This window comes from Castanea sativa, chromosome 10 (assembly GCF_040712315.1).
Source record: "Castanea sativa cultivar Marrone di Chiusa Pesio chromosome 10, ASM4071231v1".
In the NCBI taxonomy this organism is placed as follows: domain Eukaryota; kingdom Viridiplantae; phylum Streptophyta; class Magnoliopsida; order Fagales; family Fagaceae; genus Castanea; species Castanea sativa.
Genome location: NC_134022.1, coordinates 36,303,045 through 36,447,223, shown reverse-complemented (window position 1 = coordinate 36,447,223; position 144,179 = coordinate 36,303,045). Strand labels below are relative to the sequence as shown.

The window sequence follows — 144,179 nt, the reverse complement described above, 5'->3', positions numbered from 1 at the left end:
TTGAAAACGTGGCCTAAAAAAACGCAGCTATAGGCCAAATCGGGCTATAGCCACCTTTTTCTGAGCTATAGCCACGTTTTTAAAATACGGCTATAGAACTTTTTTTTGTAGTGATACCAGCAAGATTTACACTAAAATCTTAACTGTGCTTCCACTGTTCACAGTCACTTCCTCATTAATGTAACCAGAGAAGTGGTTGCCCTGTATTTAATGTGGAGGGGATGGCTTCTACACCCTTCTTTCTTAATCTTTCTCGTACTCTGTGTCAAGTCAGCCTTCCTCCCTTTTTGGCAGTTTAGCTTTGCCCCCTTTATACAACTAATGCTTGCCCCTCCGAGGCCTGGGTATGTCTTCGGAGTCTTTATCAGGTAAGTTACCCCGATCCCCTTTCCGACCACGATATCATTGTCCTAAGTCACCTTTTCGGACTTTAGCTCCTCGAAAATAATCCTAACTGCCTATTAACCTGTTCTAGGATCCTCGTCCCCCCACACCTATCATCAAAATATTTTAAGCTTGAATCCCACGCAACTCACATTTTTGTTTTTGTTTTTTTCCTCAAGTTAAATCTTATTAAATTAATATTTTATTAACATATAAAGATATAGGACTCTTGACTAATGGGATAAGATTTAACAATAATTTAATTTAGATAAAACTTTATCATCTAAGTTTTAGAAATATAAATTCTACTCCAACTAATAGTTTATTATCAAAATTTTCATATATATGAAGAGTCCGTTTGGTTGAAGAGGTGAAAATGTGAGTTTGTATAAATTTACTTATATAGCCTTGTTAAAAAATAATGCCCAATTAAAAAAAAAATGACAAAAAACCAAAAAAAAGATACAATCACTCAAATTTATTAAAAAATAAAAATCATGTCTAGAAAAAAAAAATCACGTCTAAGAAAAAAAAAACTGGAATGAGAATAAAAGAAACACTTAACAAGGGTACTAAAGCCCAAGAAAGCAAATAAAAAAAATGAGAACAAAAATCAAAAACTTATTAAAACTGGAATTTAAAATTAAAAAAAAAAAAAAAAAAAAAAACACATGTACTGTAGCCCATATGCAACTTGCACATGGGCATTTTTGTCCTTCACTCATTAGATTTTCCTCCACTAAGTTTTTTCCTCATTTTGAGGAGAAATCTTTTGGTGGGTTCAGGTGGGTCTCACCATCATTTTCCCTTCGCTCCATTTCAACTAAACACCTTCCAAAAAGTTTTTTCTCTTCATTTTCTTTCCTTTTTTTTTTTTTTTCCATCCTCCCTAAAATCCACTCTACCATACACACAATAAGTCATGGCTTTTCAATATAATTTCTTTTAATCATAAATTCACCCCTATAATTAAATCCCATGCAACACACTCCACTTTGTTGTATTTTTTTCACTTTTTTTTCCCTTAGATGCAACTTGCTCTTATGTTTTAATCTAATAAATTCATCTTACTTATTATTTATTTGCAGTGATGACTTCATGACTATAGAACTTTCATGTTATATAAAATGATTTTTTTTTTTTTTTTGTATATAGAACTTTCATGTTATATAAAATAATCTAGAATATTATTCTAAATACAATTTAGTATACAAACTATATTGTACAATAGTCTAAAAATTTATTAATAGTTTAAAGATCAATAATACAATAACCATTGAATGCATAAATAAATATAATTAAATAACTAATTAGACATTTTTGTCAAATTAATAATAATTTATTATATTTATATGTATTAGAAATTATAAAAAAGATGATAAAGAAGAATAGTAACACACATACAATTTGATTTGGGAGTAAATGTGAAACTAAGAAAAAAATAGTAATTGATATAAGTTTTTGCTTTTGAAGTGTATGCTTTTTAACCATACACATGCTTATTATCTTGGAATTAATTGGAGCAAGCACTAAAAGACATCTTGGACTTGGAAATCTATAAAGTACTTGTCAACCTACTTGATTAGACAGAAAGAAAACATAGAAGGTAGAAAGAGAGAACAAGGAAAAAAAATCACAAATGTAGATACAAATAGGTTTGTTGTGCAGGTGGTGTATTTTTTTTTTTTTAATTGCTAAAAGTGGTGTAATTTTTTGCTTATGAGAAAGAAAAGTGCAAGGAAAAATAGTTTCATACCACCGTCAATAGTAAAGTAGGTCAAAGTTATATAAGGTTTATTTATTTATTTTAAAACGAATGAGCAATTTTAAGAATAGTGTTACTACACAATACTTTCACAACAAAATCTAGATGACAAATTGTTAAAGGTATGTAAAAAAGTGATGTCAATTGTGGGTCTAAATAAAATCAGTTACAACTTGCCACTTAACCTTTGTTTTAAAATTATTATGAAAATATTGTGAAAGTAACACTAAGTTGAGCAGATTGAACTCTTATTTCAGCTAGATTTAAACAAAATTTAGTCTCAGTGTGTTCAAAATTTTATTTTAGGGGGGTCAAAACAAAAAAAATTTAAAAATTTTATATATAACTTTTTTTTTTGTGCCTAAATCAAGGGGTTCATTTGAACCCACTAGGCTGGTTGTAGAGCCGCCCCTGTTTCTTCACTTTTGAATTTGTGTGCAGGATATTATACCAAAGGAAGTTTACTATAAATAAGCAAAATAATAGACACCCATTTAAGTTTTTGGTTCTCTTATGTAAGTTTTTATTTTTTTATTTTTATATTCTCAATTTTTGAACTCTTTTGTGTATTTTTTGGTTTTGGGTTTTGGTTATATATATAGGCGAAGCTGAGAAAAAATCCAATTAGATTTTAAATTGTATTTCAATTGTTGTCTAATTTTACGCCACATGTTCTATTTAAGTTTTTTTTTTTTAAATTTTGTTCTAGGTGAGTTAATGAGGTGCAAAAGATGAAAAGTCTAATATAAATAAATCATCATAAACCCAAAAAAAAGAAGAGTAAACTCATGTGTATATCCAAAAAAATAAAAAATAAAAAAATAAAAGAGAGGGAAAGAGTATAATTTGAATTCATATATATGCGTAATTATAATTTTTTTTAATTGCACCGTGCATATGCACTGGTTATACACTAGTTATATTTTATTTGTGAGTGTGTTGATTTTTTAATTAGACTATCACTAGGAAAAAAGTTGTATTGATGAACTATTTTATTATTATTATTTGTGCTAGCTAGTGCATAAATTAAACATAACCCAAATAGTAATGGTCAAACTCATTTCTTGTCTCATATTAAGAAGTAATTAACACAAAACACAAAGAGAATTTTCAAATATAAAAATAGATAAATACTGATAAAGTCCAATCTCTAAATAATTAGAACTTAAAGCAATTTTATAATTTGTTGTTACTATTTATATAATAATTTTGTTTTAATTTTTTTTTTTAAAAATAGTTTACATATGAATTTTCATCAAGCCATGCATTGCACAAGAATAATATATACTTGTGTATGAATAAAAGACAGTCATAAAATAATAGTCTAGATTTATTTGCAAATTCTTGTAAACAAATTAATATCCAAAAGATTTTTCTCTTCTTTCAATTAACTGTAATTGTTTTATTAATTTTCAGGTCAGTGTCCACTACATTGGCAAAACTAAAAAGCAGTGGCGAAATTTTCATGTTTGATGTAGAGTCGGCTGATGTTCGTTGATGATTTTGCTTTGTTTTCGTGGTTTCCTTATATTTTTTTTGAGGTTCATGCTCGCTGCAAAAAATTAAGGTTTGTTACCATGACGATATCAGATTATAAAAAATAAAATGGAACCAGGTTGAGCAAAAATTTTGTTTGAAAATTCTAGTGTTTGAATTGCATTAACTACTTTACTCATGAGTTTTATGAGTCTATTTGCTTTCAGCTTTTAAGTTTTATGTATAACTTTTTAAAACTCTATTTTTTTCAAACTTTTACAACACTTTCAAGAAAAACCAATCATTAAAAAAGATAAATAAGCTGATGTCTTACACACACTCAATTTTATATGATTATTTAATGTGCAATCAAAATGCTCAGTGATTTGGGCTCGCTTGGGTGCAAATCCTCGTTGAAATTTTTACATATAATATTACTTGGTTAATTTATACTTTAATTGTTTTATTGTTTTACATTGTGAATCAATGAAAGAGTAAAGAAAATACTCGTATATGTTTGAAGTTATAGGAACATGGGACACTGTGTTGGGAACATGAATTTTAAAAATAAACGTGGATGAATTGGGATTTAAACTTAGGTTTTTCTGTCATTGATCTGCATAAGGAAGACAAAGTTGCTAACAATAGAATTTAAAGGGTAATGATTTGTACTTGTATAGACGAGTGTGTATGTTTTATTTCTTTAAATTTATACTTTATCATCATAAATTATATATCCCACTTACACTTAACCATCTTGGACTTTTGAAATGCAAGATTATTACCCTAAATTATAACATGTGTCTCACTTTGTACCCTAACAACAAATGGGCTGTTAACTTGAACAGAAAAACATATCACGTGCAACTTATTTGGCCTTTGCGTACATGACATCACATAGAAAAACCAAATTAACCCTCTTCAATCCTTTAAAACAAAAGTTATTTGACATCACAAGAGTTAAATTTGTTAAATGATTTTCTTTTAAGTTAGTTATTTTATAAAAAAAATTATTGTTAATCTTCTATTTATGCACCTTTTTATATGAAAAAAAGAAAAAGAAAAAGAAAAAAAGGTTTTCCGGGATTAAGCTTTTCTCACTATCTCTTGATATTCTATATGTTATAGTTTCTTTTCTTTTCTTTTCTTTTTCCTTTTTTTTTTTTCATCTAAACCAGCTGGTAGGTCAGCCTCCATCTCTCCCTAACCTAGATTCAAAAAATTTATTTTTATCAATTTTGTGAAAATAGTTTATCTTTTGTATTTGTGTTTGTGAAAATTTCTAAGTTTCATCATTTCAAAAAGGACAAATTTTAGTTACAAAATAAGTTATAGCCTTAGGTTACAACCTTACTCAATATTTTTTTATTAAAGGTGAATTTTAACAAATCCACCATTGGATTACATCTTCTTCTTCTATATTCTCCATGCTTGCAAAAATTCCAAAAAATTAAAGATCAATAGTTATGTCATCAATAAATTATTTAAAAAGCAAGTTTTTGTAGTTTAAAATTACGCGTAAAATATAAGCATATAGATCATATAGTAAATAATTTCCGTTTGATACAAAACTTGACATGTGTATTAAGAGTGTAAAAAACATGCAATTTGACAGTTAGATTTTCAAAATATATAGTAATGTTTATTTTATTAAGTAAGGTTGCAGCCTTAGGTTACAACTAATTTTATAACTAAACTTTATTCTTTCAAAAATTGTGGTGGGCATTGAATTTTAGAGGACATATAAGGGCAACTGCGTTGAAGAATATATCAAACATATAGCACCAAATAACAACAAAGCCACCCACCATTTCCATATCCATTGTGATTTCCAAATTATTTTATAGGTGATATATTAATTCAATTTTTTAGGATTTTCCCATTTGGGGAAAGAAAAAAAGCCCTAATATTTGCCTTTTCTTTTTCTTTTTTAGGTTTTGGCATTTTACACACACACATATATAGTTGGCTAGAAGTCTACTTCCTTTGCAACCTTTTTTTTTTTTTTTTTTTGAGAAAATTTTAACTTATGGCATCCGCTCCTAATAATAACTCTTTATCACCCTTTGCAACTCTATTAAGGAGATTTATGGTATTAAAATTGTCATTGGTGGATATGTATTGTATGATCCATTTTTAATACTATTAAATTCATTTTTCCATTTAAGTACGGGTATAAAATCAAATAGCACCATAATTTCTATGCAACTATTTAATTAATTATAAGGAAAAGTGTATATAACCCATGATAATGATTATGACTCTTCACTTGTTTGGATGGAATCTATCCCTCCAAATATCTATGATTTAATGTTAATTATTAAATAAAGCTTTCCCCTTCAGGTTTCTTCTCAAAAAAGAAAAAGAAAAAAAGAAGAGAGATAAGAAGCCAGATAATTTTCCAATTAAGACACTTAAATGTTTGTGGATATTTTCCTTTAAAAAAATGTTTGTGTTTACCGTCTCAAAAAGAAAAATTTTGTACTTTTAAGGAAATGTACTATCAAAGGAATTTTTAAAAAATTATTAGTCATTAGTATAATTGAATATAATTATCGTGTAACATTATTGTAGATTTAGGATTGTCTTATGGTAATTGTAGATTTAGGATTGTCTTATGGTAATTGTAGATTTAGGATTGTCTTATGGTAATTGTAGATTTAGGATTGTGTAATAGCCATAAGACAATCCTAAATCTACAATTACCATAAGAAAATCCTAAATCTACAATAATGTTACACGATAATTATATTCAATTATACTAATGACTAATAATTTTTTAAAAATTCCTTTGATAGTACATTTCCTTAAAGTAATAATTTCCATAAAAAAAAATTAGTGAAACGGTAGAGAAAAAGCCATTTCATTCATATTCTTATATGGATGGAATTCATCATTTAATATATGGAAACCATTTAATAATGCAAAAGAAATATAATATAATATTTTTTTAGATAGATAAAATTTTACTCTAGTCTAATTTAAGTGTATATGTATATGAAATTCATCCCTGTAAACTTGAACTTTAGCTCTTGCTCCCACACTACACAAATACTTATACTCGTAGTATGATCATTGAGCTAAAGGTGTGCAATTGTGAAATATAATATAATTACTACAAAATAAACTTTTTTGTTGTAATTAAGTCATTATACATTAAATGTAATAACTGGGTGGCAGTATTGCCTAATTAAAATTTACGAAAATGTAGGGCTGTCTTATGCTTTATGTATATACAATTTGTCAAATAGTTTATATTTCCAGCATTATTCATATATATGGCAAACCATTTAACAATACAAGTATGATTGTGATGTGTATGAATTGTGGTTGGACATGTGGCATTATTACTGTACAGGGATCATTAGTTTTAAGAAAGATGAAATGTAAGTGTTAGTGTTATATGCATGGTCAAAAGCACACGTCTCATTTTGTGCCCACTTTTAAGATTAAACTTTTGTAATATGATATAATATTATAGATTGGAAAAAAGTTTATATTCCATTGCATTTATGCACTTGACAGGATATAATGTAAACAAGTATCCTGTTTTAGACATGTATTCGCATTATATCGTATCTAGTTAACAGATGCATTAGACAACTTATAATTTGATAGACAGTTTATAATTTCACTAGACAAATGCATTAGATAGCTTATAATTTTAGCAAAAAATTATCAGTTTCAGCAAAATAAGTGGATCGCAAACAAACCCTAAATCTCTCCAACTATGACTTATTTATTTATTTATAAAAAGCCCTTTACTGATAGTGTTTTTTTTTTTTTTTGAATAAATAGTAATACTTATTAGAACACACAAAAAAATAATAATAATAGTGTTTTAAACCGGGTTTATAATACATTATTTAATCAGAATACAACTATAAAAGGGCTTAACATTTGTAGTTGTAGACTGTAGTTATAAATAGCAGACACTATTTATCATTTGTAGTGTTTTCTTATAATTAAAATAAAAATCTTCTGATTTTTATACTTTGAGAAAAAATAGCAATGAATAATGAATATTTAAAAGGTTTCTAAAATATATTAAAACAATTAAGCTAATATTTTTTAATAATAAACCGTACAAAGCGCAGGTTACTGGCTAATAAATGAATAAAAAGAGAGAGACACAAATTATTTGATTTATGTCTCTAAGTAATTAACCGAGTTGCCTAACATAAGTTCTTGGTATTAATGTTATATATAGGTTACAACAATGGGTTCTTTCTCAAAAAAGTTATTTGTTACTGTTTACGTGAAGAAGTCATATCCATTAAAACCTTATAATCCGCAAATTTGAAATATAGCCAGACACTGTAGCTGTTCACCTTTTTATTTTATTTTAATATCTAGACATTGAAGCTTTACTTCATCTCTATATCTTGCTGTACTGACCCGACCTTTTGGTAAGCATACTACAATGCCTTGGGGTGGAAGACATTTTTTTGATGGTACATCTGACAATGGCTATGCCCAAAGGGTTTGGATTATTATTATTGGTCATTTGCTTCTTGGTTTTGTTTTTGGATCCGCCAATCAGGTAAATTAACCTGGATCTCTATCTCCATTCATCATCATACCAAAAAAAAAAAAAAAACTTTGTTTTGATGTCTAATTATTTAGATTTGCATGTTTAAGTGCGTTGTCCTTTTTTTTATGGTACTGTTAAAGGCTGTTTTTAATTAAGAACTAAAAGAAATCATTGATAAAATTTATAATTAAAAAACACTGTTTAACCCATGCGGATTTCTTCTTGTGTACGTTTGTAATCCATGCGAATGATTTTGTTTTGCTTTTGGAGTTTACTATGAATATAAGAGCAAAAAGCACCATTTTGCTATATTTTGACAGCACTTGAGAATTTCTTCTTTTTGGACATATCAAGATTGACTTACTTTTTTTTTTGCAAAGGCATTTCCTCTTTTTTTTTTTGAAAATATTTTTTTTAACGTAAGAAAAGCATATATTAAATCAAAATTACAAACATTTTTCATGTATAATCAATAAATAATTATTATATAGACGTGTGTGTTATTATTTGAATTTAATTATACATAGCTTGGCCCCTTTGAAATAATTTTTTGGCTCCACCACTGCACAGCTACGTATAATCTCTTTTGTTCTTGTCACATTTTTCTGTAATTTCTAAATAGAATAAAAATTCAAACTCAATAACAACCCGATTGTGAAAAGTTTAGGGATGAATTGTCTCTCCTTCTCAGAATCATCATATTTGAATTTAGCTTACAGTCATTTTATGCTTTACATTTTACTAAAACTCACCGCCCAAAACCATATTGATTTTTATCCATGGTCCCAAAGAAGTTCCCGGAGATAGCAAAGGGCAGTCTCAATGGGTCATTCCCAAGCGTGCAACTAAAAATTCAAGATAAACATGTAAGTCACTCAAGTAACTTTAGTTTTATATTTTTCTTATATGGTACCTCTGTTTCTACAATTAATGAGACATATACTTTTTTGCAGGTGGTTATGGATAATGGCATACTACAAGTCACCCTATCAAATCCAGGAGGAATGGTCACTGGGATACAATATCATGGCATTGATAATTTGCTGGAAGTTCATGACAGCGAAACTGAGAGAGGGTAAAACTGTTCAATTTCTCCCAGCTTAATTAAAAAAAACAAAAAACAAAACAAAAAATCCCAGCAACATCTCTCTTATTTGTTGAAGAACACGATTGTGATACTCAATTAATGGGCTACATAAATACTAAAATTAACATTTAGAAACAGTAATTGAGAATATGTAACAGTTACTTTTTTTATTTTTTTTAATGAAAGTAACGGTTATTAGTTAATTCCACTGGCCGCCTTAATGTTTTTTTTTTAATGATTTCATATGATGATAAATTAATCAAACCAGATTAAGGGTATACCGGTAGGAAACAAGAGAAAATTTGTGTTAGTATTTTAGCAATAAAAATTCACTATCCCACTTTTGTTTTCCATTTTATATTCCAACAAAAAAATAACTTCTCACATATTTTTTTATGTACAAGATAACCAATGTTTATATCGGAAAAAAATAAATAAATAAATAAATTAGACACACAAGAAAGTTGTGATATATAAAGTGGCATGAAAAACAAAAAGTGAGAAGATAAACTAGACACACGAGAAAGTTGTGAAATTTAAAATGGCGTGGAAAACAAAAGGTGAGAAGATTTATATTCCTATTTTAGCAAGTTGTATATTGAAAAAGGATGCATCAGCTGCTAATTAAGGATGCAATTTCCAATTACTGAAATTAATTTTCTCATTTCTTTTAATTAATCATGTAGATACTATGATATGGTATGGAACAACTACAGAAGTAAGGGAACCGAGGGTAACCTTGATAAGTATGTTTCCCAGCCCTCACTATTTATACATATTCGAACATTCTATTTCCTGAGCTAATGATTATTCTAACGTGAGTACTTGTTACTTGTTACTTGTTAGTACCTTTACTTGATCCTTACATATCTGCAACTTAAATTTTTAAATGGTATACATTCACAAAATATATAGAATTATTTGAAAAAAGAGAATGTTTGATGTGAAAGTTGTTGTGTGATCGATTGTGTTTGATGATTGAATGATGAGCGAAAATATTAAAGAGAGAGCACACACAAAAGTTTACATGGTTCGGCCTAATGGCTACGTCCACAATGAAGAAACTCTTAACAGCTACATATGATATTAAATACTTGTGTTACAATGAACCCAGTGTAAAATTTATATACTAGAAAATATATAACTAACCCTAAGCTAACTATAGACTAACTTAAGTTTAATATGCGTGTTCTACAAGTACATGAGCCTATAATTAGTTTGGGCCACTTAGTTCATAATATATCTAACATTTGAAATGCCTATTTTTAGGCCTGTCCACAGGTTGGTCTAGGTTGGGTTTGTGCCCAACCCGGAACCGACCCGATTACTTCGGGTCTGCCATTTTTGAACCCGCCGCCGACCGGTGAAAGGGGTCGATTCGGGTGGTTAGACCTCCTTGGAGACCGGTCGGTTCTCGGTTGGGTTTGAAAGTTGCAAAACTATACCAGAATCTTCTCAAATCCACCAGATCTGCACCAAATCGAGCCAGATATGCTTAGATCTAGTCGAATCTCCAAGAGATCAGGCCGAATCTTGACTAGATCTCACCAGATCTCGAAGAGATTTGGCTGGATCTTGACGAGATTTGGCCAAATCTTGACAAGATCTGGCCATTTCTCGACTAATTGGACTATAACCACTGACGAAACACTCCCATTGATCGAAAGCAACGACTTTTTCCAGCGTAATACAGTCGGGTCGGTTTTTTTTTTTTTCTGGTTTTCATGTTCAGACCTGTCAACCAATCGTCGGTCTCGGGTTTTGGGGGCGGGACCCGCAGCTGACCTGTCACCAGTGTTAGGTCGGGCGGATCTCGAATTGGATCGGCCAGGTTGGCTGAGTGGGTCGGTTGGCTGGTTGGTTTGGACACCCCTACCTATTTTACTTGTGATTCATGATGTATATCAAATTTCCCTTGCTTTGCAACATTCATTTCTTATCAATCGCTTAATTTCTTGTAAATTTGAAATGTTCCAACTTCCAATTTCCAATTATTAGCACTAGCTTTTGTTCTTTTTAACTTTTGTTGAATGATTACATGTCATTAAGGTAGAATCTAAACACTTGCTAAAAAAAAGTTAGTATCTAAACTTTTGCTCTATAGGTTGGAAGGGACAAAAATGGAGGTAGTTGTGAAAAATGAAGAACAAGTAGAGTTGTCCTTCACTAGAATGTGGGATCCCTCACTTAAGGGAAACTTTGTTCCATTGAACATAGACAAGAGGTACTTTTTCACATAAGCACATCTTGTTATATCAAGATTTCAATCAATTACAACAAATTTTTTAATTAGAACGACAAATGTTATGTGCAACTATATATTTATTTTCAGGTTTGTGATGCTTCGTGGTTCCTCGGGATTCTACTCCTATGCCATTTATGAACGCTTAGCAAATTGGCCTGCTTTCAGCATGGACACTACTAGGATTGCATTGAAGCTTAGGAAAGACAAGTAAATAAATTTGATCCGTCTTCTTTATTTTTGATAGATATAATAGAATTTCAATTTATAGCATTTATTTTATGATAATTGCTCTTAATCATCAAGCTAAGATATCAATCGGTTTTTGGTATAGGTAGAGTTTGAACCCCATATCTCTTATTCAGCAACAAAAAACTTAACCAATTGAATTAACTAAAACCCACATTTGTCTTCTTTATTAAGGTTTAAATTGCTTGTCTGGAAGAATATTTACATGTCCTTAATTCCCACCAAAAAAATCATTGGCCGTATATATTGAGATATTCAAAGGAATTGATTACACAACTTAACAGTAGAGGTTTTTTAAACTCACAGGTTTAATTATATGGCTATAGCAGACGACATACAAAGATTCATGCCCTTGCCTGAAGACCGGTTACCACCTAGAGGCCAAGCCCTGGCCTACCCAGAAGCAGTAAAACTTGTCAATCCTGTGGAGCCAAAGTTTAAAGGAGAGGTATATCTTCAACTCTCTACCTCTATGATATCAACAGCAATTCTTTATAACTGTTCAAAGGTTTACGAAAAAGATAAAAACACTTATATTGAAGGTCAAGTTTATTTTTATTTTTATTTGTCTCTTAGACATTAGGGGTCTTGATCACTAGTAGCATAAAATTTTATCTCTTAGCTTATAAAAAAAAGTCCACTAAAAAAAAACTTACAATTAAAAGGAAATGAAATAGAAACGCTCAAAATTTTATAATTTATTTTAATTTAAGTCTCACGTTTTTTATTTTGTCACTCAAAGCTTTAAACTTATGAAACCATTTCAATTTAGCCTTTGTCCATCTCCATTACTTTGGACATTAATTAATGAAGTATAAACAAAAGAAAATTCGTTAGTAGAATTTTACATTTCACCTGCAGGTCTAAAGGTTCAAATTTAATCCTATTTGATTAATGATGCGAAATTAAGCCAAGTTGATTAAATGACCCATTATATGTATAAATTCAATTCAAAGTTCATTAAACCATAACAATATATCACGATATAAATTATAAGTGAAAATATATAAACAATACAGCGATTTGTTGACAACTAATTAACAATATTAAAGGGAAAAAAACACACACGGAGAGTTTAGTGACCAACCTCGAGGCAAAATCCACTAATAAAATTGAAGTTGTAACAAATGAAATTAACCATAGCTACTAGCTGCTTCCTCTAGTAGTTACTTACATGGCCACATGTAACTCCAACCTGATTAGAAAATTCTATTATGGATTTCGAAAACACGGACTTCCCACTCACAACTTCAAGGACCATCTCAATGATTTCATAGCAGCTTGATTGTGTTCATGTATTGTGACTTTAGCTCGATCACCAAACAATAGTAACACCGATCTTCAGATACACTATTTTGTCTCTGATACGTTGGTAAATTGAAAGAGAATTGATATAGTCATCGTAGATACATGATGGAGGCTCTCACTTCTTGTTGTTTAGTCAACTCTTATGATCCATTTTATAATTTAACAAGTAGGGCTCGAATTCCAAGTCATGAGCCAACTTAATAAGCCATATCAAAATTTAGGATTCACGATTCTTAGTCAGTCAGGACCCTATCGATGGTTTGTCTAGGCATAGCTCGATCGATCGACTGTATGTGAGATTCTAGAAATTTCCCTTCTCTTGAGTTGATCTTAGGTCTTCATCTTGGACTTAAATTGTAACTCTATGACATACAAGACTCACAATTTATTCACGGTTTGATAACACTAAACAACTGTAGATCGAACATAGGTAACTAGCTTCACTTGTTTGGCATATAAGATTTCACTTTTATATATATATATATATATATATGTGTGTGTGTGTGTGTGTGTGTGTGTGTCACTTTCTCACTCTAAGTACACATTTTTAACTAAATAAAACTTTTCTGTCTACTCTCTTAATTCATTGTTTGTCAAATTGATTTATAAAACTAAGTCTTAGGTGAAATTCTGAGTGTGTCAATTTTCTGTAGTTTTCCAAAATAATGGATATGGACGGAAGTTTCAAGTTGAAACTATTTCATAAGTTTGAGACCTTAATTGACAAAGTTAAGACTTAACCTAAAACACGATATAAATTTTAAAACTTTTTATGTAATTCCGCTTTTAAGTAATGTTACTAAGAATATTTTCAATTGAAAATATACTTGAATTGGTGTTTCATAAGCATATTTGGCAATTTTAAAAGCATTTGCATCAATACATGTATAATAAAAAAAAAGTGTTAGATTTACACATTTAAGCTAATAAATCACCCACATTAGTCAAACTAAAGATGTGTAAACAATAGCCATGTAAATATACATGGTTAGAGCATCCACATTTGTATGTGGAAATTTTTTTCCATTTTGCACATCTAAAATCTACTTTTTCTATTTTACACACTTATTTTTACAAAAAACTCACATCAGTTTGTCTATTATACACATTTATTCAAATAAAATATTCATTTCTTTACATGGTGAACAGTGTAAAATATTCAAATAAAATATTATATACATTTCTTTACACGGTGAGGTGAGTCAGAGGTAGAGAGAGGAGAGAGAAAAAAAGAATAAAAAAATCATTTATACGGTGAATAGTAATCGTGCATATATACATAGTTACTGTTCATATACACAGTGATGGTGTATATTTGCACATTTTTACAAAGACTGATGTCGGTGTTTTTTGAATTAAAATGTGTAAAATTGGTACTTTTTTCTATTTTAAAAGACTATAGATGGGCTGATGTGGTTGCTCTTACAATAATTTTGTGTATTATTGTTTTAATTTTGTTTTCTCTCACCTCTTGTCTCATTCCTCTCTCTCTCTCTATGAAAATAATAACAAAAAAAATGAAAAATGATTATTTAAATAAAATAAAAGGTAGAATAAAAAATATGATACGGGTGTTTTTGTGTAACATAAAAAAGTAAATTTTATGCTAAAATGGAGGAAAAAAAATTGTACGAGCTAATGAGATTGCTCTAACAGGTTCGATTATTGTGCAGGTGGATGACAAGTACGAATACTCAAACGATGCCAAGGATATCCAAGTTCATGGGTGGGTAAGCGCAAACCCACCGGTGGGGTGTTGGCAAATCACACCCAGCTATGAGTTCCGATCTGCTGGACCCTCCAAACAATCCCTTACCTCCCATGCCGGTCCAACCAGCCTTACAGTTAGTAAAAAATAGTTTCAAAATCTTCATTGCATGTGAATCACATCACATGCACGTACACTGTGAACTATAAAAAAGAAAGTGTGTGATACTCTCTATTTTTATAATCTTTAACTTTCTCTAAATGGCATAAACAATCTCAGGTATTTCATAGCCCACACTACGCAGGAGAGGCTTTGGTAGTGGAATTTGGACCTAATGAGCCATGGAAGAAAGTTTACGGTCCCGTTTTTATTTATCTTAATTCTTTGACTAATGGCAAGGGCCCCAATTTGCTCTGGGAGGATGCTAAAAAACAGGTTTCACATCAAACACATGTTGAAATTTGTGGTTTTATTTGGTAAATTTTAGATTTTACAATATTTGATGGCGAACAATTAATAAAACAAACGATTTTTTTTTTCAGACGATCAATGAAGTTAAAGCCTGGCCCTATGATTTTCCAGCTTCAGTGGACTTTCCATCATCAAATCAACGGGGTAGTGTCACTGGTCGATTACTAGTCCTTGATAGGTACATTTCTATATTAATTTATATTGCATTTTTTCTCGTTGAGTTTACGAGTAATGCTACAGATACAAACTATTTTACAAACTATTGATGTGGCCAATTTTTCACTAGTTCTCATCTGGATCTATCACTAACATCATTTTTTTATTTACCAATAACCATTTACCGTATCAACAATTTGTAAAAAATTTTGTATCTCTAGCATTTTTCTTGGATTTATTATTGTAATTTGTTCTCTGTTCCCGAAAATTAGCAATTTATGATAAATTCAAAATTTTTAAATATGTTTAGCCCATAATGGATATTTGGCTCTTCAATCCTAAGTGTGGGTTTTTTTTTTTTTTTTTTTAAAAGATTAAATTACAAAATGTTTGATTAACGAGTACCCTTAAAGTATTTATTAATGAATCATTTTTAAAAAATTTTGAGGGTAAAATAGATATTTTGAGCTACACTGATTTTTTTTTTAGTGAAAGATACAACGCATTTAGGAAAGTTAACTTTCCTATTTAAGTTTAACAACAATTTTAACTATAGACAACTTACCTACTACCAATTGAGATTTTAATTTTAATGGCGACTTGAAGTAAACCTTATAGTATAATTAGTAGGACAAAATGCAATTAACTCATGTTAAATATTTAACTGAAGTTTAAACTTTGAACTTTGTGTAGGTATATTAATAAGAATGCTATACCTGGAAGTGGTTCTTATGTTGGATTGGCACTCCCAGGGAAAGTTGGATCTTGGCAAAGAGAATGCAAGGTAATATTAATTTTTTTATTCTATGCTAATTAAAGGTACATATAATGTGGCCATTATGACTCGTTGGCTCTTCTTTCTTGTTAAAGTTAAACATTAGTACAAGAAAATTTTCTTCATAATTTTGGACAATTTGGTACCTTATCTTCATAGCTAGGTAGCAAACTTGATTCCTTGAACATGTTGTTTCTGATCAGGGTTACCAATTCTGGACCGTAGCTAATAAGGATGGCTATTTCAGTATTAATAATGTACGTGCTGGTGAATATAATTTGTATGCATGGGTCCCTGGTGTCATCGGTGATTACAGAAATGCTGATGTCATTACCATAACTTCAGGTCTTGTTTTCAATTTGTTATGATGCTTTTTTATATTCATATCCTAATGTGCTATTAACTTATTATGCTATAGTGATTTGAAATTGAATATCATGTGAAGCAGGTCGTAGCACTGATGTCGGTAATCTTGTATATGAGCCTCCAAGAGATGCCCCAACATTGTGGGAAATAGGCATCCCAGATCGCATTGCTGCAGAATTCTATGTTCCCGATCCTAACCCTTTGTATATTAATAGACTTTATGTCAATCAACCTGATTCCAGGTTAGTCCCTTTAATTGTGATTTTTCGTAATCTGTATATAAAATTAGTATGGTTCATGCGAGAGGAATCAGTTAAAATTAGGACCTAAATGCAGGAAAAATTTGGTCAAAATAAAACTCTCTTAATTTCCCTTATTTAGCTTGGTGTGAGATAGAGTTGTTTTTTTTTTTAAAAAAAAAATTTAATGAAAAACAATTCAATCTCTTGGCAAGTTAAATTTGGGAAGTCAAAATATAATTTTCCAATTCATTTAAAAATCTCTACAAAATATAGGAAAATGATAGTTTTTAAGAATAACCAACTTGAAAAAAACAGACGATAGCTTCCCATGAATGAATAACCAACTTGAAATGATTCTATTTTATATATGTTAGATATATATTAGAGATATTAGCCTATTAACATAGGCCCAAGCCCATCTTACTTTGTCTGTAAGGCAAGTCTCTTACTTGTAATAAAAGTTTAAGGTTTAGTATCTTATATATACTCATCTTATGTTCATGGTAATACAGAATTTGTACTATACTCTGATATATTAAATATGTAGCACTTAAGGGTTAAGGTGAATCACGCAACTCTCTTTTTTTGTGTTCTTTATTTTATACTTCCGCTTCTAAATCTATTATAGCATAGAATATTCAAAATGATATATCAAAGCAAATATTTAATTAGTATGGTATCCGAGCTAATATTTAACAATTTCCTATATATATGTTATTCTTATATAATCTAGCTATATAAGTTATCATGTTTAATTACATATTACATAATTTTAGTGAGAATATGATTACACATTTTTAATTGGCAGGTTTAGACAGTACGGCCTATGGGAAAGATATGCAGAACTCTATCCTCATGAAGACTTAGTTTACACCGTAGGTGTGAGTGATTACACTAAAGATTGGTTCTATGCTCAGGTTACCAGGTGCAATTTTTTTCTTTTTGGCTTGATCAAACTTTTCTTCACATCTTTTATTTAGCTACGATACTGTTTGAGTTCATTTTAGATCATTTTTTAAGTAATTTTTTAGCCCCAAAAAAAAAAATTCTTCAAATGGATGTGAATTTCTAAGTACAATTATCCTCTATAATGCTAAAGTTCGGATTATTAGAGTGTAGCTATCAACTAGTTCAATTTTACAAGCTAGCTTTCTTGCATTACAGGAAAATAGCCAATAAGGTGTATAAAGGAACTACATGGCAAATCAAATTTAATCTTCACAATGTGAATCGTATTGCTACTTATAAGTTGCGAGTGGCACTGGCATCTGCCACTGTTGCTGAATTGCAGGTATAAAAACTTCATTTTCTGATTATTAGCTTAATGCTAATGCCATGGAGAGAGAGACCATTACTTGTTAATAGCATCGATTTTGAATGCATATTGACACTATTAATTCTAAATGAATTGCATTTGAAGGTTCGGGTTAACGATCCAAACACAAAAAAACCTCTGTTTTCAAGTGGACTAATAGGGGACGACAACGCAATTGCTAGACATGGAATTCATGGGCTCCATTGGCTTTACACTGTGGACATCCCAGGTGGTCTTCTTGTTGAAGGGGATAATACTGTTTTTTTAACACAACCAAGAAGCGTCACCGCTTTCCAAGGGATTATGTATGATTATATCCGTTTAGAAGGTCCTCCAGGGATATAAAAATTGAGTTCTTTAATAAGATTATACAAATTTATTAATATTTATCTGTAGAGTTGGGTTTAAGATACCTCTATTGTAATTTTGAATAATGTTACACCACTTAATATTTACCTACAGATCGATGGGGAATGTTTTTAGTTTATAATTTTAAATTTGTTGATGAAGAAATTCAGTCTCCTTTAAGTATGAATGTATGATGAGGTTGTTGTGAAACTACATTTAAACAAAGCTTCAAATTAACCTTGTTTTTGTGTCTCGTTTCGAAAACATCAAGTAAAACAAATGGGAAGAAAAATTCAATCAAGATAAGGTAGAAGGGAACTGCTGATAATGATAATTTTGTATAATATGCAACCCAAGTATTTTGGCAATTTATTAGTGTACAATAAATAAATTAACTAATTGTAATTATACAAACAAAGTAGAGAATTAAGGAACAATGTTGAATTTAGGGCCACTGATGTGTAGACTTAATAAAATTGAACCCAAATTTAATGGAAATTTTATATATCAGGATACAAATAGAGATTTTGGAACTCGTAAAAAAAAGTCAACTCATATCACCTGCTAAAACAACAGGTTTTTTGTTTTTGACTTTTTGACTTTGTGTAAATATGTTTCACACTTTCAAAGTCACAGTTCACTCAACTCCCACCAAATTCACCAAATCATTTCTAAACAAGAACAAGAAAGAGAGTATAGTGTTTCTAATTGAATTGTTTATTAGCTTTCACTGAAATCCACCAGATAACTATTCACCACCGAATTGCTTCAATGAAACCACTAGTGAACTCTTACCATCATTGCTCGTGAAAGTATAGTACAATAGTTATCGACGAGAGAGAGAAGGAGAATATAAAATGCTTTTAATGACATAGAAGAGCTACAGTGCTCCTCTATTGTTCGAGAATAGTCTCTATCTTTTTTTAAGTGGCTTCTTTAGAATGGTGAATAAAAAAAAATTAGCTACAATATTGACCATTTTAGATGTGAAAAGGTTTTTCATTTATTTAAATTTTAGCAATGGTAATGACAATTTTAGAGAAAACTCTATTTTGAAGAACCCAATGTGAAAGCTCTAAGTTCCTTGATGTTAGAATATGGTTAAGCAAATAGGATAAGGTGCATTTTTTTGAAATTAACGAGAAAATGCTGTAGAGAATTGTGTAGGGAGAGAGGAAGCTAGAAAAAGAGAGAAGAGTTTCTAAAACAGAAAAAAAAAAAAAAAAAAAAAAAAAAAAAAGTAACACAAGATAATTATGTGGTTTGACCAAGGGAACAATGCAAATTGGGATGACAATGACAACAAAATGCTCGATGGTTGTAAAGACCTAAGAAATGGTTGCATAAGTGACCAAGGAGAGGCTTTTACAACCAGAAGATGGCTACATTGATGGCTTAAGGGCAAATAATCACGTTTGTTTTTTTTTTTTTTTTTTAAAGGAATGATCACGTTTGTTGTAGCACGTGTGAGTGAATTGGCAAATTTCACATATATCATAACCCATAATAAGAGATGAGTCAGTTTGAGTGACTTAGGAGCCTTAAATGTGATTGACTCCAAAATCGAAATCCAGGTGAAAAACAAAGCAAGATAGGCCTTGTTAGAAAAAGTCAGATCTAGTCCACAGTCAAAGTCAAAGTGATATAGCCAACTTAGTCTAGTTAATAGTTTGGTCAATGGTTTGGGTTCGATTAGGCTGCTCGGTATAAGGTTTGAATTTGATCAATGAGGTCTTGTTGTGTAACACAAATTTTGAGACTTCTTTCATTTAGACTTTCACCTCATATATAATTAGTGTCATATATCACTTTTCTTTGAAAGGGAAATATGTACTATTTATTTAACTTCGTCCCAAGCAAATGATTTGATGAGTTTATTCATTTAACCATCCACCTAAGCAATATTTATAATAAAGTATCTAACTTTTACTATTTCCTTAGTATTTAATTTTTAATAAAACTTTTGGGCAACCTTCCACCTAGGGTTTGTGTTACGGTGAAAAATAATAAGGGTTAAGTGTCTCAACTAATTGTTTGCGTCTAAGGCTGCGTTTGTTTGGGTGGAAAATATTTTCCGAGTGTAAAATAATTTCAGGTGAAAATATTTTCGGGAAAGGAAAATAATTTCTAGTGTTTGGTAGTATTTAAAAAAATACTTTGAAAAATATTTTTTAGTGTTTGGTTGTGTTCTTGAAAATACTATAGAAAACACATTTTCTACTTGTTACTCACATTTTCTCGCATATTCTCAGCTTCCAAACAAATATATAATATCATTTCCCAATACATAAACACAAAAGAAACAAAACCCAAAAAAAAAATCATCAAATCCGGTCAGAGAAGAACAAAGAAAGAGAGAGAGGCGACTGGGTTCGACGTTGAGGTGAGATCACGCGGCGGAGGCAAAGGTGCAAATCAAATCGGCGATGGTGAAGGCGCGATCTCGCCAGTGGTGGGATGCGATCTCGATGTTGCTACAGGCGGCGCAATCTCGCCAGTGCTGGGGTGCAACGAGACCGGTGCGATTTGGAGTTGGGGCCAGTGATAGGGTGCGACTCGTTGGTGCTTGGTACGATCTCTTCTTGCTGTTTCTCTCTCTCTCTTCTATTTTCCTGGAGTGAAATTCATTTGAAGGTAAAATAAAACCTAAAATGGTTTTACGCCCGAAATGCCTTATTTTACAGTCAACGCGGAATACCAATTCCGTTTGACCCAATTTTCAGTATCTACCAAACACACATGCAAGTGTAAAAGCATTTCCGGAAATCCTTTGAAGCCCAAAAAAATGCAGCCTAAAACACACTCAAAATTTTAAGAGGGTGCCATATTTTATGGATAAAGTCAAAGAGGAGTTTTGTGTACTTTTTACTTCATATTTTGTTATCAAATAAGTCTTATTGGAAAAAAAAAAAAAAAGCAAAAGGAAAATTACACTTTACCACCATAAACTATAACTTTTGTTACACTTTGGGTGGTAAAGTATAATTTCTTCTTTGTTTTTAGGGGATTGAGAAGAGGAACAATTGCGTCTTTTCACGTAATATCATGTTTTTCCATCCAAGTTAACGGCAAACTTAATGTTAAGGTTTAAAGTGTAACAATAGTTATAATTTAAGATGCAAAATATGTATTCGAAAAGTTTAAAATGCAAAGTGTAATCTAGAGTATAGTCTAGGACGGTAAAGTGAAATTCTAATAATAATAATAATAATAATAATAAAAGTTAAGGAAATCATGCCTAAAGGGCCTGGATCAAACCATGAGCAAAAGCCCAAAAAGAAGAAAATTAAGGCCCATTTCCGCTAGCACAGAGTCTGAGCTGCCATTGCCATATGTGAAAGTACTAGAAAATAGAAATACCCAAAAAAAAAAAAACCTTCTTGGTAGCACGTGTCTCGCTTACAAACACGGTCACATGCATTGTGCGTGATACCACCGGTAAGAAGTAGAAACCCTAGCTCGCGGCTTGTTGGGGTTTAACTCTTTTAAAAGCCATAGCTAGGGTTTAAGAGAAAATCTTCGAGACACTCTCTCTCTACCATTTTCTTTCATCTCTGAAAATATGGGTTTCTGGGGTAAGCCTTTTTCATCAATTTCCCTAACTCTGTTAACTAATAATTTCTAAGTATTCTTTGATTGTATATATCTTTTTATGTATTTGTGTGTGTGTGTTTTCTGGTTTTGATTCTCAGGAATTGAAGTAAAACCTGGTAAACCATACCCTTATCACTCAGACAATGTTGAAGGAAAGCTTCACGTTACTCAGGTTCTGTTTAACTTTGCTCTTTAAAAGTTTTATACTTTTTACAAATTGGGTGTTTTCCATTTGAACTTTGTGCCTATAATTATTTGGTATAATTGAGATTGACCCATCAAAATATTTGGGGATTTTAGAAATTTGCATATTGAACTGGGTGTTTGAGATTTTATATTAAGAGTTTGTAAGTCAATTTTTGCTTGCTAATGTATGTTGTGTTGTGTGCAAATTCAGGCAACATTAGGCCTTGGCTCATCATCAGCTGAAAGGTGTATACTTCAGTGTCATGTAGGACACAAGAGCCCAATTTTCTTGTGTTCTTTGTTACCGGATAAGAACGAGACGTGCCCATTGAGTCTTGAGTTTCAGAGTGATGATTTAGTAGCCTTCTCAGTTATTGGCCCTCGAAGCATTCATCTCTCTGGTTATTTTGTGGCCAATGAAGGAGACGGTGCTCTTGATGACTATGATTCGTATCCTTTTGATTGATTTCTTGAAATTGATTAAATGAAATTTCTATTAGTTTGCTGTTTTTATTGCAATTTTCTGTTTTGCTTTGCCATGGTTTATATTCCCCTTACTACTATGTGAAGTGATTCTTATGGGGAGGATATTGCTGACACAAACTCAGACGAATCATCTGAGTTTGATTCTGAAGACGGATATGAGGATGAGGATGATTTCATTGATGATAGTGATCTTGACATGTACAACCCTTCACATGTTCCAAATAGTGGAGGTAGGTTGACATTTTGGAAGACTGATAACTTCTAAACTTTTTTCTTCTTCTTCTTGCTACTTATCTGGTCTACTTCCTGTGTAGTGTAGTCTATGTGCTATTTAATATTTTATGTTTCAAATAAATTAGCATATTCTTGGGATCCAGATGTGACTAACTTAAAAGAATTGGATTTCACATAAAAGGAAGCATCAAATTGAATGGAAGTTTTTTGAGAAAAAACTAGTCATTGATTTTTCAGTTCTTTAACATTGGAGGAGACTTTTCTAGAATTATGCCTTGTGCACCAAAATAATTATATAGGATTATCTGAAACTTTGGATATTGGTTAAGGTTGTGGTATCTCTGAGGATCAAATCATATCTAATAAAAAAATTAAAAGAGGTCAGGTGTGTGTGTGTGTGTGTGTGTGTGTGTGTGTGAGAGAGAGAGAGAGAGAGACGGCTGGCTACTTGCTAATAGATTTGATAATTGCATAAAATTCAGACTCAAGCTGGGTCAAAATTCTCCCCAAATGCTGCTACAATTTGGCTCTGGTTAACCCCACCGACTCAAATCAACACAACTAATCTAATTTGGATTGGTTTGGCTTGCTTCTGCATCAAAGTATGGCAGACCTGATTATGTGGGCAGTGTCCAGGTTGAAATGACAGGTCATGAGGTTATGTATGCATAGAACGTAATTGGTTCTAATTTCTAAGTTGGTAAGCTGAACTTGAGAACACAAGGTTTTAAGAGTACCTCAATGACTGTTAGGCTTGGATGGCCTTGTTGGTAGTAGCTTTATTTTTATTCCTTTGTTGTTATAATTATTAATAGTAGTAGTGCTAGTAGTAAGAGTTGTGTGGAAACTAAATTAACATATTATGGAAATGGTAGATGATAATATCAGGGCTTCTGATGTCAGATGTCAGCGTATATGTTAGCATGCATGTGTGTTATATTTTTTTGGAATTATCAATTATACATGGTAGGTTTCGTTTTTATAACCTGACCCAACTTGCATCTTTATCAAATGTCATGTACTCTAAGCTTATGTTCTAATATATTTCACTGCATTAGCATAGTGGGGTTGAACTGCTTTTGTGATTATGTACTTTTGCCACATTGGTTTGTTGGTGACTCTTCAGTGTACAATACTTACAATCAAATAGTTATTAGTAAGTTATATATTGTACTGGATATTTGCTATCTTTGACTTCTTTTTTTTGTTTTTCCTTTTTATTGCAGTTGTAATAGAGGAAATAGTGGACGATGAGAAGGCTACAAATGGCAATGGCCAGCAAAAACGAAAAAAGAAGAATCGATCAAGTGACTCTGAGGACCATAGAGAATCTCAACAACAAATTGTTGTCAAGAGTCATAGTTCCCCTGTTTTGGAAAGTGAAGATGAAGATGGTTTTCCAGTTTCTACTGAGCATAAAAGCAACTTGAGTATTCAGGAGCCTGAAGCAGAAGCAGAAGCAGAACAGATAGAAAAGAAAGCATCTGAGAAAACCAAGAAGAAGAAGAAAACAAAAGATGGTGATCAAGCTACTGGCTTAAAAAGAAAGGTTGAAAGCGTAGACCAAGATGATCATCCAGAAAGGTGTGATAAATTCATCTATTTTCTGTTACCATTGATACTTGCTTCTAATTGCTTTTTCTTTTTTTCAGTTTTTTCTAATTTTGGTCAGAACTTATGTTATTTTTTCTGTACTGATGCACTTGGTATATGGTAATGTAGCTTCAAAAACTTTTTATCTCTCTTGATATTCATTCTGTGAGCTACTTATCAAAAAAAAAAAATGTATCCAGCTGGGAAGCCTTCGAAATAGTTAATTTAGTGTCTATATGCTAAGCCATTCCTAAAAAAAATTTCAGGCAAAAGAAGAAAAACAAGAAGAAGCGAAAAGAACAGGCTAAAGAGGGAGAGGCTCTTGAATCTGGTAACAACACTGAAATCAATGTTCCTATTGAGGATGAAAAGCAGCCTGAATTAAAGAGGAGCTCCAATCTGAACCAAGTTTCACCTGTTGAGAATGATCATGATCATAAGCTATCTAACAAGAAGTGAGAACAAATTTCTCATTTTTTAATTGATGTATTTGCCTGTAAGGACAGTTGAGTATATATCCTGTATGCTCAAACTGTGCCCTTGAACTTTTCTTGTACATCGTGTTAAATATATGCATTTACTCTGTACTTTATCACCAAAAAGAACAAAAGAACAAAAAAGAAGAGAGATTTCTAATTGCTTATACTGTTGAAGTTCATATAGTTACATGTTATTTACATGAGTTTTTTCTGTACGTGTGCACAGGGACCTTGGTGTTGATTTGGACAATGTTACTGGGAAAAATTCCTCAGAGGAGAAAAAAAAGAAGAAAAAGAAGAAGAAGTCGACAACTCAGGAGGGTGAAGGGAAAGCTACTGTGGATCAAACTGTTTCAGCTGTGGGAAATAAGGAGGAAGAGGAAAAACAAAGCGAAGTCAAGTCATCTCAAGTGAGAACCTTTGCAAATGGGATGGTTATTGAGGAGCTACAAATGGGCAAACCAGATGGCAAAAGAGCTTCTCCTGGAAAACAGGTTAGTCTTTGTTAAATACTGGTGGTCAAGTGCCACATTTAAGCCTTGGCCCTTAACTTAAAAGATATTATGTTTCAACAGGAGTCATTTATTTTTCCTTTTGGTTTACTGACTTTTGAATGTTCCTCATATTTAACAAAGTAAGAGCATTTGCATCAGGTGTATTAAAAATGTAAAATAGCATAAGGTCCAAAATTTGTCTAATAAACCCCCAAAAAACATCCGCAGCAGTTTATGTATCCATTGTGCAAAATGGGATTTTGCTACGTTGCTTGTGCAAATATACAATTTATTATAGCTTATGCAAAACAATTTTGTATTGTTTCTTTGCGTTTCTAAAGGGTGAAGGAAAAGAGTAAATGGTGATTCTTCTGTGTGAAGAGAGAAAGACGATTTTAAAAAATCATGAAAATTGATATTTAATAAATAGTGTATAGAATAAATACTCAAATGTGGGTGCTTTGAAAAATGCTTAGGTAAAATAAAAAAAAGTAGGTTCATATGCTAAAATAGATAAGAATTTTTGCACAAGCTGATGCGAATACTCTAAGAGCCTTTATAGTAAGCTGTTAGATGGAGTTCCCATGGCCTATAATTGCTAAGAAACTTTAGTGGGATGATATAAGGAGTTAACATTCACAGCATTAATCACTCTAGTCAGTGTTATGCTCATCCGGTGCATGGCTTCAATGGGGCTTCAGCTTTTCTATTGTTTGGTCCTAGTCAGTAACTCACAACACTATAAAATCATATAAATTTTGTGGTGTGGGCCCGTTGCATCTGGATTTTTATCTCTGGCTGCTGCGTTATCCAATGCATTATGACCATGAGTCTATATATAGATCTTTTTTTCCTTTCTTTTTTTTATAAGCAACAAAACTTTATTAATGAAAGAAGAGGCCCAAGTATGCATGGAGTATACTATGGATATTGGTTAAAACACAATCAAGCTCTCTAGTCACGAATATGTATGAATAAAAGACATTCATAGAATAATAATCTAGATTTATTTGCAAGTTCTTGTAAACAAAGTAATATAAGCAACAAAAATTTATTAATGAAAGAAGAGGCCCAAGTATGCATGGAGTATACTATGGAAATTGGTTAAAACACAATCAAGCTCTCAAGTCACGAATATTTATGAATAAAAGACATTCATAGAATAATAATCTAGATTTATTTTGCAAGTTCTTGTAAACAAAGTAATATCCAATGAATTTTTCTCCTTTCAATTAACTGTAATTGTTTTATTTTCAGGTCAGTGTCCACTACATTGGCAAACTTAAAAGCAACGGCAAAATTTTTGACTCAAATGTGGGAAGGGCACCCTTTAAATTCCGTCTAGGTACTATAAAAATTTGGTATGACGAATGTCTGGAACTCAGGTTTGTTTTGTGTGCTAACATTTTTTTTCTTTTGGTCTTGCAGGTATAGGACATGTTATTAAGGGATGGGATGTTGGTGTTAATGGTAATTTTCTGAAGGACTAAATCTTGATTCTACTTGTCTGTACGTTTAATATCCTCTGCAAAGCAGCTTTTACATATTATTATGTATACTAAATCCTCAGGCATGCGTATTGGGGACAAAAGAAGACTCACAATTCCACCATCAATGGGGTACGCAACCGATCAAATAGTTTTGCTTTGCATTTGATTTTTTTTTTTTTAAACGTTATGCTTTGCATTTTATTGTCTTGTTTCTTGTATGGTTCCACCGTTGGTAGGATGATAAGTGTTGATGCACTCTTTCTAGCTCCTGTTTATTTTTGGTACTAACAAGCAAGGGCCTCCCCCTACAAAGCTTTGGATGTCCCAATCAGGCATATTTATATAAATTATTTTTATGCAGCTATGGAGCTAAAAGTGCTGGGAAGATACCACCAAATTCATGGCTCATGTTTGATGTAGAGTTGGTTGATGTTCGTTGATGATTTTGATTTTGTGTTTTCCTCGTAAGTTTTTTGAGGTTACTTTTGTGTTTTCCTTCCAAGTTTTTTGAGGTTCTTGCTTTCTGAAAAAATTAGAGGTTTTTTATCATGAGGATGTAAGATTACAAAAAATGGAACCATTGTTTCAATCTGGGAACTGGTTGAGCAAAAATTTTGTTTAAATTATTACTTTACTCATAAAATGAGTTATAAAAATTATTATTTTGTGCAATATTCTCCAATTATACAATGTGCAATCAAAGTGCTCGTTGATATGGGCTCACTTGGATTACGTGCAATATCCTCGTTGAAATTTTACATATAATGTTACTTGGTTTATATTTGTGAATCAATTTTTTTTTAATGTTTTTTGAGGGAAAACTTGTGAATCAATTGAAGACTAAGAAAATACTACTGTATGTTTGAAGTTATGGGAACATGAAACATTGTATTGGGAATGTGAATTTTGAAAGTATGTTTTAGGGGACATAAAAAACGGATGAAGTGGTATTTAAACTTAGGATACTCCTGTATGTTTGAAGTTATGGGAACATGAAACATTGTATTGGGAATGTGAATTTTGAAAATATGATATAGGGGACATAAAAAATGGATGAAGTGGGATTTAAACTTAGGTTTTCCTGTTATTGCTAAAAATATAATTTAAAGAGTAATGATATGTACTTGAATTCACATTCCTAAGTATATATATATAGAATAGACAAGTTAATACATCAGGAATAGAGTTTGGTATATCAAAAAATATATAAATATAAGGAAAAGGACACTTAAATTAAATCTTAAATGCAGTAGTTTTTCAAGCATATTCAGTTACTTGCAACAAAAAATTTTAGTAGGTTATGTTACAAAATTCCACGTCTGGCTAACTTGTTCTATTATTGCTACCTAAGAGCAATTGCATCAGTGGGTGTAAAATACAAAAAGTGCAAAAATTTACACAATTTCGCATGAAATTGACACACATCAGAGCTTGTAAAAGTTTGTAAATATACAAACTTGCTACAATAACCGTGCATATAGTAGCTATGTATTTCATTTTTTTATTACTTTTTTCTCTCACTTCTCAAGTTACATTCTCTCTCTTCTCCACCTAACTCTCTTCCATTTCTATCTCCTCCATACAAATCATCAAATCCAAACAAATCCTAGATCTAGATCTTAACTCATCAAACCCATGTAGTTTTCTTAAATCTAAATCTCAAACTCCTCAAACCCATTTACAAAACCATATCATCAAACCCATATACAAATCTATGTGAATCATCAAAGAAGAAGAAGAAGAAGCAGCGGCTATAGCAGTAGAAAAAAAAAAAAAAACACACACACACACACACACACACACAATGACAGCAACAACAGAAGAATAAGCAGCGGCAACAACGGCAAAAGAAGAAGCAAGGCAGCAATAGATGAAGGAAATAGAGGTCCAACCATGGAAGTTTTGTGGTAGTCAGAACTTAGAAGAGAAGAGAGCTGAGAGATGAGAGATTAGGGATAACGTGTGAGAGATAAGGTGTGAGAAGAAACAAATGTCAAATTAATAATAATAATACTAAATGAATAAAAATGATTATTTAAATAAAAAGAGTGTATAATAGATAGTCTGATATGGGTGTTTTGTAAAAGTAACTGTGCAAAATTAAAAACCATATCATCAAACCCATATACAAATCTATGTGAATCATCAAAGAAGAAGAAGAAGAAGCAGCGGCTATAGCAGTAGAAAAAAAAAAAAAAAAACACACACACACACACACAATGACAGCAACAACAGAAGAATAAGCAGCGGCAACAACGGCAAAAGAAGAAGCAAGGCAGCAATAGATGAAGGAAATAGAGGTCCAACCATGGAAGTTTTGTGGTAGTCAGAACTTAGAAGAGAAGAGAGCTGAGAGATGAGAGATTAGAGATAACGTGTGAGAGATAAGGTGTGAGAAGAAACAAATGTCAAAATAATAATAATAATACTAAATGAATAAAAATGATTATTTAAATAAAAAGAGTGTATAATAGATAGTCTGATATGGGTGTTTTGTAAAAGTAACTGTGCAAAATTAAAATGTAGGTTCTTATATTAAAATATAAAGAAAATTTTGCACATACTGATGTTAATGCTCTAAAGGTTGCAAAGAGAGTGTAACCATGGCTATTAGCTAGCATACGCCTTAATGATGGGCGCTAACAAGACCATCACTCTTCTCATTATACCCACTATATTTGGTGCTCTTATTCCCTCCCTTCTCATAGGGTGCGATCATGGGAGATATCATAAGATATTAAGAGTCTAATTGGATTGCTCAAAACCCATAACTCAAACTCATAACTCATATTTTTATCCCTGCTATAACTCAAATATCTCCCAACAAAATGAAAATGAAAAGAACTGAAGTGTAGCATGAACCGTCTAAAAATAAAAAAGAAATTAAACAAAGAAAAAGAAGGAAACAAAATCCAACGAGAATAACACTTTTGCTTTTGACGTGACAATACATTGCCATTAGGCCTTACCAATGCACCATGATAACACTTTCGCCATAGAAATTCAAATTTCATGATTTGTAAACTCCAAAATCTTGTTCCCAATTCTCATAACTTAAACTCAAATTTTTTATTTATTTAATTTTGAGTGATGAGTGATAAGAATGTGATTCAAAAATAATGCCAAACAACCATTTTTTTGTGTGGGTCCCACATGTTTTGGGTTTTGGCCTTTTGGGTGATAAAAGCTGAGTTATATAACTCAATTTTCACCAATCTAAACACCCTCTAAGATTCTTCGAACAATCTTCGTTCAAGTCTTCTTCATCCAAGAGTTCTTCGAATGATATTCATCCGAAAACAACAAATTAACCATTTAGGTTTCCTTTTATATCAAATATGATATTCGTCCGAAAACAACAAATGAACCGTTTAGGTTTCTTTTTATATCATATTAATGTAGAATGAACTACCTAAAAGGAAAATTATCCCACCCTCGAGCTAAAACATACATGACAAGCCACAGCTGCTATATAAGTGTTTCTTCTTACACAAACTAGCTAGTTACCATCCTAATGCTAAGATGGTAACAAAATTATTGTAGAGATTAGAGGAAAGAAAACAATAAGGACCTTCATCCACTTGAGGGTCAAATGTTGTGTAATGCTCTCAATGTGGCGAATTAATGATAGCATTCATACTATAAAATTATAATAAGTCGAATCACTATCTCTAATCTATAACTTCTTCTCAGCAAAAAAAAAAAAAAAAAACTTCAAATAAATCAAACTGATTCGAAGATGATTGTATCCGTTCTAGTCTCTACCACTTCTTATATCTAACAGCAGAGTGCTATATTTTATGACGAAAAGAAAGGAGAAAATAATATAGTAATGACTAATGACATAATCAATCGAGAACTGGTTATTAAGCACACTACACTTGTATTTTAAGATAAATCGTGACTTGAAAATAAGGTGTGTACAGTTTGTATGAGTTATTACCGTAATCTAAAAGTACCAAATGCAGGAATCACTTTTAAGAATTGGAATTATTAATAACTAGCCATGTCTTCTTAAAATAAAAAAAAAATAAAAAAAAATAACTAGCCATGGTCCCGCAAAATACACAAATAATGTTTTAAGCTGTTATGTGAAAAACCTATATAGAATATCCAATATCTTTTAAAGTAATAATATTAAGTAATGTTGCAATAACACGAAGAAATTTTTGTTAAATTAATGATATAATACAAAATTAAGAGGATTGAGAATTTAAACTATAGAAAAAAAGTTACATAAATTAAAAATTAGTTATTATGTAGTGTAATATCTTCTCAAAAGAAAAAAAATGTGATGTAATAAGTTGATTGTTTGTTTAATCATTTTTTTTTTTTTTTTTGCTGAAATTTTTAATCATAATTTTCGTTTCTACATTGGCTTAGAGTTAACATAAATAATTTGTAATTTCATGTAAATGTTTATTTTAGTTTTTTTTTTTTTTTTTTTTTTTAGAAAAATGTAAATATTTAGGTGGCTTATAAAAATATCATTTAAAATTTATGATGTCACGTTTATGTTATTAAAGTATGATAGTGATAAGTTAAACACTCATTGAAAATAGTGATATCCTATTAATAGAATTTTATTATAATCCAAATATGTAGAGAAGTTAAGGTGTAAAACTAAATAAAAAATTACTCTTACAAAGCACCACATGACAGAATTACATGATTTCCCTCCTAATGTTTTTTCTTTCTTATATATATATTTTTTAAAACCATATAAAATTCTTATATATATATATATATATATAATAGTTTTACATAAATGTAAACTTTGATAAAGTGAAAGACTAAACAAGAGAATCTCAACAAATATGTCACTTAACATAATCTCATATTCTTCCACATGATGTCTTTGCTTTTATATATATATATTTTGATTGATGCTTGATTTCAACTTCTTTTTTTTCTTTGGGCTAAGTTACCATACACCACCATCCGCAATTTCAAATATTGAAGTCTGAGGGGTTTAACAAAGAGGCAAACATGGGGGACTATCTACTAGAGGGAAGCAAAAGGAGTCATAAAAAAATTGCCCTAAAGATAGACATATTCCTTATTAGTTATTAATAGCCCTAAAGATAGACATATTCCTTATTAGTTATTAATAGAGGTCGCAGTTTTTATTCATATTCATGAATTCACCTATTACCCACCTAATTTGGATAAGTCTTAACCCAATCCATTTGATTATTTAGATTAAATGAGTAAATACCTATTAAGTTATTTAATTATATGGGTCTTAATGAATAAACCTACTAATACCTATTAAAACTCATCTAAAATTTAAATAAACAATATAAAATATAAATTTCTAAAACATTGACCAAAATAACTCTGTAACCTAAAAATAACTAAAATATCCTCAAAACCTAAAAATTACCAAACTACCTCCAAAACTCAAAAAATGACCAAAATACACTCAAAACCTAAAAAATGACCAAAATATACCCAAACCTAAAAATTACCAAAACACTCCCAAAACCCAAAAAATACCAGAATGCCCGAAAAATGACAAAGTGTGCAAAGTGCAATAGTAGTAATATACTTAAGCGTGCAATAGTAGTAATGCTTAGTGTAAGAGTAGTTATACTATTACTAAGTGTACAATAGTAGTAATGCTGGGTGTACTAAGATTTTCCGTGACGTGGTTCTTACTCTAAACTCTAAAGTCTAGCTTAAAATGTATATTGTGTGCCTATTTAAGATTTGCTTATTTGATTAAAACTAAAAAAAATTTGCTAAAAATACTGTAAATAAAAATAAAATTTAACTGAAATAGTATAATAAGACCATAAATAGTACCAAAAAGTGCAATAGAACTTATAAATAGTAAAAAAAATAAACTAAATTATAAAAGAAGCTGGCTTTTTAATTTTTGCCAAACACCCTCTGGGATGTAATTGTGGAGGAGCTGAATGCAATGCAAAAAAGAAAAAGAAAAAGCATAATAATGCAACCGCCACAATCAAGTGGCAAAGTTGCACCTTCATATAAAAGGGTTCTGATCAACAAAATAGATTTTCCATAATAGACATACAAACCAGTCGTCTATAATCTCTACCACTCGGTGCTTATGACCAAGTTCACTCTTGACAAAAGTTCTCAGCTTTACCCGACTGTTAAAATCCTCTGCTCTTATAGAAGCTTAGTAACACAAAACTACACGTCCCGTAAAACCAGATAGTAAGGGAGCTTATTGATAGATGCTACACTCCACAGTGACTCAGATTACCAACTCAGTATGGATGCACGGGTGCTCTGAACTTCGATCCAGCATAGACAGCTGCAGCTCCAAGCTCTTCCTCTATCCTAAGAAGCTGATATCAAAGCACAATATTGGTTAACCCAATCATTTCTTGTAACCATAAAACACACTGCGTGTATAAGAGACATTCAGAGCAGCTAATAAATTTACTCAAGAAAATAGTGAAGGAAAAAACCATTGTAAGGCAACCAAAATTACCACTATAGGAGGTATTTTTGGAGGCAAGGGTTATGATGATCAAGTGGAGAGAAGGAAAGAGAGAGAGCAGTTAGGGCCCAAAACAATGATTTACCTGGTTGTATTTAGCAAGGCGTTCTGATCTGCAAGGAGCTCCAGTCTTGATCTGGCCCTGTTTAACAAATAGGGACATATATACAGATCATATCAGCTCAAGCAATAACATATGAAAGGACCTCATAGAATGTAACTAATACAAAACCAGAAACTTATCACCTAATACTGCAAACATATAAAAACGAATAGATTATGCTCTCCATTTAGTACCAGTACAAAGTCAAATCTTTTCCCCCCAACAAATAAGAGACAATTCCTTCAAATCAACTTCTCCTAACACAAGCATCAATATTCACACAGGAAAAAAAGAAAGAGCTACAACCTCCGCACAAAAAAGAAACTAAATAGTTACAATGAATAACTAGCCTAATACTTACTGTTGCCAATCCAACTGAAAGGTCTGCAATGAAGGTATCCTCGGTTTCACCACTACATTGAACAAAGAGACAACATCAGCAACACATATGCTATAGCTTGTGTGTGTGTGTGTTTGTGGGGAGGGGGGGGGGGGGGTTTGGAATATCGTGGACATGTCATACCTTCGGTGGCTTGCCATGACACCCCAGCCAGCATGTTTAGACATTTTCACAGCCTCAATACTTTCAGTCACTGAACCAATTTGATTCACCTGAACAATCATAGACATAAGGGGAAAAGTGTTTTTTCCGTTTTAGTAACATGACCATCCAGATATTTCCTATACTGTTGCTTTTGCAAGTCCATGGCAAATTAATAGCTATCAACAAGTAATCCAAAAAATTATGTAAAGCCAATCTATGGCAGTAAAGAAATGACTACCAACATATTATCCTAAAACATCATCCACAAGGAAATCCTTAGATGCTCCTCTAATTCAATTTATTTAAAAGGCAATGATTGCTACCTTCAACAGCAGGGCATTGCAGGACTTCTCCCGAATTGCTTTTTCCACTCGCTGCAGCAACAATGAACAAAAATAAGTTAAAAGACTGCCCCCCTTTTTTTTCTTGACTTTGGACTAACAGATTTTCCCTTTGAATACCTTGGGGTTTGTAACCAGAAGATCATCACCAACAATCTGCACATGCTGGCCAACTTCAGCTGTCATCTTGGCATAGTGTACCCAGTCATCTTGATCAAATGGATCCTCAATGGACACAATTGGATAATCAGACACAAATGACTTGTAAACATTCTTCAAGCTGTCCCCAGATATTTTTTGTGATCCATCATTGTTCTGTAACAGAGATTCATTTATTCAGCTAACATAATTGATAGTAAACTCAAGCAATCAATGTGCTCTAACCAAACTTTTTGATAATTCAATATAAGGAGGAGCCAGTTGAGCTACAAGGCTCTTGGCATGCTCCTTACCAAAACTTACTTTGATCACACGCATAAAAATAGACACAGGAGTCCTCCAAAATGATGTCAAACCAAATACAAAAAATGGATCACAGGGAAAAATGCTACTCAAATTACCTCTACTTTGAAATTCAAGTCATAGGTTTTATCCTTGCTATCGTAGAATTCTGATGCAGCAACATCCATGCCAATAACAACCTGTCAGAAGAGGCAAGAAAGAATCATCAATATTGTATTATGTGGTTCACTACAACAGGAAGTAATGAAGTCATAGTGATAAAAAAGATTCAAGTAGATGAAGTAACTAACCTTTCCTGTATATCCAGCTTTTGCAATAGCAGTCTTCAGCAATTCAAGACCCTCTTTGTTTTCCTGTCAATCAAAATCACAAAATTATTTTATCCACATTATACTTGGTCTCTGACATGTGGTAGATGAGGTGAAGCAAAATTGTTGTTAATTGAAGATAAACAGGTGAAAATTACAAAATTTAACTAGACAAAAACAACTAAGCCTTACTCCAAAAAAATTGGGGTTGGCTATGGATAAGGGTTCGCCAATTTTTTCAACTTCAGCCTTATGACCTATTGATTTTACATTTTAACAAAGGCATAGAAAAGGATGATAGTAGTTTTTTGTAACAGAGCTACTTGAGTTCTCGCTTCTGAATAACATTTCCTGATCAGTTAACAGCACACTAAGAGCAATACTAACCTGAATATTAGGAGCAAAGCCACCTTCATCACCAACATTAGTGGCATCTTGCCCATACTTCTTCTTAATGACAGCCTGGATGGGCAGACAAACAAAAGCAAAATAAGCCCCCCAAATCATGCCAATTTTTTATTAAAAATTTGCACAGGAAATCAGGAACAAGAATAGTCACCTTCAGATGATGATATACTTCTACACCCATCTTCATGGCTTCCTTGAAAGAAGATGCCCCAACAGGAAGAATCATAAATTCCTACATAGAGAGACAGATTAGGAACTTCAATTACAAAAGTTCATTAACTATTCATCATTTACAAGTAATATCATCAAAATTACCTGCATTGCTAGTTTGTTGCCTGCATGGGAGCCTCCATTGATAACATTGAAAGCAGGTACAGGAAGCACTAAGGTCTTGTTCCCAGCAAGATTGGCAATGTGCTGCAAGGTTAAAACACAACAACAATGAACCACTCAGTATGCAGCTAAAATTACCAGGGACAGTAACAGAGATCTTCAAAACCACCTACCTGGTAAAGGGGGATCTTCTTCACCATAGCACCAGCTTTACAAACAGCAAGGGATACTGCCAATATAGCATTTGCTCCAAGCTGAAAAATCAAGTGGGAAGAAGCATCAATTGGCATGAAATTCATAGAGCGACAACAAATTAAAACAATGAGCTGCAATAAGACTTATTAGTTATTATAACCCATGAATTCTAATCACGATCATACCTTTTGCTTGCACCAACCCCATTCATTAACAGTTCCATCTAGCTCTTGTACCATGTAATTGTCAATTTTAGTCTGCTCTGTTGGGTCCTGTGAATCAATAATAATACAAATATAACAGGTGCGAATGCATCAATAACCGTTCACTTTTCATGGGCTCCAAAGAAATTAAAACAAACTTTCATAAACATAATATTATCATACCTTGCCAAGCAAAGCAGGGCCAATGATTTTATTCACATTCTCCACTGCCTACTCCATCAAGAAACCAAATCATCATTATTACTTTCACTCCACCCCACCAAAATCAAAGGGGAAACTAAAAACCAGTAAAGATGAGAACAAAGACAGTCCAAATATAAAATACCCAAATGAATATTAATAGCATAGAATCATTTCACTGCCATAGACATTACTAGCATACAAAATATCCACTGGAGAACACATACACAGATACACTGATAAACCCACATCAAGATTTTAGTTTCTGCCCTTAAAATCAATTTCCATAGAAAGCTTGTTCCATTTGCTTAGAGATAACATTGAGGCAATGATGATTTATCACATAATAAAAAGAAGGATCCTAGTTAATATCAATCAAAGGAGCTTACAAATAATTACTTCAAAAGAAAAATGAAAGTAATGGAATACCTTGGAGACACCTTTACCAAGGTAGTCTTTTCCACCATCCCTCAACTCCAAGGCTTCATAGACACCTTTAAAACAATATCATATATAAATGACTTAGTAAACCACTGGTGTTAAACATCAAAACCCACTAAAACATAAATTTATGCAAATAAACATGCATATCAATACACATGCACAGACACACACACAAATAACAAAACTAAAACCATGCAATCAACAAAATCAAAAGCCTAAAATGCACCCCACAATTTTTTTTTTTAAATTGAAGTTAAAAAACCTAAGTACATAATAATAGCAATCATAATATAAATTAAAAAAAAAAAAAAGCGATTTAATAAAATTAAAAAAAAAAAAAAAACACACACACACACACAGAGATTTTACCTGTAGAAGCACCGCTTGGCACAGCAGCTCTAGCCAAAATCGGTGAACCTTTATGTTCAGGAACTTCAACACCAACATCAACCTGAAAATCAAATGCATATTCAGACTTTTTAAATCTCTTTATAAAAGCACAAACATGCTTTTTATTTTAAAAATTTTCCTTTCTTTTCTCAATTTTTTTTTTCCACCAAACAAACAAAGAAAGTAAAGAAGAAAGATCAGATGGTTACAAATGGATGAAAAACTCACTTCTACGGTGGGATTTCCACGGCTATCGAAGATCTGACGGGCCTTAATAAACTTGATCGTAGCCATTTTTCGATTCAAACCAGGTTTGTTTGTAGTACCACACTAAAAGAACACAAACACTCTCACAGCTTTAGTTTTATACTTTTTTCTTAAAAAAAAAAGAAACTGTCGTAGTAGGTTGTTTTGTTCTGGGAGTCATTTTTGTAGTCACGGCACGTGGTTTTCAACCACGGATTATAAAATCTACGCCGTTGATTGAAAAAGGCAGCTGTTATGTGTAAGGCTGAGATGGGTTTTTTCTTGAGCATCACGCGAAGCCCGTCAAAGTTTACGTGGGCCCGTGGGACTCATTGATAGAAGAAAATTAAAAGTGAAGGAATAATATCAAGAATATGCTGCGTCGGTAACTATGTTTAAATAAGTGTTTATTTTGTTATTCGTGTTTTAACACATATTTTTAGTTTTTAAATAATATTATTAAAATAAAAGTATTCAAGAAAAAATAAAAATCTGTTATGGGCCCAGAAATTAGAGAAAGTTTTTTAGCTATGTTTGGTTTGAGGGAAATGGAGAGAAAAGAATGAGGAAAGGGAAAGAAGATTTTTATCTAGGGGTGTTTGGATGTAGAAGTAAAGAGGTAGGAGAAAAAGATAAGAAAATTATATTTACTATTTTATCCTTATAAACTTTAAATATATCATTAATTATGAGGATATAAAAGTAATTTCACAAATCATTCAAAATTTTCCGAAGATGTAGTAGTAATTTTGTGGATTTTAATGGTAGGTAAAAAATAAAAAGATTTGGTGAGATCCATGAAAATCATTACTCTCCAAATTTCCTTTCTCTTCCTCTATTTGCTTCTAACCAAACAAATGAAAATTAATTTTTAGCTTCTCTCCCTAGGTCGATATGCTGGTGAGAGGTCTAGCGCATGTGATAATTTTTTCTTTTCCATTTTCTTTAACCAAATATTGCCTAAGGGTCAAACAAATTTTCACATCATTTTTTTTTTTTTGGATGGTTATAAAGGCATGGATGATTTGAATTATTTAAGCCTCAATTAGAAATATTAAGAGGTATTAGTTGAGTTACAAAACTCCTGATCACAATATTTTTCACAACATTTTTGTTTTAACCTTTGAGTTGTGATAGGTCTTTGTATATTTTTTTTTATTTAAAAAAAAAAATTGGTCTATGCTCTATGGTAAGTTTTTTTTTTCTTTTTTTTTTTTAAGTTCTATGATGAGCCAATATCTCAATTTGTTGTGCCTATAGAAGAATTTTAGAAATTAAATTTAAAAAGTTTAATAACAATAAAATCTCAGTATTTTTACAATACTTTTTTTTAAAATTGCGGTGAATTAGCATATAATCTTTATTTTATTTCATATAAGACAAGTTGAATCCCAGCAATTATGAAAATAATAAAAATATTGTGATATTTTATCTACCGTGATAACTCAACCGACAGTTTGAAAAGTGGAATTTAACTAGAATAACTCTTAGAAAGGAGTGCTGTGGGGCGCACTCAGTTTTGATAATCAGGGGCTACTTTGATCAGTTTGATGGTTTTTGTTTTTTCGCGTTGATTCATAAATCACAATGATGGCTTTCTTCTTCTTCTTCATTTTTTTTTCCTTAAGAGAATCAACCTTTTTTTTTCCTTTGATAAATATAAATAAAAAACCATGATGGTTTTAGAGAAAGGAAAAAGTGAAATTTTTTAAAAAATATCCTCAAAATTATTCCGCAAGTAATAATGGGCTGTTATAAATTTATAGGATTTGAACCCGAATCTTTTTTTTTTTTTTGCTAAATAAATACTTTATTGCTCAAAAAATTCAACCCAAAATAGGAGAGAAACAAAAATATCGGGCTTAGACCCATCTCTAACAAAGGCCTGAGATACATGAGATGACAAATTGGAGATGAAAACCGGCCCAGACCAATTTAGAAGAGCTGTCCATTAGATTTGGATCTAGTACATTGTGCAATTGCACCTTTAACGTAGAGAGAGAACTGTTGAAGACAATTATACAATGCAATAGCTCGGCCCCAACTTCTCCTTATATATAGTTTTCATGAGGAACAAAATTGAGGGTTTAACCTATTGGATAATTTTGCTACTTAAAATATCAAACTACGTAGGAATTGCCTAAATAGGTGGTGGTGAAGTATCCCACTATTGAAATCTTGATAAGTATAAATCTCATTTAGTGCTAGCCAATTAGGCCTCCTCGTGGGTTAACATAAGTATAAAATCTAAATATTTTATATATATATATCCTCATAGCTACTAGTACAGTAAGAAATTACTAAGATACAACCTTATATATATACACACATTGATCCCACCACTTCGTAAAATGTTTACTGCATAGAAAACATGGTATTCTATGGTATTCACTTTTCAATAATTATACCCACACTTTTAATGTTTGACAACACTCATCGACTGTATATAGCAGCAAACACAAACTAATTAGTACTAGTTTTAGAATACGTGCAAATCATGTATAATAATAAATAAATAAATAAATAAATAAATCCCGAAAATATTCATAGTAAACAACATTGTACTTCTATCATTACTTGAATTAAAAGCTAACAGAAGGCAACAGTATTTTTTTAGAGGAAAAAATGAATCTTTCATTGGAATATGATTGAAGTAGTGCTGTCGTCTAAGGATTAAATCACACGGCTTGAGCATGAGAGTTAAGACAAATATGATTCAAGATAAAGACTAAAGAATCACGCTTTTTTGGGTTGGATTTTCATGTCAGTCTTCTATTCTTCTTCTTCTTACTCCTAAAATAGAATAAGAGAACATGATAGTACAAAATATTGACCAAAACTTGTAACTAAAATAAAGTCACCCCCGCCCCCCCCCCCAAAAAAAATTAATAAAATAAATGAAAAATCACTAAGATACCCCAGGAAATTTTGTATAATATAATCTATATGAGAGGATCCAAATATAATTCAAATTAACCATCAGAATTCAAAAATAGAATTATCAACTTAATCCCTTATCAGTATCTCCACATAAAATAACCTCTAATTACCAAAATCTTTTGACCATTTTTTTTTTATAAAAAATAAAAAATAAAAAAAAAGCCTGGCCTAATATGTTGAAAAAAATAAATTTATTTCATTGATCAATATGCAAAACAGGTAACACGTAACCTGTTACCTGTCACAAAGCGTTTATAACCTACCTTTTAATGGTACCTATGGGAATTTCACCTTTACTTTATGCTAAAGCTCATTAAGTATGTGTTTCCATTGGATTGTAGGACCAACTATCCCATAATCAAAAAAAAAAAAAAAAAAAGGACCAACTATCACGAAACAACCACAAGAAATCGAATAAGAACTTTTGGAGGTGGTTTTTATCATGATATGATGTTATACAATGCATTTATAGTATAGTATAAAAGAAAGTCATTATACCTTTTGAGCTTCTGACAAAGTTATTTTGTGAGAAATGCTGCGGATAGATGTGCATGGCCATGGTTTTATAAATTGGTTTTCTACTTTTCTGTTATTCTCTCACTACCACGCTTTTGTAAATTTGTTTTCTAGAATGCGCTCTACAGATTTCTTTTGAAAATGTCTAGCAGAGCAGGTAGTATTAGAAAATAAATTTCCTATTGCATGCAGTTGGCAGCAAAATGTTAGGAAAAAGCACTCGGACAAAGTTATTTAGTTATATAGTATTAGTACTTTTTTGGAATACTAGTTTGACAAACTTACAAATTTACAATAAATAGTGAAATGATTTCCTACAAATTTACATGAGATTTGAATTTTCAGATTACATTTAATTTGAATTTTCAGATTACATGATAGTATCATATCAATCTCCATGAGATAATGATTGGCTTGACTGTGGAGGATTATTTGCTAATAGAGTTTGAATTTTGAAAGAGTCTGGTTTGAGTTTGTGTTTTAGCTGTAACTGCAGGAGAGGGAGAGGATAGGGATAAGAATGAGGTTGCTTCAATACATAATGCCTCTAATAAATGCGCACTAGAAGCATAATAGTTGAGGTATGATTCATATTGGAGTGCCCCCCCCCCCCCCCCCCCCAAAGGTAATCTAGCTCAGAATGCATGTATCACGAGGATGAACCATAAAATAAATCTCATTAAAAGTAATCATATACTTTAAGTCTTTAAGTACCTTTTAGAGATTTGAGGGGGAAAACAAGTTGATCCTTGCCTCGCAGCACAAGTTCAACACAGTACACCAAAATCTATTAGAAGCCTCAAAAACAGGAGAGCAGAGAATTGGTAAACCGAAGGCAATGAAATGAGATGCTAGACTTACCAGAGAAGAAAAATCTGTTTAAAAGAATCTCATATTTCTTTGTTCCTCTATAGAGGCAAAGAAGCAAGAGGAGAGAGTTGGTCCCAAGGCACAGAACAGCACAAAAGCCCTAAAAAGTATCCAAGGTATCAAATGCATACTTATATATAACCAATCAACCTTCAATGTTGAGCATTACCTTCATCAAGTTCAAAAACCAAACACATTTGATTTGAATTCTTCTTGATCATCTATATTATGGCAGAACAAAGGCAACCATTTCGCTTTCGGCTCCCCTGGCTATCAACACCTGCTGCTCCAGCCCCACGCCCAGCAACTGAATCACAACCCCGTCGTCCTCCAGTTCAAACACAAACATCTACACAGCCAACCACTACTACTGTCCCCAATCAGAGACCACCATTTAGGCCTGCAGGGATTGCCCCAGCACCCCAAGTCACTTCCCAAGCTCAAGCACCTCAAAGAACTGAACCTCAGCAACCAGCACCATCTCGTGCAACCACCCAACCCCAAGTCACTTCCCAACCAGCATCAACACCATCTCGTTCAACAACACAAACTCAAGCAGTTGTACCACCACCATCTCGTGCAACCACCCAACCCCAAGTCACTTCCCAACCAGCATCAACACCATCTCGTTCAACAACACAAACTCAAGCTGCTGTGCCACCACCATCTCGTGCAACCACCCAACCCCAAGTCACTTCCCAACCAGCATCATCACCATCTCCTTCAACAACACAAACTCAAGCTGCTGTGCCACCACCATCTCGTGCAACCACCCAACCCCAAGTCACTTCCCAACCAGCATCAACACCATCTCTTTCAACAACACAAACTCAAGCTGCCGTGCCACCACCAGCTCGTGCAACCACCCAACCCCAAGTCACTTCCCAACCAGCATCATCACCATCTCGTTCAACAACACAAACTCAAGCTGCTGTGCCACCACCATCTCTTGCAACCACCCAACCCCAAGTCACTTCCCAACCAGCATCATCACCATCTCGCTCAACAACACAAACTCAAGCTGCTGTGCCACCACCATCTCTTGCAACCACCCAACCCCAAGTCACTTCCCAACCAGCATCATCACCATCTCGTTCAACAACACAAACTCAAGCTGCTGTGCCACCACCATCTCGTGCAACCACCCAACCCCAAGTCACTTCCCAACCAGCATCATCACCATCTCGTTCAACAACACAAACTCAAGCTGCTGTGCCACCACCATCTCATGCAACCAACGGGTCTCGGGTCACTTCTCAACTAGCATCACCATCCCGCACAACAAATCAAACCCGGAATGTAGCGTCTCTGCCTTCATCACCATCACGAGCAGCACCTCAATCACGAGTTGCCTCTGTGCCCCCATCACCATCTCGCACATCTCAAACACAACCAGCATCACAGACAGACCCCCAGCCTGAGGCTCCACCTCGTTTGTCCTCTCAACCTGCTGGCCGAACAACATCACAACCTTCTTCTCCATCTCTCAAAACCACTCAGGTACAACCAACTGGTACAACAAATTCACAACCTAAAATTCAAGAAAGCTCTCAGCCTACTCCCACTTCTACTCAATCTCTATCTCTCACAACCACTCAGGTACAACCAACAGGTCCAACAAATTCACAACCTAAAATTCAAGAAAGCTCTCAGCCTACTCCCACTTCTACTCAATCTCCATCTCTCACGACCACTCAGGTACAACCAACAGGTCCAACAAATTCACAACCTACAATTCAAAAAACCTCTCAGCCTACTCCCACTTCTACTCAATCCCCATCATCTGTATCTGAGCAAGAGCCAAAGCCAGTCGTTGTGTCTCAGCCACCATCACAAGAACCTCAACCAAAGGCACAAGTTCCATCTGAAACTATTCCCAAACCCCAGAACCATACACCAATTGTAACCTCCTCTCAACCTGATGGAGTGGCAACACAGCCTACAAAAGTTTCCCCAGCTTCTATAGAAGCCACAGATACACTTGCTCCAACCAAGAAATTAGATTCTAAGCCCCTCCCTGAGAAAGAGTCAAAGGAAAGTCAAGTTGGGAAGAAAGTAGTGCAAGAAAAAATTGAAGAAGAAAAGAAAAGTGGACCAGCTTATGAAGAACCAGCAAAGAGAACAATCGCTGAGCTTGTTAGTTCAGCAACAGCTGGTTTAGAAACACAGACTAAAGACCTACAGAGTTTTGTATTTCAAGCTAAACATAAGCAGCATGAGGAAAGGGAAGAAACTTTTGAGAGAAAGGAAACAGTTGTGACCACCAGCTCTAATGCAAAACAGATCAAAACTTCAAGTTCAGTGCATCCAAAGGGCAGGCACACATCAATCAGATCAGCAACACAAAAGCCTAGTGCCATCTCAAGTGGGGGACAAGTTCCTCCATTCCAAGAAGAGGTCACAAAAGATATTTCGAGATTTGTTCAAAAACTAGCCAGTGGCCATCAGATGGATGAAAACCCAGTTAGTATCATAACCTTAACTGGTGAAAACAGAGGAGCAACAATGCACTTAAGCTCAGAGCTGGCTGAAAAAGAAGAAGCTGTCCACATTCACCGGGGTTATAAGCTCAACCCAGATGAGAGCATTAATGACACTACTGATTTAGAGGGAAGCTCCAAGGACAAAGTGTCCAAAGAGAATTTTCCATCATGGCTACATGTGAATAGCAATGTACAGGGTATCAATAACTCGATAGTGTCTGACACTTCTTTCACAGCAAGGAGTCCTGGTGTTCATTGTGCTCTATCTCCTGATCAAGCAGACTCCATCAAATCAAATGGTAAACCAGAACTTCTTGAAACACGCAAGGCTGAGTTCAATGTCACCCCGGCTGAGAAGCATACATATGAGCCTACCGTTAAAAGACGGTGCCTCAGAGGCCTTTTCATGGAATCTAGTGACTCAGACCCAGATAATCCTGAAAAGCCTCGTCGTCATGGTTGCCGGTATAGTTGTGGGGATCAGAAGAACAAAGATAGAGATATTGGAGTTCAATGATCAAGTGAATTACAACAATCTCATATTATCTACTTACAGACATAAAAAAATATTTGTACAAAGAATAATACAATAAATGTTTGTCACATATTATCTATATGCCGTGTACTGTGATTATCATTTCTAATATCAAGAATGTATAGCACAAGATTTAATTTGCACTCTTCTGTGACTCCGAACTAGAATTCTCTCCTCTTGCTTCTTTGAGACTCTGTCTTTGCCTCTACAGGGGACAAAGAAAAAATATTGTATTTTTATAAAAAGATTTTTCCTTCTGTGCTAGGTCTAGCATCTCACTTCAAAATGCCTTTTAAGTTTTCCATCCACTTTTACTTGGGCTCCCTATAGGGCTTTAAAGTACATAATTTCATTAAAAAGAGCTTTCTTGTTACTTATCATCCACAGGAGACATGTATAACTAGCCAGATCACCATGGCAGACACTCCAGCACCCCTCCTTTATGGCAAGTGGATTGCTATGATATTTGTCCACTGAAATCAACATTGATCTTATGACTACTAATTCAATTCGTCCTGAAAATTCAGATTACCAAACATTCTCTCTCTCATCTCCAAAATCAAAATTGAAAATAATATTTCAACTTTCCTTCATCATGTGTCACCTTTTCCAAGGTAAATTAATTAATTTTTTAAATAATAATAAATTTTCATCTTTTTTGTTATTACATTTTACTTCTTTATAAAATCAATATTGGTTTGATTAGTATTAATTCATCAATTTATATGTTAAATCCATTTTTTTTTTTGGGATAGTTTGAGGCTGTAAGGTGATTTTATTATTAAAAAAGTTGTAACATATTACATTATTCTACTCTTAAAAAAAAAAAATTTAGAAGACTCTTTAAAAGTAATTTAATTCTTGTCGTACTATATTTTATGGTAAATTATAAAATACATTGGGATTGATTAAATTTTACCTTCTAAAGTGTGATATACGGTTAGTTTTTGCAGTCAAGTGACACGTCATTGCGCTAATGTGTTTTGCCCAAAGTGAAATCACAAAACTCAAAGCGTAATTTCAACTCAACCAAAGTAAGATAAAAAAACACCGTATCAGTTTCAATAAAAAAAAACAGCGTATCAACTATCAACCAAACTCAAAAATCAAAAACAAAACGCCACGGTTACCTATTGATTACGGGTCGCTGGATTGCTTGTGGAATTGTTGCAGCGTGGCACTGATCAAGTGAGGGCCATGGTGGTGGTGGCTCTTGCGGCAGCTGCGTTGATGGGATTTCGGTGGTGGCAATTCTTGTAATCTGGGAGCTTCGGTTTATCGGTGGCGTGGGTTTGGTATTTTGTGTGTGTAGTAGAAGAGCACGACAGTGGGAGTGGGGTAAGGATTTTTAGTCTGTGATGGGGCTGTCATTTGCTGTGGTTGGGTTTTGAATGATGGGGTTTGCGATGCGATGCGATGCGATGGGTTACCGGCGATATAAAGGGTCGGACGTGGTGGATTTCCGGTGGATGGTGGCTTTGGTGGGAATACGGTGGTTCTGAAATTTGTGGGTTTTGACTGCTTGTCTTCTTTTCTTTTTTGATCGGTGGGTTTATGGTGGTTTGGGAGGTGTTTGGTTAGTGCATTTAAACAATAGATGTGTTGTTAAAATAATACAATATGCATTTTCATAACTTTTTTTACCTACATAAATTTTAAAAAAACTTAAACAATACTAGTCTCATCACACGCGCTTCGCACGTGCGATGAGATTTTTCTTTTTTAGTAGTCCTATTTTGTTAAAAAAACTGTATCTAATTATTATATATATATGATTTTTATTTTAAAAATCTAATTTATAAGTGAATAAATTAATTTAAAAATTAATAGGAGAGTGGTCCTATTTTTTAGTGAGAGTTGGAGTTGCTTTTTTACCGAATTGTCCTTTAATTTTGTCTCTACTTAAACATAAGACTGTAGGGGTATATTTGAACTAAAAAATGAGTTTTTACCGGATTGTCCTTTAATTTTGTCTCTATTTAAACATGGGACTATAGGGGCATTTTTGAACTAAAAAAATAAGAATCCAAACAGAGGAAGCCCCTTAAATAGTAGTATAGATGATTAGGACAACATTTTCAACCATTAACTACAAAAACTATTCGGAGGGGATGAATTGCTAACAGAACCAAACTTTAAAGTGTAAAATCAAATTTTTAAAACTTTAGGATGTAATTCAGTAAATCTAAACAATCTCAAACTTCAGTAATTAATTTTACAATCTACTTATATTATATGTTGTAGATAGCGTTTATTATATTAGTATATACGTTTTAATTATAAAAGCCTACTACAAAATATCATCTAAATTATATGTAGTCCAAAACTAATCGGACCTTAAACATATAAACTAATGACAAGTTTGGATTATTTTTGGGTGGTTTTTTAGTTTTTATCCTTTTGAGATGTAGTCCCGACTCCAGAGGGAAACTTATTTAAAACTCAAATTAACTATTATCTATTACTGACCGTTAGACTACGATTTTATTAGCTTTTTTTTTTTTTTTTTTTTGGTGCTGAGAATTAGTCCTTAAACATCCAACTACGAGAAGAAAACAATCAAATTTAGCTTTCCTAATTCGAATGGCAAACTGATTTTATAAATATTATCTTTTTAATCCCCAATCCGAGAAGGAAAACAATCAAATTCAAATTTAAAAGATAAAACGAATGAACCTGTAGAAGTCGGTGGCTTCAAACTCTCCAAGTCCAAATTGACTCAGGATTCCTATTTCCTTTTTTAACTCCAAGTCCACCACCCCTTATATATAGCAAACAACCCCATTAACTTTCAATCACACAGAAAAATTCTGAGAAGGAATTGAGAAGAAGTAGAAGCAATTAGATAAGAGCAAGAAACAAGCTAGAAAGACCGATTTGAAGGAGAATCTTAAGAACATGGAACGGCCTCTCTGCGCTAATGGTTGCGGCTTTTATGGTTCTCTTGAGACACAAAACCTGTGCTCCAAGTGCTACAGAGATTTTCAAAAACAAGAACTCCCCAAGACAGCCAAAGCTGACAATGAACCACAAGACTATCAAGAAGTTGTAATGAAGATGGATCCTCCACTCTGCGCTAATGGTTGCGGTTTCTTTGGAGTGGCAGACACAAGGGACATGTGCTCAAAGTGCTACAATGACTCTCTTAAAGAAGAACTTGCAGACAAAGTTAAAGCACTGGACTTGGACAATCCTATGAACTCCAGTGCTCAATCTCAACCATCTTCGGCTGCTGGCGTGGATGCTATAGTTAAAGGTTCGACAAGCATGAAGAATAGGTGCAAGAGCTGCAACAAGAAAGTGGGGTTGACAGGGTTTGAGTGCAAATGTGGGAACATGTTTTGTGGAATGCATAGATATCCAGAAAAACATGCGTGTAATGTGAATTTCAAGGCAATTGGTAGAGATGTTTTGGCTAAACAAAATCCAGTTTGCAAGGGTGACAAGTTACAGTGGAGAATTTAGAATAAGAGCAACTAGTTGTTGGTTTAGGCCTTTTAACCGAATGATAAAAATTTGACTCAACATCTGTTAGTTTTCTTTAATATTACTACTATTTCCTCAATCATTTGTTATCTCATTAATCATTACTTCTTAAATCTGTACTATTTGTTAATATATTATATGTCTTTTGTTTGGTTCCAATTTTAAATTTGAAATCATGTATGGCAATTGTTCTATCCTATGTATATATGGCTCAGGTATTGCAATAAATTTGGATCACATACACACTTGACACCTCACTTATAAATTTGCAAAATTATTTCTATACTTATTGAATGACAACGTAATTCTTTTTTTCTTTTTCTTTTTCTTTTTTTGTAATGTCCAAGAAGAAATATAAAGAAAAGTTACTATAATTAATATATATATATATATATATATATATATAAAGTAAATGTTAATGATAATAAATTATATGTTATATAATATAAAGTTAATTAGGCAAGATGATGAATATGTTGAGAAAGAAATTATTATCTTGAAATATATATCATGTGTAACTATTATAACTTGTGAGTTTAATCAATTTGAACACGAATTTTATAATTATTTTTTAATTTAATGAATAATTAATTACCTAATCCCCAATTGAGATTAGACCCGAATTTCACTTTGGCACTTTGTGCTTTTTATGTATTAAAAAAAAAATCACTTTATCCACTTAAGGTTAGCTCCGTTAAACAACTGTAACATACCTCACTTTTTTCTAAGGTTTGAAATTTGAGAAAATTGATGAATTCAATTTCCACTCAAATTTCATTTAACAACAATCAATATTGTTAGCTAATATTCTATCAAGATTACAAAGAGTGGTCATTAAAAAGGTCGAAGCAAACTCGAATAGGTAATGTCGTAATGCCTACAATTGTGCAAAGAACAATCAAACTACTTTTGGTTAAACTAGTTAAGTCCCCACACGATGTGCGGTGCATTTTTAAATATTTTTATAAGATCTTATTTTATGGACCATGTATTATGTTTAGGAAATCAACTTCAATTCTATTACAAGTCATTAGAAAGTGAGAAAATGAAAATTATAAAATAAATTGAATTAAGAATATAAACCTATTGCTTGATTGATTTGAAAACGATTTAATTATTTTCATTAACTCAAGTGTATCAATTAATTTATTACATTCTTGATATTATGTGTTATTATTATTTTTTGTTGGATTTTGTTTCAATTGTTACAAAAGCAAGTAAATTTAAGCAAGAATATCATATTCCAAATTAATTGTTTCACATATAAATCTTATAAAAATGACATCAAAATTTCATTATACTTAAAATAATTTGTATGGACACAATTTGTACCTAAACCCAATAATAGGAAGGGTATAAGCCCAAAGAGCCCAATACAATAAATTTGTAGAGAATGGGTACAAAATCTGGTTTCTTAAGAGCTTAACTAACAACGGTAATGGCCCAAGATCACAAAACAATATTGATAGACTAGTTTGTATGATGGAAAATTGTCCTCGGACTTAAGCCAAGGAGCTAGTTCTTATATTTCTTTCTTCTTAAGGATAGATTACAAAAATATTCAGTTTGAAGTGTTTTCTCTCTTTCTCTTCCAATCCCCCTCTCTTGGGGTGTTCCTCTTCTCTTTATTCTTCTCTTTCTCCTCTCTCTTTCCTCCACATATGGATCAGATTGCCAGTCTGGATACTTGTCCCATCAGCACCTTCCTGAAACTTTTAAAGATAGTCATAAGGCTGAACACTGCTACTCAGGCATCACTTCCTCATTAATGCGGCCAGAGAGTTAGTTACAGAGCATTCAATGCGGTGACAACAGCTTTTTCTTTAGATATTTTATGGTTTTCATTTGTCCTATACCCCTGTGCTGCACATCCTATCAACAAAGTCTCATGAGATATTGCCTCTGGATGGTAGATAACTCATTCCTACCTCTGCCTAGTTGATTCGAGGAGCATTCCTCTTCGGACTAACTTCTCGGATGACCACGATCAAACCTTGTTTTTTTATAAATTAACGCAAACCCTTAGTAAGATGTTTATTCATCCTCAAACTACTTAATGTCCTCGGCTCGAGCCTCCAGCCCATTATGCACATAAATATACATTCATAGGCCCATCTCCCCCACATAATTAATGCACCACTTAAAATAATTAATATAACAAAATAAATTTATTTATCCAATCAATACTCTTTTTAATTAGGTAAAATAAAATACTAAAATATATTACATATCACCATGTCATTGAAAGAGTTAGGAAATCTATATAGTTAAGATTAATTTAGTGAATTCACAAAGATTTAATTTTAGATGATGTTTGTTTCAATTGTTGATAAAACAACTAAACATGAGGAAGAATATATATATTTTTTACAATTATTATTATTATTATTATCATTATTATTGTAGGGTCAATAGGCTTACGAGTATGTATTGGGCCAAAGGTCCAATTTGAGGACACTAAATGGTCCAAGAATGTGGAAATATTAACTCAAAGAAGCAGTATTGATGGTAGAGAAGCGGAGATTGATCATAGTCATCTCAAAAGTTGGTCCAAGGAGGGTTCCCTCGTCGGCTAGATAAAGCCAAGGTAGGAAAGGATTACCTGACGACCAAAATCGATGTTTTAGGAGATCTGTATGTAAGGACATGCGTGGTGGATGTACAGGATAAAAAGAAGGATTGTGAAATATCGAAGATAAAGCTGCTATCACCGCATTAAAAGCTCTGCAGCTAAACACCTGGCCGAAGCAATGGGGAGGTGATGACTGAGCATCAGGTTTTAGCCTTACAGCTACCTCCAAATACTTCAGGGATGGGTTGATGGGACAAGTATCCAAACTAACAATCTGATCTATACGTGGAAGATGGTGAAAGGAAGATGGATGATATAAAAGGAAGAGAAGGCTTTCCGGAAGGGGGAATCGGAAGACAAGAAGGAGAACAAATACTGTAAACATTAAGATCAAAATCTGTAACCTGTCTTTGAGAAGGAGAAATATAGGATCCAACCTCCTCGACCAGAGTCTGAGGACAATTTTTATTACAAAGACTATCTCATTTATATGATGTTGCGATCTAGCCCATCATTTATTATTTAACGTCACTAAAACCTAAGTTTCAAGTCCACTCTTTACAAATTCATTGTATTGAGCTTTTTAAGCCTATCTCACTCTTATTTTTGGGGTTTGGGTGTAAATTGTGTTCTTATAATTATTAATCCAAAATTTTCACTTCCATAATTAGTAAATATATATATATATTTGCGAGAAATTTTGTTCTACAATTACAAGACAAACTTAAGTGTAGGGCAGGTTGATTCCTCAAGCTCAGGCCAAAATAGCATAGTCAACCAGTCAATGTTGTTCTTTTGTAAAGAATGTTTTAATGGGAGAAGTCAGGTATATGATATTCGGCTCAGTTGCTCTAAAAGCCTAATTGGACAAAGCGTAGTGTAATTCCCAATTTTAACAGCTTATTATGGTTAATTTGTTACATACCAACGAAGCAATTGCCTTGCTTATAATCTGCTCTTATCTTTAATTTGGAACCAAATAATAATAATAATAATCATCTGCTCTTTCATTTTTTTTTTTTTAAAAGGTATTTTGGTTACTTTTATAATTTGAACATGAATAAATCAAGGAACATAAATTTTCCACAACTTGTTTCTTAAAAAAAAAAAAAAAAAATTCCATCCTTGGTGAAGGATTAAGTTGTTCATTTTTTTTTTTTTTATATATATATACAAGATAGAATTCTATTCTAGCATAATCTAAGTGTATATGTGTGTGAAACTTTCTCTTGGAGACTTGAACTCCGGCTCTTACCTCCCACACTCTACAAGTATTGAGTGATCACTGCACCAAATGTGCACGGTGATAAGTTGTTAATCTTTGGGTACTAATACTATTTTTTTGATAATCTTGGGTACTAATACTATTGTATAGTCCGTGATAACCGAATGGAACTCAAGGCCTGCCTGCTGACCTTAATAGGCTGTAGATTTTGTACAGCATAATCTCACTTCGGGCTTCGTTAAACATTCGTGAGCCCATAGGTATTGATCAGTATTCAGTCGTGCTTATGCAGAGTGGAAATCTGGCCCAATAAAAAAGGGAATTTTCACATTTGGATCCTTTTGTACGTATTTTGGTGCTGGGTTTCGGGTGGTGTTTCAAACTTATGATTTGAAACAATTGAACTTATTATAAATTCTTTCGGGCTTTCAAAAAATTAAGTTTAAGTTTTCACCCAAAAAAAAAAATATATATATATATATATATATATATATATATATAAGTTGGGTTCAAGTTACACCTGATGTAACTCTAACTGATATTACACCACTTAACAACTTATTATTAGACGTGAATTTTGACAAATTTATCATTAGATTATATTATATTCATATAATCTCTATGCTTGCAAAATTTCACGGTGATCAAAGATTAATAGTCATATTATCAATTAATTGTTTGAACTCAAGTTGTTGTAGTTTAAAATAATTCATAAGAGATGAGTTTATGAATTACACGGTAAATAATATCCGATTGGCATGAAAATTAGCATGCATATTAAGCACATATAGAACATGTAATTCAACAGTAGGATTTTTAAAATATGAATTGAATAACAAGTTATTAGGTGGTATACCATTGCTTAGAGTTACACTAAGTATTATTTGAACCTAACTCTATATATATATCTTGAACTTTAAGACATTCTATAGTCACTGACGCACTGTATGCATAACCCTTGGTCCTTGTAGTTCTAGCAATACTTGAAATTATGTGCTTAATTTTAATGACATTGTTGTGAAGTGCAAAATTTTGTTTTAAGAACCAATTACATGTGGTTGTTTTCACTTTTTAAGATGTTTATGAACTTTCTTAGGGCGAATTAGCATGGTGTCATAAGCAAGAGATAGCAAACTAAAATTTTTCTTTTAAACATTATTATGAGTAAAAACTGTGGGCACCAAATCCTAGTTGGACAATGGTATTTGTGCCCCCAATTAATTTGTATGTGGGCTTTGGCACGATCCTACAAATTGAGCTTTGAGCTTCACCTGGTTTACCCCCTCCTAGCCTTGATGCACCTCTCTCGCCGTGTTTTCCCTCCCCTTCTCCTATGTTTCCTAGTACACACTTTGTATATCTCCTCCCACAGAGTGTTTTCCAACCCTGAAAAATTTACCCACTTCTTCCTCTTAAAGTCTCTTGTTAGTAGGGTAATCATCATTCCTTTCCCACTTCGCACATATTCCCATGTTTATCAGAATCCCAAGGGATCCTCACTTCTTTAGAGAATTCCCTTGGTACTTGTTCCAGTCGTCAAAGAGCGTTCAACAGTGAACCGTCCCAACGGCACTGCCAGCCCTCGATCACTGCCTTCGTTACTCGTCAACATTTAGGCTGACCACCTAAAACTCCCTTTGGATGATGTCCCTTTACCTCACCCCAATCTCAAGGTTGGGCTCATTATGGTAGGGTTCGGGGTCAACTCCCCTTAAGTGTGCCATAACGAGTTGTTCCAATGGGTCCTGGGCCTTATATTGGGTCCTGATTAAGTGGGCTTGTGCGTGCTGGAATTGTTTTTTTTTTTTTATAAATTTTAAAAGCATAAAAGTACTTCTTCACGCACTAATCAAAAGTACAATGTTTCCTAATGTCTTATTAACTTCTGGTTTAGATCTTTTTGTTTTTCATCTTTGTCTCCATAAACACTTTGAGTAATGTTTAGGGAAACAACAAAAAGCCACAACAATTTCACAATAATATTTCTAAATTAGCATGCTACTTCACACGAGTCCACCACAATTTTCAAATTTTTTTTTTTTTAATGATATGGCATACTAATTTTAGAATGTTGTAAATTTGTTGTGACTTTTTATTTTGTTTATAACATTACTCAATCATTTAACCTAACAGTGTCTCTTACATAAATTGTTACTTTGGTTTTTTGGGATAGGTCACTGTAATTGTTACCAATTCAATATTTCTTGAGGTGAATATGATAGAAGCTACACTACCCTAAACTTGGCTATCTTATGTATTGCCTATCCAAGACAGGAATTTAAGGTGGGTTTTTAAGGGACAAGGGTATAGTGTTCAAACATTCACCTGCCAGGCATTAGAGGCTTAGCAGATGATCTAATTAATTAATGTGAGGTCACGAAAGGCCTTGAGGAATCAGATTCGACAATTCTAGTTTTGGGGTGTAGTCTGTAATAACGGAAAGATATTGCTCTGAGAAACTGTTAGTAGATCTTAAAGTGGTCCTTGTAAAGGGATGTCAGATCAAATGCTTTGGAAAGCTCTTTATAATTAATCAATTCAAGAGGAAGAAGATTCTAATTAGTTTTAAGTGATAAAGCTAGCACTTAAGCAGTGTTACAGATTTGGGATCAAATTCTACTTTCAACAAGTTGGGATTTTCTAAGAAAAGGGAAAGGAATTCTTCTTGTTTTGTAATTCACCAATAAACAAAATCTATCAAAAAAAATGAATCTTTAAACTTTTTTATTGATAAATTATACACTTTTTTTTTTTTGAGAAGAACAATGCACATGTTAGGTTTGATATTCACATATATATATATTTGTGAGATGAGTAAATTTCATTAAACACATGGCTATTATCTTGATTCTCATAAAAAATATATGGCTATTATCTTAATCTATAAACTTTTCTTTAATTGTTTATCTTTATTTTTTGTTTGGGATAGGGAGCATCTATCTATTTATTGGAATTTTGAGAGCAAAACATGCCCCATCTTGAATTTTGATTAATTACATTGGATGTGCCTTAATTAGGGTTGTCCACGGGTCAGGCTAAGTCAAGTTTGTATCCAACTCGGACTCGACCCGAATGATTAGGGTGGATGAAAAAATGACTTGAAACCGACTCGGATGATCTGGTTGGATTTTTCAGTTCGGGTCTCGTCAGTTTCAGGTTGTATCGGGTCGGTCTCGGGTTTATCACCAGGTTCAATATTTGGCCAAATCCGGCGAGATCTAGCCGAGTCCGACAAGATCTAGCCAAAATCTCGCTGGATCTGTCGAGATCTGGTCGAAATTTGGCCGGATTCATCGATATCGTACCGAAATCTAGCCAGATGCTTCGAGATATTGCCTAGATTTCATCGGATAACGGCGAAATCTCGCCGGATTTGGTCCAAAATGCTTAATATATTGCCGAAAATGTTAGAGATTTCAGTTCGAGTCAAGTTTCACAGGTTTTGAAATAGAAAATCGACAAACGACCTGTTGGGGTTGGGTTAGAGAGTTCGAAACCCGCATCCAACCGCTGGAGTCGTCAAATTAGGTGGCGGCGGGTTAGACGCAGGTGGGTTGGCCGGGTTGAGCAGGTTGGCGGGCCGCTTGGACACCCCTAGCCTTAACCAAGAAGTGGGGCGGCAAGGAGAAGAAATAAAAGAATAAAAACAAGAACCGATTAGGTGTGGGTTATCACTTCTAACATTAATTTCTACTCACGGATAGAAATGATAAGAAAGTACTACATCTACAACATTTTTACAATACTTTTCAGATAATAAATTTTTACTTGTTTTAATTTGAATTCATCATTAAAATTACCTTCTTAAATACCAATAATAGTCTGCAATAATTAACCACTAAAAATTTATTGTAAAAATATTTTGAATATAGCATTTCTCTTTATAAAATGATGGTCATAAGGCCATAAATTAATGTGACCATGTGATAGAGGTGGGAACACTTTCAAGAAACTCGGGTCAAAATAATAAGGCGTTTGTGATTTGTGAGTCAATTAGCTGTATTGCTTTTTTTGATAATCAATTACTTGTATTATTCTTTCTCCTTGTATTATTAAAGAAAAAACGAAGAAAATAAAAAAGCAATATCGTTGGATGCATGGCAACAGCCAAGGATTGCCCTTATTATATGTATATTCTTATGATAATTTAATAAATAGTTCTAGTGGTTGAACATGCAACGATGATCTCACTTAGCCCCACAACCGAATCCAAAATTGTGCACTATTATAAACAATTGTGATTCAATGTTACTGTTTTTGTTTTAAAAAGTATAAGAAATACACACTTGATTAAGTTAAACTAAGAACTACTGATTAAAGCATTCCCATAAGATGTTTTAAAAATATGCCATTTTAACACCAAAAAAAAAAACTACTTTATTATTTTAATACATCATTTTACAATACGCCATTTATCACATGTTTTATTCTTCCATTCTATACATTAAAATAATATTTTCTACATATTAAAATAATATTTTTTTAAAATTCATCACAATTCAAAACAGTGGCTACCCAACAGGCGATAGCCACTGCCCATCGCCACCAACCAACAACCACCGCCACCGCTCACAACCCAAAACATATTTCAAAACAAAACCAAACAAATCTAGCCAAATATCCTAAACAAATCCATTTACAAATGCACTAACCACCACCGCAAAAATTCCAACCACCACCACCGTACAACAACCACCACCATACAACAACAATCACAAACCAAAACCCATGAACCCAATTTGAAAAATTACCCAAGACCCACTATTGTGAGTGGCTAAAACAACAAAACCCAACCACTACCGAAATACCACAACCCAGCCACCATCACAATCAATCCCACCCAATCAACCCACCCACAAAATAAAAACCATAAAAACCAAAACCCGCGGCTGGGCAAAGAGCCAACTTGGTGAGATCGGCCTCAAGGCATGATTGGCCACTACTGGCGAGATCAGCTTCGAGTTGAGGAGTGGCGGCTGACGCGAGTCATGGCTAGGCAGTGGCTTGGTGAGATCGGCGATAGATGAGGACTTGAGGACGGCGGTGTGCTCTAGAGAAAGGAATAGAGTAGAAGCTAAGAATGAGAATGAGTGAGGAAGAGAGAGTCACTAAGGGGGTGTTTGGATTTCATGTTTCAATAACTCATAACTCTGTTTCCATCACTCATAACTCAAAAATAGTGGGACCCATGACTGAGAGGCTTGTTTGGATTTTGTTTCCAATTATTGTTTCTATCACTCAATTTTCTGATTTTTTAGTGATGAGTTATAGAAACTGAAAACAAATTTTAGATATTTTTAGTTTCCATAACTCTGTTTTCAATGGAAATTCTGTAATTAAACCCACAACTCAGCCACAATGTTGGACTTTTTTGGTTTTTTTTTTTTTTTGAAACAGCGCAACCAGCCGCAATGTATGACCTTTTAGTTTTTTTTTTTTTTTGGAAATAAATTCACTGAGTGATGAGTGCCAAACGGGTGGAGGTGGGGAAATTTGGGTATTTTAAGTGATGAGTGATGAGTGACGAAAATTGAGAGGAGTGATGGGTAATAACAAAAAAAAAAATCCAAACATGACCTAAGAGACTCAGTGATAGTTGCGGATGGGAGAGAGAAAAGTAAGAATAAAAAATTATTAAAAACTTTTACCATTCCCATCCATACTGTTCCAAACATAAGAGCGTATTGTAGCAAATGTCAAAAAATTTTGGCATTTGAGACACCTCATGATGGTCTGTTTTTTGTGTTTGGTGTGTCGAATGCCAAATATTTTATACTTTTATAGCTTTATATAATCGCACATAATGGAAATGTGAAAAAAGATAAGCCTTCGTTCTAACTAAACATAAACATATATATCTCTATTACAAAAAGGTTTACCGAATCTAATATAAGAAAAGTTTAAAATAATTTTATCAAAAAATAAATATAAAATATCAGAAAATAAGAAAATAAGAAAATTTTTAGTTTTATTGAACTATAAAATATTATTTTAGTGTTTGGAGGTTATTTTAAGGTTTTGAATTTGAAAAACTTATTTTTAGATGGAAAAAATTTGATTCCAAACTGGTTTGCATATAGTTATCTTAATCTATTTTAACATGCTATGTAACGATTGAAGAAACTATCTATGTATTGTTCTTGTTATATGACTTTTTAATGAGTCATGTGATTTAAATAATACACATGAATTAAATACTCTTAAAAATCACCACATGATAAATTAAAAAAGATAGTTCCAAACTAGTTTCAAAGCCAAATTTTATCTTTTTTATATAATAATATTAAATTCATAAAAAAATTTAATTAAAATAATACCATATAAAGATTCTATTTTTATAGAGAATTTTAAAAATAAAAAATTTTCTTTTAAAAAGGATGACCCCTAAAAAAATTAAAAATTAAATAAAAATATTCTTTTAAAAAAGGATGAAGAAAGTCTCGTAATGCTGGTGGTCATCCATAGACAACCAACTAATTAGGGGATCAAGAAGCTCTCATCACATTTCTATCCAAATTAGCTTCCTCTTTAATCACTTTCGTTTTCTAAAATAGTTTTTAATCCACCCCTCGAGATATATATGTGTGTCTATATATATATATATATATATATAGACACACATATATATATTTCTTTTTTTTTTCTTTTTTTTTAAAGATTCCAATCATTACTTTAGGTACTGGGACCCACCCTCCATCTAAACCCAGCTGCTTTCATTGATGTAGAAAATGAAATAGCACAATTAGATGGGAAATTAATTAATTAGCAGTGCATAATCAACCACATGAATTGCAAGCAACTTGAATCTGGATCCAACGGCGCTAACATAGTATTAAAAATGATGATAACAATAAGGACCAAATATAAGAAGAATAATTTCACATGACTAATAATTGTAATTGAAAAAGCTGGTGCATTGTTTGGATTACTCAAAATCATATGATTTACATACATTTATATATAACCCTATACAGATCGGGGTTAGAAGCAAAACAAACCCTCAAAGATCTGAAACTCAGTTTAAACTAAAATCAACCATTATGAAATTTCAGAAACTTTAAAATTAGAACCCAAAAAAAAAAAAAAAAAAGGAAGAGAGAGAAAAGAAGACCAGGAAAACCAATATTTCTCCTCAATTAGCTGAAATTTTTCACATTCAAGATCCCACTGAAGGTGGTGCATTCAAACAAGGCCTTAGCAGTCATCTCCCTTTCAAACCTCCAAATATAATTCAATCCCACTAAAAGCTCAGTAATGGCAGCCTCAGTCTTCTCCTTATTAGCAAAATATAGTGTCTGTAAAAGCAACACATTGGTTTTGGGCACCAAATTTTGCTGCTCAAAGCTCCTTTCACTTTGCCATTTTATCATATTATGTGCTAATGGCGACAACCAACCCAATATTCTTCCCAAGGCCTCTCTCCACTCTCCAGCAAGCATAGGATCACTCGCTGAAAACCCTACTCCCTTCAATCTAGCCCTCAGCAATGATCGTATACTGCTTGGTAACATAGCATAAAGATCATCCCTAGCATCCACACCTACCAATTGTGGTGATTTTATCATCTTCTCTATCACTATGATCAAATTGGCATAGTGTAAGGCCAAAGCTGCGGCTCCTAGCGTAGTTGCTGGTGGCTTTAGGAGCTTTGAATTGGACTCGAAAAACCCATCTCCCAAATCTTTCGTTTCATGATCAAGTTTTGAACTTTTCAATGGCCCTGACACAAAGGGAGTGGAAGGAGCACTAGGGTTTTGATCAGAGGGGTACACGGCGGCTGAAGCTGAGAGACTACGAGACAGTGATGATGGACACTGTCCTATACCGAAAACAAGTCTGATCCTTGCTGAGACAGTGAAAATAGACCTTACAAGCATTAAAGTAACACTATCAAAGCTTCGATTCCACAATGATCGATCTTTCATATACTTCACCTCCTGTCTTTGCCAGAAAATCTTTTGCTGAAGCTCATAAATCTTCTGCTCTTTTATCGATGATTCATTATTGCTAAGGTCTTTACAGTACTTAGAAGATTTGCTTAACCCATTTTCTAAAACAGAAAGCTCGTCCAATTCTTTATAAAGTGTGGCTGTAACAGTGACGTACCTGTCCATCTTTTTGATTCTAGCTTCCATTTCTTTCAAACTTAGAACCCAATTATGAGGGTCGCGACCCGAGTTGACGAACTCATGGAACAAGCGCTCAAAGCAACGCAGATTTTGGTCCTCGCATTTCTTGGTTATTCTGGACACGGACTTGGCAAGGAGTCTGAGATTTTCAGCGAATTCGGCGCAAGCGAGGCCGAGGAGGAAAGTTTGGTCGTTGGAGACAATCTTTTGGACACCCTCGAGAGAAAGAGAGTCGTCGTGGATGCGAGTTATGTTTTTGTCTGAGAGGGATTGCCAAAGGTGGAGAAGCTTGGACATGAGCCCTGCGATCTCAAAGGCTAAAACGCCAACGTTGGACTTCTTTATTTGTTTTGGCTTCGGAGCTGCTGAGGTCAAACTGTTTGATATTGCAGTCTTTACTTTTATGAGCCAAGTTTCAAGAGCCATGATGAACCGTACTTGTATTGTATATGCTGAATTTGAATCAAAATGAAATTGGGTTTGTTCCTTAGAAGAAGAAGAAGAAGAAGTTGGTGTTGTTTTGTTGGGTTGGAGAAATTGATGAGAGAGAGAGAGAGAGAGAGGTAAGAGAGAAATAATTGAAGAGTGGGAGTTTTGCAGAGATAAGGATGAAAGAGGAGGTGTTGAAGGTGTTAAGCTCGTGGGTTGTTTGAAAGCGTTACACATAGATAGTCTAATAAGAGAAGCCTCAAAGAGAGAGAGAGAGAGAGAGAGAGTTTATACAAGAAGTGCCATACCCACATGCATAGAGAGCGAGTGATAGATCATAGATGTTTGTAATTGAGAGATGATTTGTTTTCTTTTTTGTGATTTGAAACTTAGACTCTTAAGAAGAGCGTGGAATGTTTTGAGTTGGATGTCAATTTTTTTATACATGTAAATATCATTAATTATTATCTCAGTCGGTAAGGAGAAACTTTTCTTCGGTGTTTGGAAGCAGAAGAAACACTTTTTCTTAGATGCTGTTTTTTTCTAAATGAAGGAGGGCCATATCATCATTGGCATTTTCCTTTTGATCTCTATAATGGTTTGATTTTTTTTCCCCTCTCTTCCATAACTTTGTTTCTTTTTTGTGAGTATTATTAGTTGCCTATAAGTGCCTTAACTCAATGCAAAGGAAAAAAAAAATTTAATTGGAGGAAAACTAAGAAAGTCATGTGAAAAATTATCTCATCTATACAATAAAAACAGGTAAGATTTGACACTCTTAAGATTTCTGAAATTGCTGTTGGCATTACTTGTGCAATTTATATGAACATTATTGAATCTATAGTCTTTAAAATATGACTGATCAGCATCAACTACTTAATCAAAGTTGTTGACACTTGTCTGTATTAATGACCTTCCAATTGGAAATATTAGCAAACTCCAATTAGATATTGACATGAAACATCACCTCAGTATGAAAAACTGGTTAGCTTTATTGCACAAAATGAAGTTTTTACTTCTTGGTTGAAAAATGTCATTCAAGATATTAACATTGCAACTGAAAATTTTTAACTACATGTATAACTTGAATTTAGCAATACTAGAAGTGGAATAGTCACTACCATTTCTTGAAATTTTAGGGCTGGTAATTAAGTGGCATTGTCAAAAATCTAGATAATTAAATGAAGAATGAAATTATAAAACGATACAGTATTAGCGTGCTGTATAAAACTGAAAGTTTTGGAATTAGGATAGGTCAAGTGGTCAACAATATTAAAAGCCCCTAGAGAACCTTTTTCAAATTTAGCTCCCCAAAATTGGCATTCTGTTAAAGAATATGACAAATGTAATTGATTGCAAAGAATAGCCTAACCACCAGACTTGTTACCTGAAATTTAATAATGACCCTCTTCAGTTTCACAATTTTTTCTTTTCTTTTTTTACCCCCTTAGGTTTAAAAATTTGGTAAATGATAGCCTCTTTTGTGCACTACTTTTTAAAGTATTGCTATGAATCCAAATTATTGATTCCACCTTGATGAACTGGGCTTCCAGCCTCAGTCCACGCTTAGAAATTTTTATATTATAATTTTTTCATCATAATTGATCATGGATGGTCAACATGGCAATCGAAAAGGTCTCTCCCTTCAACAAGATTGAGCAAGTTAAAGTGAAAAGAGAAATTTTGTATTTTTACTGGCAGAAATTTTATAGATATTAAAGGCCTACAGTGCATTTTTTAGCAATATATAATTCCAAACATTGATCTTAGTGATTGCCTTCGTAATTGGTAGTATTACACTAAGCATGCTCATTGGTTGTCATGATTCATCTGTTTTAACTTTGCCTAAAAATCTTTTAGGACTAGGTGTGTTACTACAAAACCGTATGTTTAAATTAGTTTGCAATTTAAAAATAGGCAACTTGAGGATGCCAACTTGAAAATGTATGACTCCTAACTTAAAAAAAAGAACAACAATAGGGTTTTATATTTTTTATTCTTTTCATTTTTGTATATTTTATTCAGTAGAACCAAACACGCTGCTTTCTCTCTGATTTATTTTAAGGAGATAAGAAAGGTATATGTCACTACATAATGTAGGAGGAAGAAAAGAAAACTAATGCTTTGGATTCAGATCTTAATTAGTGCTATTGAAGAAAAGAAAACTAAATTAAGGTATTGCATTCAAAAATCGGAGGAAGTGCAGCTAGCAATGTGGTTGAAGTTGGCCAAAGCTGACGATTGACTTGGAAAATACATGTGGAGGAGATTGTGCAAGACATAAAATATGGCTCCTAATAGATGGTGCATGTTAAGAAGGAAAACTAAAAGACGCATTTTTTGGGTGGTGTTTATATAAAGAAAATTCCACTAGCTTTGCCCTTTCACACCACATGGTTTAGTGGGTATTGATTATTGGTTTGGTGAATTTTTGGGGCAATCAAATAGTCAAGGAGAGAGAGAGAGAGAGAGAGAGAGAGAGAGAGGGGGGGGGGGGGGGGGTGTGTGTGTGTACAATTTTAACATTCCTAGAATTAGTGTGAAGGTGAGGGTTTCACTTGATGACCTCCAAAGGTACTTTCTTTTTTAACCTTTTGCCTTAGCTTTTGCCTACAATGGAAGGGCATTGGACGATTTCCTTGTTTACTTGTCGGTAAATGAATAGGCAGCCATGAACTGAACCTATCCTACATTTCCATATCTTGATAAGAGTGCCTCAAAAAACAATTGAGTAGGATAAACTCATCTCTCTCTCTCTCTCCTTGTTTTTTTTAATTTTCTTCCCTCCTCTTACGAAGGAAAAAGAATTTCCTAGTTGTGTTATTATATTTTGTAATTGGACAGTAAATCATACTTCCTTTAGGATGTCCTTTTCAGTAGTAGTAGGCTTTGCCTAGAGCAAGCTTGTGATATTGAAAACTATAATAATATGTCCTTATCTTCTAAAACATTTATTTATTGAGTGGTTAAAATTAATCAATTACATTTAATGTTATGTCAATTTGTACCATTTTATGTAATAAAACTTTAGAAAAGTTAACAGCTGTCCTAATAAGGACATTGGTTTAAAAAATATTTCTAAAAACTTTTATAAGAAAAATAATTATTTTTTTTTATAAATATTTCTTATCAAAGTAATGTTAAAACTTTTTTAAAATAATTTATTAACAATTGTTCTAAAAACACCGGTTAACATCTAAAATTTAAGTCTTTAACATTAATTAACATACTCTATCCCATTTCTTTAAAATTCAATTTCTACACTACACATAATTTGAAGTCATTTTATTTTGAAGGGTACCACGATAATTAATAGGTGTCATTTTGGAAATGAAAATATGCACAAAGAGTAGTGCCCACCTAATTGGTTAAAACTACAAAATTGAAACTGATCAACTTATTAATCATCTAGCAGCACAGAAGTCTTGCAATTCATGGATGATTTTTTGTTAACGCCCCGGAGACACCGAGATTTTTTTATAGCTTTTTATATTTCTCATGAAAGTAATGTTAAAACTTTCTTTAAAAAATTTATTAACAATTATTCTAAGAACTCCGGTAAACATCTAAAATTTAAGTCTTTAACATTAACATACTCTATTCTATTTCTTTAAACTTCAATTTCTGTACTACACATAATTTGAAGTCATTTTATTTTGAAGAGTACCACGATAATTGATACGTGTCATCTTGGAAATGAAAATATGCACCAAGAGTAGTGCCCATCTAACTGGTTAAAACTACAAAATCGAAACTGAACAACTTAATCATCTAGCAGCACAGCAGTCTTGCAATTCACGGATGATTTTTTGTTAATGCCCCGGAGGCACCGGGATTTGTAGTAATTAAAGAAGAAGATCGACAACAATGCTTAATTCGATAAAGAACTCTCCCAATACTTGTTGGGAAAGGAAGCCTTCCTACACTACGTAGTACGTACCTGATGCTAACTGAGTTGACGGCTCAAATTGGGACATTTGTCATGAAGTGAATGGATAGATAATAAAATGAAGATATATTCCTCGACGTAGTTCTTTAATTAAACAGGTCTTTCGTAAATCTAAATGTGATATTGTTCTTAATGTTAGTCAAACACTGGAGTTAAAGAAAATGATGCCAGATTTGTGATCAAGATCAAAGAATAAATATATAGAGGACGGTTTTTACATGTCTTTTTGTACGGATGCAATGTACCAACACTAATCTGCAAACACTAAGAAGATCTTAGATTGTCTACCCATTAAGTGGAGTAACATCACTCTTTTATTTTATTTTTTTAATTTACTAATTATATCAACTTTCTTTTAGGTTTTACAAATTACTACCAAACTAGGAACAAAGATAATATTTCTCTTTATCATGTGTAAATGGAATATTACACTATAAAAAATATACTCATTTGTTTACGCAAACCTCAAAGAGAGTGTTATTTTGTCTAGGAATCTTTTTTAAAATATTATATATTATATATATTAAGAAAGTTAGACATATTTATCGCTTTAATACAAATCTCAAAAAAAAAATGTTATTTCATCCATAGTGTAGGAGTGAGAGTGTCATTTCATAAGTCTTAGCTAAGGTTGGTGTAATTTAACCTTGCATTTTTGTTTTCTTCATATCAAAATCTAAGTGTCACAATTTGAGAATTCAAAATGGTCTGATGACTTCATATAATTTGAACAACTAATTTGATTTCTTCTTAATGTAAATAATTATTTTATTACATAAATGTGAGACATTTCATTATTAGTATTTTTTTTAATAATTCAATAGTTACAACAATAAGAAAGAATTATTAATTTGAATCCTAAATATCTCTGTTGAAAATATCAGAAGGTACCACTCGAGTTACAACACTCTTAGCTCAAATAAGTTGATATGGTTCTCTTATAGTATAGTACTGCTACATTTATAAGACATACAATTTTTCATGGGGTTTCCTTCTTCTCTTTCCTATTTATTTATTTTAAAATAAAATTTCCATCAATTGCATGCATGCTACATGCACTAAATACATGGAGGTGAAAGCAAAAATCTTGTGAAGATCAACTTTGATGGGGCGCTGTTTGGGGAGTCGGATGGCACAGGGCTCGGTGTGGTGATCCGTAATTCTGAGGGAGAGGTAGTGGCTACCCTCTCGGAAAAAATCATGAAACCTCAATCAGTGGAGTTGGTGGAGATAATGGCTAGTCATCGTGCGGTACTTTTTTCTAGTGAAACAGGTTTCCACAATTCTGTTTTCGAAGGGGGACTCCACTACTGTTATCAAATTGTTACAAGACAGGATTGTGTCACACTCTCAAGAATGGCACATCTTAAAAGACATTTTGTCTCATTTAAACTCTTTTCAGAGTTGTTCTTTCTCTCATATTGGCAGGCAAGGCAATGTTGGAGTGCATGCCTTAGCTCAGAGAGCTAGATTATCGTTTCCTTTAGAGATTTGGATGGAGTCTATTCCTCCAAACATCTCTTCTTTTGTTCAGTTCGACCTTCGGGTCTAGTTTTTTTTAATGAATTATCTTCCTTCTCAAAAAAAAAAAAAAAAAAATACATGGAGGTGAGTTTGAGTGATTGGTATAACATGATAACTCAAAGTTCAAATCAATTCTGAACAAAGAAGGAAAAAAATCATATCAATTGGCAACCAGTTAAGAAAATAATACACTAAAGTTTTCTTCGGACTAAACACTCACCCACCCATCCAAGATAACCAATATATATATATATATATATATACACACACACACAAATTTGGAAGTGTATATATTGCATTTTCCATTTACCAATCTTACTCCCGGTATTTTAATAATCAATGGGCCGCTTGCAATATTTTAAATGACTTACACAGTTACACAACTCGCATGTTTAAAACCTTTAAAACTTCCTATTATGGTATATATGGTTCTCTCTCTATGCCACTATGAATACAAGGTCTAGAATTTTGGTCAGCTCAGGGGATCCGAATTTAATGATGCTGGGAAACACTCTATGGGCAAAACAAGCAGTAATTATATGGACAAAAAAAAGTTGCAAATCATAATCAAGTGTCGTGCACCATGCGGACTAATTTCTGATAGGATGGGTGGCTAAATTAAAGTGCTGGCTGGCTCTCGGGCAGATATATAAAGTCTAGAGAGGCACAAAAATTTTATAAAAAATTTGGCATCTGCTGATGCGATAAATTATTAATGATAAATAAAAAAGTAATATTAGTGATAAATTCAAATTAGAACTGGTAAAAGTTTTGCCAACTTAACGGGTGTGAAAAAGTTGTCAAATTTTATGTGTACACAGCATTATTTGTCAGATATATATCATCCATATATATGTCTCTGAAGAAGAAATCATGAAGTAGGGGTTTGATGGTCAGAAACAGCTGACTCTGATGCAATATTCCATATAATGGGGGTGATGCCATCATCCATGTAAGTGGGGTGATGATACCACACTAGTTGCTAACACAGGTCTCCACTTATCTCTTGTACATGGCAATATGGAGATGGAGTCACTGTTGAGAAAGTGATATCTAATAGAAAAATATGCTAGCTGAACATATAGGACTCAGGACTTAGGAGGTAAAAAAATCTTTTCTTTGGAGGCATGAGGTGAGCTTAATAATGGATAATGTCCAAAAACATGTAGCAAACATTTGGACCACACTTTTTTAAGGTCAAAGTGGTTCTCTTGATGAATGTCTCCCATGCTACAATTTTAAGTTAATTTATTAAGCACCATCTTTATTTTAGGCATTTATGCATTATTTTTTATGAATATAGGTTACAATGTGTTTATGATCATTACAAAGTAGTTCAAATCAACGTTGAACAGTAGTGATGCACATATTTGCTTTGGTTTAGGTCCAAAATCAAGGAGAAATGCATCCAATGCTTTAGTGAATTGGATGCTTTAGTGAATTGGATAGGATATGATATGGACATGTGTTTGCCATGTGTTCATATCATGTTCCATTGCCAATGCACTAGAGCACAAGATGGAAGATTTGTCCACCCATAAAAATTTATTATTTGACTTTCATAGACATGCATACCATTTTAGATTTACTGTACTCTTTTTGTAATCCATTTTACTTAAGACATATAATAAAGGAATTAATTGTGGGAATTTTGAACAAACAATGATGATTGATGAACAATGCTAGGCACAACAAATTTCACTCTTTGTTAAGTTGGCATAATATAATTAGCGGTAATATCATTATCATTTGAGACTAGACCAACACTATCATCATTTTATGGCACACTAATTGCAGGCTATCACATCAGTAAAAGTAAATTTTTTTGTCAAATTCAATGTACTTAGAATTTCTCAACAATGATTTAGTACAGTTCGACAAAATTTGGGATTTGTTGTATTAGAAGCTTAGGTCATGATATGATCTTGAGCTAGTAGAAGGTAAATATTATAGTAACTCAAATCCAGTAGTCTAATAATAACGTGGATACCTTTTCCTACTATTTTTTGCGGGGAGAATCGTCTTTAATTAAGAAAATAAAAGAGAATGGTAATGGATTTTTAATCAAGAAAATAAAAAAGAATGGTATTGGATTGTTATTTACACTGTCAGATAAAATGGAGGGAGATGGAAGAGAAAAGAAAGAAAAGAGTAGAGTAGAGAGGAAAAGAAAAGAAAGAGAAAGGAGACTTCTTTTCCTTCAAAGTTTTGGGTTTGCAAGAGAGAAAGGAAAGGAAAAAGAATTTTCCTCTACTAACTCTCTCTTCTCTCTCATTTCCAATCTTTTCCCTTCCCCTGTTTTCTTTCTTCTTCAACTTCAAACCAAACAAAATGTTGAGTTTTAAGAACAAATATTAATTTGAAATTTGAAGAAGTGCTGAGCCACATTAATCTGTATAAATTTTTTTTCCCTTATTATTCTTTTTTTTTTTTAGATAACCTTATTATCCTTCTTTAATTTGTAACTTTGTATTATTGTATATATATATTAATTTTGGAGTGAAGACAAAACTCCACTGAACCAATGAACTGAATAATGAATATTGTTTACTTTCTCATATATTAGGAAATGCAATTAGGGGAGAGAGAGAGAGTGTCATACGATTTTATGTTGACTAAATCATTCTATATATATGATTTTATGTTGACTAAGACACGATGCTTTTCATTTCGTGTTTATATATCTACCTTGTACTTAAGTTATTGCTACTCTTAACGATCCTTTTCAGTATGGTATTTTGCAAAAGTGATCACACCACTAATTTAATTTTACACAAATTTAAACTACTTTCCCATTGAACAATTTGGGTACAAATTAACCTGCACCTATTGCGCACATTGGATATATAAGAAGCAGAGCATGAAGGTGGCTGGGGAAACCTACCAAGTTATCCTAAAGAAGAATGTGAGAATAATTGAGAACCACAAGAAAAAGAAAACTGAAGTAAGACATTCTCATAGTCTCTCTTGCATTATTAGTACTGTGTGCATAGTAGTCAACTCACAATTCCAATCCAATCTTGAATTCTTGATGGATTGCATAGTTGCATGTCAAAAATGGGGAAAAGGTATGTGCATATGGATAGTGCATGATCGACAATAACACCCTTTTTTTTTTCTCAATCTCATAGATGCTTTAAAAAAGCATAGAAGAAAATACATTCACCTGCATGTGGGTTGCATTCGCTAACGACATTGACCAATTGATGATAATGATAATTGATACCTCCTAGCTCCTCTTTCAAAAGAAAAAACATCAACAAGAAAAAAGGGTGACATGAAAAAAACCTAATAAAACTATGACTATCTCATTTGGTGGGACAAAGCCTACCACCTTGCAGAAATGGAATCTGGCCGAGTGAGTGAGTTAGTCAAAATTTTCAGAACTAGGATGTGAGCAATTATCTAACCGAGATGACTCGGACCACCACCACCACCACCTAGCCCACCATGGCTTTGGACCCATATGAAATGCAAGGCATTTGAAGAAATGAAAGGCTCTCTTTTCATGTCAAAGCGCACACACTGATTTTGCCTCTCATCATCTATTCCTATTCTTGATGGTGACCCCAAGTGTGCATTACTAAGATCCCACTATAAGTGCTTTTGGAAATTCAAGAGTCCCTGCTTTGTACAATGTCTAAAGTGTGTTTTTGTATCATAAAATACAATTAATTAAGCTCCAAAAACAAGAAAGATAAGTATAAACAATACACGCAAATGAAGTGATATATGCACATATTGCGCATGAAGGGGGACACTTCTTGGCCTCTCGTTAATCAAATCAAAAGGGTCCTGTTCCACTTTTGTTAGACATTCCTTAAAGAAAATGGTCCCTGAAATGAACACTTTAGAAACATCCCTAATGAAATGATGCCCTCTATATCCACTTTGCCCTATTTATGAACTATGTGCACGTGTATCATCATCATCATATGTACCGTGGTAGACCAAATTATTCTATCACTCGCACGTGCATGAGGCCCGCAATATATATATATATATATATATATATATATATATATATTCATGTTGTATCTTAAGGGCTATTGATCAGGGAAAATTCAAATCCATATTGTAAGTCAGATATGCCCATGTATTATTGTGGGTGGCCTTGATTTGCTTGAAATTTGAGTTATGGTGGTAGTCATGGTTGTCAAAATCCCGATCTGGATCCTACGATCCTACGATTTTACGATCTCACCTGCTCAAAACGATTAAGATCTTTCAAGGATCTTTGCGATCGTTCAGGATCGATAGGATCACACGATTTTGACGATCCCAAACGACCTTTATTTCTTGTAATGTTTTTAAACTTAATAGATTGCTCAGTTGGACTTAAATGAAAAATAAAATCCCAATAGACCAAATTTTTCAACTCTAATGTAGAGAGTGTGCCAGTTGGATCTGAATAAAAAATATTCCAATAGAGTGTCATGTTTTGAGATTTTTGACCTCTTTAAATGATGCTTATAAATGAATATAGTGATGTATGATAATTATATTAATGAATGTATAATTTATGTGATTATTTAACATACAAATATTTATTTTTTTTGTTTTTTTCTCAAATAATATAGGATCTTACGATTTACGATCCGATCCTACGATCCACGATCTCACCTACCTCCTACGATCCTACGTAGGATCCCGATTTTGACAACCTTGGTGGTAGTGATCACAATTCACAAGCTTTGAGAAATCAGATACTTCTTTTTTTTTCAAGAACTTATTACAGAAGGTACTTATTTCTTCAAATGGAAAAGTTAAACAATGGATGACATGCAGTTTGCTTTATGCAATTTTTTCATTTTCAAATTGAGGCCCACACCATAAAAATATTGCATTGGATTCATGTTGTTCGTGACATAATTCATTCCTAGCAACAAAGGAAGAAAACATAAAGGGCATAACTAATAATTACCTTAATTTTTTTCTTAATCTTGTTTGGAAGGTGAGATAACGGACATAGTTTATAGCCTTATAGGTCATTCAGTACATAACATAGGCTTATTAATTATTATTACTATTGATTGATTCATATAAGACAAAATACTTAAAGAAGTAAAGAACCCTAAGTTCCATTTCTGTCCATAAAATTTTCTGAATTTTTATATCATATTAAGCAAGAAATCATTTACTTTGAAATGCAATAGAATTCAAATTGCAGACGTCAGGTTCATGATGATAATGACTTTAGCATTAAACCAAATAGTATTATAGTAGTTGTTGAAGAATCAATACGGATATTTCAGATAAACCCTTCAATTTTTTTGCTGAATAAACCCTTCAATTTTTCACCAGCAAACCAATCGATTCCTTTTATATTCCAAAATAGAAGGAATTTGTCAACCTCAAACATTTTGCCACGGCTTCATCAAATGACGATTGAAGCAATACATGGGACTCAAATCACTCAACAAGGACATCCCACCATCATTTTAGGTTCCATATACGAGGGCCACATTTTGATAATTATATCTTCTGAACCATGCAGGTAGGTCTCCACTATTCTCTAGTGGCTAACTTCAAATAGCAAATTCAAGTTTCTATCACAATAATAATGCCCATCTGAGTTATGCCATGTGTAGCCTTTGAAAACTACACAGCACTTGATAATAGACTCTTCAATCATACATTCAATTTCACAACTTACTGACTTATGCAATTGTGAGTGGTCAACATTAAGTGATGAGTCACACTCAATTTTACAACTTGCTAACTTACGCAATTGTGAGTGGTCAACATAAAGTGGTGAGTTATACGAGGCAGAAAATAACGACCACTCACGGTTGCACACGTTAGTCAATTATGAAATTGGGTAATGATTAGTTGTCCACAGCCATAGGCTAACTCGGGACTTATCATTTCATACTATTATTGAAGTAGCAAGACTGTTGGTGTAAGTAGTTGCACTCGTAGACATTTTCAAATGTAAAAGACGAATCTTGGTCATAACTCCCCCCCTTAATCATGCCTTAACTAGACTTGAAACCTTTATTTTATAAATTTTTAGTCATTTCACAGAAAATCAAAACCGACTAGATTTCTTTGTCGGAGTTTTAGTCATTATTAGTTCAATTTGTTGGTGTGGCTTTTATGACTATGAACACGCCCTTTCTATATATTTTTCAAAGTGTCGTACGTATTGGTTGACTCTGAACCATATCATACAACGGATTAGACTTCCCACAACGATGCATGTCTGATATAATTCCAAAAATGATATTTCGGCGCTCCTATTCTGAAAGTAAATGTTTCAGTTATGAGAATTTTCGCAGGCACAAGAAATGCATTAGATTCTTATAGAAGATGTTCATGAAATTTCCGAAAGTGGACATCACGGTGTTTAATTGAGGCCTGCTTGTGTGAACAATCCTTGCTGCCATTAACTTGCTACAATTGCCGACAGAATTGCAAATTGCAGCAGCTGGGAGTCACTCAGGTTAATGATTCATATACCACAGACCCAAGTCAAGGTAATGACAGCTGTGTACAAATAATTTGATCTCAAATCTAATATTTTCTTAGCACAACATAAACAGCATTGTTAATTGACAGTTCTCATTAATGGAAACAATATCCAATCATTGGTTGTGACAAGAGTTGAATAGTATATACCACATTAATGTACAACAATGAAGCAACTGTCTTTTGCTTCCTTCACCCTTCTACAATGTACAACATTGGCATTTGACGGTTTTAATGTTACATAATTAAGCATCTTTTATTTCTTCCTTTCCCTTCCCAATCTCCTCACTTCAATGTTAAACATTTTTGACCAACAATTCTCGTTATGTGAAACTAGTGCCCAGTCTATGCTTGGAGCATCAACTCAAATGCATATCATATTTGATGCATAACAATGAAGCAACAACCTTTTCTGCTGCCTCGCACCCTCCTTTTTCTCCATTGTTAACTACAGATGAGGCTGATTCAACTGAGCCATTAAAAATGGCCATGCAATTGCTGTAATGAGCATAGCCGAATATTACAAAGTGTTTAATTCAGGCTGCCCAAGCATTCAAGGGAATCCTTACTCCCATAACACCTTCAGATTGGCTGAAATCACAAGAAGCTCGTTCCCAAAGAGAGGTCAGTCAAATTTGAGAGAATTTGTGAACGAGTTGTTCCAATCTGATTGGCGATTTCAAGCTGTTCCTCCAATGGAAGCATCTCATAACTGGAAATGGGAAAACATAAAAAGAAATAGTTGAGCACTCAAAATCACACAGTATTATATCTACTCAGTAGTGTACTCTTACTTTAACCTTGACAAAAGAAGATAGTTGGCTAACACCCATTCTTGGACACAAGATAGATAAATAGTTAAGATAATAGAAAGGGATTAAAGAGGATCTACAGAGAACATGGACTTGGGCTGTAATCGAGCCTATCTGAGTGTTAAAAGTTCAAGATGACTCATTTAATTTTATTTCGAAAATAAGCCAAGCTCTAACTTATCAACTAGATTACATGTTCAAGCCTGATTCATTTTATTGTCGAACAAGCTCAAGCTTGTTCATGAGCTACTAGGTTAACTTATTCTTTTCTCATATATAGTAAACACCACGACTAAATTTTTAACCCCTACTCAAATATAGGCTAATAATTAATAACTAAATTATAGTTAAAACTGAATTATTCAAATTAATTAGATAGAATGATTTTGGTTATGAACTTGTAAAAATTAGATCACCAACCTTGTAATGTTAAAAATGATTGCATTGTTTGCAGGCACTTTATTTGATTGGTCTCATGCTTGTTTGTCTTGTGCTTGGGGATTCATGTCTAGTGATTCTATTTCGATGTTTATAAATTCTATCTCCTCTTGTACATAATTTCTTTCTTTTTGCATGAAATAGTCCTTTTTTAATAAAATTATTCTTATTTATATAAAAAATATATTAAAAATTATATAGAATTTTAATTACAACATGATCGATTCATATTATCAATAAATTATAAATAATAATTTGATATCCTATGAATTTGTTTACAGACCTACACAATCTAATATTAAGTGTATACAAGTATATTTTTGCACATGAACACATATAAACATGTAATATTACATATACTTAAATCTAGTTTCAAACTCGTGAGTTTGTTCATGAACACGTTATTATGTTAAAGTTTGTCTCGTTTAATAGTCGATTCTAAATTTGGACTCGAGCTTGGTTCGTTTTCTAAATAAACGACTATAAATAAGTTTTTTCCCAAGTCAAGTTCGAGTTGTTTATTAACAGCTTAGTTCATTTACAACCCTAATATATATAGAGATACAAACAAGGCCCTAAGGTCATTATAACATCTTGTTATTTCACAAGATTTCTTCTGATATTTCTGAAATTGAAAAAAATATTATTAGATTTTCTGGGCCTTTCCCAAGATTGAAGATATAGACAAGATCCTCATATTTCACTAGAGAGTAGATCTAGCCTTAAGCCATAGAAAATATTTGAAGGAAACAAAACTTACTCGCATAGCAGCTCACAGTCAACTATGCTATCAGGGCCAGGCCGATGAGCCTTTCCATTTGAGCGAAACTGGCGGAAAGATTTTGGATTTAGGCCAGCGACATGGGCAACAGCATCAACAAGTTTTCTTTGTAATGACTGTAGCCTACGAAATGTGAGCTCATCAAGAGGTGCAATACAACCAATGCTGCCATCCAGGGTACCAAATAATAAAGCAAAGCGATTGGTTTTATCTGAGCCTGGAGCTGCACCAGTTCGATCAGATGAAGCAGAAAGCATCTGCAACCGCAAGAACTTAGTCACATGAGCACCAACATGGAACTCAGCCCTTGAAAGAAGCTTCTGTCCCTTCCAACTCTCTGACATCTTTGGTGCATAATAAAATATCTGTTTGGCACAGAAAAATTCAAACTTAAAGAGTCAATATTTCACTAACTGCATTATTGAAGTCAACCTTTTCATTTATGAGTATCCAAAAAATAAATTAAAAGGGGGGGGGGAGGACCTTAGAAAGGAAAATAGAAATCATAAATAAAAGTAATTTTACACATAAAGACTCAGACAAACTATAATAAAATCTGAGAAAACAAATCAATGTTATTCATGAATCTGATAAGCAGGAAATTCTTATTTCCATTCTGCTTCTCTCTCTTGTTATACGTGTCTACAGGTGTGCCCCTGAGTTCATGAGGTGCACATGCAGCCATTCCATTTCATGCACCTTACCAAATAATCGAATTCTTACTGCAGGCTGAGTGATGTAAATAAATTAGAGAAATTTATCAAGATGAAAGTGAAACAATTAAGGGGCCGATTTGTGGGAGTTCTGATTTCAGATTTGACGCTTATTCTATTTCAGTATGTCCAGATTTTCTCTGATATTATTTCTTTGCCAGTCTGGGCTTAGATGCATTTGATCAGGATTTTATTTTAAGTTGTTAGCAACTTGAAGCCCAAATTTTAGTAATCTAGGTCAATATGTAAATGCTGCAACAGAGGCAGCCAGTCTTGAGATAAATGAAAGTTCAAATCATAAAGTTTTTTTTCTTCTCTTTTACTTCATCATCAGGGTTCCAGTTTGGAACCCCATTGCATGTTTAAGAGTCAAGCTTAATGCCTTATTAACATTGTTTTACTGTTAACTTTCCCCTTTTCCGGATTTTTTTTGGGTAAGTTGCATATGCACTTGGTAGGTCTTGAACCAGCAATTTCAACATTCACCTTGTAACTACAGGGGCCCAGGGAGAGGAGATGCCATTTGAGTTAGAGCTCATTGGCATTTGTTCTTGGGACGCTTATGCACCAAATCAAATTTCAATTTTGCATTGAAGTTTAGGGGGAAAGACTATAGACTAAAAAATATTTAAAAACCTTTTCCCCACAAAAATTTCATGCCAAAAACTCTATAATGGAAGAAGAAATTGTGAACAATGACTTTGAAAGGTCCAGGTGCCAAAATCACATGTAATTGTCAAAGAGAAAACACAATATCTCAGAAAACATATTCCACAGAAAATTTATTCTTACAAAAGAATTGACAATGATATTGAAAGTGCAAGGACAAATGATTTTAAGGGTCTTGGGTTTTGGGATGCAAGTATAATTCAGGAAGAAGTGATGACAAAAATGGATTAGTAAGAAAGAGATACAGGAAGCCAAAGTGATGCAGATACTATAAAGTACAGGTCTAAAAATCAACCGAAGAGAACTGAAAGAACAACGTACTTTGTCAAATAATTCAAACAATGTATCACTAACTATATGCATGGTGACTCAATGGATTGAGAGGGCAGAATTCATAAGTCAAAAATCAACCAAAGTACCGGTATAAAAATCAACCTGACGGATTTTCTCCCAGAGCATATAGCCTCAAATTCAACCTTATGACAATCAAACCATCTGGGCTAAATTTGATCACCTAGCCTCCATTTGGATGGATTATAATTTGCCAAATTATTTCACTATTCAGCTTTTTTTTGCTACTATTCATGGCCCCACTGCACTTTTTGACACTATTTATGAATTCCATTGTACTATTTCAGCTAACTTTTACCTTTATTTACCGTACTTCAACAAAAAGTTTTCAGTTCCAACAAAATAGCGATTCCCAAACAGATCCCTAGACTCCATGCTAACTCCCAAACTTCATCCTACCCAATATTGTTTTAATACATAAAAGAAAAAAAAATTCTCATGACATGTAGTCAGTCCATTTCATTGAATTAAAATAAACTTGTATTATGTCAATAACAAATTTTTAATTTTGTCACCATAGATCTGGCAAAGTATCAACAGTATTGCACAAACAATGGTGATAACCTGAATGTTCTTCTGATCATCTGAAACTGTGAGGCTCAGGGTACTTCCATCAATTAAAAACTCGGTCGCAAAACAATCAAGGGAGCCAAAATCCTTAGCTAATAAGCTAAGTTGAGCTCCTTGTTCCTTCCAGCTAAGAAAGTATATGCTTTTGTGAATGTCACCAAGGAGGATAAAATTCTTGACCTGCAACAAGATTAAAGCATTGAGAAAAAGAAAAGAATGCATTACCAAGAGGCTTATATATGCTCAGAAAAGTGTAGAGAGAGGGGACCATATGCATTAACACTATCCTGGCTTTTGTAGGGAGGAGAGCTATAGGTCCTTTGAAGGAGTGGAGATGCAATCACCTAAGTTAACTTTTTTTTTTTTAAAACCAACCTAAGTTGACTCTTGATTTTAGTCTTCCCTTCCTTCTCGTATATTAGCTCCATTCTTCGCCTTTTTTTTTTTTTGTGAGAGGTGGAGTAGAAGATTCTCTTAACCCTGATCTGATGCACTTCTACCTTGTTAATATCTCTTGAATTTCTTGTATAGTTCCTATGCATTGTGATCATGCCGAAATTTTCATTCTCCATGAGTCTTTTGTGTTTCATGACATGTGTGTGTGTGTGTGTGTGTGTGTGTATTTATCTGGTTCATTTTTTTATCTTTGTTTCCTTTGGCATCTTCTGTCACACCATGAAACTATGGGAGAGAGTGATTGAATTACGACAGTATGTATGAGAGAGTGATTGAATTTCAGCCTATCAGTTTAGTGGGCAGTGTGTACAAGTTGTTGTCCAAGGTTTTGGCTAATAGGTTAAGGGTGGTTTTGGATAAACTCATCTCTGTGACTCAGAATTCGTTTGTTGGTGGGAGGCAAATTTTGGATTCTGTGCTCATTGCAAATGAGTGTCTGGATAGTAGGCTAAAGAGTCGGTTACCGGGTGTGGTTTGCAAGCTTGATATTGAAAAAGCATATGACCATGTTAATTGGGAGGCCTTGTTTTATTTGTTGGACCGGATGGGGTTTGGGTCGAAATGGAGGGGGTGGATTAAGGCTTGTGTTACTTCTGTCCGTTTCTCTGTCTTGGTAAATGGTTCCCCTGAAGGCTTTTTTGAAAGCTCCCGTGGGTTGAGACAAGGAGACCCCTTATCCCCGCTTCTTTTTCTCTTGATTATGGAGGTTTTAAGCAGAATTTTGAAGAAGACAGAGGAGAATAACCTTATTCGGGGGTTTCATGTGGGAGCAGTGAATTCTATTGGTGTTCAGATCTCCCATTTGTTGTTTGCGGATGACACTATCTTATTTTGTGATGCCTCTAGGGATCAGTTGCTTTCCATAAGATTGGCGATGTCTTGTTTTCAAGCTTTTACGGGTTTGAAGGTGAATGTTGGGAAAAGTGAGATTGTTCCTGTGGGGGAGGTGAATAATATAGATGCATTGGCTAGCATTCTGCAGTGTAGAGTAGGGAGCTTGCCTATGAAATATCTGGGGATGCCTTTGGGAACTTCTTTTAAGACTGCTTCGATTTGGAACCCTATTTTGGAAAAGATGGAGAAGAGACTCTCAGGGTGGAATCGTCTTTACTTATCTAAGGGTGGTAGGCTCACTTTACTAAAAAGTACGCTATCGAGTCTTCCTACGTACTTTTTATCTCTCTTCACTATCCCTAAAGCTATGGCTGCTAGAATGGAAAGGATTCAGAGGAACTTTCTTTGGGGGTCAGTTGAGGGGAGTTTCAAATATCCTTTGGTGGCTTGGGATAAGGTGTGTTCTCCTGTTAAATTGGGGGGGCCGGGGATAAGGAGTGTGGCGTCGTTTAACCAAGCTCTCTTATGGCCTGTTTGGGAGTTTAGAGAGGGAGGAGAGTAGAGGGGAGTAGAGGGGAGGGGAGTAGTGGGGAGGAGAGTAGAGGAGAATGATTACCCTCCACCTTGTTTGGATGTTTTTATAATTAGTAAGGGGGAAGAGAGTAATTAGCCATTCCCCTTGTTTTTAACATTGTAATTTTATAAATATAATAAGGGTAAATTAGGTAATTTACTTTATAAATAATTTTATGTGCTCTACTCTCCCTCCAAATCTCTCCAATTTGGGGGAATTAAAAATGAGGGGGTTGGAGGTAGTTGAAACCCCTCCAAACCCCTTTAAATCCTTCCCCCTCCTTCCTTCAAAAACTCCCAAACAAGGTAATTGAATTACTCCCCTTCCCTCTACTCTACTCCCCCTCCTTTTTTTAAACATCCAAACATGCCATTAGGGAATTAGTTGTGGCGCTTTGGGCAAGAAGTTACTCATCTCTGGCGGAGAGTTATATCCACTAAATATGGTGAGAGTCAAGGGGGGTGGTGCACCAAAGTGTGCAGGAGGACCCACGGTTGTGGCCTTTGGAGAAGCATTCATGAAGGGTGGGAGAGTTTTTCTAAGCACCTATCGTTTGTAGTGGGTGAAGGCACTCGCATCCGCTTTTGGCATGATAGGTGGATTGGGGATTATATCCTAAAAGATCTCTACCCTGAGCTCTATGTGTGTTCAGTTGCCAAGGATGCTTGCATTTCTAAAGTTTTGTGGCTTCCGGAAGGAGGTTCTACTAGAGTGTGGAATTTAAGGTTTTTTAGAGCCTTTGAAGATTGGGAGCTTGCTGCTTCTTTTTCTCTTCTTCACTTTATCCAACCTCATATCCCTCGGGGGAATAGGAGGGATATTCTTTGTTGGCGGCTCAAAGGCAATGGTATGTTCGACACCCGCTCTTATTACCAAGCAATCCGAGGTTCCTCGGATTTTTTGTTTCCTTGGAAGGGTGTTTGGAAACCAAAGGTTCCTAAGCGAGTAGCTTTCTTCTTGTGGACAGCCGCTCATGGTCGGATTCTCACTTTGGATAATCTCATGATTAGGGGTCGGCGTCCTTTGGCAAATCGGTGTTGTATGTGTTGTTGTGATGGGGAGTCGGTTGACCATCTTCTTCTTCATTGTACTGTTTCTCATACATTATGGTCTCTTATGCTTCAGGCTTTTGGTATCCACTGGGTTATGCCTAGATCAGTGTCGGGGTTGTTATCTTATTGGCATCAGTGGTTAGGGAAGCACAACTCTAATATTTGGAATTTGATTCCAGGGTGTTTATTGTGGATTATTTGGTTGGAACGAAATCGTCGCTCCTTTGAGAACATGGAGAAGACATTGGATGAGTTAAAGGTGTTATGTCAGAGAAGCCTCTTCGAGTGGTCTCGTTGTTGGGGTTTTACGGATTCTCCGTCTCTTTCAGAGTTTATGTTTTCCCTTAGAGTTTCCTTCCCTTAGTTTTCTTTCTTTGTATCTATCTGTTCATCATCATGAACATCCTGTACTACTTTTCCTATTAATATTACTTCTTTGATTACCTATCAAAAAATATATATATATCCAATAATCAAATTGGTTTTAGGCCAAGGAGGTCTAATGGAGAAATATAGAAAAGCCCGTAAGATCTCCATATAGTTTTTATTGACATAAATAAAACATACGATAGAGTACCTAGAGAGGTTATGTAGTAGGCTTTAGAAAAGGAAAGAATTCCTTTAAAATATATTAAGGTGTTTAAGCATATGTACGATGAAGTTGTAACTAGTGTAAGAACAAGAGCAAGCACTACAAGTGATTTTTCTATCACAATAGTTTAGCATCAAGGATCAGGTTAAATCTCACATCTCTTTCCACTGGTTATCGATGGACTTACTAGACCAAATTCACAATGAAGTCCCTCTGATGGTGAAACCATAATGTGGTTAGAGAAACAATATCCTCTTTTGGAAGCCTGAAATTAAGGCAAAGCCCAAGAATAAGTGTCCATGGTAATTAGTTTCTGATATTCTCTTTTATGTTTTATTTGGTTATTCTAGAGTCAATGGCAATTGGTAATTCTGTAATTTTTGGGTATGAGTCATAGTTGCAGGCCTTGGGTTTTCTTCAATCAATAAGTAAGTCCTATTTAGTTGATGTGTCTTTATGCATGGGCTTTGGTTCAATTCATTTAGGGTTTTGATTTACTGGTAAAAGTAAATGTCCTGATTCAACAAATTAGGAGGGAGTCGAACCTTGGTTCTCCTTGTAAAGGAGACCAAACACTGTCAATGAACTACAAGACTCTTGGCAGTTCAACTAGGAGAAGCTAAGATTTAGAATCTATACAAGGGTCTTATTGAACTCAAACAAGGAGGAGTTGATCAACAAAATATTAAGTTCTGAGTATTAGGATACGCTGACCTTATTATTCTTTTTCCTACCTTTCTCTTCTCTATGTTCTTCTCTTTCTTGGATATTGCTCACAGTACTGTACACAGATTGTGATGAATTTGATTTACATTTCTTCTTACCTTTTTCAATCCTAAATCAAATATTTTCTCTTACCTTTCAAAAACCTAAAACTCACATAATTTCTCTATTAAACAGCCATTAAAAACTCATCAAACCTTGGCTAATTTTAACTCCTAACCCTTTAATTTATAACTCTAAACCTCAGATCCACAAATCCTCCTATACCTTAACCAAACACAAGCACACATAGACAAATTCCCTAATTTGTCCAACATCACCCTTGGTGTATGCTTTTTGCATACAATACAATATAGTTTTAGTGAATGAAACTAGACACCTAACCAAAGCCAAGTTGGAAAATTGGAGGAATGCTTTAGAATCTAAAGGCTTTTAGTAAAGAAGAAATAAAGATGAAATTGTAAAACTTGGCGGTTTAGATATACCAGACAGTAAGTGTTTTCAATATTCTAGATCAATAAAAGGATGGAGAGATCGAACAAGATGTGAATCATATAACAAGATGGATGATAAGGAGAAGTACATCAAGAGTAGTCGCTATTGTAAAATACTTATTAAGTCAAAGGGAAAGCTTTACAAGTTTGCTGTAAGACCAACCACGCTATATGGTACTTAATATTTGGCTATTAAAAAGCAAGAAATTTGTTTAAATTATGGCGGATGTGAAACTCATGTTTTTACGTACTTTATATGTTGGACGACTTCCTTGAGTGGTCATTCGGCCTCTAGTTTATAGGACTTTATGGATAACTGTACTTTTCTTGTTATTTGATGGACCTATAATATATATCCCATATACTGTATGGAGTCTTTTCACACAAATAAAATTTACTTATTAAAAAAAAAACAAAAAAAACAAAAAACAAAAAACAAAGAAATTTGTTTAAAGATAAGGGTCACTCATTCTGGACAAACAAGGGACAATCACTTGACATGATTTGTTCATGTGCAAAGTAGAAAAATCAATACACTAGTGAAGAAGGGTGATGATTCAAGTAAAGGGAACAAAAAAGGGTAAAGGGAATACCTAAAATAACACTAGTAGAAGTAGTAAAAAAGGACAAGTTAATTATAGAATGGATAAGGGCCAATCTCAAAAGGTTTAAAGCTTTTGTTGCATCTTCTAATTTGTATTCTTTATTTTATGTCTATTTTTTTTCACCTAAAAAGCAATTCTTGAGAACATCTAGGCATTGCAAAACCATACCATTTGCATACCATACCACTCAGAAACAGGAGTCAAGAACTGATATCTAGGTTTTTCATGTAAAAGAATAAGTAAAAAGATATAGGCATTGAAGAAATAACACATACAATATTTAAGCTGACGACATATAATGGAGGAGCATCAAAAAAAGCAACGCCATTCAACTCAGTACCAGTCCACTTGTGTAAAATAATTTTAGGACCAGAAGCTATCAACAGATGGCCTTGAAGAGAGGCTAAAGCAGATATAGCACCCTTCAATTCCTTTGAGTAAACCTCTGAAACCTGAAAAGTAAAGCTTTAATTATTAAACCAGATATAACAGCAAGAATACAATAAGGGTTAAAAGTAATGAAATTTTTTTAAAAGATGAGATTTTTTATGGGTTAAAAATGCAACACATAAACTAGAATTGAATCCAACAATTACAGGTCTATATACCAAGTTTTGAGGATTATCAGTATTTTTCCCAACAGAAAATAAAAGCACGCGTCCTCTTGCAGCAACATCTTCCCCTTGCACATAACCAGTCCCAATGGCCAAAAGTGTTTCATTCTCTTTAGTGGTTGTATTCTGGAAATGAGAAGGTGGATAAGTAAAATATTATTTTCCAGACCAAATGAAGAGACAAGGTTATACAGGCACCAATCTATTTTCTGAAATTTCATATAATATCTCATCCACCTCTCTCCCAAAACAAAGAAGGCAAGTTCATCAACAAATAAAAAATAAATAAAAAAAAACAAAGAAGGCAAAAGAATATAGGGAAAAAGAATCAGTTGGACGACTAAGCAACTGACCAACAGGGTAACCACTCGCACGGTTAGAGCATTTTCAGAACTCTGCATTGGAATTGTAGCTTTAGTTTGCCAAGGGCCACCAGACTTTTCTGGTTCCAGTATGCGGACCTCGAATTCATCTAAAGTGTAAGTTTGGTGCAGTTCATCAGAACCCAAATTATGATTTTCGACCTGATGGCCAACTTCTTGATCAACCAGAGATGAAAGAACTTGATTCAATGACTTATGAACCTGGTCAGATTAAATACATTTGAAATTACTGCTTAAAATAAGCTCCACAAAAACAAATTAATTTGATTAAAAATAAAATAATGCAATTACATTGAGCATCCTGACACTGAAAATAAGAATTTAGTTAGCCATATTTTTAACTGGAAGAGAGATCATAGCAGAGATCATAGCAAAGAAAATTCCAGATATTTCTAAGTTATAAACAAGCTTGTCTATTCAGTATATGAACAATTTGTTTGTCTTTTCAGTATGTATGAAAAAGATTGCATTGAATTGGAATTTAAAATACTCAAAAGGCATCAGAATTTGATGGACAAAAATAGTAAACTCATAAAGAAAACTTATGTAAAAGAAAGAAGAAAAAGGAAAGGAAATGCAATTGTGAGCATATTGTTAGCTGCAACATATTCTATATGCCGGACATGATGCCTCTCTTTTCTTTTCATGACTTTTTACACGAAGCAAAATGCAATATTATTGCCAACAATGACTAAAAAAGAAACCCATAAACCATCACTTTCAGCAACTCAAGGTCTAAATGAAGCGAACAACATTTCACTTTATAATGACAGCCAGATTTTAGTTGGTAGGACCATTAGGAAGAAGAGCAAAAAGACATGCTACTTGATAAAGGACTAATTGCAAGCTTAATTTCAGGAGAAAAATTGTCTCCTATCACGTATAGAAAGTACAGGGCATCATCGACAAGTGAGATAACTTACATGCATTATGCATACTCCAGCTTGTAAATATTCAAACATAAGATATATATATATATATATATGAAAAGATAAAATTATACTCACAGGAACTGAAACTATAAGAGGGTATAAATTCTTCTCGGCGAGGTAAGTGACTTGATGCGGAGTGCCTTTTAGTGGAATCTAACCAAAAGATGAAAATTATGTCAATTGCAAAAGTGCTAAATATACATAAATTTGACTTTATATGAACAAAAGTTGATAAAAGGGAAGAAAATATGACACACTTTTTGTACTGGCCAATAGTTGTCATAGCTTGATACTGATGGCAGTTGGCAAATTTTCAAAATACCCTAGAAAGAATAAACATAAAAATACCATATTAGAATGTCTAAAGCTAATTTAGGAAAAAAATCATCCAGAGAAAGGATGTGCAATATTTTCATACCTGTGATGTAACATATATGAGCCCATGATTGCAGTTCACATTGTGAAGAACAGTGAAGGCAACTATAGATCCATCACAAAGCTACGAACAAAAGTAGAACTTAATAAGAAAAATAAAACAATAACACAAAATTTTCACACCAAAAGTAAGAGACAACTAATTTCTTTGTGATCTGAAATCTGTGCAATGACAGAGGAGACAAATTCATAAGCAAATTTTCAGCAATGTCAAATGATATAGCAACATTTATATAGGCAAATACGGTATAATGAAAACTCAATAGCTGACAATTTTCGTTTATTAGTAACAAACGTGGACTATTTTTAAGTTCATTCCTCAAGAAAGTAAGATTTTATACATCTCTCTGTAGATCAGTATCATATTAAAGTGGCCAGAGTTTCAACCCAAAGTTGAATGAATGAGTACCAAGTTTTCTTTTGACATCACAATAAAATACATAGACCTGCTCTAAGTAAATCCAATCACCAAGCACCAAATGATATCCAAAAGTTCACTTTTAAGACTAAAAAAATAACATCAACATTAACAACACATAATCTGAACATTTCTGCATTCTTCTAAACGAACAAGTCCAAACACTGAAAGCGGATAAAAACAGATACAGAAGACAAAACAGCACTTAGATTGCCTCATAGCCTCATTTATATTCTCAAGATTAAATCTTTCCTTCTCCACTCTGTGTGGGATCGGAGTTCTGCTTTTAATACTTTTTCTTTTTTTAATTTTTCAGATATGCTTGATCATTGTCATTTACAAGCTTGATGTACTGCTATCCTTGTACCAGGGTATTTTGATTAATGAACTTTCATTATTTATCAAAAAAACAAATATATAAATAAGCCTAAAGAATAATAATTCTGAAGATAGAATGAAAGGCTTATATGTGAAGAAGTAAAATGATGAGAGACTGAGCATAAATTTCATTAAATAATAAATATCAAATGCTATCTGAAACTTTGAGAAACTATGGTTTAACAACACTCAAGGGATAAATTCACTGAAATTTACCCAAATATCATATTTGTATTATTATCCAATATCTTAACCATGATGCATGTAATCCTTCAAGTTGGCCACAACTATTATCCTCTCAGTAGGAAGAGAACCAGATATCTCACCTGTGGATGAACTCGAAGCCGTTCTCTGAATACCATAAACCACGCTGGTCTTGATCCAGAAAGAAACAAGCCTTGGTGACCACCAATATTCTTGAAAATGGTAATTCTTTGGCATGGTGATTCACTTGATGTCTCCTCCCTTGCATAAGTGTCCAAGGGGACACGCACAAATCTCAAATTTCTAAGCCTAGAAGCACTAATGCTGCTTAGACCACCAGAATTTTGTACAGAAACTGAATTATCAATTTTAGATGTATTTTCTACACCTTCATATAAGTAAGCATGGTAGCAAAGAATTGTTCCGTCAGTCAATATCCCAAAAAGGAAAGGGCGGCTATACTGTCCTGCCCATCTATGCATGGCCAACTCAACAACCTTCATGTTCTGTGAACTTTCTTTCCTGCCTTGGCCAATCACTTCTTCAGAACTTTTGTTTGTCACTTCAACATCTTTGGCTTGCTCTTGCATAAAGGAATCAACAAGGAGGGACTTTCCAGACATAAACTTATCCGCAGAAAAAACACAATTAAAACTAGGCACATCAAAAATTTCAAGTGCACCACTTTCATAACAAACAACACAATATATATCACCCTGATCATGTGGTGCACCATCAGCCCCATCAATGGCCTCACTTATGCCTGTAGAAAGCCATGCATCAGTACTTGTTTTCCGAAGCCACGGCTCAGGTCCTTTGTCATGATACAGTGTACAGGCAGATACTGATTTCTTTAAGATCTCAAAAGAAGATGGAGTGTATATGGAAATCATGCAAGTAGAAGGATCTGCACATGAAAAACGCAACCAGAAAATCAAATAAAATAAAATAAAAATAAAAATAATGTGATCAAGAGCAAAAAGAATGGGAAAAATACAGCAGATGTTTATAAGCTTTGTCCCATAAATGAATGCAGATATAGAAACTTCTAACTTTCCAGGTTTGAACAGCAACCAGGCAGCATTGACACCAGTTCATGGTGTTAATACAACAAAAGTAAACCCCCAACTCAACCAACAAAGGAAGGGGGGAAGGGCAGACCAAAACAAAACAAACAAAAACCCTTAAGTTCAACATGGAATAAGATTATTTCTGATGCATGTCTGACATAAGGACATTTTAACCTAAAGTCAGATTTCTGCAAGTCTTTTTTTTGATAAGTAAGAAGAGAATATTATTAATAAAAGAGAAGCAAGAAAAATACAAGAAGTTCACGGTAGTGAACGAAGGAAAAACAAAAAAAAAAAACAAAAAAGATAGAAGCAGCCCCTAATCTATTCTAATATATGAAAGAAACACCGTAAGGGTAGAGCAATCCGAGAAACCCCAACAATGAGACCAATCAAAGAGAGTCCGTTGGCAAAGCTCTAATAACTGAACCACAATTTTCCCCTCATCCTCAAAAGACCGCCGATTCCGTTCGGTCCAAATGGTTCATAATAAACAGCCTGGAACCAAATTCCGAATATCAGAACTATGCTTCCCAAGCCAATTATACCAACAATAATAATAAGTCTGCCACTAAACCTGGCATGACCCAATCGATCCCAAACAACCGAAGCATATACACCCACAAAGAGTGAGCTATCGGACAAAAAAGTAACAGATGATCCACAAATTCTGCATTACAGCAGCACATACAACAACGATTCGCCAAAGGGCAACCACGGAGCATAAGGTTATCCAAAGTAAGAATCTGACCATGAGCTGCTATCCGCGTGAAAAAAGCCACCCTTTTAGGAACCTTAGCTTTCCAAATGCCCTTCCATGGGAAAGTGGAAGGAGCTGCATTTCGAATCTTATGATAAAAAGACCGAATATTGAATCTCCCATTTCCATTAAGATCCCAATAGAGCCTGTCACACCCTCCACCCCTAAGGATACGGGTTTGGATGAAATGAAGAAGGAAGTAGGAAGTCGCTAACTCCCAATCATTGAATTCCCTATAAAATCTTAAACTCCACACTCTGTCATTATCACCCACTGGAGGGCTCAACACTTCAGAAATACAAGCCTCCTTATTGGCTGAGCACAAAAACAACTGAGGATAAAGAATTTTTAGAGGAATATCCCCAGTCCACTTATCATGCCAAAAAAGAATACGAGAACCATCCCCCACCACAAAAGAGAAATGCTTAGCGAAAGTATCCCACCCTTCACTAATACTCCGCCATAACCCACAACCATGAGCCCTTCTACTAGCTCTAGTGCACCAACCCCCTTTTCCCTCCCCATATTTCATGGCTATGACCCTTCACCATAGATGGGTGGTTTCATGACCAAACCTCCAAAGCCATTTCCCAAGTAGGGCCTGATTAAAAGACGCCAAATTCCGAATTCCCAACCCACCCAACTCACGCGAAAGGCAAACATTTTCCCAAGCCACCAAAGGGTATTTGAAACACTCAACTGACGAACCCCATAAGAAGTTCCTCTAAATGCGTTCCAATCTAGTAGCCACTGCTTTAGGGATAGTAAAAAGGGAAAGGTAATAAGTCGGAAGGCTTGAAAGGGTACTTTTCAGCAAAGTGAGTCTACCACCCTTGGACAAATAAAGCCGCTTCCAGCTAGAAAGCTTCTTTTCCATCCTCTCAAGGATCGGATTCTAAATAGAGGTTGTTTTATACAGGGTTCCCAAAGGCATACCCAAGTAAAGCATAGGCAAACTGCCCACCCTGCATTGAAGAATGTTTGCCAAAGTCTAAATGTTACTCACCTCCCCAATAGGGACAATTTCACTTTTCCCCACATTCACTTTCAAACCAGTAAAAGCTTGAAAACAAGTCATAACCAGCCTAATAGAAAGAATCTGCTCTTTAGAGGCATCATAGAAAAGAATGGTATCATCGGCAAATAATAGATGAGAAATACGGATACCATTGGAGATAGCAGGACCCGCATGAAAACCCTGAATGAAACCTCCTTCCTCCATTTTCTTCAGGACACGACTTAAAACCTCCATGATCAAAAGAAAGAGAAGGGGAGACAAAGGATCACCTTGACTAAGGCCTCTAGAGCTACCAAAGAAACCAACCGGAGAACCATTAACCAAAACTGAGAATTGAATAGTAGTGACACAAGTCTTTATCCATCTCCTCCATCTACCCCCAAAGCCCATCCTTTCCAACAGATAAAACAAAGTGTCCCAATTCACATGATCATATGCTTTCTCAATGTCTAACTTACACACCACCCCCAGAGTGCGACGTTTCAGTCTACTGTCTATGCATTCATTAGCAATAAGCATAGAGTCCAAAATCTATCTGCCACCAACAAAAGAATTTTGTGACTCCGAAATAAGTTTATCTAGCATCCACCTTAATCTATTTGCCAAGACCTTAGACAAAAGCTTATACACACTGCCCACTAAGCTAATAGGCCTAAAATCCTTGATATTCAAAGCATTATTTTTCTTGGGAATCAAAGATAGAAAGGAAGCATTAAGAGACCGCTCAAACTCTGAGCTTCTATGGAAATGATCAAAAAATGCCATGACGTCTATTTCCACTACACTCCAGCATTTTTGAAAAAATGCCATAGTGAAACTATCAAGACCTGGGGCTTTATCACCCCCCATCTCTTGAAGAACCTTTACCACTTCCTACTTAGAAAACTCCCTCCCTAGCTCAAGCCGCTCATCCTCCTCAATACTAACAAACTCTAAACCATCCATAGAGGGGCGCCAAGTATCAAACTCAGTGTATAAACTCTGATAAAAATGGAACACCTTAGCCTGCACCTCTTCTTCATCCTCATAGAGGACACCACCCACCTCTATACCCCGAATATTATTAGTTCTTCTATGGGAGTTAGCTACTCGATGGAAGAAGCGAGTATTACTATCCCCCTCCTTCACAAATAAGATCCGCGACTTTGGTCTCCAAGAAATCTCCTCCAAAGAGGCTAGATGTGCAATCTCGCCTTTAATCCGAATACGATGAGTTTGATCCTCCTATGAAAGACCTAACAAGTCCTCCCTAGCATCCAAACCCAACAATTCAGATAAAAGGCATTTCTTCCTAAAAGCCAGATCCCCAAATTCCTCCTTATTCCACTTTTTCATGTCATCTTTAAGAGCTTTTAATTTACGAGCCAGAATAAAGCTTGGAAACCCCGAAAAGCAATACCCATTCCACCATTGCCGAACCCTCTCAAGTTTCCAACTTAGTAATCCAAAGATTGAATGAAGTGACAGACATCAAAGTCAATGGTCAGACTTCACATCAATTTTATTATGAGTAATAAAATATTTTATTGATGAGAAAGAACTACCTTGTGTATTCATGATTTATATATAAGATAGCCTAAACAATTACAAAATAGATATTACAATAAAAATGAGAGAAAATCTATGAAATCCAAAATAGAAAAGATATTGTTGATACCCCAAAAAATGTGGTCATTTAAACAATGATCTAGTGAAAAACATCATCCACCAGACCACAAAGGTTTCCACATCCTCAAGTGTACACTAATTTCTACGCTCTGTTTGTTTTGGCAATAATGTTTTCAAAAAAATAGTCATTTTCCAAAAAGTATTTTCAATAAAACTATCTTATTTTCCTATGTTTGGTAGCAACCTTAAATGAGTTGAAAAACAATCTACTAACTTCGCTTATTTAGCTTACTGTGAAATAGAATTATTTTCATAAAAAAATAGTGGAAAACAATCTTAAAAAATAAGCCATATTTTTTATTTTGACTAAAGATAGTTTTCCTTTGACTCATTTTTTTCATGCTACCAAACACTAAAAAACACAAAAAACTATCTTTACACAAAGTTTTCCATCAAAACAAAGAAAGCACTAGTGTGTATTTGAGTTCAAAATTGTCAAAAACCCTACATAAAATGATCAGTATATTTCTAGTGTAATTAACACAAGGATTAGAATATTGGTATCGCCTTTCCCTTCAACTTAAGATTTTGAGGTTAGTGGTGATTTACCATGATATCAAAGCAAAACAAGTAGTCATCAGTTAAAGCCTTCTCTCTACTTTGCTTCCCATTTAAAAAGTAAAAAATTCCATGTGTTGGCCCCTTCTATTGAGTGAGTCTCTAAGCCCACAATTGAGAGGGGGTGTAAGAATAATGATTAAGTGATTAATTCCAATGTTGCATGGGTACCGACAAAGGTACAGGTACGGGGATACAGCATTTCTTGAAAAACTAGGATATGACACGTTGAGGATACGGCAATTAATTAACTAATATTTATTTTAGGTATAGTTTATATATTTTTTGGACATAATTTATGTTTATTTTAGATTTCAAAACAAAGTAACAACAACAACAATAAAATGCTTGAAAACATATCTAAAATCAATTTAAAGGTGAATCTAAAGTTAATTGATAAACATAAATTCTTCTTACTATAAAAATAAAATAAAATAAAAATTTAAAACTATATATGGATTTTTTTAAGAATAAAAATTATATATAAGCCTGAAACATAATAAATATAAAAGTATATTAGGCTGATGCTGTGAAATGTTTATATTCAATTTTCAATATCCAATGATGCCATGACGATGGTGCTGTCTTTGAGGATAAATAAATAAATGTACTCCTAGGGTATTTTAACAGACAGCTGGACTTTTATTAACAGTAGTCTACTATTATGGTACTACAACTATCTACTCTTCTAGTTCAAAATACTTTTTAACTTTCCCATTTCAATTTTTAGTCACATTGTCACATCATCACATGGGAAGGCACACAGAATAAGAGATGCACATAAAACAAATCAAAGAAATAGAAGAAAAATAACTAGAGAATGGAAAAATTAAACTACTAGGAAGAAAGGATAGACAAAAGAAGGAGAAGCAGGAGTGGGGAGACAACAATGCGGTGGGGACCTAAGTCAACCTGAGATGACCTGTGGCAATCTATGGAAATCTGCGGCAGTGCCTGTGAGTCACTTATTTCAAGTCAAAATCTCTTTGTTTTCCTCTTCTTTTTTCCCTCCCGTGTCTGGGATGTACCCAGCCATGTCACAACCATGTCCAGGCCATACCCGTGATAAAAAAAAAATAGATAATAAAAAAATGAAAGTATTTTTCATTTGCTGGGTGTGTATCAGATACATTTGCACCTGTACCAGATATGTGTTGGACACGAATAGTTTGGCAATTTTTCTGTATCCGTGCAACCCAGGTTAATTCACCCTTTACTATCAGCTTAAGCTTTTGGGAAATGTGATTGTTTATCAACATAAAGGAACTAAATATATAGAAGCAAATCAACAATGCCATGTTTACTATTCGCTCTGTTTAAAGTCAAGTAACTTCTCCCTGAAGGCCATATTTTGCTTTAGCAAATATACGATTAAGTCCAATTCCCATGGAAACCAACCAAAAATTCGGCCATAGAAACTACATCATAGCAGATTTTTTCATAATCATAATTCATTTGAGCCCACTAAGAGATTTTTCAACTTTCTAACACAAAACTCTACACAGACATTATGATGATAGAGAGAAGCCTTTACAGACCAACATAGCATGCTGCGTAACAATGTGTTGTTACAAAAGCTACACAAACTATAATCACACATATAATAAATTAATCGGGAATTTTAACTGAAACAGTTTCCCCAAAACATTACTTTATTTAATTTGATCTTCAAGAAATCATCAATGAAACACATGAAGAAGAAATTAAATAAAATAAAAAAGATAAGGCAATATCATCGAACATAAAGTGCAAATGCCATGACAAATACTTTTAATAATGAACTTATATTTTATGCTACAAAGATTGGAGCTACACAGAATCATTTAAACATAAAAAGTATTCATCAGTACTGTTACTAAGGACTTGAGACATGACAAAGCATACCTCCAACAAGGAGCCGGATACTTCCATCAGTCATGCATAGTAATACATACGGGTCAGCAATAGAAACAGACAACACTGTGGAACTCTCAGAACCAGATCCAGAACCAGAACCAGATTCAGAGTTTGGAGCTCCAAAGTTTAGCTCTTGAGTCATAAAAGAACCATCTAAAACTCGAGCACCACGTTCAAAGACCTGGACAACTCGACGCCTGGAAGAGGAAAGTAAATGTGAAGCAGAAAATTCAGAGTTCTCCCCATATAAATTCACACCAAAGATCATGTAATTACCCTTAATGAACCAGGAAACAAACCCACACAGTGTGCATGGCAGCAGACTGCAGGCGGAGCAAATAGCAACGCCATTAATTTGATAGTAATTATAAATAAATAAACAATTCTAATAGCACTACAGCACAAGTCAAACCCTTGACATTGTAGAATAGAACGAAGGCAACTTGCAAGCTTTTGATACAACCTTTTTTTTTTACAGTAGCAGTGTAGCACCTCATACGCATGAATACCAACCTACAACCTACACTCACTGTACTACATGGAGTATATGCAAGTCTAGAGAAGGTATCTCATGCATCAAATATATGAATCCTCCGTCTCACAACGTATGGGTCCCACACGGCTGTGGACCTCACACACTATAAAAGAGAATGCATATATCCGATGCATGAGATAATTATTGGTAAGACTGATGGCAAAGTAACTGTAGCACTATAATAATTAGGTCATTGGGTCCCACTTCCTGTAAATCTCTCTTCTTTTTTTCAAACTTAAATTTAAAACGAAGGGGCCATAATCAGTTTCTCTCTCTCTCTCTCTCTCTCTCTCTCTCTCTCTCTCTCCCCATACACACACACATATATTATATATATTAAACTTTTCATTTCCAAATAGTTTCTTTTCATTTATATTTTTTGTGCTAAATTTCAGATTTGACAGATGGCCTATATTAACTTAATTTCCAAAACAGATAATTGCACACCCAAAAAAGAAAAATTGACCGTGTCCTGCATAATTCTAGCTATGCTAAATCTTTTTTTCTCCATAATTTTTTAATAAATTTCATCCAATATCAAATGGAAAAAATTTACATTATACAATTGATCCTGCATATGGCATGGCATTATTGCTAGTTAATCATTTAACAATAAAAAACGATTGGTATAGGCAATCTATCGATCAAGAAATAAAACCATTTTATCACTTTTGAAGCAGGTCATCACATGACAAGATTGGCAACTAACGTCACTGTTTAGAAGATCATTACTGAGAGTTAAATGAAATTCAGCATAACTTGAGATAACAGAACAGTAAAATAAAATAATTGGTATTAACAATAGAACAATTTAAGAAATCAGGGGGAAAAAAGTACAATTCAATATTACAATAGAGAGCAGAATCAATTAACTGAATTACAATGATAGGCATAATCCAGGAGTTAAAAATATGGAACTAGCAAAAATTATGGGGTAAAAATTGAAACGAAACAATTAACTGAATTGCAATTATAGGAATAATCCAGGAGTTAAAAGTACAGAACTATGGACAATAACAAACCAAGTGGCTGAACCAACTACTAAACCCAAAACTCAAAGAAAATTATAAGACACACATTAATGATAGTATGGAACAACATTTGTGCATGTCTGTTTGTGTGTGGGTGAGCATAAAGAGAATCAAACCACAAACCAGGAAGATATGAACAGGTCAGGCAAGATGATCAAATTCCAAAGGATAGAATTACCTAAAAATATTACATACACTCACCTTCCAAATAAATTCCCTGCAGCGACTGTTCTTCCTTGCACAAAATAATCAACACTTTCAGTTACTTCAGTAAGAAGATCAGCTGTTTCAAGTACCTACTAATAAAACAGGCCAACATCATTATAGAGAAACAAATTGTGACATGGACCGCATCTTCTGAAAATTACAAAGTGATACTCCAAATCACACCACCAACCCCCCCCCCCCCAAAAAAAAAAAAGTACTTGTGTGTGTGTGTGTGTGTGTGCGCACCTTTTTTTTTCTGGGAAAAATGGTATGCCTCATAGAGGCAATCAAGAGAAGGGTACAGCTAGCTGACCCATATATTTGTATGTGTGTGTGTGTGAATGTGTTGTGAGCTAAAGCCTGTTCATCAATTTATTCTCTTTTGTTATGATATTAAGATTAACACCCAGATAATTAGAGCTCATTGGCAACAATCCTACGATTTTTTTTCTTAATTAGGCTACTCAGTTCGCTCCAATACCTTATATGGCTTCTTTTATTATTAATGGATCCACTACAAACTACAGCAACATTAAAAATAAAAAACAACCCATACAGTGGGAAGGAGTTTGATATTTAAAAACCGCTCATGTAAACTACAAAACTTCATTTATTGTTAATATGTTAATATGACACTGTTCCACAATAGGGAAAGGGAAAAAAATAAATAAAAAATAAAGTTCTGTGATCATAGGATAACAAAGAACACATGTACAATGCACTCAGACATAAATTATCACAACCACATTCAAAGACAGAGAAACTACAATAAGAAAAAGGCATAGTTCTACCACATAGACAAAATGTATAATTTTCTTGCAAAAACGTTCAACTTCTGTTTAATACAAAGCAAATGAGATTACCATTGTACGAGCCTCAAGACTAATAATCAGATATGCATGATACTCATTCTCGTCAGCAGCCGTTTTAGAAAAATCTGCATTATGACCACGAGCATTCTTGTGGTAGACAGTCCAAATTCCTTTGCAACCTGGTAGTTCAACCTGCATAAAGGGATGGGTATGCATCACCATATGGAAAAGACCAACAGCTTTCAAGCGCACCAATACATCTTATTAAAAAACGCATAAGCATGCCATAAACATATAAACAGTAACACATTAAGACAGTTTCAACTTGTTGATTTTGAGGGTTACTAAACCAAACCAGTTAACAATTCCATATGACCAAAAGTAAATTGATTGCTTGTAAAACAAAGTAATAATCTTGAAACATCATTATTTTAAAAAGAAAACAACATGATTGAAGGTTCCATGGTGGGAACCAAACCCGTTAACAATAATGTCATCCACATGACTAAAAGTAAATTGAGTGCTTGTAAAACAAAGTAATAATCTTCAAACATGATTAATTTAAAAAGACAACAGCATAAGTAAAGGTTCCACGGTGGGAATGAATTTTGTTTGGTTTCCTGATGAAAGCATTATAATCAATCAAAATATGCAACAATTTATCCAGGGAAATTGACAATGTGACATTGACAAAAAGTTCCTTAAAGCACAATAGCCAAGAAATAAGGACACAGCCATATACACAATTATGCTGAAACCCGTTCTAAAATGGATCTGCACATAAATATTACTAATTCTATAAGTTTTACACAGTCATAGTCACAATGACTGCTATAATAATAGGTGAAAGAGTTAAAATAATACAAATAATTTATAGTTTTCACACACACACACACACACACACACACACACACACACACATATATTTTAAAGGCTATTTAATTCTATCAATACAGCTGGTTATGTTTGAACGTGCAATGATTTGCAGTAATCTGATTAACCAAATTGTTTCAGCACTTAATCTTTAAAATGGGGACTCTATAATTCATCAATAACAAGCAGCAAGACATAAAATTCCTAAATCTTATATCAAGGAAAACATAATAGAAATTCAGAGAAGGGGCAAACCTCGGTAATCATTTCTGGGCGAATTGACTGTCGAAGAACACAGAGAGCACCATTCTTTCCATGACCAGAACAGCACACCTGAAAATTTATCTAAGGTAAATATAAACTTCCAAATAGTAAGACCAGAAATGATAAAAAGTTCTTGCGCTTTAGACCAATTATCATTTGAAAAAATCCATGAACAAATAAAAGACTTTTCCTTTTTCTCTCTGTTCCTCTTTTCCTTTTTTTTTTTTTTAATCTATTTGTTGCTAGGTTGAAGCCTTGTCAAGCAATAAAACCAAGAGAACAAATTCCACAAAAGAAGCACAGCTAAACTTCATCTTTTTAGTTTTCTTTTGCTTGCTAAGATTTGGATATAAACCTACCCTACACAATCCAACCCAACCCCAGCTGTTACCACTTAAGCCAAAGTCCAAGTGAATAAAAAGTAGTTGTAAAACATGCTAAAATTCAATGCCCACAAGGCATGATTCTTCTTCTACCACTCCTCTTATTCATTTATATTATCAATTTATCATGTCTTTTATTTATTTATTATTTATCATTTGTGTAAGGGCCTGTACCACATCAATCATCCAAAGGGCAGAAGTTGTGACCTAACTCACAAAACTGACCAGTTCATAGTTACTTTGTTTGGCAAGTCCAGTTGCATTTGCGTCTGCATTCATCCTTAAACCATATGAGAAGTCCTTCAAGGGACCAACATTAATCAATGAATCCCTCACAGCAAACGAGAAGGTTTTCTGCAGGCATTACGGAAAAGAAATCATTACATAATATTATATGTATATATCCAAGTATTTAATTAAAATTGCAATTGAGTTGTGAAAATGAAAGTATTTGCAATCTACAACCAACAATTTATCAATCCAACTAGACAAATATAAATTAAGCACTATTAATCAAAATTCTAAAAATTCTGGAATAAAAAAAAAAATCCTAGAAATTGCAGATAATAGGAGCTTAATTTCTTTAACATATACAGGGAATAGTGATAAAAGTTCTACAATATTTTGATGGTGGTACAACTACGGTTAATTATACAAGTCAAAAGTGCATAAACTTTTTTGTTGGGGGAGTAAGGTGTACACATACACGGCATGGCATCTGAGTGGTTGGGAAAAGCACCATAGTTTTAAATAATTTTCCTTACCAATGAGCTATAGGTCAACTGGTACTTCTTACACTCATAATATCAGTATGGAGAGTGAGGTTGTGGGTTCAAGACCCATTGAGTGCATGTGTAACTTACCAAGCAAAAAAAAGGTTTAGATAATCTAATTAGAAAGAATAGGCAAATCCATTGAGTTCCATAGACAGATGGAAACATGAGTAAGTCTTCTCTATGATTGGGAAAATTAGCCACCATTTTTAGATACCAGCATCTGTTCTTATAGATGCTTATATTGCTATGGAGGTGTCTTATATCTGCTGTTTTAGATCACCCTTTTCCTACCAAGGAACTCCCTCTTTATCTTTACATAAAAATTCTCCAAATGTAATTACTAGGCAGAAAAGAACTGGAAAAAGGCCTGCAGAGTTGACAGTGGTAAACAACCTGTGCTGAATCTGCATTATTTGGAGCTGATGCATATAAGGAGAGCTCCTCACCACTAATCATATCTTGCAAAGCATCAGAAGATGACATTCGCAATCGCTTCACTTGGGGGGAATCACCTTCAATATCTCCAACCTACAAAGATGATGTAAGCTGAAAATTTCTCCTCAATTTGACTTCAACAATTATAGAAAAATAATCACACAAAAAAAAACATTAAGAGAAAGATGAAACTTTATTTGATGATATCAATGAACAACAAAATTTTCTGTAAAGATATAGTGAAATGAATTGTAAATTTGTAATATTTCATTACTCATCAAGTGATATGATCGAGACACAAAGATTAAGCTGTACAATCAAATTACAGTGCCAAAGAAATCATATGGTTATAGTTAAACGTATTACAACTAAGTAGCAAAGAGAAGTTAAACGACTTCCAATACAAACCTCTTCCTTTAGACCAGATGACAGCATCGAGCCACCCAATCCACAAGTAAATTGCACAAGTAAACTATCTCCCAACCGACTTCCCAGAAAAAATAATGAATTCCCAATTGTTGTAATCCCCTATATAAAAATAAACAAATGGTAGTTTCCCAGAACAGCTGTTACTAAGCATTAGAAAAATAAAACCAATGCAAGATAGATCAATGCTAAAAGACATTAGCCCGAAAAACACTAAAATATGCAACCAACCGATGTAAGCACTGAAGCTTTAGATTTTGAAAGATCAAGTCTCTGCACAACCCTGCAAATTAAAAACAGAATCTTCCAAATTATATGGAGAAGAACATAATGTAAATATAGGATTATTACTTTGCAGTCCAATGATGTTACATAGGGGAACCATTCAGGCATTGTACAAGCATTATTTCAGAGCTTCACAGGAACAAAATGGAGCATACATATTGGATCAGAAATACATACATTCATTTCATCTATATACATATTTTTTATTGGTATCTCAACTATAGAAAAAACCTCAATGAAATGTAATATAAATCGCCAATACCATGGTACATATACCCCTGTTCACCACATAAAAGTGATACAATGCACTATCCGAACCAAAAATAATTATAAAATACTACTATGCCCAAAAAAAATCATTGATAAGTTCAATAGTTTATTGAAATAAAGGAGAAAATCAAGCACATAGGACATGGAAAAAGTTCCCCCCGAAGAATTACATTTAAAAGTTCATATAATCACGAAAGTACTAAAGAGAAGTGGGGGAAGTGGAACACTGCCCATTGCAAACATCCAATCACACATGACCTCAAGAACAAAGGCTAAAACACAAGTAAGCCAGTGCACAACAAAGCCAATTAAAGTCCAACCATACCAAACATAAAATATTGACAAATAAGCACTTATAATAAATTTTGGAGAGACGAATGATCTTGAAACATTACATTAGTTGGTGAGATGAATGATTAACAAATAAAACTTTGATAATGAAGGAGAAGAATGAAGTCTCAACATTTAAATTATGCACTAATCTAGAGCATCAACTACCAAATATCTAATTATAAACAAATTGCTTTCTTCATAGAGACATCCCAAAATACATGATGACTTTCCAAATGGGGAAGGTCTTTCTTACTTCTTCAATTTCCTATGGTACCCGTATCTTTTTTTAAAAGCAAACAAGATCCTCTTAAAAGTGATTTCACTTCTAATATAAAGTAAGGAACATTTTATGAATCAGTATATTTTTACCTTTTTATTAATAATAGTAACATTTCAAACCAAGACATATAACTTTAGCCAAAGTGAATCAATATTAATAAAATCAAAGTTGAAACAATTTCAAATAAAAAGGCTTAAGTTTCCAAAACTACTCTCTAAAATGAAACCAACAACAAAGGGTATTTACATTTTAAAAGTAAATGGTAAATTGGAAGAGAACCATTGACTTTTCAAAGAGAACCATTGTGTCCATTGACTTTTCAAAGAAAACCATATTTTGGGACATCCCAAATTGGAAGAGGACCAGCAATATAGGATGCAGGGGATATAAGAATAATGCAACACTGCACAAGTCGCCAACCAATACCAAGTCTAATCACATACATCAATTTGCACAAGTCTTGGTATCTGTTAATTAGATATAAAAATTCTTAAGTGTGGTGAAAAAACTAGCCATATTATCTACCCAGCCATATGCAAACATTGAAAACAAAAAAATAAGTAGCAAGATCTTGTCTTCTTCTGAAGACAATTGTAACAAGTAAACAAGTTAAAAAATATATATATGGTAACCTACCGGCCATCATAAACAAGGTTCAGCAAAAGCAGCTCCCCAGTTTTTGTTGACAGCAAGGCCACATCAGTCAATAACCAAGTTGTGTTGGCAGCATCAAGCTCCACACTGAAACTTGATCTAGGCATCTCCTGACTGAAATAAAATTAAAATGTACTTTAAAAGTGAGGAAAATGCTTTGAATTTAAGTCAACCAGAGGGAATTAAAATCAAATTATATGCCCTCTAAGTGATTGCTACAAATATGACAACCAATAAGTCTGAGACAAAGGGAGAAAAAAATAGGTAAGGAAAAAGACAACATAATATATTTTAAGGGAGATAATAAATGGTGATGACTCGTGAAAATTATACCAAATATATTTTGCATGTTTTATGAACTAACTACATATACAATATAAAAGTATGCAATGAAAGTATCTAACAAGGGTGTGATATGAAATAACTAGATATCAAAATTTTAACAATAATTTGGGACAAAATTGCCATCTTCTCTACCCAAAGCCATATAGTAAAAGCATATATTATAGCAAACCCAACTAATTAATTGGTCGTTGAGCAATAATTCATCAAGGATCCCCAACATTTGATCTCCTATAGATTACAAATATTATAATGAGAGAAATTAACAAAGAATGTCGTAAGGAATATAATCGGATATAGTACTCCTTGAGGAAGTTTAATTCTTGAAAGTTTGATGATTGGTTTTAGGTGTTTAAGGGCTAGGGGATTTAGGTTTAGCAAGGGAAATAAGATGGTTTAGATGTAGAGTGATGGTTCTTGAATAGAGATGAGACTAGGGTTTAATTAGAAAAAGAATTGATATTAGTAAGATCAGAAAAGAAGACTGGAGGATTTTTTTTTTTTTCTGATCCAAAGTAGCTCTCTTTCGGTCCCATATTGCCACAACCATTGCCCTAATAATACTTAACCGTGTCGCTGGCTGACTCTAGAAGCAGTATGATTTTGAATGGTGAATATGAATTAATTGTGATTGGTAAGGGTGTGGTGAGCAGTGTAAGATCCTCGATTCAATAAAAAGAAAAATAATAAACAGATCCTCCATCCATATTCAATTGTCCATTTAGTCTGTGATCATACTCTTCATTTCTAATCGCATTGCTTTAATGACACTACTCCCCTAATATACTTCTCCATGAAGATGAACATAGGAAGGTGGGTCAGGACATAATGACATATTGGCCCAAAAATGTCATGTTTTGAATGGTACTAAACGGAAGTTATAATGTTTGCCATTTAGATCAGCTCCAACACTAATTGGGTCCCAAAGAGAGCTACAATGTCTGATGGATTTTTTCTATCCGTATTGTGTTAGAGAAGGGGAATTTAAGACATGGGAACAATGACATGGAATGGATGCATAATTGATGTACCCCAAGCAGCATATTACCCAAATTAAAGATTAAAAAAAAAAAAAGATTTTTTTTATAGAAGTAATTAGTGATGTTAGATATAACATATTAGATCTAACATGTATGTAATGAAATTAAATTAAATTTTCAATTTAATACAAAGAGAGAGCATATTGTCACCTGTTGTCAACAGGAACAGCATAATTGTTCAAAGCCAATGCACATGAGGCTGACTGCACAAACATGAGACTATTGATTTAACATACAAATAGATGAACTTGTAGACAGAAAGCACGGAAAGAAATTATAACAGTAATAATGCTAATCTTAATGGCAATAACAAGAATGATGATTTTTTTTTGGGATAAGTGCAATGATGATGATCATGTTGGTGATAATAATGAAGCAGAAAGTAGCTATTATGCAACAAAATAATACCTGACTATGATAATGAATAGAATTTGCACCAATCACAAGAACACCACCAATAGGTGATGGGACCGCAAGTAGCTTGTATGCATCATGAGGGAGATTCTAACAAGATGAAAAGAAAAGGAAAGGAAAACAAACATTTAAACATAAGAAGATTTTCCAAATACCAATTGCTAAAAATGCAGGAATCAAGATTATGGTACTTAGTCATATTTTCACCCCTGGTCAAATGCAACAAATTCATGTTATATTTCACGGCCATTGGCTGTATAGAAAAACTTACAACGGCTGACCATATGAGAGGATGCTGCTTCATTGTTGTGCTGATACTGAGTGCAGAAATCATGCAAGTATGGTGCTTCCATGAGACACGCCCAGCCCAAGTAAGCTCCCGCTCATGAAGGATTACCATCACAGGCTCAATATAACCTACAGTGTAATTACATCAAAATTTTAGAAATGTATTAATAGGACCACAACTCTTCAAATGCTAAAGGCCAAACAACCTGCAACGAATAGGGAAGATGCAGGAGGTATTGTAACCCCCTGCCTCCTCTAATCTTTCCTCTCATTCACAACCCCCCCCCCCCGCCCCGCCCTTTTATCCCCACTTCAAACACACCGTTAATGAAATAAAGAGAAACTAAAGAATGCACTTGTATTGCCTTTGGTAGATTTATGACAAATGGACAATAAACAAATAATAATGATTATGATGATAATTAATTGATTGATATAAGGAATTAAGAAACAAAATCAATACATTACCAACAATTGGAGATTTTAGAATGAAACTTCAAGGTTTCCATGATATTTAGATCAATCAAACATTAAAATTTAAACAATGAAGTTGCTTTAAAAATTTAGAAAGTAAAAAATGCCATTGAATCTAGATCAATCAATTATTATTAAACCATTTTGTGGTGTGTGTGTGTTTGGGGGGGGGGCCTAAATCGTGCATTCTCAAACGGATGGCCAAGTTTGCATCCTCGATATGCTCTTTAATATTAAACATTAATAAGTGCACACTTTCAATGCTTAGGGAAAGTGGAAAAAAATTGACTCATGGAAATTTCCAGTAGACAAATCTAAAACAAAAGGATAAACACTAGGTAACACTTACCGTGTACAAATATATAGTCTTTTACATGCTTCATGCCTAAATCTCGTAGATTAATTATGTATGAGGACTCAATGCGAGCAGAAACAGCACCTCCTGAACTTAAAGCATCGTCATCCCCAACTAAACCAGAACCAGCCTGACATAGCCAAAAGTTGGAAGATTAGAGCTAAAAATGCGGTAAAAAAGATAATCATAAAAATACATCAAAACGTAAAATGCAAAGTGCACATATACAAGTTTAAATATTTGCATAGAGGATGCCAGTTTTTTAAAGTTAATATGCCTTGGTATTTAAATTTTTAATATTCTGAACTCCATTAAAGGCACCAAAAGAAGGACCAATCCTAGTCATCCATACCCTCAATTTCAGGAGAGGATATCTCATCAGACCATCCTCCCACAACATGTGGGAGCCACATTTTGTGAGAAGCCAGTCTCCTAAGACCATCTCATAAGATACTTTCTCCAATTCCAGACATTTTGCAAAATTACCTTGAACTCTTTGTGGGAACAAGATCTATATCAAAGTTAACTTTACTTGGTCAAAACAGGAAGGTAGAACCCACTAACCAGAATAGAAGGTACCCAGCCTATTTAGGTGAAATGCTTCAAGTATTACTTGGCCTTACAATCTTAACAACACAAGCACAGTATTTATAATGCTACAATAGGCATGTACTAGCAGAAAATGAGATGTAACATCCGCTACATGTCATAATTGATGAACTACAATTGGGAATATGCATATAACACATAATAAGCAAAAAAGTGATATTCTGGAAAAGCTATCTCAAGTAGCCAATCATACCCAAATATACATAGACCTAAACATCAAAAGTTATCCTGTACCTGCAACATTGCAAAATCCAACCATACCCAAAATCACAAATCCCTTCTCAACAAATATATAAGAGAATGGAAAACGTGACTAATTGTCATGAATCTCTCTTACATTAAGTATCACTGCAAATTGTTCAAACAAATAATCCCTTTTTCAGTAGATGAGATTAGGATGAAAGTATATTATCTCAACGCTTCTTTTCTCTGGCTTGCTCTTCCAAATCCAATTTTGGCCTGCGGTAATGTAATCAGGATTTCATCTCCTAAATTCTTCTTTTTTCTATGAAATCCATAAGCACTTCTGCAACCTTCTCTCTCTCCATTGGTCTTTCCCTAGCGTTATTTTTTTTTTTACTTCTTTCAAAGGGGAATGAAGGCCTTCCTTAGAAGATGTGCAAGATAAGTTGTGCCCAACATAAACTTAGGCTTCCAGGGCAGACTCAGATATGTACTTAAATAATTCTATACAATATGAACACCAAATGATGCAATAGGTTGTGAATATGTAATTTAAACTTCATAAGACATAAGATGCTGTCTATGACAGATATGATCCAAACAATTATTTCAATTACACATCAAATAACATTTTTGTAAATTTTTACACATTATGTGAGTCTGACGTTATATCTTATCCTCCAGGATACCATGACCAAGTCAAACACGTAGAACTATGATACTACAAAGCCACACAAGCCAAATTTTAGAAAAGTTGCTAAGCCAATAAGTTTCCCTTCCCATAATTTCTTGAACTTAAAATGTAGAAACTAGAATTAATCTATACATTAAACAATATAATGTAAAACTACATGAGGATACAACTAGGATTTTTTAAGTTACAAAGTATAGGAGGCAATAGAGACCTGGGCAGCCTTAAGTATTATCATTTGCAACTCAAAAACAAGAACACCGCCACACCTCCCTTGAGGATCAACCTTCACCAATGGGCCTCTTGCAAATGATTCTCTACCTCTTTTCAAATGAAGCCACTCGGGACCCTCAAAGCAATGCATAGAGCTGAAAGAAAGATAAAAATCTATGATTTATGATGATTTTCCACTGTTGCAAAACAGACTTTAAAATCATAAACATGTACACAAATGTGTGCACAAAAACACATGTATAGGTTCCAAAAATAGAAGTATCATATCTGCATCAAGAATGTCCTCATAAATCAAAAAAAATAAATATATATATATATATATATATATATATATATATATATATATCTCATTAGGAAAAGCATCACACTTATCTCAAAAGTATTTGGGATTTACCATTCTTGCTTGGGACTAATTATTTATTCATCAGCATCACCGTTGTTTGGGTCATATGTGTCTGACCTCAAAAAATGGTGCTGCTTTATATCAAGGTAAAGTAAGGGAGTCCAAGTAATAAGTTTAGCCACCAACCACATATCACAAAGAGTACAAAAACTATAATGCTAAGTCATAGTATTAAAAGCATCCTTCATTATTTCTCTTTATGAGTGGCCTTTTGTATCAGGTAACTCTATTCACTCCTCTATAGAGTCAATTCATACAAAGATGTTTTCCCATTGTAATTCTTTAGGCTACTTCATGTTTATTTTCACGATGTAGTCTCATTTCAATAGTATCATTTTCACCTATCAAAAAAACAATATTATTAACTTTAGTAATGATTTGAACCCTTAACGTCTTTGTTAGAAACACCGGGAGGTGCCAGTTGAGCTACAAGGCTCTTGTCTAATGAACGTTTTTTATTGCATTACTTCTAGACTTAGGGTCTATTTGGATATCGTTTATTTTGCTGAAACTGAAAAGTTATTACTAAAAGTACAGTAGATAAAGTAGATAAAGGTAAAAGTTAGTTGAAATAGTATAGCGAACCTATGAATAATACTAAAAAGTGCAGTGAAGCCATGAATAGTAAAAATAATAATCTAAATAGTAAAATAATTTTAATTTTTCATTAGCATCCGAACACACACTAAGTACACTTAAACTTATATGCCCATGAGCTCATTGGCTTAAGTTCTGAATTATTAATGTGAGCAAATTACGAAACCAATCTTAGTTCTTCACCTAGAAAAGCGTGATATTTCATATGAAGTTAATATAATCAACCCTCCAATAGTGCATTTGACAACTCTCACTATTAACATTAAACCTAATTCCCAACCTATAGCAAGTAACAAAGAGAAATGCAGTTATTGTCGTTAATTCAATTCACCTTGTACGAAGTCCATGGACCGAATCGTCGAATTCAAGAACAGAAATCTTCGCATCACGAAAGGCCAAGATAATAGAGTCTCTTCCCCTAGAGCCATCGCCACCACCAACGGCCAAAACCGCCATGCTTTCGACATTGGCGTGTAACCTATAATGACAAACGAGTTCCAGCGAGGCGCCGGCGAGGCCATCCATGAGGCCGCCGCGCATGGGCTCGACTGAAGCCCTGGCGGAGGAGTCCCTGGTGGCGGTGACGGCGGAGGTGTCTTCTTGGACTCGAACAATGTAGAGCTCGAGGACATTGGCGGCGGTGACGACGAGGTTAGGGATTGGGCCCAAGTCGTGGCGGCGCGGAGGCCAGTCGGCGTCGAGGCCGTCGGTGGAGGTGATCGGAGGGATGCGAGAAGCGAAGTCGGCGCGAGACTGGGTGATGAAGCCGGAACCGCAGGTCTCGATTCCGGTTGGATAGTGCATCATCTTGTAGGCGGCGTAGCTCATCTTTGAGAGGCTAGGGTTTTCAGAAGGGAAAACGACGACGTTGAGGAGGTGGAGGAGGAGGAGAGAGTACAGAGGGTTTTACTTAGTTTTTTAGGGTTTTTGAAACGAGGGAATTGAAAATGAAGTTTGTGTTTGGCGGGAGGAATATATTGTTATAGACTGACCAGTGAGGAGTGAGCCAGTGAATCGAGTGAAAAATAAAAAATAAAATGGAAACAGAACCTTATCCCCTCCCTTTATAATATCTACTGAGAGCAACCACGTTAACTCGTGTAAAAGTTTTATTTATTTTACATAAAAAATTTCTTTTTAAAATTTTACACATTTATTTTTACAAATCACCCACATCAATTCATCTATCCTACCACCTTTATTAATTAAATAATAATTTTCTCACTTTTTTTAATTATATCTCTCTAACTACCGCGCGCCTTCTGTTTATTTTTTGATAATTTCTCTCTCTCTCTCTTCTTCTCTTCATTTCTCTTTCGCTCTCTCTCTCTCTCTACCCATCTCTCTACCCATTTTCCAGCTCCGATCTCTGATCTACAGCACCAATCTTCGATCCACGCCAAGCCCAGCCACGATATCCGATCCTCACACCGCCGAGCCCAGCCGCCATCTCCGATCCTCGCACCGCCAAGCCCAGCGCGATCTCCGATCCACGTCGAGCCCACCACGATCTATGATCCACGCACCACCAATCTCAGCTCCGATCTCCGATCCCCAGCACCACCGATCTCAGCTCCGATCCGCAACTCCACCGACCAAAGCATCGTGGGTGTGTTTGTGTATCTATGTGTTTTTTTTTTTTGGAGCAAGTGTATGTCTGAGTAACAGCATCTGTGTTAATTTCTCCGTGGATGATACTGAGTCTGTTGAGTTCGTTGAGAACGGAGAAGAGAGAGGAAAAATGGAGCGAACGAAAACGAATAAAATAATCCATACACGAGCTACAGTACTCGTGTATATTTACATGAAACTGTAGCTCGTGTATGGATTTTCACATTTTTTGCTATTTATACACCCACTGATGTGAGTGTTTTTTTGTATAAAATGTGTAAAAATTGTACTTTCTTTTATTTTACCAATTTTTAACTGAGCTGGTGTGGATGCTCTTAGAGCATCTACATTAGTTCTTTCATTTTATACATTCACTTTTATGCTAAAAATTTATTTTTTTTTATTTTACACATCTAATTTTACAAAACACTCACATCAGTTTATCTATCCTACTACCTTTTTTAATTAAATAATAAATTCTCTTCAATTTTTTATTATTTTCCTAACTACCCGGATATAATTAGCGCTCTCTCTCTCCTTACTCATTTCTGACTTTTGCTCTCTCTCTCTATACCCATCTCTCTAACTCTCCTTCTCCCTCTCCCTCTCGATCAACTCCCTCTCCGATCACGAGCTCAGATCAGCTCTCCCTCTCCAATCACGAACTCCAATCGCCGATCTACGAGCTCCAATCCAGCGTCCACAAGCTCCGATCTGCGTCAGCAAGCTCCGATCCACGGCAAGACCCACGAGCTACGACCAGTCAAGCACCGATCTGTGTTTGTGTATGTCTGTGTTTTTTTTTGAGCAAAGTGTATCTCTGTGTATATTTTGAGTTGAGAAAAAGATGAGAGAATTGAGTTGGTTAAGCACGGATCAGAGAGAGAAAACAAGGAGCGAAGGAGAAAATTATAAAATATTGTATAAACGAGCTACAGTAGCCGTGTGTATTTGCATGGTTTTTGTAGCTCATGGATGGTTTTGCAAGATTTTACACAGTTTTAGCTTCACTGATGTAGGAGATTTTTTGCTCAAAATGTGTAAAATTGAGGAATTTTTATATTATACATGACTATCCACCAACTACTATGGATGCTCTTATAGAAAATAAAAATAAAAATGTGTTTTTTTAGGTTATAAATCTTGTTGCACACTTACTATATATTTAAATATTACATGATGCTAAAAATTAAAAACTGAAAACATTATAATAAAATAATTTTTAAATGAGTAAATAGTATCGTGGTATCTAAATCTATATTAAAATCTATGTTTGAATGACTTTTGTGGATCCTATGAACAATGCTATGGGACCCCAAAAAATGTAAAAATTGAAATAATTTTCAGTGCTACGCAAATGAACACTTAGGGGAAAACATGAAAATTGTGTTTTCATAAACAAGTCGACTATCTGACTATTTTCTAGAGTGTATATAGTCCCATGTCCCACACATACCAAATTATTAAATAGAAAAAATTCATAGAAGTAGTCTTAAAGATACTAGTAAGAGGTTTCCAACCCTGAATTTTATGGATATCATAAAGTCCTAAGAAACACTGATCCGACCATTTGGAATTTTAAAACACAATTTTAGCAAATGGGGTATTGTGTGTCCATATATGTAACTGCCATCACTCATTTTTTTATTTTTTATGTTTCTCTTAGAATTTTATTTTGAATTTAGTAAGCGATATAAACGTTTGATAAGGTAGATCTGGGCTTGTCTCTTTAAAACCTTATTGATAAATTTTGTTAATTGGGCTAGTTTTTTAGACATAACAAATTTTATCATTCTGTCCATGCTTCTCTTTTTCGATATATGCAGTTTGAGTTATAGACGTGTAGTATTTACTGTTAGACCCAAAGAAATTGAGTTCAAATTGCTCTGATTTATTTGCATGCATTTGGATCATATGTGATGCATATTATGATGATTTGACATTAAAATTTTTTATTTATTTCATTTTTTTTAATGTTACCATCATTTAAAATTACAAAATATATCACATCATCTTAATCTCATTAACTTCCTAAACAAACGCCCCTTTGATGTACGCCATAGAAATGGATTTCCAAATTTGTCCTTTTCCCTTGGAAAAAAAAAAACTTGAATCTCTATTTTATGTTTAATGTTTAATGTGGTTTTCTTTATTTTAATTTGGTTTAGATATTTTTGTCTTCATTTGCTCTGATTGAATTATAAGTTACTGATTGTTTACCTCTCTATCTAAGCCAGAACTACCCAATAGCTCATGAACATAAATACCCATGGAAGTTCATACAAAGTCAATTGTGAAAACCCTTTAGCACAACTGAAAAGTAGAACAAACAAACACCTCTTATTGAGGAGTGTTTTTGGAAAAGAATAGTTAAAATTTATTTGGGCTGAAAATTTGACCAAATTTTGTACAAAATTCCAGGATAATAGTAAAAGGATGTAGCTTTCTGTGTTTTTGGGCTGGGGAGTTTCCTTTTGAGGCTTTTGGTTGGTTGGAAAATGGCTGTTGTATGGGATTTTGGCTGTGTTTTGTTGTAACTTTATGAGGCTTTGGGTATGTGAAAGAGGAAGAAACTTTCTTGTTTTTTTTTTTTTGTTCCATCTTTGGCTGGAAAAAGGATGGATTTTTCTGGGTTGTTTAAGCTCTATTTTTGGAGCTATAAAGGTTTGGAGACTTGGAGTTGCAGCTATTGAGGCTGGCTGTTTGTAGTTTCAAGTAGGTGAAAAGGAGGGATTTTTCTGGATATTTTGGGGTATGCAGGGGAAGGTTTTTGGGTGTTTCTTTGAGAGGCTCATGTGATGGTGTTTTATGGTTCTTTGTGAATAAGTTGTTATGGGATTTTGCTGTACATTTGTGGATGTATTTTCAGTGGGTGTTTTGGGGGTTCAGATAGAGGTTTAAGGTGGATGTTGGAGAGTGAAAGCCCCTAAGGATGGATCCAGCCCGTGGGGACAAAGGGAAATATTTTCTTTGCGTTTTTGCCTCATTGATGATTCTTCTCTCTCCTTTAGAAAAAGACGAATATATAAGGTCTCTTTAGGGTTTAGGGTACGTGGATAAAAATGAAAGTGAATAAGATCGTGATGTGTAACTTTGAGGTCAATGGAAATCATCATTTAATTTCAATAAATCTTGATACGCCCATTAAATAAAAGGAATTAACATGATTTTAAAATAAATCATATGCGTGACCTGATAAAAATAAAGCAAATACGACGAAATCAATGGACCAAAATAAAAATAGGACATGTAATTAAGAAAAATTAGTTAAGTTTCTTAATTAATTTTAGTGTGTAATCCTTAATGTTGTGCTTGATTAAAAAGACTTGATTTTTGCTCATGAGAAGCCGAATTAAAGATAATTTCGTGATCTTAAATATAGAACCAAAATTAATCCAATCACATGGTTAAAATTTAATTAAAACTCAACTAAATCTAACCAATCGCATAGAAATTGATGAAAATCAACAACAACAAAATGGAATTTGGCCATTGTTGAGGTCCAAAATATACAAGTATTGAAATCTAAAACTAATGAACCCTCAAGGATAAAAAAAGCTCAATCAGTGAGCCAAGACCCATTTAAAGTAAGTAAAAGGAAGCCCAACTCATGAATGGGTAAGCCTTGGGCTTTAGAGAAGGAAGAAAAAGGAGAGGACGTTTGGCCCAACTTTTGTGAGAAAAAAACCCCAAGGAGCCCAAAAAGATACTAGACCAGGATACCTAGGAGTTGCTAGAACCAGAGAGGGAATACTCGGGAAGTACAGGAAAGAATAGTTGGGAGTTAGACAGCTCAGGAAAGCATGCTCATGGACACAAGGAACAAAAAAAAAAGGACATGTCTCATCGGCCGCCTACAACTCAAAAGAAAAGGCTTTGGAAACAGACGATGACTTAGGAACCAATACCTGATGAGGAAAGCTCAGTACCTCGAGAAGAGCAACAAGGTAAACCATGAAGGAAGATGGATAGAATCTTTCAACCTGATAAGGAAGAATCTAGAGAAAAAAGATAAAGAGTAAGGCAGTCAAAATGGGGTTCTAAAAAAACCTCTCTGGAAGTCTTGGGAAAAGGAATTAAAAAGTTAGCCCCCAAAACCCCCCCAAAAAAGAAGGTCAACTGGAGACTTTTTGAGGAAAAATCTCCAAAGAAGAATATAGTGAGAAAACGAGTAAAGGTCAAGCCACCAATGTTACTGACACAACATTGATTCTAGTACCTAGGGCAGCAAATGAAGGAAACCAATGACACACCAAAAACCCTAAGAAGATACTATAAAAAGGGGATTAAGTCATCAACAAAAGCAATTTAGCAACAATTAATCAGAGCAAAAAGAGCCTTAAAGAGACTCATTAAACCTCAAAAAATAGATAAAAGAAGGAAATATTGTGAGAGATTCTGTGATAAGTGTTTGAGGATACACTTGGATTAAAGGGGGTTCAAACCTCACAAATCTTGAAAGGCTACAAAGAACTACATAAGTCTGTGACGTCCTTACTTGCTTTTTCTTTATTTCTTTACTGTTTCTCAGCCATTTACTTTACAATATGTATATATTTGCATGTGTGAATATGTATGTGTTGTAGGGCCCACGTTTTATGCACAACTTAGTTCATAATCAGCTCAATATAGCTGCGGTAAACTAAGCCCAGTCCACCAAACAACAAGTATAAAACTCTTTGGAGGCCCAAGATCCTTGTTTCCACTTGGATCTGGATACTGTCCAAAATAAGAACCCATAGCTATTAAAATCAAGAAATCCTTTAACTTTAGGGTTAAGACCTCTATCAAATTTAGAGCCGGCCAAAATACAGTATTAACGCATGAAATGATATCTGAGATCAAATGATAAATCAAATGAAATGAAATGGTATCACCTAAATGAAATGATATATCAAATCAACTCTTTAAAATTCTAAATGAATATGATAACTGAGATCAAGCTAGTCATGTAAGTTGGAGACATGACTCCAAGGAAGGAAAATAAAATCAAAATTCAAAAGTTGAACCATTGCAACGGAAACAGCAAATGTGAGAAATAGATAAAAGCAAAAATGGTATGTAAAAAGAACTGATATTTCCTTTAAAATACTAGGAACATAGAAATGGATAGTATGATCTTCAAGCTCTCAAAAAATCAACTCCCCTTTTTTTAGTACAATGCTGCAACTTACTCCACATCTCTACAAAGCACATTGATGAAGAAAGGGTTCATATCCATATGCATGGTCATTTCAAAAGTTCTAAGAATGCTTTAGGGACTGATTGGTAAGATGATTTTTGTTTTTGTTTTCAAAACAGTATAAAAACAATTTTCAAAATATTAAACTTGAAACTAGTTTTTAGATAATAATTTTTAAAATTAACGTGTTTGGCCTCTACTTTTAAAAACAATTTTCAAAATACTAAAAATAAAAATAATTGTTTAGGAGACCATTTCTATCTTTGAGATTTAAAAATATATATATTTACAAAAAGTAACGTGTAGAACTTGTAGATTTTTTTTTTTTTAGATAATGATAAAAGAATTGAACTCATCATGTTTTTTTTTTTTTTTTTAATGACAAGTTTCAAATTTGAAGTCTGAGAATTCTTTTTGTGATAAATTTAAACTCTTTAATTTAAGAGATAAAAGAGTTTGAACAAATATGTGAAGTCTACTGTTTTCAATAAATTTACAACTATGTCATTAAAAACATTAAAACACTCCCTTAGCCGTTTTCAAAATCCTATTTTAAATCAGGAAAATAGGATACAGTTTTTAGAAAACTGTATTGTGAAAATATTAGTCAAACAATAAATTCAAGTGTGGAACTCACCATTTTATGGATTGTAAAACAAAAAACTATATTTAAATACTCTTACCAAACAGCCCCTTAGCTTTCAAAAGATATACAACAGGTATTTGGAACAGCGATGAGGATTAAGCCATTAAGGTAGAGAGAAAGTGAAAATTCAAAGTCAGAAGAAAATCTATCACTAAAGAGCGAACCTCACCCACCTGAGATTTTAAATTGCACAAAATTCCTTGTTCGAAAATTTGAAAATATCAGCACCTTCAGGTGAGTTAAAAAAGCAATTCGTATAAAAGCTGAAAGCTATCCATGTGTGGAACAACTTCCCCAATAACAAACTCTGCCAGGAAGCCTTTATCTTCAAGAAAGGTAGTGTAGACGGGTCCAAGCAACAAGCAAGTAGCATCTCGAAAATAAGTCCATTTGACTTTCTTACTTATGGCTCAAAACAACATCCACATTCATCTGCATCAAGAAAAGTAATATTAATAGTCATATTAAGGAGGTTAGTCACTTGTTATCAATGCATAGAGACTTACAGATTTGGCAAGCTCTTTGGCTTTCTCATCATCAAAACCAAGGGATGCCATGATCTTGTGACCTGCTGAATCTTTTTGCGACCAAATTCCAAGAAGCATATGAGTAGCCGTTATCTCCCCACTTTCACCTGCATTTCAAACCTTAGATATGCAGTAAATATTCCTACTGCCTCAATTTTTACATACTAAACCTAATTACAAGGAGGTTCATTGAACCACCCTCAATTTCTACATTTCCACCACATACAGGGCTACGAGATTCATAGGCACAATGAATTGAGTCTACAAAACATGGTAATTACATTGTCCTATACTTGAAAGAGCAATGCTAAGGGACAAGTCATAATCAAACATAGATACACTATCAATCACAAATATTTGTTACACAAGTAAGCGTTGATAGCATTAAAAGGCATTGGTGAGCAACAAGAGGCAGAGAGGGTAGACAAACTCAAATAGTACACATACATTCCAGGATCTCTGCAATGAAATTAATATCATGGCTCAATTCAGATTATTTGAGTTCCAAAAAATAAGAAAATTAAGCAATATCACAGAGAAATGAGTTAAACACAACTTCTTCACTATTGATCGGTAAGAGGAAATATATTACAATGAAAAATAAATCTAAATAAGCTTCAGGGAGACAAACTCAACTGTCATCTAGGAACATCCCAGAAAACAAAGTACTAACAACTCAGACTTTTATTCTCTCCTCAAAAGTATTCTTGCCCCTCGAACATTCATCTGTCTCTCTCACTCCAAATGTTCCAAAAGATGCAAGAAGGCACAACATTCCACACCCTTTCCAAAAAGAACTTGGTTTTCTCCTCCAACTCATAAGCAAATCACACACCAAATATCACAAAAGCAAAATTCCACATCTCCTCAGCCATCTCACAATGAAGGAGCAAAATATCTACATTTTCCCATTATTCTTACACATGCAACACCAATACACAATCACAATAGTGTTTTAAAAGATTATTCACTGTTATAATTTTCCCCCAACCTGCAATCCAAACAAAAATGGAACTCTCATAGGCGTGTTACCTTTCCAAATGGCCATCCAAGTAAACTTCACTACAAAATTCCCCTCTCAAGGACACATAGTATGACCAACCAATAAATGGCTCAATCTATTCAACTTCCACCTCAATCTTTCTACTGTGCCATCATGCCTTCTACTTGAATATAATAGCTCAAAGAAGTAAGAATAATTTGTTACACCCCTAACTATAGGGTTTTTTTTTTTTTTAAGTATAAAAAACTACTACTTCACGTGCCAGCCAAAAACAAAAAGGAGCCTAAAGAATTACAAATAATAACTAATTATGTATATAAGTATAAAGACTCCTTGAACTCAGCAATGGAATTACTATGAGTATGGGACCAGTCAAACAAGGTCCTAATCAACAAAGAGTGCAATTGAGTCACCGAACATTCCACATCTTCAAAAGTAAGCCAGTTACGTTCCCTCCACAACATCCACATCAGACATAGGGTCTAGAATGCAATTTTTTTCTATAATCTATAATTGCTTCCAACATGGCAGTAAACTTTTAGTTTTATACCCTAGGCAAGTTAAAATTGAGTTGATAGACCAAAACTATTGAGTCCAATAGAATTACGTGACCTTGCAATAGTCTCCACTTGCATGTCAATTAAGTTTCCAATATAAACTTTGAAGTAAAATTCCACAAAGCTGGATATGACTTTCTACTATGATCAATCTCACCTTTAAGAATAGCAAAAGATTAATGTTAATTTGCACAATTCATGATATACAGCAACTATCTTTCTACATCATCCTTAGTAAAAGAAAAAAGATCAAGGAAAATTTCAAACCATATTTAAAGTTAAAATTTGCAGAAATCAGAATACAGCATAATCATGAAATCCAGAAATTTGATAAATAGAATCCCAAGACTACCTGACTTCAATTTCTCAGCAACAGCCCAATCAAGTGCCCTCTGAGCCTGTTCAGTCAATGGAGGATGCTCGGCGCTAAAATTATACATGTCAGATCTTCCAAGTAAGTTGACAGTTTCTTCTCGCACCTTAAAAAGTGTGATTCCATTAGCCCTCAAAAACTTTGCAGCTATACTTGTTCCTGTAAAGATTAAAAAAAAAAAATTATCAACCAAATATTTCTAGTTCAGCAAAGCATATAGCAGCCAGTGACAGAGGCACGATGTGAGTTCATAAAATGAATTAACTCTTGTACTTCATTAACATTTAACATATCCTCCTAAAAGAAATTTTCACATGGGGAAGTTTTACCAAAATAGTGAAAATAAAGTAATCCCAGGCTTTTAACAATATAAAATATTTACATTAGAGCATCCAAGAATCAAGGATGCCAATCCTTACAATTTTTTCAGGGCAGATGATGGGCACTTGGTTATTTTCTAACAAGAAGAATATATTGCTTTTTTCTTATATAAACTAATGGCACAATATATAGACACAGGCATGCATGTACATTGTATATAGGGCTGCAAGCTGTAAATGAGCAACGTTGAGCCGAGTATTGAAAGTTTAGGCTTAATTCATTTAATTTTATTTTGATCATGAGCCGAGCTCAAAGTCATCATCAAACTAGATAACTTGTTCAAACTTGGTTCATTCTCTTGCTAAACAAGCTCAGTTTTGTTCATAAGCTACTTAATTAACTTATTATTTTTCCATATATGGTAAACATTGCAACTAAATTTTTTTTATCCCCTTCACAAATCTATGCTAATCATTAATAACTAAATAAATTTTGAAATTGTATAAATTGATTTAATTAGATAAACTAATTTCATTATGAACTAATAAAAACTAGATTCACTAGCCTCATAGTGTTTAAAATTACATATAATTTTTACTACAAAACTAACTATTTATATTATCAATATATAAACATATAATTTGTTATCTTATGAAATTATTTTCAAACTTACAAAATCTATCTCAAGTTTATATAAGTATACATATTATATATACTTAAACCAAGCCACATATTCATGAGTTTGCTCAAAAACACATTATACTTATCAAAAGAAAAAAAAAAAAAAATTATCATATTTTAGCTTGGCTTGCTTAGGAGTCAAGCCTAAACATGTGTTTGAGCTTGACTTGTTTGCTAAATAAATGAACATAAATAAGCTTCAGTTCAATTACAGCCCTAATTGTATATTTTTCCTCTCTACTTCAAATGTTCACAAAGCAATTGCCACAAAAAAAAAGCAAATAAGTGAAGGGTTATTTTGTTGTAGCTTCAAATTTAACATGTTCATTCCAAAATGCTGAAGCTTTCTCTCTGAAAGCTCATCAAGAGAAAATGCTCTATTTATTAAGAGGACCACACTTCATCATGTGCAGTTTTTTATTATTAAGGACATATTTCTATGGACCATGAATCAATAGCTCAAAACCATACATCTGAGAGAATGAATTTTTTTTTTTTTTTTTTGTCCAGATAGCAGATACCTAATGTGGGAAGAAAAGAAGCTACTGGAATTTGTCAGAGAAAATGACTCCACGGTTTTTTTCTCTTTTCCTCTTTTTTGACTTGCAAATCATTCTTTAGCATTCACTTATTTTTTTGCAAATGACACTAACTACTAGATGCAGAAGGCAACACTTCCTTATTAAAGCCCGAAGCAGGATAATTGCAAGAGCAGCTTTTGGTGCTTACCCGAATAATGATTCATAATTTCATATCATCAGAAAATTGCACTTGAATACCCAAAAAAAAATAAAAAATACAGACAAACCAAAGAACCTCAACAGATGTTTGTTCCAATTAATTGAACTATCCATAAAAAAGAAACCACTATATTTGAAGGGTACTTCACTGCTCTCTATCTGTTGTTAGTTCTCATCTTGGTTAAAAAGTGCAAGGTGTATATCTAATTGCATAGACAAGTAACTTGGATGATCCTAAACAGCATTGACCAGGCTCCATGAAGCAATAATCTCTCACAGAAAATTTACATGAGCCAAAGTAAGTAAAAGAAAAGAAGAGAGGGGGGATCAATTGCCAGATATCAAAAGAGAAACAGAGCAAAACATGTAAAATTGTATGGAAATTTTATTGATATTGACAAGAACTTGAGCTGATCATTTGGACCTTTGAATTTGTAAATGTGGATCTTGGACCTATGAAAGGTAATGATCCCAAAACTCAAATAAAGAAAAATGGAAGTGAGTTAGATAAAAAGAGAAGAAACTAGGATAAAAAATAAAGTGACTTGGACTTTTTTGTTATCAATAACCACAAACCAATTATATACATCGAGTTCAAGTAAATTTTCAGAAGTATTTCATGAACATTTCTTCAAGTAGGACTCCAAAATGATCCAACCTGCTTGAGTTCAGACATGGTGCCTGGCTTCTTTGGAGGCTCTCTCAAAGCACATGCAAATGCCAAAGGAATTGAGCTCAATCAATTTATAAGCTCCACATTTTTCTTAGCTGAGATTGTGCATAGCACGACTTGTATCTTTTTTTAGCTAAATATGACTCATATCAAATATACTAGTTGTACATCAAAAGATTAGGATTGCTGAGCAATCACTAATTTGACTTCTAAGATCACATCAATAAGGGAATTCTCGGAATTGACTAAAGTTTGTCTAGAGGGCCTATTAGTGTACACATTAACACACAAACAGAGACATATATGACTTATTTTGATGTCAAGGTTACCACATTTGGCAATCATCCAAACTCTATAAGTAGTAGACAAAAAATTTCTTGAACTCCAGACAGAAATGCACCACTTACCATCTTGTCAAACTTTTATCGTTTTGAACCATTGGTTATTTCAGTGAAAAAATTAAACTAAGAATGTTGTCATGAGTTTGACTTGAGCTCAAATTCAAGTTCAACCCTTAGCTTCAGCTCATTTAACTATATAGTTAGCAAAGCTGGATTAAAATCAGACCTGTATGTAGCCACTAGTCAAACTCCACCAAACAGTGGTCAACTCGAGCCTAGCTCAAACACATTTTTTCAAGTTAATCAAGTCGAACTTAAGCATGCCCTCAGCTCAGCTCGGACGTAATGTAGCTCTGTTGCCAATTTTTTAAACCTTTTTTTTTTCACCCTTTCAAAAATTCTTGAAAATTCACATTCCCAGTCTGTGAGTGCAGGTCACACAAGTTTTAGTTTCCATCAATTACGGTTACAATGCAACATTTTTATGAAGAAACCCATGCTATAAATGCATTCAGAAAGCTAACAAATCAACTTGATTGATAAAAAAAAAATGCAAGCTAAGAGCAACCTTTAGAGTTGTCAAAAATCACTAACCCTCAACCAAAATCCCCATGAGAAGCGATTCGGTCCCAGTATTCGGATACTTGAGCTTCCTGGCCTCCAATTCCGCCATCCCAAACGACTTTATCGCCCTCGCCGACCATCTATTCACATTGCCCCAATCCCAAACAATCACTCACCCAACAAACAAAACAAAACAAAAACTCCAACCACATAAATAAAAAAATTGAAATTTCTCACTCACTTTGGGGTTTTCTCAGAAGAAGCCCCTTCTGGTTTCCTGGAAAAAACAAAAACAGAACCAAACAAATCATTTCCACGAAACCAACACATACATTCATAGAAATTGAGAGAAACCGAAATTACCGAATTGGGAGGCTAGAGAGGACGGTGGCGACGGGCGGGCAATGCTTGGAGACGAGAGGTTTGGAGGTGGAGGATTGAATGGAGAGCTTCTTTCCGATTAGAGAGCTGACCAAATTGTTATGAGGGTTGAGACGCCATGGAAGAGCGAGAGAAGGAGAAGAAGAAGAATCGGAAGTGAGTCGGTGACAAGATTGAGAGATTGGGAGCGCCGAGAGAGTGTGGGAAGCCATTTTCTGAGTGTTCACTGTGAAATGGTAAAAAAGAAAAAACCCTAGTGGATTGGAGATTGGAATGGAACTGGAAGGCCGTTGGGTTGTTCACGCTACGTACTTCAGAGAGAGTTTGAATGTGATTGGGTTTTTGGAATTTTTCTTTGTTTTCTTTTGGCGGGTTTTGGATTTATGAGTTGGAGTGTTGGAGCAAGCAAGTAGATTGGAGTAGGACTGTTGGAGTGTGGAGTGTGGGAGTCTCTCTCTCCTTCGAACTGAACCAGTATGGTGCGTTTGTTTCCTTTGAAATTTGGTTAGGACCATTCACCTCTATTGGTTAGGACCATTCACCTCTTTTAATATGCGGTTGGCAAAAATTATTTTTGTCAATTTATTTTACTATATAACTTTTTTTTTACTATTATTTATAAGTTTTATTATATTTTTTGGTTTTATTCTAGGTCTCGTTATATTATTTTAACTAACTTTTTTTCTTTATCTACAGTACTTTCAACAAAAAAATTTCAGTCTTAATAAAATAAGTGAATGACAAACAGACCCTCAGTGGAAAATTAGTTTTGGGTAAAACTCAGATAACCTTGCATTATATCGTCAAATAAGATATTGTCATATCAATTTTTTTTACTTAAAACTTAATACACTTTACCACACTTAAATAGCATTTCAATAAATTTCCAATTGGATTGGATTTTCGTATGAGTATTAGAATCGTTTGAATGTGGCTGTACTTGTTATTTAATATGTAATACGATGATATGGTATGTTGGGATTAGAGAATATAAAACTCTAAATTTACACCCTTTCGTCATAGCATGTGACATCAACATTTTACAAAATAATGAATAGGTGGTATCTCACACAATCGATGCTCTCCTAAACTCATTTGCTCTCTCTTAATCAAACAAACACCCATACCAGCCTCTCATCGGGCGTTGCCTCCATCGTGTCCTTAGAGGTGGCTTTGACTGAATCGCCTCCCTTCACATCTTGCTAATCTCCAACCCACCATTTCAAACCAACTCACAAACGAAACCCATAAATCAAACCCAACCTTAACAACCTTCTCAAAGTCAAAATCAGTGGTAAGTTTGCCATCAATTGCAGTGGTGGTGCTTAATGGTGAAGGAGTGAGTTCCTCGTGGTGAGAACATATAATAGGAGAGAGAGAGAGAGAGAAGAACCTCCAGTCCTAAACCCACAATTCCAATATGGCCCATATCTCATCGATGAAGATGATCGGGATAATCTACTCAGTGTTTGAAGTAGAGGTTGTGGTAGTGGGGTTGATGTCAACGATAATGGGGTCACATGCTAAGAATGGATTGTTAATATGATGGGTTTAATTTTAAATGAATATTAGTCGCTAACCTGTGCAATGCACGAAAAAACTATTGACTCAGGAAAAAAATTCAACAATGAGTAAATAGACATTCTGAAAAAAATAATTAATTGAAATTAATCCAAACAAATAATTAATCAACCAAAAAAATAGCTTTTAATAAGAAAACAAAAAATTACATGAACCTAAATAAAAAGCATTTAAAGTGAAGAATTAAGATCAACCTACCGAGAGCAAATACCAAAAAACCTAAAACTTAAAACTTCATAAATTTATAGAATCCTCAAACTCTACGTCAGATCCAAACCAAATTCAACAAATTTATATATAACATACCAAATAAAAATTTATCGTTCCCTAGGCGGGATGACATAGGTTGCATTTTTTGTTTTTCTAAAAAAATAGAGATGTTTTATCTGTCATGTACAACATAAAAAAATAATTAGTAGAAATTTCAACTCAAAAACCAAACCCATGATTATCAATGTGAGTTTTTTTTTTCTTCAACATTAGAATTTTTTTTTTTAGTTTTATCATAATTTTTATTTTTATATAGATTATCAACGTTTGAATTTGAGTTTAAGTTCGACTTGTTAGAGAGATAAAGTTTCACTTCTTGTTAAGTTTTGATTAAACAAAAATAATTTCATTTAAAAAAAATGATAATGATGAGTTTGAATTTAAGTTTGACTTATTAAAGAGATAGAATTTCACTCCTGGTTAAGTTTGAACTAAAAATAATAATTTTATTTAAATATTTTGCTGAAGTGGGAAATTGTAAGAGTTTCAGAGGTTTCGGTTATATATATATATGTAAGTGCACAAGTGCACCTGGCCCCAAGAACAGTTACGGGCCCAGGCCCAATGAGCCTTAAACAATATGAATTTGTAGAGTGTGGGCTTGAAACCCAGGTTAGAAGTATGTGGGGATTAAATGACAAACTAAGGATTGCGAATACTTGGAAACAATAAGGAATATTGTAAATTGGCCTCCTCGGACGTAAGCCGAGAGCTGTTCTTATATTATATCCCTTTCTTAGTCTTTTCTTTTCTTTTTAGATTACAAAAAGCCCTCCCCTTTATCTATTCCAGGTTCCTCCTTAAATACTCCTCTTTTGAACACTTTGTACACGTGTTGCCCCACCTCCCCCTTAGCCTAGATATTTCCCTTCTCAGTGCCTTTGAATAGTAACCAGAAGTTTCTCTTCTCTTGTTCGGAGTGTCACTTCCCCATAAATGCGGCCAGGGTGGTAGGTGCAGGGTCTTTAATGTGGAGGTAGCAGCCTTTATCTTTGACATTTCTTCAACATCGGTACTTCTGGGGCGTTCTAGGGTTCCCCCCTTTTAACCATTGGCCTTAACCATGTCATCCCCTAATCTTTACTATGAAATCCCGAGTTCTTCAGTGTTCATCCGAGGATAAGGTCACCCTCGGCTGGATCCTCGGATCCTCGGCGTATGGGCCGACCCATAGTACTAACAATTTCTAAACCCAGGATCAGGTCGGCCTTCCTTAACACGGCCCAAAAGGCCCACGTTCCCATCAGGATCTTTTTGCCCCCCACAATATATATATATATATATATATATATATATATATATATATATATATATATATATATATATATATATATATATGTATATATATTAGAATTGACTGGGGGTGGTTGTGCCTATTAATTAATATATAATATGATGATATGATATGTTAGGATTGGAGAATGTAAAACTTGGGTTTTATACCACATTATTATATAATTTTTTTAATATAGAAGAGGAGACTTCAATTGATTTATAAAGCTACTAGCAATTTATAAAAAAATTATAGTTGTTTTACTTTGTAAGTTTTAAATAAAAATGTCTTCATGTTGAATGTCGACAAAAACATTTTTTCTTATAAAATATCTTATTCTTTTTCAATTTTATGAAATTTGACAATGCTTCATGAAATTATATATAGATGATATATTAGTTGGTATTAAATGTTTAGGTTTAGTGCCTCCAGGCACACATATACAGGGGCCAATAAGTTATTTATTCATATAGAAAAAAGAAAAAGAAAAAAAGAAAGAGTTGTACATTTTTTCATCCACTTTTTAAGAAGCTTATAAAAAAATGATTGATATTAAAAATACTATAAGTTTTATTACGTAGGTCTTACAATTTGTCATGTCGGCTGATCCAAAAAAGTAATTCAAATATTGAATTTTATTTTTTGGTTGGAGTGTAACAAATAACATTATTTTTCACATCATTTTGTAAGTTTTTTATAGTGAAATTTATAATAATTTCAGCATTTTACCCAAAAATAATTATTGATTAATAGAAATCAAACTAATGGTCCATTTGGATTAAGTGGTAGAGAGGAGGGGTAGAGTAGAGTAGAGTAGATTAGATTAAGTCCAAAATTAGTCTATTTACAGCCAACTCAACTCTACTCTACCCCTTTCCTTCCCTCTCTCGATTCAAACGGCCCATAAATCACCATTAAGTACCTTCTCTATTTAAGATTAAAAAAAAACCATCATTAAGTAAATGAAAAATGCTAACTTATTACAAAATATTTACAATCTAATATGGTGAAAATAGACTGCTCCTACTTAAACAACATAATAAATGAATGTTTAAATCAATTTATTTTAATTGGTAACACATCAGTCTGTAAGGCACATATGATAAAATTTGAAATATCCTTAATATCAGTCAAGTGAATTATCATATAGACAAAAAGTAAGAATAATGGATTTGAAATATAAAAAAATTATAATACAAAATATTAACTAAATTGATTGTCAACAAACTAAATACTGTTAGTTAAGTGATTTTGAAATACACAAATGTTCACTTAAATTTTTTGCATAAAACCTCAAATTATATTGAGCCAGCCTTACCTACAATGCACTAAACACGCGGAGATGGTGATACATGATCAAAAGTGAACAAATATCATCACCTTAACAGTTGAATAAGAAATATGAAGTTCAAACTCCCGACAAAAAAATCATTGTAACTTATTCAAGCAAAATGGAGGGGTGAAAAACAAATATATAGACATTTTGGTGGTAAGAAAAAGGTATTTTAGTATTTATTTGTATGTATGATTACATATTTAGTCAACAGTTGTTGCCCCGAGTTATAAATGGTCTATATCCTTTAAAATGTTTCATTTTAGCATTATACTATTAAGTTTGTGTAAAAAAAAACTTTGAGATTTTGTTAAGCAATCAAAATTTAATAAATTCCATCTAAAGTTATCATTTAATCAAAATACTCACCTTAAAAAAAAAAAATTCAAAATACTCATCTATGAGATTTTTTTAGATAGCTGCGTTGCAGACATATTTTCAGGTTGGAGAGGCATGGGATTGTGGTTTTTTTTTTTAGACAAAATTAGACAGGGGGAAAGTCCCAATGGAGATTGTATTACAGTCAGTACAGTATACAACACAAACACAAGTCAAATGAAATCACAATCATGTTGACCTGACTTGTGTTAATAAGCAGAGAAGTCTCAAGTCAAAGCCACCGCCAGCTGAAGCCCTACGCTAACCATGTTGCTGTTTATCAAATACTATTTTGCCGAAGCCCTACCTACTAGCTTTGGTTTTTTGGCAAGGACTTTAGGCGAAAGTTTTTTCTAAAAATATTTATTAATATAAATCTTAAAAGCATATGTTAGTATAAAACACTTTTAATAATATGCAACTAGGAAGAATCCAATCACTAATACTATGGTTTGGTTTGGTGAACCGAGGGATTTTTTTCAAAATAACACAAAAACTCAAACAATTTCGTTAGTTATCACGTTTTCAAACTATTTAACAAACTAACATCTCGAATTTAAGGGAGTCGATTTTGTTGTGCTAAATCAAGTATAATGAACTCGAGTTCTATGCATGGAAATCGAGCATTACATACTCGAGTTCCAAGAACAGATCAGACAAATCCGAAGAAACCCACTACACGAAGAAACTACACGAAGAACTATATGAAGAAGGCAAAACCAAAGAAGAAAACCCATTTGCTCTCTCTTAACCAAATAGCCGCCTATATCAGCCTTTCACTGGGTGCAGCCTCCATCATCCATGAAGGTGACTCCGACCAAATTGCCTCCCTTCATGTCTCGTCGATCTCCAAACCCACAATTTCAAACCAACTCACAAATGAAACCCATAAACGAAACCCAACCTCAACCACCTTCTCAAAGTCAAAATTAGTTGTGAGTTCGCCCTCAATTGTGGTGGTGGTGCTTAACGGTGAAGGAGTGAGAGAGAGAGAGAGAGAGAGAGAGAGAGAGAGAGGAGAACCTTCAATCCCCAACCCACAACTCAAAACCGGTTCATATCTCATTGATGAAGATGATCGAGATAATCTACTCAACATCGAAGTATAGGTCATGGTTGTGGGCCTGACGTCAACGATAGTAGGGTCACACATTGAGAATGGGTTACTAATATGATAGTTTTAATTTTTAGATGAGTATTAGAATTGACTGGGTGTGGTTCTACCTATTATTATTATATATATAAAGCTATTAGCAATCTATAAAAAAAAATTATAGCTGTTTTACTTTGTAAGTTTTAAATAAAAATATCTTTATGTTTAATGTTGACAAAACATTTTTTCTTATAAAAATATCTTCTTCTCCTTTTTCAATTTTATGAAATATCAAATATAACAATGCTTCATGAAATCATACATAGATGATATATTAACTGGTATTAAATGTTTAGTTTCAGTGCCTCCCGTCAAAGGTTGACCCTAGGCCTAGGCTAATTAGGTCATGGAATATGGCCCTCCTATAAAAAAAAGCACACAAATATGGGAGCCAATAAGTTATTTATTCATATAGAAAAAAAAGGAAAAAAAAAAAAGAGTTGTAGATTTTTTCATCCACTTTTTATGAAGCTTATTTATATATATATATAAATGATTGATACTAAAATAAAACTACAAGTTTTATTAGGTCTTACAAGTTGGAGTATCACTAATCCAAAAAAGTAATTCAAATATTGATTTTTGTTCTTTTGGTTGAAGTGTAACAAATCACATTATTTTCCACATCATTTTGTAAGTTTTTTTATGGTAAAATTTATAATAACTTCAGAATTTTAGCCAAAAATAATTATAGATTAATAGATATCAAACTAATTGTCCATTTGGATTGAAGGGAAGTAGGATAGAGTAAATTAGAGTAGATTTGACAAAAAATTAGCTTATTTGCAGCAAACTCAACTCTACCCCCTTCAATTCAAACAGGCCTTAAAAAATCACCATTAAGTATCTTCTCTATTTTAAAAAACCACCATTAAGTAAATGAAAAATTCTAAATAATTACAAAATATTTACAAACTTATATGGTGAAAATAGACAAGTGCTACTTAAACAACATAATAAATGAATGCTTGAATCAATTTATTCTAATTGGTGACACATAAGTCTATAAGACATATGTGATAAAATTTGAAATATCCTTAATATTAGTCATGCTAAATTGTCATATAAACAAAAAGTAAGAATAATGGTTTTGAAAAAAAAAATTTATAATACAAAATATTAACTAAATTGATCGTTAATTAACTAAATACTATTATTTAAGTGATATTTAAATACACAAAGGTTCATTTAAATTATGCTTAAAACCTCAAATTATATTGAGCTGGCCCTACCTCCAATGCATTGAACACATTGAGATGGTGATACATGTTCAAAAGTGAATAAGTAACATCACTTCAATAATATAATAAGAAATATGAAGTTCAAGCCCTCTGTCTACACAAAAAATTATTGTAACTTATTCAAGCAAAAAGGAAGGGTGAAAAACAAACATATAGACAATTTGGTTGTGCAAAAGGGTATTTTAGTCTTAGTCTTTATCTGTATTTTTTTGGTTTTATCTGTATGTTTAATTACATATTTAATCAACAATTTTTGGCCCAAGTTATAAATGGTCTATATCCTTTAAAATGTTTCATTTCAGCATTATACTATTAAGTTTGTTTTAAAAAAACGTTGAGATTTTTTTACGCAATCAAAATTTAATAAATTCCATCTAAAGTACTTATCATTTAATCAAAATACTCACCTTAAAAAAAAACTCACCTATGAGATTTTTTTAAGATAGCTGCGTTGTTTTCATGTCATTTTAGTTAAGGACACGTCCCTTCCTCCCTTTTTTGATAGTAAACTTCAGCCAGAATATAATGGTAATGTAAAGTTTACCCTCCAAAATGGGCTTGTTTCTGTGGAAAAATGGGCAATGTTTAATAAGTATCAACTTGGTACTATACACCACACCAATAACTCGAATTCATAAACAATGATTACAATTTACAAGTGCCTTTCCCAGCATATGAACCAAGAAAAAACTTGATAGAAAGGAATAGCTTGGGCGATCGTGAGGGTTGGGCTTGTTTATAATGTGAACAAATTTGAAATTTCCATGTCAAACATAAAAGTATTAGGAAACATCTCACATTTAAGAATTGATAGCTCTACCAAATTATTAAATAAGCAGGTACAATTCACATCTAAGTATTAACTACTATTCTTAATTTTTTTTTTTTACATTAAAAAAGCACAACTTGATAAGGTGTGGGATGCCTCTCTTTTTTTGCTCTTCACCTATACTGAAAATGCATAACCACCATGGAAGGCGCCAAGAAAACCTCATCTGAGTGCTGATTTTAAGTAAACTATTTGGAAACCTCTCTCAGATTAGCATTGATGCTACATTTAAGCTATATCAACAAAATGAACAAACACAACTCTTTTTTCTTTTTCTCTTTTAAATGAACAAATACAAAACATATCAAATCTAATAGGTGTCAATGCCTATCAATCTTTACAAAGGAAACTTGTATATAAAAGAAACTCATAAATCATAATGGGTTTAATTAGTTCAATTTGTAAAGTTTTTTTTTGCCGAACAATGGAAAGTGGATTCAAATCCACCTATATACAAAAGAAATTCATTGATTTATTGATCTAATAACAAAGAGTAATCATTATAAAATAAACACCATAGTTTTCAAATTCTCATATCATAGCTATAGAAAGGAAATAGAAATTAAAATCGTTTATATAGGTACTATAAAGCTTCTAGAATGCAACAAATTATGTATAAGTCTCTTCTTATCAAAAAAAAAAAAAAAATTATGTATAAGTCTCGTAATTGTTCAGGGTTAATATGTAAAGAATAAAAAAGTTTCCCAACTAAGAAAAAAATATGGAAAAAAAAGAGTTATGAGAAGTTTAGAATTAACTTAAATAATAAACTTTTATGACAAAAAATAATAAATATATCCATTTAAAAAGAAAAAAAAAGGAGAAGGAAAAGAAAACAATAAATTACTTTCCAAAAATCCTACATTTTATGATTGATTTCAAATTAAACCTTATAGTTTCAATTTTTTAATGTAAATACAAAGTTTGAAAACTATTACCAATTAAATCCTAGGATTTAAAAAAAAAAAATTAAACCTTAGTTAAATTCGTCTCAATTTAAACCTCCAATCAAATATTCATTATTCTTTAAATTAAACCATGGTTTAAATCCTACATTTTAAAAATATAAATATTCAATTTGAAACTATCAAAATTATAAAATTTAATGAATAACACAGTCTTAAAGTTATAAAATTTAATGTGGGTTCCAACTAGCTCAACCGGTAAAATCTCTGATGGTTAAATTAAAGATCTGGAGTTTAATCCCCGCCTACTCCAAAAACTGATTGGTGTCTTGGTCTAATGATAAAAAGCTATCATTAAGAGTAGACGCTATACGTTGAAACTCTCTCTCAAAAAATATAAAATTTAATATAAAACTTTGACAACCATACAATTTAATATAAAATTATCGATCAAGAATATAATATTTAAAATGTAACGAATTATGTATAAGTCTTGTAATTGTTTACGGTTAATATGTAAAGAATAAAAAAGTTTCCCAACTAAGAAAAAAATATGGAAAAAAAGAGTTATGACATGTTTAGAATTAACTTAAATAATAAACTTTTATGACAAAAAATAATAAATATATCCATTTAAAAAGAAAAAAAATGAAAAAGGAAAAGAAAACAATAAATTACTTTCCAAAAATCCTATATTTTATGATTGATTTCAAATTAAACCTTATAGTTTCAATTTTTTACGTAAATACAAAGTTTGAAAACTATTGCCAATTAAATTCTAGGATTTTTTTTTGTTTTAAAATTAAACCTTAGTTAAATTAGTCTCAATTTAAACCTCCAATCAGATATTCATTATTTTTAAAATTAAACCATGGTTTAAATCCTACATTTTAAAATTCCAAATATTCAATCTGAAACTATCAATATTATAAAATTTAATGCATTTGTCTTAAAATTTTAAAATTTAATATGAAACTTTGACAACCATACAATTTAATTTAAAATAATCCCAAAAGATCAAGATTAGAATATTTAAAATGTAACTAAAAATAAAAATAAAAAATAAAAAACCAATCATGTTATGTGCTAGTCATGCTGATGCAGTTATTGGGTAAAAGTCAAAGCACTCGGCACTTGGCACATGAACCAAGAGTACGAGCGGCGCACTCTCAATTTGATTGCCCAATGCCCATTGTGAATGTAGTCAAGACGCGCATGATCCAACGGGACAAGCTGCGAAACCCAATTAATCAATCCCTTTCAAAGGAAGGATAGGTAGCATTAAATTGTTCCACCTCCGTAATTGCTACGGCAACAAACAAAGCCACGTAAATAGAGCAATTAATGCTTCTAAAAATAAAAAATGGAGCTATTAATAATTCACTAGTGTGTAACTTGTGTATATACAGCCGTTAAAAAAAATACAATTACACGCGAATACATATAGACATTTTGATTTATGCACTTAATAATTTATTTACCACAAAAATTAAAAAATTAGATAAGATACGTTGCATGATATTAAACTCCAATTAAATTTAATTTAGAAGGATTCAGATCCTCTAGAGTTCCTAGGTACTCTACCAAGTAGAGTTCATTAAATCTTAACCACTCTTTAATGATTTAATGGTTTAGATTCTGCCATGTCAATTAATAATATTCTTAAAATAATAAAATAATGTTGTAAACAAAATAATTAAGATGATTGTTAATGAAATGCTGACATGACAAAATCTAGACCATTAAATCATTAAAGAGTGGTTAGGATTTAATGAACTCTACTTGGTAGAGTACCCTAAGAACTCTAGAGGATCTGAATCCAATTTAGAATCTAATTGAATTTAAATAATTTAAATTTTGCATTTAATAATTTATTTGATACACAAATTTAAAAATTAGATAAAATATATGGTGTAAAATTAGATTCTCGTTTATAATTTAATTGAATTTTCTTTCTAGCTATTAATATATATGTAGATAGAATTTAGCCAAAAAAAAAGAAGGTAGTTTTCAACAAATGCATATGACCTTTTAAAAAAAAAGGAATAATGCATATGTTTTTTTTTTTCGAAGACTCCTCACTTTCAACTTCAAGTCACTTAGTGGGGGTCATTAAAAAGAGGAATAATTGATGGGAATCATTTTCTAAATTAAATTTCAGAAAATAAGTCTTTATAAACTCACAAGAACGAGTCAATATTTGGTTTTGAGGATTCCCATTAATAGTTTTTTTTTTTTTGGGGTTGAGTACATTATATTCATTAATAGATGATTTTATTGGTTGGTATGTCTATGTTTATGTTTTAAATACTTAAACAAAGATTGTTTTCAATGTGACAAAAAGATTAATAAATATCTATTTTCCCCCTCAAAAAAAACTAATATCTATTTTTTGTTTTTTCAAAATAAGAAAGAAAGTAAAAGGCACATTTATTTTAAACGTGTGAACAAATTTACAACCATTGTAACCATTTTAAGTTCATTTATTGCTATCCCAGCTTCAAGGGTCTAATTGCTAATGGGGAATAAAATGCAAAGAGGTTATGCTTGCTTAAGTTCTTCTACGACCATAACATTTTTTTTAAACAACCATAACAAAATTTAGCAAAAAGTCAATGTGTCAATTAACTATCAAACTAAAAGAAAATAAAATTATACGAGACTCACCATAACTCAAAATAAATATGTTATAAAAATGTTGTGATATTTTGTTGTTCTTCTAAACTTATTCTTCTCATTTTGCTACAAAAAGCAATGATTATTATTATTATTATTATTATTTTGATAATTCAAATTTACAACAAGGAAACGAGAAATTTGAACCATAAACATATATGTTAGAAGTATTGGGAAGTGCCAATTGAACTAAAAGATTATTGACAAAACATTGATTAATTCATCTAAATAAAAAAGCTAGCCAAAAAAGCAGTAAAAGTGAAGGCCATTTCATGGATGAATTGAATAAGAAACTTTTTGTACATTTAATTTTCTCGCTTTCTCTTAAAAGTTACCATAATTTTTAATTGAAGTTATGACGTGACTTTATATTAAAATATCATTTTCTCTCCATTAGGTGTGTGTGTTTACTTTTCACAACTTATAGAAAATTGAACAAAGAGAAAACACGCGTATATCACGTCGCTATATGAGGACATTGTCTAGTCAATTAATTAAAAGCTCATTTCCCTACTTTGCCATTTCTAGATGATATAAATTTTAGATCCTAATTTTCATTGCATCTTTTTTTAAATTATTATTTTATTATTTTTTTAAATTTTATAAGGACTCTTCTTTTATTAGACACTACTCATTAAAGGATCCCAATTTTTATAATTTCACTCCTTAAAAGTTACTATAATTTTTAAGTGAAGTTTATGGTGTGACTTTGTATTAAAATATCGTTCCTCTCCATTAGGTGTGTGTGTTTACTTTTCACAATTTATAGAAAATTGAACAAAGAGAAATTCTTTGTTTCTTAAATGAAGGCCAATGATTAATTAAAAGAAAAAATAGTGTAATTCATTCTTGCTTTGTCTTAAAAGCTCTCACATAAAGACAAATAATGCTTAAAACACCACTTTTGGCACTACTTTGTGCCACAACTCGTTACATGACGAGTTATGATTGGTATAGAGACACACCCTTACAAAGATACAAATATTTTATATAATAATAATAATTAGCCTTATTACACGCTTGGCATGTGCAATGAGGGTTTTTTTTGTTTTGTTTGAGAATCTAATCTATACTTTGATAAAGCAATCTGAAAATCAATAGAAAAATGACCTTATTTTGTAGACAATGTTTTAATCAGAGTTAGAGTTGTATTTTTACCGAATTGTTCTTCACCTTTGTCTCTATTTAAACAATAGTATAGATAAAAGACATGAATGAATTTATTTTGGTGTAAAAAGCAATATTAAATTCGAGATTCCTCATCCCTTATTGCTAAGATCATTTAATACGATTTTAAATCTTAATCAGTTAAACCACTAATAACTGTAACGAGATCAGTTAAGCTAATACTACCACCTTTTTTACACTTTCAAAGGTTAAAATGATAATTAAAACAAGGGTACTTTAGTAAATATGCATCTCTCTGTCTCTACATAAACATTAGAGTTTCCAACCTAAATAATAAAACCTCGCTTTTTTTTGCTAACGATAACTCTCGGGGAAAAAAACATAGAACACGGGCGGGGGAAAAAAACAAAAACCAACAAAGAGGAAAGTTTCATAGAACCGTGTTCACATCAACATTCTCTCTCTCTCTTTTTTATTTTTTGGTTCCTCGTTCGAAATCGTACGGACAATCTAACCGTGTCTGTATTAAGATTTCACATTGCTAATTGCTAAAGATTTCACGGCGGCATTTCAAGTTCCTGCGAATTCGATATTTCCGAAGAATTTCACTTCCACGTGTCAAAGGTTATTGCTTCTTCGCCACTTGTTATTTTGCTTCTTCCTCCATTTCGATTACTCCGAAATTTCCTCTAACGTTAACTTTTCCTAATCAATGGTTCTTTTATTTATTTATTTATTTTTTTTTTTACGTTGGGAGTGAATTATGTCTTTTTTATGTGAGGTTTTTTGGGTTAAATTTTTTTTTTTTTGAGCGATGTATTAGTCAAAGTTTGATAAGTTTCGGTTATTTTCCAGATTTCTGATATTTCTATTTCCGGAAGTTTGTTTGTTTTGTTTTTAATTTAAAGTTCATGGTATTTGATGTGTTCTATAGGGTCTTTGCAAGAAAAAGCGGCTGTTTTGATAAGCATTTTTTTGAAGAGAATTGGAGAGCCAAAAGTCTGTGCGGATTGAGATTTTGGAAAGAACAAGTTTGATTATGTACCTTCTATGTATGTATGTGTTGTGCATTTAATTGTTTGTCGTGAATTGCTTTGCAGTTAATCTAGTTTTGGAAGCCCCCCCCCACTTCGGTGTTTTGATAATTTTTATTACTGTACGACTTTAGTTTTTGTTTGGAAAAGCTATGACTTGGGCCTCTCCAAAAGACTCTCCTAGAATGACTGCATATCCGCGCAGTGTTACTTGGATTGTGGTTTCGGTGGGAGGATTGGCATTCTTTTTATTTTTTGCTTCCTGGATTTTAATCTCGTACCCAATTGGTTCCACGGTTCGTTTGTATTTCTATGGTTTTGATAGTTCGCAGAATATGGATTTGACGATCTATCCAGGAAATCAGACTACCACCATTGTTCCGCGTGACGATAAGGATGTAAATATAGTTGTTAATAATACACCATCTGAGTCTGATTTACAAGTGCCTATAGACTCGAATGGTGGTGCATCGAGGGATAAGAGTAATTTGGCTCCCGAGTCTAATTCCCTGGTGCCCATCAGTTCGATGGATAAGAGTAATTTGGCTTCTGAATCTAATTCACAGGTGCCCATCAGTTCAACTAGTCCGCCAGTCTCTTTGGAGAGCAAGGAGACAAAAGATCATATAGCACCTCTTCCTGCATTATCTCCTGCTTTAACAAAACAAGAGGATGCCAAGCCTGTTGCTGATCCCTCCAAGAGTATTGAGATTGATGAACAAATTTCTTTGAGTTTACCAAATAAGTCCAATTCTGTAGATGTGGGATCAAATGATACTGCAGTTTCCTCTGATTCCAAATCTGGGGCGGGGCAAAGTTCTTCTAGTCAGTCCGGCCATGATACCAAGAATGCGCCAGTTGATACCGGTAGCTACAAACCTCTTTTTCCTTTTAAGGAATATTATTCTCATTTGGAACTCTTCAGATATTAACTTCTCAGATGTTGGTCTATCATGTATACCTGTTTGCTGAAGTGTAACTTGCTATCATCATTGGGTTTATCTGACAGCTATTTGTTAACTGTTCACTTATTATGTCTTCACTTGATGCTTCCATTTATTGTAAACTTACCTGATCTAATTACAAAATCTTCTTTCAGCTAGTAGACAAGATCAAAATTCAACAAATTAATAATTCTTCTTAGTTAGATAATTATTACCTTGTCCTTCATTATTATTAGTACCATGTCTTTCCTAACATGTTCCTTTCTATATAAATTATTATTAAATTCCTGCCATGAAGCTAAATTGTTCCATTGTTGAAAGGTATTACCTTTTCCCTTTTTTCTTTCTCTGTATCTCTTCTAAGCTTTCAGTCTGTATTTTCATTGTCCACTATGCAGGCTGTGATCTCTACCATGGAAGTTGGATTTATGATACAAGAGGGCCATTATACACAAACAATACATGCCCTGTATTGACACAGATGCAGAATTGCCAGGGGAATGGGAGGCCTGACAAGGAGTATGAAAATTGGCGATGGAAGCCTTCTCAGTGTGACCTCCCTCGATTTGATCCAAAGAAATTTCTGGAGTTAATGAGAGGGAAGACACTAGCTTTTATTGGTGATTCAGTTGCTCGAAACCAGATGGAATCAATGCTGTGCATTCTCTGGCAGGCAATCACCTTATACTTCATATTTAGTCATTTTTTAGGAGATTTAAAAAATAATTTTGGCCATTTAGAATTTTGTATTTTTAATTGAAAGTACTTTACTAAGGGTTGGCCGCATGTGTGTGTGTGTGTGTGTGTGTGGACTAATTCCTAGCCACAAACAAGCAGACGCACCCACACAAACGCAAAGAAAAGAAAAACAAAATGATGATGTAAATTTCTAAACCTAATTCGTATCTTATCCTTGTTTTGTCTTTGTTAGTTTAGGTTGTCTTTGGCTTGACTTGGCCTGAGTCAGTAGTTAAACCCTGTTAGTGTTATATCCTTTTAATGAATTGAATTTTAAAATAAATAAAAAAACTATTCTATAAATAACTTTATAGGCCTAGTTTGTGTTTGATCTGGCCTTGGGCTTACAGCTTTAGTCCCAATTTCGACCTAAATTAATTTCTGCACTCAGTTAATGTTGTGTATTTGTAGTGGCGTGTGGAGAAGTAGCCTACTGTTTGAGTATGATGGGAGTATTGGCTAGTTATTAGTATGGTTTACACTGTGCCTGACCTGGTCTGGGTAATTGCCATTGTTATTGACTTCCAGCTTAGTTTTTCAGGCTTAGATTGGACTAAAATATTTAAGCCCATTTTAGGCAGGCAAAATTTTAGGCTCAGTCGCTCAGATTAGTATGTTTACCTCTTCTATAAGAGCAAAGTTTACATGAAATGTTTTTTATTTGCATCATATTTGATGGTTCAGTTTTTAAGTCTGGCGGTAGTTTTTTTTCCCCTAATAGAAAATATTATGGAATATTTTCAGGTAGAAGCTCCTATAAACCGAGGGAACCGGAGAATGCAACGGTATTTTTTCAGGTCAACATCTGTAACAATTGCTCGGATATGGTCCTCATGGCTTGTCAAGCAAACATCTGAACCATTTGATTTTGCTCCAGCGGGAGTGGCCAAGCTACACCTTGACGCCCCTGATGATAACTTCATGGAATTCATTCCAAAGTTTGATGTGATTGTCCTGTCTTCTGGCCACTGGTTTGCCAAGCAGTCAGTCTACATCTTGAACAATGAGATTGTGGGTGGGCAGTTGTGGTGGCCTCACAAGTCTCGGCCTAAAAAGGTTAATAATGTTGATGCATTTGGGATATCTGTTGAGACAATTCTCACTTCTCTTGTTACACACCCAAGTTATAAGGGGCTTACCATTGTTCGTTCCTATTCTCCTGATCATTATGAGGGTGGGGCCTGGAATACAGGCGGGTCCTGCACTGGAAAGACAAAGCCACTTGCAGTTGGTGAGTTGGTAGAAAATGGCTTTACACAAATAATGTATAAAAAACAGGTTTCAGGTTTCAATCGTGCAATTAAGAAGGCAACAAACAAATCAAAGTTGAGGTTGATGGATATCACTGAAGCCTTTGGGTACCGCCATGATGGACATCCAGGACCCTATCGAAACCCTGATCCAAATAAGATCACAAAACGCGGCCCAGATGGAAAGCCCCCACCACAGGATTGCTTACACTGGTGCATGCCAGGTCCAGTTGATACCTGGAACGAAATTGTGAATGAAATCATTAGGAGAGAATATGAGGGCAATAAGGGCTTTCCATCATGAAGGCTGTTTTGTTGCCAAGCAGCCTGCATTGTTATGTTTCTGTAACTATAAGGACAATTGGTTCTGTAAGATATAATTTATATTCAGGGAGGTGGTAAATTTTGTGCATTTGTTCTTTCATTATTTAAAATATATTGTAGAGAAGCTGTTGTAACGGATGGGAGGATTAGCCGCTAGTATATGAGTTTTTCTTCTCTTCTCAATTATTAAGTCCACTCGTACTCTTGGTGAAACTAATTGCTGTTTTGCTTCATGATATATTGTATTGATTTGTGACTTCATCTAGTAGCACAAAGCTTTGCCCAAAAACCATCAGTATTGCCTGGCTATTCCTGAGAATTGGGTAGACAGAGTTACAGGATGCAAATTATGTTAATGGGTTTGAGCCAGGTAATAAGATAAGCTGATTGTGTCTTCTTTTTGGAATAACAGTTAAAATGCATTCCAACTCAGGTTTATTGCTGCCTTTTGAAGTTATGATGGATTATGGTTGCTTAACTTTTTGTGGAGATGCTCAAGTCAATTTCTGAACTTTGTCCTTTGCACATATGGCTCTCACAATACTGCATAAGACAAGGCATGGGCAGGTTAGGTGAGGGATTTCTTTGTTACATGTATTGCCGTCTACCACAACATTTTCCAACATGTTTAGACAAGATATTCCCTGTGAGTAGGCATGGCCTATATGCTATATTTGTATTTGCAAGTAGTCATGAAATTTTCTCTTTCTGGTCTATATAACCTTGTAATTTTATCTCAGATGCTTATATTAGATGAAAATCACAATTGAATTACAATTTATCACTTGTTCTTGTTCTTGTTTTTCCTGATCTCAGCGAAGTGATACTGATACCATCTCATAAATCTAATTGTAGCAGTTGCTTTAGCTCATCTTGCTTTTACACATTATTAGCTCTTTTCATTTAAATATTGCAAAGACACAAACATATTTTTCTTTTAAATGTTTTCTCCTTCCATATTCGTTTTTTCCCCTCTACAAATTGGTCTGAGGTTCTGCTACATACTATAGCAAACAAAGCGTATTTTCGATGTGATTGAATTTTCAAGCCAGTTGAACATGGGGATCAATGGATTGTAGGGGTACTAGATGGGTGCAAGTAGTGATTGCTCTTCTATGGATTTATTAATCCTTAATCACTCAAGAAACTTAGAATCTGATCGGCTGAATTTCAGTTTAGATCAATAAAGATCTGAAGAAAGCCAAAGGAACTGCCTTTTTGCAACTATTAACTGTGAGCCAGTCGTAGGATCTAAAATGCCATTCATTTGACAAATATACTATTCCTTTTCTTATTTTAGTTTTAATTGAGAATGTCAAATATACTATTTCAAATAAACAAAAGGAAGTAAGTTCTACCTAGTTTAACTGGTAAAAATTTTGATTGTTGAATAAGAAATTTGGGGTTTAATCCTCGCCTACATCAAAAACTGATTGGTGTCTTAGTTTGATGATAAAGAGCTATTAAGAGCGGACATCATAGATTGAAATTTTTTCTCAAAAAAACAAGAGGAAAAATTTAAATAAATAAAACCCTTAGCAAGAAATACATATAGACATGTTCGGTGTAAGTAAGTATGATGAAGATCATTAACAGTTACCTTTTATTTTAACAGTTTTAACATCATTTTTTAACTGAATTATTTCTTGTTTAACAATTTTTATTTCATGTTAAAGATCATTAACAGTTACCTCTTTTGATTTATTTTTATTAAATATTTTCAGAGTTTCTTCAAAACTTATTGTAGAATTAGGTCTTTTAATCCTATCTTCTTTTGTTAAGTTTTTCAAAAATTTGTCAAGATAATTTTTTTGTAAATTAGGGTCATCAATTTTACTTATCATTGTTAATAGTAGATCATCATTTTCTTTATTTTTGGTTAACATTTTAACAGATTTTATTACATTACAACAAGAATCTCTGCAGCCAAGTTTAATATCAGGAGATTTAGAAACATCACTACGAGAATGATAATCAGAATCAGAAGAGGAGGAAAAATCCTCTTTAAAGGAATCAGTTGAAGCAGCAGATTCAAGAATGTGAAATAGTTCATTTTGATCATTATTATTAATGTTTAACATGTTCAACTTATTTTTCAATTTACCAAGCTGTTGGTTACAGTTTTTACTGAAATGGCCAAGTTTGCCACAGTTAAAGCATTTTCCTTTACCTGATCTTTGTTTATCATGTTTTTGAAAAGCAGATTTATTTTTAGCATAAAAATCATTAGGTTTAACAAAGTGGATTCTGTATCTTTTATGCTTTTTATGGGAATAACTTTTGTAAACCTTATCATGTTTACTTTTTCCTTTTTGCCTGAAAGGGGCAATAGAAGGTAAACCATATTGTACACAGAAATTATCCATTTTATATTTAGTTTTTTTTTTTTAATCTTTTAATTGTTGTTTTAACCATTTTTCATCATTGCACATATTAATTCCAAGTTTTTTAATGTGCTGAAAATATCACCATAAGTTAAATTATCAAAATCAATAGAATCATTTTTACCAATTAATTCATTTTTTACCTTATGAGCAAAGATACGAGGTAAACCGTCAATAAACCTCTTTTTCCAATAAGGCTTCGTAGAGTCTTTTCTGAGCATGACTCTGGACGTAAACACATCTTGGTACCATCTGTAATCAGACATAGTAGGACATCTCAAATTATTCAAATAATCAGAAATTCGAGACGAAATATTAGATGGAGTACCAACAAAATGTTTAAGAATGGTGTAAACCAAAGTATTGACACCATCAGGAACACCACGATTAATATTTTCATAAAAATGGGCATACCATCAGTATCTCTTTTAACATCATGTTTAATAGACTCTCTGGATTCTTTTGTGAGATGAGAATCCCACTAACCTCGAAGATAACCAGTAAAACCATATGCAAGCAAATCAACAATATCAGGATGATCAAGGTTGTCATGATTGTTTATGTTTGCAATACCAACCATAGACATGTGAGCCATTTTGTTAATAATTTTTTGTTCAGACAAATCATCAATATTCCACTTATAAAGTTTATCAGCAGAAACAGAAAATTGAGTTTGAGAATATCTTTCTTCAAATTGTAAATCAGGAGGAGTAGGTTTAGAATACCAATTTTTTGTAAAAGATGTGGGATTGGGTTTTCCAACAAATCTTTTAATTTCAGGTAAACTTAAACCATCATCAAAAGCATTTTTTAAAGAATCAGAAGATAATGAGTCAGGATTTGCGTCGTCATCAAAAACAATTTCTTTCTCATTTCTTGAAATAGCACAAGCAGCGCTTCTAGAAGTAGAAGTTTGCTCGGTTTCGACTTTTAAATCAGCAAGCATTTTTTCAATCTTTTCAACAGTTGATCCTTGGGAGTTAACTAAATCAAAAGTCTTACTCTGAGAAGTTTTGTAATCAATATTTTTTCTTTGATTGGGTAAATCAATCAAAGGTTTCTCAGGTTTTGAAACAGCAGTTGAATTTTGTAAAAATGAGATTAATGATTTGCTCAAGAAAAAACTTATTAGGAATAGCAAGTCTCCATGGTCTTGTGCTGCTTTTTATGTTCAGAAAAATGCTAAGCTTAAGAGAGGAACCCCTCGCCTTGTGATTAACTACAAACCTTTGAACAAAGTCTTAGAATGGATCAAGTACCCTATCCCCAATAAGAATGATCTTGTTCATAGGCTAAGTGATGTTGCTATATTCTCCAAATTTGATATGAAATCTGGATTTTGGCAAGTTCAGATTAATGAGAAGGATAGGTATAAAACTGCTTTTACCACACCTTTTGGTCACTATGAGTGAAATGTTATGCCTTTTGGTCTCAAAAATGCTCCTAGTAAATTCCAAAACATTATGAATGATATCTTTAATGATTTCAGCCATTTCACTATTGTTTACATTGATGATGTTTTGATCTTCTCCAAATCCATTAATGAACATTTGAAACATTTGTACTCGTTTCTTGACACTATCAAAAGAAATGGTCTTGTTGTCTCTGTCAAGAAAATCAAACTGTTTCAAACCAGAGTTAGATTTCTAGGTTATGATATTTTCGAAGGACAAATCCGTCCTATTGATAGCGCCATTCAATTTGCTGATAAATTTCCTAATGAAATTATAGATAAAACTCAACTTCAAAGATTTCTTGCCTCCTTAAATTATGTTGCTGATTTTTACAGAAATCTGAGGAAACAATGTAAACCACTTTTTGATCGTTACAAAGTAATCCTCCTCCTTGGACTGATATTCACACTTCTCTTGTAAAACAGATCAAATCCCATGTTAAAACTTTACCTTGTCTTGGTATCCCAACTGTTAATGCCTTCAAAATTATTGAAATTGACGCCTCAGACATTGGTTATGGAGGCATTCTGAAACAAAGAGTTTCACCTGATTCTTCTGAGCAAATTGTTCGCTTCTACTCTGGAGTCTGGAATGCTGCACAATTAAACTATAGCACTATAAAGAAAGAAATTTTATCTATAGTACTATGCATTTCAAAATTTCAAAGTGATTTGTTAAACCAAAATTTTTTATTAAGAATTGATTGTAAAAGTGCTAAATACGTTATTGAAAAAGATGTTGAAAATATTGCTTCCAAACATATTTTTGCTAGATGGCAAGCTATTCTAAGTGTTTTTGATTTTAATATTGAATATATTAAAGGTTCTCAAAATTCTATTCCTGATTTTCTTACCCGTGAATTCCTGCAGTGCCACAATGGCAAGTAGAAGATCCAAGGATAAAGGTCCTTCTGGTAATGTTTCTGATCATGTCTTGATTAATTTGATTCATAATCAATTGTCTCTTATTAAACATATGCTGCCCAAATGGTACACTAAGGTCAAAATTGTTGTGGCTCATGATTATGCTTTTGATGTTGTTGCTATGATTGATTCTGGTGCTGATGTTAATTGTATTCAAGAAGGACTGATTCCTTTTAAATATTTTGAAAAATCTACTGAAAGATTAGTTTCCACTAATGGAACAAAAATGAAAATCAAGTATGAATTGAACAATGCTCATGTTTGCCATGATAATGTTTGCTTTAAAATTCCCTCTGTGCTTATTGAAAACATGACTGATAAAGTGATTCTTGGTCTGCCTTCTACTAACTATTTGTACCCTTTCCTTACTGAAGATGATGGAATTACTACTGATTCTTTTGGACAAAAAGTAAAATTCAAATTTTGTTCAAAGCTTGAAACTTATGATGCTTTTAATTTAATCCATGCTAAAGTCAAACACCTTAACTTCCTTCAACAAGAAGTTAAGCACAAAAAAATTGTTGACCAAATTTCTGATAAATTACTTCAATCCAAAATTGTTAATTTTCAGAAAATATTAATGAATAATGTTTGTTCGTAGTTAATCACAAGGTGAAGGGTTCCTCTCTCAAGCTCAGCATTTTTCTGAACATAAAAAACAACACAAGACCAATGAGACTTGCTATTCCTAATAAGTTTTTTCTTGAGTAAATCATTATTTCATTTTTATAAAATTCAACAGTTTCAGCATTCATTTCAATAGGACGAGCTTTAGTAGGAATATTCTTTTCACTAAAATCTTTAGCATAAGGTAAGTCAACAATATGTTTCAAGGGATGGATGACTGGATTTTACAATGGTTTTATCAGGTTTAACAAAAGCAGATTTTTTTATTTTGTTCAAGTAATTGGTATGAACCTCATTTCTTGAAACATAATAATTTTCAAGATAATCAAAAAACAAAATATGTTGTTTTAACAAATTCATTTTTTATCTTCATTTCCTTTTGATTTTGTCTTTTTTAGACTGAGCAAAACTACTTTGGTAATATTTTCTTTTATCACCATTTACTTTAGAAAAGAATTCATTACTTAAAGCAACCATATCAATTTGAAAAGCAGGGATTTCAGAATCCATATCCATCAAATTTATCACACACAAATGATTGTAGTAAATAGGAGGAGTTTCAATAGGTGGAAAATCAGATCCAGAAGGAGCATCATATTTGTCATCTTCTTCTTCTTCTTGATCATTTTTTGAAGGAAATTTAGGTTTAGTTGAATAATAGGTATTGCTAACTTGGGAATTGTTGCTAGCAACTCCTTTTAGCTTCAAATCACGTGGTTCAAAATTCTTTTTCAAAAATTCATCAACATCAGAATTTCTTTTAACAAAACTTTCAGATCCAGCAAAGGACTTTCTTCCTTCATTGATTCTTAAAGGTTTGTTAGTAGGAAAACATTTGGTATCATGAAAAAATATTTTAACAGTTCCATCAGTATATTGTATAATTTTAGTAAGATCAAGTTCATCAAAAATAGGTTTAACAGGTGGTGCTACTTGTTCCAAAGTCCATTCTCTGGGAAGAGTAATATCTTACCATTGAATCATTTTAGGGACTTGGATATTAGCATCAGGGGTGGAACATTGAATCAACATAGTTTTTCCAGCAGGATCACGTCCTCTAGACCAAGGAGTTAGCTGGGAATCAAGCATTCTATAAAAAATTCGGTAAATAAAAGTAAAAGGTCTACTACCATCATTCATATCATAACCAGAAGTCAATATATTCAAGGTTAAATATGAAAGAACACAACAACACTATCGGACAAGGAAAGAATGGCTCTGATACCATAAAGGGGGAAGGACAACAGCGTAGAAGGTGGAAGCACAACAGATAACAGATATATGGAATAATTTAAAGTAAATGATAATTGAAAGTAAAGCGGTAGAACCAGTCAATCAGTTATATATCAAAATAATTCAAAGTATTAAAATCAGAAGTGTTTATTGAATGTACATTAAAACACTTACAGTAGTAGTAGTAGCAACAAGATTACAGTGATCAACAGGGATCAGTGGGATAAACAGTACAAGGCTTGAAAGCTAGTCCTGGTTATAGTTACAAGCTTTGTGTTTCAGTGGGATATCTTGATCTAAGGAAGTCCTAGAGAGAGTTCTAAGGGAAATCCTAGAAAAGAATCCTGAGTCAATAATAAGGGACAACCCCCTTAAATAAGTGAATAAAGCAGTGAATAGTACAAAGTGAATAGTAACTTTTACTATTCATATCAGGACTCGTGAGGGGCATTAGGAGTGTAATGTACGGAAGGAATCAAGTCGGCTTTTGAGACTGAAAGTAGTTTGGCTGGTAATGCCAAAAGTAGTCAACAAAGTAATCATGGAAAGCAGCAGTAATTTCATCATATTGTAGCATCAGTAGCCGTTGTGCAGGCTAGACAAATATGAGAATCAACAGGCTCCTAGGTCAGGAGTATTTTCATCATATTCTTCATCATGCCCAAACCAATCTTTTGGATAAGGTTGATGGTAAGGGTAATAAGGGCTTTCGGCAACAGATCCTTCTTCTTCAGAATCTTTGTTCTCAGCCTCCTCTTCTTCAATCTTTTTCTTGAGAAGGGCATATAGATCATCTTTACTTAAATTATCAATATCTGAGGCTTGTGAAGTAAAGGGAGCCTTGGAAGTAGACTGGGCATTAGAGATTAAATGCTTGGGAGGTGGTCTCCGGTAAACATTATCCAATATTTGTGAAACGTAACCAAACTTGTCCCACCATTT

At 33.4% G+C, this 144,179-nt stretch overlaps 8 protein-coding genes and 1 pseudogene across 11 annotated transcripts; 5 read left to right on the top strand and 4 right to left on the bottom strand.

Annotated features, from left to right (window-relative positions):
* The first annotated feature begins 8,828 nt into the window (after positions 1–8,828).
* LOC142613836 (uncharacterized) lies at positions 8,829–18,423 on the top strand (annotated as a pseudogene).
* A 3,385-nt stretch (positions 18,424–21,808) lies between these two features.
* LOC142613101 (peptidyl-prolyl cis-trans isomerase FKBP53) lies at positions 21,809–27,654 on the top strand. The gene is made up of 11 exons (XM_075785297.1): positions 21,809–22,001; positions 22,119–22,192; positions 22,418–22,656; positions 22,777–22,922; positions 24,153–24,510; positions 24,786–24,974; positions 25,225–25,492; positions 26,750–26,837; positions 26,921–26,962; positions 27,063–27,111; positions 27,344–27,654. Exons 1-11 carry the CDS (start codon positions 21,989–21,991, stop codon positions 27,420–27,422), a joined length of 1,545 nt encoding a protein of 514 aa, XP_075641412.1. The 5' UTR covers positions 21,809–21,988; the 3' UTR covers positions 27,423–27,654.
* Positions 27,655–32,933: 5,279 nt separating this feature from the next.
* On the bottom strand, positions 32,934–37,867 carry LOC142613108 (enolase). The gene is made up of 17 exons (XM_075785307.1): positions 37,621–37,867; positions 37,372–37,453; positions 36,988–37,052; positions 36,541–36,588; positions 36,340–36,426; positions 36,133–36,213; positions 35,942–36,043; positions 35,778–35,858; positions 35,606–35,680; positions 35,201–35,263; positions 35,009–35,089; positions 34,569–34,763; positions 34,431–34,481; positions 34,087–34,175; positions 33,925–33,976; positions 33,546–33,602; positions 32,934–33,305 (listed from the first exon to the last, which is right to left on the bottom strand). Exons 1-17 carry the CDS (start codon positions 37,684–37,686, stop codon positions 33,225–33,227), a joined length of 1,356 nt encoding a protein of 451 aa, XP_075641422.1. The 5' UTR covers positions 37,687–37,867; the 3' UTR covers positions 32,934–33,224.
* A 3,862-nt stretch (positions 37,868–41,729) lies between these two features.
* On the top strand, positions 41,730–45,127 carry LOC142613107 (uncharacterized). Its single transcript, XM_075785305.1, has one exon. The coding sequence runs from the start codon at positions 42,193–42,195 to the stop codon at positions 44,962–44,964; it is 2,772 nt and encodes a 923-aa protein (XP_075641420.1). The 5' UTR covers positions 41,730–42,192; the 3' UTR covers positions 44,965–45,127.
* A 2,597-nt stretch (positions 45,128–47,724) lies between these two features.
* On the top strand, positions 47,725–48,527 carry LOC142611650 (putative zinc finger A20 and AN1 domain-containing stress-associated protein 8). Its single transcript, XM_075783744.1, has one exon. It carries the CDS (start codon positions 47,881–47,883, stop codon positions 48,445–48,447), a length of 567 nt encoding a protein of 188 aa, XP_075639859.1. The 5' UTR covers positions 47,725–47,880; the 3' UTR covers positions 48,448–48,527.
* Positions 48,528–59,158: 10,631 nt separating this feature from the next.
* LOC142611868 (protein PSK SIMULATOR 1) lies at positions 59,159–61,166 on the bottom strand. Its single transcript, XM_075784009.1, has one exon. The coding sequence runs from the start codon at positions 61,058–61,060 to the stop codon at positions 59,402–59,404; it is 1,659 nt and encodes a 552-aa protein (XP_075640124.1). The 5' UTR covers positions 61,061–61,166; the 3' UTR covers positions 59,159–59,401.
* Positions 61,167–72,836: 11,670 nt separating this feature from the next.
* On the bottom strand, positions 72,837–106,963 carry LOC142613370 (cleavage and polyadenylation specificity factor subunit 1). 2 transcript variants are annotated; one of them, XR_012840275.1, is made up of 25 exons: positions 106,291–106,963; positions 104,940–105,093; positions 103,237–103,372; positions 102,397–102,542; positions 102,120–102,215; positions 101,862–101,914; positions 100,312–100,443; positions 98,739–98,790; positions 98,490–98,609; positions 98,040–98,174; positions 97,096–97,224; positions 96,479–96,556; positions 95,402–95,542; positions 94,533–94,627; positions 92,754–92,962; positions 85,918–86,702; positions 84,779–84,859; positions 84,618–84,683; positions 84,436–84,513; positions 83,399–83,629; positions 83,040–83,171; positions 82,772–82,883; positions 77,096–77,281; positions 74,778–75,163; positions 72,837–73,479 (listed from the first exon to the last, which is right to left on the bottom strand). XR_012840275.1 is itself a non-coding variant. In XM_075785695.1 (25 exons), exons 1-25 carry the CDS (start codon positions 106,785–106,787, stop codon positions 73,365–73,367), a joined length of 4,410 nt encoding a protein of 1,469 aa, XP_075641810.1. In that variant the 5' UTR covers positions 106,788–106,963; the 3' UTR covers positions 72,837–73,364. The 2 variants fall into 2 exon arrangements, 1 of the variants encoding a protein (XP_075641810.1); XM_075785695.1 differs by having other exon boundaries at positions 82,707–82,883.
* Positions 106,964–112,467: 5,504 nt separating this feature from the next.
* Positions 112,468–120,027, bottom strand: LOC142611716 (ATP-dependent Clp protease ATP-binding subunit CLPT1, chloroplastic). 2 transcript variants are annotated; one of them, XR_012840096.1, is made up of 7 exons: positions 119,542–120,027; positions 119,420–119,455; positions 119,209–119,318; positions 115,838–116,017; positions 113,905–114,032; positions 113,572–113,830; positions 112,468–112,753 (listed from the first exon to the last, which is right to left on the bottom strand). XR_012840096.1 is itself a non-coding variant. In XM_075783827.1 (6 exons), the coding sequence occupies exons 1-6, from the start codon at positions 119,769–119,771 to the stop codon at positions 113,798–113,800; spliced, it is 717 nt and encodes a 238-aa protein (XP_075639942.1). In that variant the 5' UTR covers positions 119,772–120,027; the 3' UTR covers positions 113,545–113,797. The 2 variants fall into 2 exon arrangements, 1 of the variants encoding a protein (XP_075639942.1); XM_075783827.1 differs by lacking the exon at positions 112,468–112,753 and having other exon boundaries at positions 113,545–113,830.
* Positions 120,028–132,681: 12,654 nt separating this feature from the next.
* LOC142613381 (protein YLS7) lies at positions 132,682–136,905 on the top strand. 2 transcript variants are annotated; one of them, XM_075785715.1, is made up of 5 exons: positions 132,682–132,950; positions 133,261–133,378; positions 133,495–134,227; positions 134,703–134,977; positions 135,787–136,905. In XM_075785715.1, exons 3-5 carry the CDS (start codon positions 133,513–133,515, stop codon positions 136,594–136,596), a joined length of 1,800 nt encoding a protein of 599 aa, XP_075641830.1. In that variant the 5' UTR covers positions 132,682–132,950; positions 133,261–133,378; positions 133,495–133,512; the 3' UTR covers positions 136,597–136,905. The 2 variants fall into 2 exon arrangements, with proteins under 2 accessions (XP_075641830.1, XP_075641829.1); XM_075785714.1 differs by lacking the exon at positions 132,682–132,950 and having other exon boundaries at positions 133,278–133,382.
* Positions 136,906–144,179: the final 7,274 nt, after the last annotated feature.

Bases quoted from the DNA above. Each gene is read 5' to 3' on its own strand.
- LOC142613101 (XM_075785297.1), top strand. The intron at 22,657-22,776 runs GTATCCTTTTGA...TACTATGTGAAG, and splicing joins GCTCTTGATGACTATGATTC to TGATTCTTATGGGGAGGATA. The intron at 24,975-25,224 runs GTGAGAACAAAT...ACGTGTGCACAG, and splicing joins CATAAGCTATCTAACAAGAA to GGACCTTGGTGTTGATTTGG.
- LOC142613108 (XM_075785307.1), bottom strand. From the start codon at position 37,686: ATGGCTACGATCAAGTTTATTAAGGCCCGTCAGATCTTCGATAGCCGT. The intron at 34,764-35,008 runs GTAATTTGAGTA...TCTCTGTTACAG, and splicing joins ACTTGAATTTCAAAGTAGAG to AACAATGATGGATCACAAAA. The intron at 34,482-34,568 runs GTATTCAAAGGG...TTGTTGCTGCAG, and splicing joins TTCTGGTTACAAACCCCAAG to CGAGTGGAAAAAGCAATTCG.
- LOC142613107 (XM_075785305.1), top strand. From the start codon at position 42,193: ATGGCAGAACAAAGGCAACCATTTCGCTTTCGGCTCCCCTGGCTATCA.
- LOC142611650 (XM_075783744.1), top strand. From the start codon at position 47,881: ATGGAACGGCCTCTCTGCGCTAATGGTTGCGGCTTTTATGGTTCTCTT.
- LOC142611868 (XM_075784009.1), bottom strand. From the start codon at position 61,060: ATGTGTAACGCTTTCAAACAACCCACGAGCTTAACACCTTCAACACCT.
- LOC142613370 (XM_075785695.1), bottom strand. From the start codon at position 106,787: ATGAGCTACGCCGCCTACAAGATGATGCACTATCCAACCGGAATCGAG. The intron at 98,175-98,489 runs GTTTGTATTGGA...TCATCTTTGTAG, and splicing joins CATCTGGTCTAAAGGAAGAG to GTTGGAGATATTGAAGGTGA. The intron at 92,963-94,532 runs GTGAGTGTATGT...TTCCTCTTCCAG, and splicing joins GCAGGGAATTTATTTGGAAG to GCGTCGAGTTGTCCAGGTCT.
- LOC142611716 (XM_075783827.1), bottom strand. From the start codon at position 119,771: ATGGCTTCCCACACTCTCTCGGCGCTCCCAATCTCTCAATCTTGTCAC. The intron at 119,456-119,541 runs GTAATTTCGGTT...TGTTTTTTCCAG, and splicing joins CTCTCTAGCCTCCCAATTCG to GAAACCAGAAGGGGCTTCTT. The intron at 116,018-119,208 runs GTTAGTGATTTT...TAATCTTTACAG, and splicing joins CATGGGGATTTTGGTTGAGG to GAACAAGTATAGCTGCAAAG.
- LOC142613381 (XM_075785714.1), top strand. The intron at 134,228-134,702 runs GTAGCTACAAAC...TCCACTATGCAG, and splicing joins GAATGCGCCAGTTGATACCG to GCTGTGATCTCTACCATGGA. The intron at 134,978-135,786 runs GCAATCACCTTA...GAATATTTTCAG, and splicing joins TGCTGTGCATTCTCTGGCAG to GTAGAAGCTCCTATAAACCG.